Consider the following 144,179-nt stretch of genomic DNA (forward strand, 5'->3'; position numbering starts at 1 on the left):
GGCTGGGCAAGGAGAAGATTATAGTCAGCTGTCTATCAGGTGCCAGGATCCATCAGATCACACATGCACTCAGGTCTCTCAACATCAAGTACCATTATGACTCCGTCATAGTTCATGTTAGTGTGAATGACTTGAGACGTACCTCACTGGACTATATGAAGAGAGGCATGATAGAGTTCTATGAATATGTGTCCCAGCCAGGTATGTCCCTAGCCTTGAGTAGTATTCTACCCTCACCCCTAAGATGATGCCACAATATAAACAAGAAATTATTGACTTCAACAATTGGCTTAGTTTCTGGTGTCATTCTAAGGGGATCCAGTTCTTGTCAGCCTGGGATGACGTGGTTGATAGACCATGCTGCTTTACCAGAGATGGTCCTCTCCTGTCGCCTCTAGGCTTTTGGTTACTGGCTAAGGCATTTGCCTCCCCCATAGTGCTTTTTTTAGGCAAAGTCTCAAGAACAACATTTCTGACATGAAAATATCACTCACAAATAAACTAAAGGTCACGCTGCTAAATGCTAGGGTTTTAAATCAGAAACACAAACTAAAGGTTACACTGCTAAATGCTAGGGGTTTAAATCAGAAACACAAATAAACTAAAGGTCACGCTGCTAAATGCTAGGGGTTTAAATCAACAACACAAATAAACTAAAGGTTACGCTGCTAAATGCTAGGGGTTTAAATCAGAAACACAAATAAACTAAAGGTCACACTGCTAAATGCTAGGGGTTTAAATCAGAAACTGCACTCTCTGGAAGCACTCCTCTCCATGGGGAATGTTGACATCTATGCAGTCACAGAAACTTGGTTCAGGGCCACAGAGAGTACCCGAGCCTTGCAAGGCTACAATGCCTTCCACACTTTCAGACTGCAAAATGATCATCTGAGAACTAAAGGAGGAGGAGTATCTATTTTCATCAAAGATAAATACACCTCTAAACTGGATAGACAGGAAACACTATGGAATGACTCCAAGTTCAACTAATGGTGGGCAAGCATCCCCCCCATCAAGTCATCAGTAGCTCTAGGCCCCTTTAATGAACCATGATACCCATGCTGATTACAACCAAATACTCTAGTCATGAGCGATTTTAACTATCTCTCCATTGACTGGAAAGCTTATATGAGTACCAACATGCTCGCACAAAGGTAGACTTTGTTAACACTAATGGCCTGGAACAAATAGTATGCAGCCCCACAAGGGGCTCAAATATTCTCAACCTGGTCCTCACTGACATGGATGACCACTGCACTACCACAAGTCTAGGACCCTCACTGGTTAAATCTGATCACAAATCAGTCACATTTGAAGTAGCTATAACACCTGATCCCCTCTTAGGTAAAATCAGGCTAAAAAAAATCACAAAAGCTAATTATACCCTCCTAAGGGATAGCATAAATAATTTCCAAGCTCCTGTTCTCACAAATGGCATTGACAACTATACTAAAGTATGCACAAATTCCCTGTACAATCACTTATACAAATGTATTGACATTGCTATATCTGATATGATCAAAACAAGATCCTCAAGAAAAAACAAGCCTTTCTGGTGGACATCTAGCATTAATAAGTTATAAAACAAGAGGAAGAATTTGCTGTCTAAGAATAAAAAGAGAGATCCCAGCATTAGAACACCCTCCTCTGCTTGAACAATTAAGACAACTTGTAAAATCGTCTAATGGCAACTTCAAAACAATTTAGCAACCATAGCTAAGGATATCCATAAGGCGTTCTTCACCTATATCCATAACCTAAAAGGTAGGACCCAGATGTGTGCTGAACTAGCTGTGGATGGCATCACACACACTGATCCTGTGCAAATAGCTAACCTATTAGCTGACAGGTTTGTCAAAAATTTCAGCCCATGTCCCCTCCACACATTACACAAAGCATTTCCTCTACATCTTCCCCACCTTGCATCTCCAAAGAACAATTCATTAATGCTCTCTCCAAGGCCAAAAACACTGTATCTATGGGACTGGATGGCATCCCAGGTTACATTTTAAATGGTCTAAAACATGAATTAGTAACCCCATTAGGTACTCTCTTCAATCACAGCCTGAGTACTGGTTTTGTCCCTGCTAAATGGAAAACAGCAACCATCATCCCCTTCATAAAGGGGGTACAGAAACAGACCCTGGACACTACAGACCCACAAGCTTAATCCGCCTTATCTGTAAAGCCATGAAACGAATCATCACAGACCTTATAAATAAGGATATAGGTGATCTCCAAACCCTTGATCTGACACAGTTTGGTTTTGTCAAAGGCAGGTCATGCTATTAAATGTGGTGGACTTATTCAGAAATGTCACTAGAGCCATAGACAAAGGCATATCTGTGCATACAGCCTACCTTGACATAGCCTAGGACTTCAACACAATCCCACATTTGGGTATCATTGATAAACTCTCCCAGTTGAATATCAACCCTTATGTCATTAGGTGGGTCCTAAATGGCTCAGTGACACATCACACTCAGTCAAAGTTGGGGACTTTACCTCATCAAGCAGACCTGTCACCAGTGAGGTTCCTCAGGGGGTCAGTGCTGGCGCCCTATTGTTTGGAATATACTTCTCATAAGTTCAGGCCAAAATAGAGGGGCTGTGGCTGACCAAGTTTGCTGATGACTACAACTTAGGTGCAATCATTGAATGCCCTAACAATGTCAATATACTTCAAGAGGGACTTACACAAACCAATGATTGGTGCCAAAGCCATGGACTCAAAACTGAATGCTAAAAAATGCATTATAATCCCCTTCAATAAAAATGATATCCCTGTAGGCTATCATATAAATAATAATACCCTAAGTAGCAACTCAGTAGTGAGAGACTTGGGAATACAAGCTGACTATAGACTAAACTTTGACCACCATGTGTCTACTATGGTAAAGAAAGCATTCTACATCACACACCTCATTAGCAAAAACATTGCTTCAAGAGCAAAAGAGGTCATAACAACCCTGTACTAGACCCTCGTCAGGCCAGTAATTAAGTAGAATGCTCGCTGTGTTATGTACTTTACCAGGCACCTGCAGCAACTTGTGAGACCTCAAAGATTTCTAACTAAGGAAATTGAGGTACTCCAGCACATTGTACATTGACAGACTGAAGTCACTGTACTCAGTAGTGTACAGACTACTTAGACAAGACTTGTGCTTGACCCACAGAGCGATCTCAGATCCAAACCTAATGGAAATGCTGCACATCAGCAAGTCAGATGGGACAAGGGTCATTCACTACAGGGACCTTAACCTGGCCTATGACATAAGTAGGACCTGCTGGATAGACAGATATGTCAATAGGCTACCAGTTCATATCAAACAGAGCCCCTCTATAACACCCATTTAAGCATAGCCTGGATTTGAAACCGTAAATTTCTGCTGGGGATTTCACCTACAACCCTCCTAGATATGGACAGTCATTGCTGAGATCTCAAATTTTGACAAAATCCTTTCAATTGGGTTTCTTTAGTATTATATTGGGTACACATGGCTAGGCTTATAAAGACCTTTGGGTCAATAGCCCAGTAACCATGTACGAACCACTGTGTATAGTAGGAGCATTTGCTTTGGTTATTAACTGTTAACTTAGAAGTAATGTTATCAAGGTTGGAAATGTATTTAAGCAGCACACAATTTATAGATTCTGTTCATTGACATCCAACCTCCCTTTTATTTGCTGGCAACTGTATATTATTGCCATTTAATATCCTCACACATTTTAAGGACAATGATACAGAATGCCTTACTGACTGCATTTCTCAGATTACTGGTCAGGTAAGACAAGAATGAAAAACGAACAGAGAGGTAAGATAGAGCTGCATTTTTGTAAGCAATAGTCATAAATGGTTGTGTGATCACTCAGTGCACTACATCCAAAATTAATAAATGTACAAATAACTGTTTTATGGTTTGTTAGTACTGAGGAGGATGTTGCAGTTGGTTGTATGCAAAATTATTTCAGTTCTCTGCTGCAAAGTTGTTTGTGTAGCGAAGAGGGATAAGGCACCTTTACTGTATTCTGAAGTTTCATTGGAGTGAGAGTTCAAATACAGAACTATGTAAAAATATTTCATGTGTACTGACAAACATTTTGTAGTGTTTATTTCATACATTGTTTTTCTTCATTTCAACTACTTTTCCATTTTTTTTAATTATTTTTGCCAGTGTTAGTACAGTGTGTGGTTTACCGCAAACAAGGGAAATGGCGACAATTTTGTGGCTTGGCTGTGCTTATCTTATTTGCGTGATGCTTAGCAGTGTGCAAACCTAGACTAGTGGCACACAAAGGAAGCAGGCAGAACACTTGCAGACAAGGCGTCTATAAAAGTGTAAAGGTCAAAAAGTATACATTGTTGCAATTTTTTCTTTCCATTGCATACCACTGCTAACTGACATTGTCCAGCAGTTAGCAAGGTTCTCCAATGCCTGCAGACAGAATGCAGACAGTCAGTAATTGAAAATGGATACATTCAATTAATTCTGTTGGGCACTGTGCAAACATGCTAAGTGGCATTGCACAGTGGTTAACACAGAAAACTTAAGAATGAGTAGGAAACTATGGAACTGTTACATAACTACTCCTGTATCAGCAGGTGTAAGTGTAGGATTGGAATACAGATAGTCCTGGGTTCTAGTAAAGGGTGTGCAGCCTATTTTTACTGTTGTGACAGTGCATTTTATAGCAATGAACTGAAAAATATACAAGTATTATTACAACATTCTTGTGGCAACAGGTGTAAGTGTTGGACTGCCATACACATGGTCCTGAGTTCTAATACATGATATTCCATACACCTTTTACTGTTGTTCCACTTCCCATTACATTCACTGTCACTTATAACAATTTAGATAGTGGAGCTGATATGAATTCTATGTATGCGGCATAAGACACCTTTAATATGTTTTCAGATGTATGACTGAGGGTATACTGTCTACTGTATTTCTGTAAGTATAATTCTGTTATCTGGACTTGCATGGCCTTCACAATTACCTAAGACACATACACAACTGGCTCTATATCTAATAACTTTGTCAGGTCACACACACATACATGTGTAACACTGCAAACTGTCACTGTATTTATGTATGATCCCTGACTATGTCTGAGCAGCACTTCTTCTGTGGGAAAGTTGGAAAATCCCTGCTGTGGAAGAAATTGTTTTGTCCCGTATGCCTAGGTTTAAATTCCACACTTTAAAAATCAATTTTACCAGTGTATGAAGCCAAAAACAAACATGTCAGGTCATGACATTTATGCTCCCAGTGCATGTCTGCAAAATTAACTCACCTAACAGTTGCCTTCCAATATTCAATATATATTTCCAAGCTACAACAGCAAACATCTCTCAAACTAAAGTCAAATGTCAGATTATCCTTCTGATTTAAAATATTTATTTCCTCCCTGATCTGCACTGCTGCTGTCCTCTCAACATCATGCAAACACAGTTGGCATTGTTGCTTGGGTTTGTACACTACCTGTAAAAGTGATAACCAGAATTGGTGGGAAATCATTAGTTGCCATTGCTGTAGTTTGGGTATTAGACATGTCTGGAGTTACAGGGCAAGGTGCCCAGTTTACGGCATAGAGGTGGGATGTTCAGGAGTCCATGGTATTTATTAGACTCCTGGTAAAGCACCACAGCCAAAGTCTACTTCAGAGGGACTTTTCTGGCTCCCAGTACAAGTCTGAGGCTTGGAGTAGTTTGGCTCAGGCTGTATCCAGTGTGACTGTCATCCCACAAACTGGAGAACAGTGTAGGCATCATTTTAATGACCTACAGAGGTGCAAGAGGGATCAGCTCAACCAGTGGTTGACCGAGTTTCAAACTGCTGACATCCCACAGCAGTGTAAGTATGATAATAAGGGCATATTTGTAATACATAGAAAGCTAAATATAGGCAAGACTGGCATGCATAATTTTCTTCTGTTCTTTTCTGTTTTTTTTCCACAGTTAATGCAGATATAGAGTTTAATTGACGGGCTCATGATGAACAAATGGAGAGACGGTGGGAAGTAAGTAGTATGTATGCAGCACAAGAGAAGTATTATTACAGCTTTAAAAGTTAAAGTTTGGTTTCCTGCATGCATATAACTGTAGAAGCAAGTATGCATGCATTACTCTATAGCACAAACCAATTTTAGGAGTCAAGTATAAGACTGGAGTCAGAGCTTGTGGGTTTAAATACCACAAGTAACAACTATGCAATACTGCATTTCTTTAATAATATTACATAAAATTAAACTCTATACTAGTGGCATAAATGTTGTGTTGTTAATTGTAATCTGTATAATTGGACCAAGCATATGTGCAGTATATACAAATTTCAAGGATTATTTCCAGCAATCCCTAGTTATAGTGTGTAATTGGTAGGGCATATACTTAAATGTAATAATTCAGATAAAATAGATGTATAATTGTGTCAATACATTGTATGTCACATATAGTGGTACTAATTGTATCTCTTTTTTTCCTCTCACCCCAACCCTTATCTCTTTTTTTTATTTTCTATTATGTGTCATTAAAATGTCTCTGTGTCATAAATGCTTCACAACACAACGAGGTAGGTCAGCTCCAGTGGATCAGCCTGACTCTGCTCCACCAGCTCCAGCACCAATGCCCAGCATATCTGGGACCCAACCTGGCAGCACGATCTTTGCTGCCCCTCCACTACCTGCACCCTCAGGTAGCACTGCCCTGGCAGCTGGTGCTCTGGTACCCTCCAGGAGTACCGGCAGAGGTGGGGTTTCATCACCCCGAGATGCCAGGGTTGGTGCATAGTGATGTACACCACACCACTGGTGTATGCCTACACCTGATGGATAGTCTGCTCTCCCTCATGGTACACAGGAGGAAAAGATGTCAAGCACTCCAGCTACTAGTGGAATAAGGTGACAGTGATGACAGTACAGTGGGTGAGGACTAGATAGATTCTCACTGTCTCCATGTTTGATGGGCATGAGCCTGGGTTGTCCCCCTCCCTCACCCCAATCATGGTGTCCCCAACCTTTTGTGTCCCTCACCATCCCTGTGTCTTGCCTTGTTTGTCTTTTTTTTTTTTTTGCATTTGCTTCCTCAGCTACCCAACTTACCTGATCCAGAAATACCAACTTCCCTTACCCAGCATTCATCTCTTACTGAATTAAAAAATAATGGGCACCTGTCCTCCAAAAAAAAATATCATCCCATACATAGCTCTCCATTTTACACGTCTTCATGACACACTTGATTCAGTCCAGTTGGTTATTTAATATGATTAAGTTGTTGTCACCCCTCTTTCTGGAGGTGGCAGTCCAAATTCAGCTAATATTCTGCACATATTTTCATTTTTCACTGTTGAAGAAATGGGTAGCTATGGTTATTTCCTACCTCTCTCTTGCACATTACTGTATTTTTCTCCTTTTTTTCTCCCCCCTGCTTCCTCCCCATTTCAACACTTTCCTATCTACCTCATTTTAGCACCTATAATATGGTAAAAAATGGGATCACACACAACACACATAAATTGCAGAAAAAAGCAATGAATCCGTTCACTTTTTGGCCTCTGTTTGCACGGACTTTGGCATTGCCTACCATTGTCAATCAATAGTGAGTGTCCCTCCAGTGTTGCAGTTACCTCCGCACAATGCCATGTAACCTTGTTGCATTACTTCAACACACATAATAGCTCATGCTGAATGTACTATAAAGAATAATGTCATTACATTATCACTGTTTATTTAAAAGTATTACATACACCTGGATTCAAACCTAGTATCATCTTGGCTCAAAAGGAAATGTATCAATGCACTTACACCTGCTGCCACATAGTTAGCTAAGCAGCAGGTGTGTTTCATACACTCAATACTAACTCTCAGAATTTTAGCAATGAGGCTCATGTTTGCGCACTGCTTAACTACATGCAAACAGGGAAAGTAATGGAAATGTGTATCTTGCATGTGTAAACACTTTGCCAAACATTGTGCAAACCCCCTGCTTGCTACTGCACTATGCAAAGTCACTATTAGTATGTATTAGTGCTGTTTACTGTCCATTAACTCTTCATGCCATGAAACTACATGTGGAAACATAAGAAACTGAAGGCCCTCTCTAACAATATGTCACATATTTACAATGCAGCCATGTTTTGCCTCCCCCATGCACTGCAACGCTGGTCTCTCAGTACTTGTTCACAAGTATATCAACTACACTACATACATTAATAACAAATATTGTGTGATATGCAATGCACATCAATCTGGTAACACGTAGAACTAGAACTATCTTCGCAATTGAACATGCCTAAACATCCATCAGGTTACCCTGGGAACTATCGACCCATAAGCCTAACCAGCCTTATCTGCAAGACTATGGAAATAATCATCATGGATCTTATCCACAAGGACATAGGCGACCTTCAAAATTCTTGATCCGACCCAGTTTGGTTTTGTTAAGGGTAGATCTTGCTTATTAAACCTAGTGAACATCTGTGAGAATGTCACCAAAGCTCTGGATGAGGGAGAACAGTACATGCCACATATCTTGATTTAGGCAAGGCCTTTGACACAATCCCCCATTCAGGTATCATAGAAAAACTCTCCCATTTGGGGATTAACCCATACATTATTAGATGGGTTCCCAACTGTCTCACAGAACGCACACTGTCAATGTTGGGGAGTACACCTCTACCAGTAGACCATTTACCAGTGGACCACCACAAGCCTCTGTGCTAGGCCCACTACTGTTTGGAAAGATTTCTCTGAAGTCCAGGCAAAGGTTGATGGCCTGTGGCTTACCAAGTTTGCAGATGACTGTAAACTGGGTAGAATCATATAGAGTCCCCCAATGATATCAACATATTACAGAAAGGGGTGACACAGACAAATGATTGGTGACAGACTAAAACTTAGCACAAAAATGCCTCATTGTCTCCTTTGGCAAAGAAGTTGCTCCTGCTAATTATAATATAGATAGTACCCCTCTAAGCTCAAACTCAGTGGTGTGAGACTTGGGAACACAGGTTGATAGCAATCTAGACTTTGATCATGTGTCAATAGTATTAAGAAAAGCATTCTACATTGCTCACCTCAAAAATAAGGCATCGCATCCAAGACCATTGAGGGCATAGCTCCACTGTACTCAACCCTTATCAGACCACTAATTGAGTACAATGCTCCCTTCTGTATATACCTCACCAGACACCTGCAGTAACTGGAGAGACCAAAGAGGTTTCTGACCAAGAGAATCCAGGGTCTCCAAAACATGACATACATGGAAAGACTGAAAGCCCTGTCTATGTGCTCAGTATCATACAGGCTGCTGAGAGGTGACCCGTGCCTCATCTACAGAGTAGTCTTGGATGCTGCCCTAATGGAAATGCTGCACATGCGCAAATCAGATGTGTCAAGAATAGCTCACTGCAGAGATCTCACTTAGCCTGTGACATAAACAGAAAATGCTGGAGACACAGATATATCTCCCAGTGATTACTCTCCTCTGGAATAAGCTCCATGACCCTATTTAAGCAAAACCTTAATAAACCTGTAACCAAGACGCTAAACTTTGAAACCAAACACAAACACACACTCTGAAACAACTAGACTATAAGAATGCCACACTTAGTTGATAAATGGAATAAACCTTTAATTGAAATGGTCAGAGTTAAGCGCTTTCATCAAAGACTTCATTTGTCAACTAAGTGTGGTATTTTTACAATCTAGTTGTTCCAGTGTGCGTTTGTGTTAAGCACAACCTTGACAACTGGATGAGTGATGGTAAATTCACCTCAGGAGTGGCACCTATGTTCCTCATGGACAGAGGCAGTTAGTGCTGATCACAAAAATCGCTCTGCTAACAATGATCATCTAACTATGGTCAATAAGAGTATGCAGGTTTTTACATGACTAGGCTTGTAAAGGCCCTAGGGCCATTAGTCTAGTAACCTCCTGTGAACCTATGAACCTATGCAGGCCTCCCAATATCTTCTCTCCAAACTCCACTGCTGATGTCATACACTGCAAGTTATCCTGCAGCCTTGTAAATGTCAGATTTGTGCTGTGGTGCTTGTGTAAAGTACAGAGTTCCGTAGTCTATGTACTTAGGTAGGTGGGGGGGTTCTGTTTTCACTGCAGTTGTGTGTGTGTGTGTGTGTGTGTGTGTGTGTGTGTGTGTGTGTGTGTGTGTGTGTGTGTGTGTGTGTGTGTGTGTGACATTAGACAGAGTATTTTACACCACCATGTGGGATACTGCAATTATCAGATTTTCCTCAAAAGACACTGCTGATGCCATTACCTATATCCGATTTGTGGATGTGCACTATTCCCACCAGGGCACTATTCCCACCAGGGCAGGTTCAAGGACTGGACTGGAGGCCAGGAAGAAGTCACCTCATCCTATATGATACAGATTACAGTGACTGCTTTCAGTCAATTCACATATGTCATGACATGGTTTGTAGGCTCTGTATTTTCTTGTTGAGAAACCACTGTGGTCACTCCAGCTGCTGCATGTGTCTGGTGAGGTACACTCAAAAGGGAACATTATACTGTATAAGTGCTCTGATGAGTTTTGAGTACAGTGCTGTTATATAATCCTCAGATCTGAATACGATGGCATGGCATATGATGTGTACAACATTGCCTTTCCATACCACTGCGGACACTTGGCGTTCGAAGTTCAGATTGCTATCTATGTGTGTTCCCAGGTCTTGCATCACTGGGTTTCAGCATAGGGGGAGTGTTGTCAGTGCTGTAATTAGCAGGGAATTACACTTTGCAGAAGGCCAAAATAAAGACACATTTTGCATTTATTTATAGAATGTGTGGCTTTGGCACCAATCATTTGTCTGTGTTAGCCTGTCCTGTAGTATGTTAAAATCATTGGTGGACTCAGTAATTGCACCCAATATGCAAAAATCAGCAAACTTGTTAAGCCAAATGCTGTTTACTTTAGCCTCGACTGTCAAGAAATAGAGCCCAAACAGTAAAGGGCCAAGCACAGATGGGGTACGGCGATGGTGACAGCTCTTCTGGTACAGGTTGATTCACCAACTTTCACAGTATATGTTCTGTCGGTGAGCCAATTGGTTACTCATCTACTGTAGGGGTTAATCCCCAGCTGGGGGAGTTTCTCAATGATACTTGTGTGGGGGATTGTGTCCAAACCATATGCCAGATCAGGATAGGCAGTATGTACTGTCTTGCCTTCATCCTGTGACAACATCACAGATTGCCTATAGCATGACTCAGCACATAAGCCTTCCTGACATGGTTGAATATACACTTCAACTCACCCTCCCACACAAACAATATTACCATATAAGGGTGTACATCAACATGCCTTCATCTGAGTTGGGGGTGGGGGAGTACCTGATGCATGCGTGCATAGACGCATCCTGACTCTTCTCATCTGTGAGGTAGACCAACATATCATCATGGACCTTTTCTAAATGGACCTAGCAATATCCTGGCTGTGTGCAACAGATCTGTGTGAGTTGTTAATGCTGCAACATGTCTGTTACATGTCCTCAAAGAGGTCATCAAGGGCATGCATGATGACAACACTATCATTCTGTTGAATTTGGAACGGCCAAGGCATTTGACACAAATCTACACTGAGTTATTCAGTCAACACTGTCAGATGTGGCCATAAACACCTATATCACCAAGTGGGAAATAGCATCTAAATATGTTGAAATGTGTGAAGTGACCAATATCTCAGGTCCATTGATCAGGTCCATACATCAGGGCTGTCTGCTAGGCCCTTTTCTGTCCATTATTTAAGTCACAGACATCATGACTGACATACGCATCCTGTGTCTAAACAGCTGTCTGAAGGACTACAGATTATGGGCAATCATTGACGCCAACTGTGATATTAGTATAATACAGACAGTATCAACACACACCAAAGATTGCTGCCACAGCCATGACAACACCTCTGATGAAACAAAGAACAAGGGGGGATTTGTTACATCATGAAAACAAATGCATGACCCAAGGATAATGTAGACATCAGACCATATAAACAGGTTAAGTGGCATGTGACCTGTGTCCTTGGATAAACTGTATGTGTAACATCCACCAGCATGTGGCCACAGTGCTGGCTACTCCCTTGTATGTCACACAACTACCGAGTATATGAAGGACATCCATATCAAAGGCCTTAATACCTCCATAGTTCACAGCCTTCATTACACCAGTAACGGAGTATACTGCACCCTTCTTCATGTACCTCCCTACACCTCTTCCAGTTATGTGTAACTGTAGTGTACCACCTTTGCCACAGTGAGCTGTCACACATCTTATTGGCCATACCTAGGTATTCTGTATGTGGCATAAACATTGCTGTCTGATGGTAGAGAACACCCATCAAGGTGTTACACCAGATGCATGTGTGATACCTGTTCAGGTGATGCACACAGTACATACATAGCTGTTTTTTCAACATAAATGTATTTTACTTTGTTTTACATTTGTTTACCGGGAAAGTCTGACTGGGCATAAAACCCTTTTTCAGCGGAGGCCCGGGGAAAAAAATCTCCATTGTTAGTAAACTATTTTGTTAGTAGAAAGAAAATTGTATAATATAGTAAAGAAAAAAAATAGTAGAAGACATTCATAACAGTAAAAAGACTAGAACAGAATAAATTGGTCAAGTGGGAAACAAGAACAATAATCTTGTATAACAATGCTCCTAGAAGACAATTCTTACAGTAGTAGCAGGTAGTGACATTGTATACAATAAGAGTGCAATTACGATACTTAGTCTTATATACAGGTAGCATAGCAAACTGAAGACTTAAAATCTGGTAGATATTAAGAGTGAGAAATAGTCATATGACTTAAATTCAATGCTCATTACATATGCAATTAAAATTTTAAAATCAGCCAGTTCCATGGTTTGGGCTACCCATGTCCACTACATGTACAAGTCCAGAAATTGGTGAGGTGGGCTTTAATGTGAAGCTTGACGTTTTTTAAGCTAGTTATAGTTCTACTTTCAAGTGGTAAGGCATTCCACAGTTTATCAATGTAGTAGGAGTATAGAGAGTCACCTGAGCTATTTTTACTCCTGGTTACTTCAGTTAGAGCTTTATTAGTGGATCTTAGTGGATGGTATTTATATGGGGATTGAGGAGGCTTTGTAGAGCTGGTGTTTTATCGGGTTTATAGTACATTTGATGGGCAGTAGAGAGTTGCGTGAGAATGAGTTGGTGGGGTAGTTCTAACCAAGATAGTTGTCTTAGGGCCTTACATTGATGGGTTCTAGGAGGACAGCTAGTGGCAAATTTAGCTATCTTATTATAGCAGGCATCTAGCTTGCTTATGTCTGATTTGGAGAGGTTGGTAAGGATGGGTGAGGCATACAGTAAAGTTGACAGAATACGAGTTCTGACTGGTTATTCTGGTCTGTGGTTATGTAGGTTTTGCATCTGTATAAGGTAACTATTTTCTTGTGTACTCTTTTTACGGTCTGGGCAATGTGTAAGTCGAACTTCAGATTTTGATCAATAACAACACCGAGAAGTTGGGTGGATGGTACTGGTTCAATCAAAGTCTTATTACTGAATGTGATGTTGAAGTAAGTGGATTGGGTTTTGAATTTAGTGGAGTGTAAGAGCATGAGTTTAGTTTTATTTGTGTTCAAGATTAATTGGGCATCTGTCAACCACGATTCAATAGCATTGAAGGATGTTTGGGTTAAGTTCTGTAGTTCAGGTAGAGTTGGGGCAGAACATATGACAGTGGAGTCATCTGCATACTGTATAAGGGTGGCTAGAATTGTAGTGTTATGGAACAAGACCAGCTTATAAAAATGTATATTCATTTCAGTTTATTAATGATGCTATAATATGATTGTTAAAAAGCAAATATAATTTGTATGCAGGCCTGGGGAAAATACAGTTTCATAAGCTACAGTATTGCTGTCTTCTAAACTGCATACCTTTAATATGTAATAAGAGAGAATAGTACATGTTGCATGAAGTGAGGCATGTAGTTATTACAAAAAGGAATTTGTTAGCCTGACTCCTCCAGGGTAAGAGTGCATTGTTGCTAGATCAGGTTTGAAACATCTAAGGTCAGAAACAAGACCCTTTGGAAGCAGGTGAATCATGTATAGGAAGGTGTTCACGTGAAGTCTAAGGTGAAAATCATGAAGGATGAGGACATTTGAAAAGTTTTCTGTAGGACACAGTCATTATAATGTCATGAAATTGCATGAGCAGTTTCACTCACCTGGTCGTATCCCCAGGCTCACAGGAAACCCCCCTCCCGTACCTAACACTCCGAGGCCACCAAGACCCAAAATCGCGCTCATCGGGACCTAAAACTTCAGCGACTACTTCAAACAGAACCTACCATCAAACAGAAAACAAAACCTCCAACCCAATCAACATTTAAAACCACAGGGAAGCCCCCCTCCCGTACCTAACACTCCGAGGCCACCAAGACCCAAAATCGCGCTCATCGGGACCTAAAACTTCAGCGACTACTTCAAACAGAACCTACCATCAAACAGAAAACAAAACCTCCAACCCAATCAACATTTAAAACCACAGGGTAAATGCAAATTGCTTCTATCTTATAAATTCAGAAGTTAAGCGTTCTAGTCTCAAAGCGCCTCCAAATCTGTCTCCTTACCTGTAGCTTTGAAAAGAACTGTAGTTGAACTCCTCTGTACTGAGTTCCATTAACTACTGTTCCCTCTAAGACCCTGTGATTCTTCTGGCGGTGTATGCTGACGTCAGGAAGTTTACAAATAGTCCTACTGGCTCACCGCTAACTTTAAACCGAACTGCATTTGGTTTTGTCTGCTCACTCACCTGGTCGTATCCCCAGGCTTACAGGTATCTCTCATCTGGCTCTAAGAACCTTAATTGTGGACTACGGGTGTGTTTTGGAGGGGTTGTGAACAGCATTGTAGTGTGATTTCTGTTCTGCTGTTAGAATTTTATACTGAACTGCAGTGGGTCTGCTTGTCAGCTATAGCTGTGAATTATCTAATGCAAAGGTTGCACGTGTTACTGACGCACATCTGGCGTCCTTTTTAACAAAATACATTCTGTCTTGCACTGTAGTGTTTTCCTCTGTATTTGTGCTACTAGATTTCACGGTGGTGTGTCTGCTTGCCATCTGTAGCTGTGAATGATCTGACCTAAAAGTAGCACGTGTTGCTGACGCACACCTGGCGTCCTTCTTAACAAAACATATAGCGACTAGGACTGAAGTCGCATGGAGCTATTCTAAACAATTCTGAATGTGTATTTCACGTATACTTGGTGTTATAGTGCCCAGCTCTATTAAGCAACTCTATTTTGTGCATGTGATTTTAGTACAAAGTTGGCGACTCTCAAACTAAACTAATGCCATTCACTGTGCTGTACCTTGCTCAGAACTAACTATTACTTGTTGCTTAGTGCTGTACTCTGTGAAACTTACCTAGTGACTCAAGTCTAAACCTTACAAAAGTGATACTTGAAAAGGTCTCACAAAATGCTATTGATGTGACGCTGTCTGTTAATTGCACTGTATATTATTGTTTCTATCACTGCCTCCAGACTGTATGAAGCTTAGCACTAAAAGTTGTCTTATTTTGCCTTTACCAATTTCCACCTTAATATTCCTATCTCTCTCCCTTGTGTTCCAGGAAGCCCCCCTCCCGTACCTAACACTCCGAGGCCACCAAGACCCAAAATCGCACTCATCGTTATGTTTAAAAATACCCTGAATATCCTTAAGAATCCAATTCAACCACCTATAATCTCTAACCTAGAAATTATTGCCCTACAGATCTGCTTAAACTCTCAAAAACGCATCAACCTCATTGTAACTTATATCCCACCAGGGAACAACACAGAAAACCTGGAGCAAACCCTGAGCTGGCTATCCACCAGCTACCCACAAGAAACCATAGTACTTGGAGACGTTAACATAGACTGGTCTCTCTGTTCTACCCATACAACTCCACAACCTATCAATCTACATGGTTTTTCCCAAACCATCCTATCCCCAACTAGAATAGGCAACTCTCTTCAAAAAGAAAGCATCATTGACTGGATCCTTACTAATAGGGACTCAAACAACTACACCACAGGTACCCTTCCCAGTGACCTCAGTGATCACCTAATAACCTATATCATCAAACATAAATGCCCAACTTCTAACCCCCTATATAGACTAATCAGAAATAAAAGAAATTCGTCCCACAACTATTTCTTGCCGACCTGAAATCCTGCAACTGGTCCATACTAAAACCCTACCACTGATGAGAGTGTGTCACACTTCAATGACACATTCCTTAAGATACTTGACTCACATGCCCCACATAGACAAATTAGATCCAAAGTTCATATAGCACCTTGGCTAACTAAAGAAACCAAAACCAAAATCAAACTGTGACCAAGCCTGGGATAAATGGAGAGCCACAAAAACCTCCCAAGATCGCACTAAATTTCAACAACTAAGAAACACCACTAAAACAGCTGTTACCCAAGATAAAAAACAATACTTCTGCCACCTCCAGCAAAAACACCAGAACAACCCAAAGAAATTCTGGGCAGGTTTTAACAACCTTCTGCACCCAGGTAAAACCTCCACCCCAACCCCCGAGAAACTGATAGAGAGAGGACAGGAAGAAGTAGCCAACACCTTCAACTCCTTCACTGAGACTATCCAAAATCTAGCCAGTCAACTAACTTCCACTCCCCCATCTGCTGTTCAACAGCACGTCGACACCCCTACCCCCTTCAATTTAAAGCCAGTCTCTTCCTCTTATATACGTACCCTCCTAAAAAAACTCAAACCAACCACCCTAGCGGCTGACCACCTTCCTGCAGAATTCTTACAAATTGCATCTGACGTAATAGACTACCCAATAACAATCCTTATCAATAGAACTATAACTGAGACGAACATCCCCTCTATCTGGAAGATTTCTTATATCATTCCACTTCACAAAGGAGGTACCTCCATGGAAACCTCAAATTATAGGCCAATAGCTATACTATCCCCAATAGCGAAAATCATGGAGAGATGCATCCACAAGCAACTTCTTCACTACCTAACCTTTAATCATCTCTTGTCCAACTCCCAGCATGGCTTTCGCCCCCAACATAGTACAACTACCGCCCTCATTTCCTTTGTTGACTCCATCAATAACAATCGCAACAACAAACTTATATCCTCTGCCCTCTTTTTGGACCTATCAAAAGCTTTCGATATGGTCAATCATCAGCTCCTTCTTAACACCCTTGAAACCCTGCATCTGGACACACCAGCACTAAACTGGTTTAAGGCCTACCTCACGGGTAGGCAACAAGCTGTCCTGTGGCAAAACTGTATATCAGGACTACTCCCAAATACCATAGGTGTTCCTCAGGGCTCCATACTGGGTCCACTTCTGTTTTCCATCTTCATAAATGACCTTCAATCAGTCATCCCTAAATCCACCTGCATACAATATGCCGACGACTCCACCCTAATCTGCTCAGATGTCTCCATCTTGAATCTCCAAACCATCACTCAACATTGTTTTTCTCTAGTTGAAAAATGGTTCACCGACTTGAAACTCCTACTTAACCCAACTAAAACGAAATTATTACTATTCTTCCCCAACGCTTTCTCATCCCATGGCAAAGAACTCCCAAACACTAACAATATAACCTTCCATGTTAAATCCAACAATGGGACCCTCATAACCCCTGTCACCAGTACCAAACTACTTGGAGTTACCATTGATCATAAGCTCAAATTCGACATACACATTACTCAAACCATAAAGTCTGTTAACAAAAAACTAGGATCTATGTACAGAATTAAAAACTTCTTAACTCCTTCTACCAAATTAACCATTGCCCGTACCCATCTCCTCTCTTCCCTCCTCTACGCTTCCCTGGTCCTCTCTTTCCTCAATAAACGTGAACTTAACATGCTCTCTCTTGCCTACAACCACATTGCTAGATTTATAACAGGTTCCCCTTATCGAACCCACCATTGTCTTAACTTGAGGAACCTTGGCTGGCTAGAACTGCCTAATCTCCTCAAACTTAACCAACTCACCGAAGCTTACAAAATAATCAACCATCCTGATAAAACTTCCTCACTATGCAGCATTCTGACTCCGTACTCTAATCTCAATAGTCTTCGATCATCTAACAGTACCCTGATCCTAACCATTAAAGCTAAGAACTCAGGTGGGGATGCCCTCTACACTAACTCCATTGGCAAGCCGTGGAACTCCTTGCCAAACTACCTAAGACTTGCAACCTCACACACTCAATTCAAAAACAACCTTAAAGAATATCTCACAACACAATGGTTATGCCCTTGTCATGCACCTGACTAACTACATATCTCATACCCTACTAGTCCCACTTCCTCCTAGCTCATTTCTCTTATCCAGATCTCTAAAATCACTCATTCCTAATATCAATGAGGATTATACCTGATCCAGTCTATTTTACATTCCTATGTGAAATTAATCCTATGTATAACCAACAGCATGATCTTTCTCCTATATAACTTCTATGTCATTTTTTCATCTTGTAAATGTTATTTGTACTCTCTTTTTTTGTAACACTATTTTGTATCTATTTGAACATGTACTGACTATTTTGTTTGTTTGGAGCTTTTCTCCTCGGGCCTCTACTGAAAACGGATATGTATCCAGCTAGACTAGCCCGGTTAACAAATGTAAAATAAAATAAAATAATAAAATAAATAAAATAAATAAATAAGAAAATGTATAAAATTACAGTTTTTGTATGTAAAGTGAGAATGCTTCATCAAGAATTATGAAGACTAAGTCCCAGTGCTGTAAGAATAACATTTTTGTTTGCACATCCTGAAGTGTTGTTCCTGACTAGAGGCATATAAGGTAAATTCTTAATGTTATTTATTCATGACTTTAACAATTTGGTGCCATGACTCGGATCTGAACTTTGGTATTGCTGCAGGGCAGTTCTGGAATAAGGCCCATCACAGATTTTCTGTGAATTCCACACTGCTTTGTATGGAATAGTCAGAGACTCAGATGTGCAGCTATTCAGGGTGTGCAAACATACTAGCCTTGGCAGGGCAATTGTTTTGTAAGGGAAAGGGGTTGGTTTGTGATTTTTTTTCCTTTCTCTCTTTTAGACAATTTTAGCAAAATGTAGTATAAGTGCAGGACTGTGTTTGTAGTATAAGTGCATTTGTTTGACTGAGTGGTTGTAAGATATACAAGTAATAGTGGGAGGACCCCACAGTAAATGAGTATAGTAAATGTATGTGCACATACAGTAAAAGACAAATTAACACAAGGAGGCACCTTGTGTCGAGGGCGGTACCCTCAGGATTGAAAGGTAAAAAATATGAGAGATGTTTTATTTTGTCAATGTATGAATATATGACAGAAAGAAAAAAAAGTTAAAAGCTAAAAGTAAAATTAAAACAAGTTTATGAGTCCACCGCATGATTGGGATGTAGACTGTAAAGTTAAAAAAAGTTCATAAGCCCACTGCATGATTGGGACGTAGACTATACGACAAGTTAATGAGCCCATAACATGATTGGGATGTAGCTATATACTGTTAAAACAAATTCATGAGCCTACTGCATGATAGGATGTGGAGGTATGTGTTAAAATAAATTCATGAGCCCAAAAGCACGCTGGGACTTAACAGTGTGATTGTGTGAAAGTGCCCTCAGAGGGTCCAAAAGAGTGGTCATTTCTAGATACAGTACCTATCCGCCCCATTATCCAGATCGCAATGCTGGAGCTGTAACTTTTGAGCTAACGCAGGGACGAAAGCAAGGGGGTGCTGTGGGAAAAGGCTGATCGAAACATCTCCTCAGTTGCTGCATACTGACAGACTTCCTACTTTTCCCTCCCTGTATGGTGTGTGGATTACTACAGTTATTTTCTGTCTTCGGATTTGCCAGGATCCAGGAGTTGTAAGGTAAGTCTAACATTTTTATTACTGATTTATAAAATAAGAAGAACGGGAGCAAAGATAAGCAAGCAAGATCAAATCCCTGAAAAGGGAACACCTGCATATTTTATGTATTTTAACTATGGGAAGGAAAGTTGTAAATATCTGCATGACTGGTTTCAACTTACTAAGAATTGTGCTGGTGGGGTATTTCCATTAAATGGAACTTATGATAAGACTAAATTGCTGACATTGAAAGGTATTTTAAAAGAAAAGAAAAAGTAAGTGGGGAACAAATGACAGCATTTTATTCTTGGTACAGTGAAGCACTTAAAAGAGAAAAGGACTCAGCATTAAGAGGGTTGCAGGATGTTAATAAAAATGTTGCAACAAGTAAAAGAGGTTAAAAAGCAGTGCAGACTAGTAAAAAGGGATCCCTTTATCCTGTCTTAGCAGGTTTGGAACAAACTGAGGATGGCCAAAAAGCAAAAACTTCTGAAGAGGATGATAATCCTCCAGTAGCTACTGCCCCCCCACCCCCATATGCACCAATATGGGTACCTCCTGTACAAGACTCTGTTGTTTCTCAGACTCTTACCTTTCAGTCTACTGTCCATTGGACACCCAGTTCACATGATACTGGTACATCTCAGACTGGTTCTCCTGTTCAATCTTCATCTTTTAAACAGGCATCTGCAGTCAAGGGGGGGTTCTTCCTATCCTTCTCAGATAACTTCTCCTTCCCAAACAGGGGCATTAGTATTTAACACTCCTGTATCTTGCCATACATGCTCACATGACAGAGTACAACAAGAAGAGATTACAACCTCTGGAGGGGATCTATTGGCACATCTCAGGGAAATTTCGGGGGCTAACAATAGGGAACTTGCTCATCATCCTTGGACCCCTGCTGATTTGCATACTATGTCTAAAACTTTTCCATTAAAATTCAAAGAATTAATAACTATAGTAGAATGTTACAAGCCTACTTTGACAGATTTAAATCAACTGCTGAGAGTAGTTACTTCAGATGAAATAAGAAAGCAGTTACTGGAAAAGGCTGAAATAAATTTCACTCTCATAGGAAATGCATTAATAGATAAACAGCATTGTTAAACAAGATTACAGATGTATGTCAAGTTAGGACTGACTGGTCTAAAATACAGGCATGTAAACAAAATAAAGGGGAAGCCCCTGCAGACTATTTGAGTCACATTAAAACAGTATTTGCTAGACATTCAGGAATACCAGACCCAGAAGAGCAAGCTAAGCCAGCTATTGCAGCAGCCTTTGTGCAGGGTCTGCAAGCCCCTGTACAAAATCAAATAAAGCAGGTGCTCATAGACTGGCAAGGGAAGGACTCAGAGTCTTTATTAAGTGCTGCAAATCACTGTACAGAGTATCAGGAAAAACAAAGGAAAGATACTGAGGATAAGCTGTTAACTTTACAAATCAGGCAGCTGGAAAACCCAAGGGGTCGAGGTAGAAGCAGGGGAAGGGGTAGAGGAATTGCTAGAGGATTTAGCAAAAGTGCTGGTTGAGGGGAACAAGGTGCAGCTGGCTGGCAACAAAGAGCTGGCAGTGCCCCTCCAGCTTCATCTAATACATCCTGCTTTAATTATGGAGAAAAGGGACATTGGAGAGGGGAGTTCCCACACAGGCAAATGCAAAGAGTCCAAGACACTTGGACTGAGTGGCAACCAAATTATAATAATGCAGTTTTTCCTCCACCACCTCCTCAGATTGGAAGGAGTCAAGAAGCTCCATATTGACTAGGTCAAGAAAATACAGAAGTGAATCTTAACCCTCTACTGCCACTAGATCAAAATGGGGCCTACGTTAAGATGAAAATAAATTCAAAGAAAACCCCATTTCTGGTGGACAATGGAGCTACTAGGTCAGTGCTAACAATTACTTCAGATAGTCAAATACCAGTATCAGAAAATAAAGTGAAGGCAGTTGGAGTAATAAATACTATGGTTATGTATCCTGTTTCAGAACCCATCCCCATTTCTTTAGGTCTGATTGAAGAAAAGCATTATTTTCTTCTGAGTACTACTGTACCAGTAAACCTACTAGGAAGAGATTTGTTATGTAAGCTGGGTTGTACTATTTACTATACCATAGAAGGGGTGTACCTGGATGTTCTAACAGAATCGGAGGGGGAAGTATTGGCAGTTTTAGCAGAAGCTAAGGAACAGCCTGCTGGAAGCATACAGACAGATGGAGAGTTACTACATCAGGTACCTGGCAACTTGTGGGCTAAGCATGCAAATAAAATAGGTATACTGAAATCAGCAGAACCAGTAAAAATAAAATTAAATACATCAAAACCTCTCCCCAGAGTTCCACAATACCCACTAAAGCCAGAAGCAGAGCAGGGAATCAAACCTGTAATTCTGTCTCTAATACATCAAGGAATAATAATACTAGCTAAAAGCCCTTGTAATACTCCCATTTTTCCAGTGAAAAAGCCAGGAAAGGATACTTATAGATTTGTACAAGACTTAAGGGCTGTAAATAATGCAGTACTACCTACTTTTCCTTTTCCAAATCCAGCAACAATACTGAGTTGCATACCACCTACAACTAGTTACTTTTCTGTGATAGATTTATGTTCAGCATTCTTTTATATACCTATTCACCCTATGTTCAGCAGTATACCTGGACACAGTTGCCAGAAGGATATACTGAATCTCCTTCATTATTTTCTCACATTCTAAAAAAGGTTTTAAAGAATGTGACATTTCTTGGTGGGTCTGTGTTAGTACAATATGTAGATGATTTTCTAATAACATCAGACTCCTTCCAGCAATGTCAGCAGGATACCTTGCATCTTCTAACTATCCTTGCAGAAAAGGCACACAACGTGTTTAGAGAAAAACTACAGTTGTGGTCATCTCAGGTACATTATCTTGGTCATTTAATATCCCAGGGTAGCAGGCAAGTGTTACCATCTTGTATTGATGCAATATCTAAGGCCCCACGTCTGACTACTCGGAGACAGGTTAGGTCTTTCCTAGGTATGACAGGATACTGTAAACAGTGGATCCATAACTATGCAGAAATTGCCAAACCTCTGACAAATCTTTTAAAGCAGGATACACCAGAGCCTCTCCTTTGGAACAGTGAAGAGGAAACTTCATTTCAGAACTTGAATCAAGCTTTAGCTACTGCCCCAACTTTAGGGTTACCAGACTATAATAAGGCTTTTATTTTATTCTGTCATGAAATAAATGGATTTGCTCAAGGAGTGCTTGCATAAAAATATGGGGACAGCTATTGTCCATTGGCTTATTATAGCACAGCATTTGATTCTGTTGCAAATGGTTTCCCACCCTGTTTAAGGGCAGTTGCTGCTGCTGCCATTCTAGTTAATCTGGCACAATCATTGGTGCTTGGGCATGCTGTCTCAGTAGCTGTCCCTCATTCTGTATCATCTCTTTTGCTTAAAATGAAAACTCAACCACTCTCGACTGCATTTCTAACTAGATATGAACTTGCACTTCTTTCTGATCCATCTATTTCTCTGATCCGCTGTCCTGTTCTAAATCCTGCATCTCTGTTGCCTACTGCTGAGGATGGTGAAGAGCATAATTGTGTGTGGTCATAACTATTTGCTTTCTCCTAGGGAAGACTTAAAGGATACTCCTATACCCAATGCTGACATGCATCTGTTTGTGGATGGTTCCTGTGGAAGAGATCAAACAGGAAAGTTGATCTCGGGAATAGCAGTCTGCACCGAGGAAACAATATTGTTGCAACAAAGATGTTCACTCTGCTCAGATAGCAGAGCTAGTGGCTTTGCAAAAAGGCTGTGAGTTAGCCAAAGACAAGGTGGCTAATATGCTTTCAGGGTGTTACATGACTTTGGGCAACTTTGGAGAGAGAGAGAGGGTTTTTAACCTCTTCAGAAAATCAAATAAAAAATTCAGGATACATAAAATCATTGTTAGATGCACTTTTGTTACCTAAAAAGCGGTCTGTAATCAAATGTTGTGCACATTAAAAGGGGTTAAACGTTGTTACAAAAGGGAAGAACTTAGCAGACCAAGCTGCTAAACAAGCAGTAACATGGTTACAAAAGGTAACAATGTGGCAGACCAAGCTGCTAAACAAGCAGTAACATGGTTACAAATGGTAACAATGTGGCACACCAAGCTGCTAAACAAGCAGTAACATGGTTACAAATGGTAACAATGTGGCACACCAAGCTGCTAAACAAGCAGTAACATGGTAACAATGTGGCAGACCAAGCTGCTAAACAAGCAGTAACATGGTTACAAATGGTAACAATGTGGCACACCAAGCTGCTAAACAAGCAGTAACATGGTTACAAATGGTAACAATGTGGCACACCAAGCTGCTAAACAAACAGTAACATGATTACAAAAGGTAACAATATGGCAGACCAAGCTGATAAACAAGCAGTAACATGGTTACAAATGGTAACAATGTGGCACACCAAGCTGCTAAACAAGCAGTAACATGGTTACAAAAGATAACAATGTGGCAGACCAAGCTGCTAAACAAGCAGTAACATGGTTACAAAAGGTGACAATGTGGCAGACTAAGCTGATAAACGAGCAGTAACATGGTTACAAAAGGTAACAATGTGGCAGACCAAGCTGCCAAACAAGCAGTAACATGGTTACAAAAGGTAACAATGTGGCAGACCAAGCTGCTAAACAAGCAGTAACATGTTTACAAAAGGTAATGTGGCAGACCAAGATGCTAAACTAGCAGTAACATGGTTACCAAAGGTAACAATGTGGCAGACCAAGCTGCTAAACAAGCAGTAACATGGTTACCAAAGGTAACAATGTGGCAGACCAAGCTGCTAAACAAGCAGTAACATGGTTACAATAGGTAACAATGTGGCAGACCACGCTTCTAAACAAGTAGTGACATGGTTACAAAAGGTAACAATGTGGCAGACCAAGATGCTAAACAAGCAGTAACATGGTTACAATAGGTAACAATGTGGCAGACCACACTGCTAAACAAGTAGTAACATGGTTATAAAAGGTAACAATGTGGCAGACCAAGCTGCTAAACAAGCAGTAACATGGTTACAAAAGGTAGCAATGTGGCAGACCACACTGCTAAACAAGTAGTAACATGGTTATAAAAGGTAACAATGTGGCAGACCACACTGCTAAACAAGTAGTAACATGGTTATAAAAGGTAACAATGTGGCAGACCAAGCTGCTAAACAAGCAGCAACATGGTTACAAAAGGTAACAGTGTGGCAGAACAAACTGCTAAACAAGCAGTATCATGGTTACAAAAGGTAACAGTGTGGCAGACCAAGCTGCTAAACAGGCAGTAACATGGTTACAAAAGGTAACAGTGTGGCAGACCAAGCTACTAAACAAGCAGTAAAATGGTTACCAAAGGTAACAATGTGGCAGACCAAGCTGCTAAACAAGCAGTAACATGGTTACCAAAGATAACAATGTGGCAGACCAAGCTGCTAAACAAGCAGAACATGGTTACAAAAGGTAACAATGTGGCACACCAAGCTGCTAAACAAGCAGTAACATGGTTACAATAGGTAACAATGTGGCAGACCATGCTGCTAAACAAGTAGTAACATGGTTACAAAAGGTAACAATGTGGCAGACCCAGCTGCCAAACAAGCAGTAACATGGTTACAAAAGGTAACAATGTGGCAGACCAAGCTGCTAAACAAGCAGTAACATGGTTACCAAAGGTAACAATGTGGCAGACCAAGCTGCTAAACAAGCAGTAACATGGTTACAAAAGGTAACAATGTGGCAGAACAAGCAGTAACATGGTTACAAAAGGTAACAGTGTGGCAGACCAAGCTGCTAAACAGGCAGTAACATGGTTACAAAAGGTAACAATGTGGCAGACCAAGCTGCTAAACAAGCAGTAACATGGTTACCAAAGGTAACAATGTGGCAGACCAAGCTGCTAAACAAGCAGTAACATGGTTACCAAAGGTAACAATGTGGCAGACCAAGCTGCTAAACAAGCAGTAACATGGTTACTAAAGGTAACAATGTTGCAGACCAAGCTGCTAAACAAGCAGTAACATGGTTACCAAAAGTAACAATGTGGCAGACCAAGCTGCTAAATAAGTAGTAACATGGTTATAAAAGGTAACAATGTGGCAGACCAAGCTGCTAAACAAGCAGTAACATGGTTACAAAAGGTAACAATGTGGCAGACCAAACTGCTAAACAAGCAGTAACATGGTTACAAAAGGTAACAATGTGGCAGAACAAGCTGCTAAACAAGCAGAAACATGGTTACAAAAGGTAACAATGTGGCAGACCAAGCTGTTAAACAAGCAGTAGCATAGGTTCATAGGTAAGTACTAGGCTATCTGCCCATAGGCATTTATAAGCCTAGCAACAGAGTGATGGCTTTCGCCTCCCCATTAGATTAGTAACCTGGGCCTCTGTCAACAGGGCTCTTGAAGTGATCCCAGGGTAGAACGTACTATTACCCATCCACTCATCAAGATTTCTCTTGAAGAGGGTCAGAGAGGAGCTCTGTCGAATATGGATTGGGATTCTATTCCAGAGTGAGGGGAGTTGCTGGGACAGGAATCTATCCCTCCAGCATGTCCTGTTTATTGTTGTACATAGGTTCAAGTCACTAGAACGAGTGGTTCTGAGGGATCTCATTTTTTTTGAGGTGAAGCATGTCCATTAGTTCAGGGTTTGACATGGCCCTATAGATCAGGCATAGGTCACCTCTGAGCAGACGGTAAGTGACTGAGAAGAGCTGGAGCTTTTTTAGTCGTGCTTCATAGGATAATTGTTTAAGGCCCATAATCCTCTTAGTGAGGTACTTCTGTGGTTTTTCTAGTTGTTGCAGGTGTCTAGTGAGGTACATCCCAAATGGGGCATTGTACTCTATTATGGGCCTAATGAGTGAGGAGTAAAGGGGCACAATCACCTCCTTGGATCTAGATGAGAAACCCTTTGTGATCAGGTGTGCCACATAGAAGGATTTCCTGACCATTTTGACTATGTGGTTATCAAAGGAGAGCATGCTACCTACTTGGGTACCCAGGTCCCTAATTACTTCTTCTGTACTTAGTGGATTCCCATCTGTGTGGTAGTTTGTAGGTACTTTGTTTTTCCCAAATGGGATTACTATGCATTTTTTGGCATTTAGCTTGAGGCCGTGACTTTGACACCAGGTGTTTGTCTCTGTGAGACCCTTTTGCAGGATGTCTGTGTCAGCTGAAGAGTCAATTATTGCACCCAATTTACAGTCATCTGCGAACTTGGTTAGCCACAGTCCCGCCTCCTTTGCCTGTACTTCTGAGAAATATATACTGAACAGGAGGGGTCCCAGGACTGAGCCCTGTGGGACTCCGCTTGTGACTGGTTTAGAGTCAGACATGGCGCCTGCCACTCTTACCATGTGGGTTATGTCTGAGAGCCAATTGGCAACCCATCTCATGACATGGGGGTTGATATTTAAGCTGGTGAGTTTGTCTATGATTCCTGAGTGTGGGATGGTGTCGAACGCCTTAGTAAGGTCCAGATATGCTGTGTGGACCACCTTCCCTTCATCTATGGCCTTGGTGACTGTTTCGAAGAAGTCGACCAAGTTCAGGAGGCAAGATCTGCCTTTAACAAAGCCTAATTGGGTGGGGTCCAGTGTCTGGAGGTTCCCAATGTCCCTGTTAATGAGCTCCATGATAATGCGTTCCATGGCTTTGCAGTCCAAGCTAGTCAAGTTTATAGGGCGATAGTTCCCAGGGTCAGTTGTGGCACCACCTTTGTGGAGTGGTACGACTGTTGCTGTATGCCATTCTTTGGGTACATAGCCTGTAGAGAGGCTGAGTTTGAATAGTGATTTGAGATGGGGGGGGTTAGTTCATTTTGAAGCTCGTGTAAGACACAACCTGGGATAGCATCTGGTCCCATTGATGCTGTGTTTTTGACCTTTGCAAGGGCTGTCTTTACTTATGTGTCTGAGATATCTGGAGTGCCACATTCTTCTGGGATGGGTGCTAGCCCCTTTGGTGGAGGGGGGGGGTGCAGTTTGCACTGAACTTGTCAGCCAGGATGTTGGCAGTGTCGGTTGGTTCAGTGTATTTATGGCCATTATGCACTAGCTCGGAGCATATCTGAGAGTTTGCCCCTAGACTCTTGACATAGTTAAAGAAGGCCTTGTGGTTATCCTTAGAGTCATTGGCTATTTTTCTTTCGAAGTTGGCCTTGGATGATTTAATGAGGGAGCGCAGTTTTTTACTGATGTTAATCAGAGATGCCTTCTTATTTTGGAATTTTGTTTTGTCTTGCAGGAGTTTCCTCCTTCTGTTGTAAAGTTTATTTATGGCCGGGGTCCACCAGACTGGCTTCCTCTTTTTTGAGGAGTTGGTCTTGGTTTTACTTGGGATGGCTCGATCCATGCATTCTTGAAGGTGTTCATAGAATGCACTTGTAAAGGATTCTGCCGATGGGTCATCATTTTCCATTTGATTGGGAGCTTTGAAACTTCCCACCTCAGTCTTGAGGTGTATGAAGTTGGCTTTAGAGAAGTTTTTTACCTTGATTTCCTTGACTGGGGGGGGGGGGTTGGGATGTGGATGTCCAGTGTGATTAGTTTGTGATCTGATCTTACCAATGACGAGTTTACTTCAGGTGTGGAACATAGGTTCCCCATGTTGGTGATGACTAGGTCCAGTATGTTGTCACCTCTTGTGGGAGTGGTGACCAGCTGTTCAAGGGCGTTTGAGTTTATAAACTCAAGGAAGTATTGGGCTGGGGCGTTTGAGCTTGAGTAGTTTTCCCAGTCAATGTTTGGATAGTTAAAGTCACCCAGTAGCATGGTGTTGGGTAGAATCTTCATACTTTCTAATGTTCTCAGGAATGCTGCGTGAAGGTCCTGAGACAAGGTGGGAGATCTGTAGCAAGCTATAAATTGAACAGTCAATTTACCCGCTGTCAATTGCACTTGGATGGTCTCAGATTCCGCATGCTGTGCTACTAACCTGAAGGTGTGGGTGTTTCTGATGAATATGGACACACCGCCTCCTTTTGTGTTCAGGTCCTAGTTTTGGGACCTAAAGGTATGGTAGGAGTTACAGCCTGGTAGTGCTGGAGTGCTCTCTGGAGCCCTGAAATGGGTTTCTGTCACTGCACATACGTCGATTTCCTCCATACTAAGGAGAGCCTTGACTGCATGCATTTTGAGGTTTAGACTTCTGGCGTTGAGCAGCATTACCCTCGGTTTTTGTTTATTATTGTTGTTTATGGAGGCGAGTTTGTCTTGGGGCAGCAAGAGTCTTGTCCAGTATTCGAAAGCCCAGGGGCGACAGGTGCAAGCCATCTCTGGTGAAGCAACGTGGCTTGTCAAGCTTGTCATCCTAGGCTGACAAGTACTGAATCCCCTTTGAATGACACCAGTAGTTTAACCAATTGTTGAAACTTATCATTTTTTCTTCGTATGCTGGCATAATTTTGGGTGAGGGCAGGATGCTACTCAGAGTCAGAGTCATACCAGCCTAGGCTACATGGTCAGAGAGCTCCTCCATGTCTCTTTTCATGTAGTCCAGGGAAGTATGTCTCAGGTCATTTACACCAACATGTACAATGACAGTCATATTTGTACTTGTTGTGGAGTGACCTGAGTGCATGTGTTATGTGGAGGATTCTGGCACCCGACAGGCAGCTTACAGTAACCTTCTCCTTGTTCAGTCTAGTGAGTGGGATGTCTGTGTGCCTGATGATAGAATCACCGATTACTAGTGTGTTAGGTGTGTTATTTAGTCTTAGGGGCTGTTTTTGCTTGGCACACTGACGTTTTGACGTATGTGTTACCTGGTTTCTGTTGTGGGGTGGGGGTTGCTTGGGTGTATGCTTAGGAAGTCTCTGTTGTTTAGGCAGGTTATTATTTAGAGCCTCCGAGTATGTTTTTGCGTTTTTCTGAGAGTTGTTTTCTGCTGCAGCTATGGCTGGTCTATGCGAGTCTGGTAATGTGGTGCTAGTGTTGCCCTTCTCCTTGTGACTGGTTGATCCAGTCGTGGGTTGAGAGAGCTTAGCTTCCAGTTTGGCTGTGTAGCTGCATCTCTCACATATGTTTGTGTTGGTTGGGAGGAGGAGGGGGTTGTCTGTGTTCATGAGGCAATTGTAACATTGCCTCAGGATGCCCAGATTCACCAGCTGGACCAGAGAGCACACCTGAAGCTGTCCCTTGAACATGCCTGAATAGATGGTTGGGACTGTATTGCTGATTGGATGAGTAAAGAGCCTTATACTTCCTGAGTATAGGGCTGAAGTGCAAGCTGTAAGCTAGTGCTAGTTTTAGTAAGTGCCGGTCTTAAATTGCCTTATTTCTAGTGCTGGGTTGAAGTGTTTCAAGTTTCAAGGGAAAAACTGAAGTGCAGACTTCGTGGAGCCTGAAATAGTTTAACCACAGCTAAACAGCACTGCGCGGTGCGCAAAACCGCGCTAAGCGTTTTTTATACCAGGGAGATCAAAAAGGATAGAAATTAGCCCAAAATGGCCAATGAGCTACAAGTTGCTGGGCTGGGACCACTCCTACAGGGACAGATAGGCTGCTCAGAGTTCCCTCTCTCACAGTGAACAAGGAAGCCACCTAATTATCCGAGTATGATATGGGCAACGCAGGAACCTTTACCACAGTCCTGGATTCAGCAAAGCCTGAAAACTGGACTAGACTAGTTCAGAAAGGCGGGGAAACAAGGAATTTTTTTTTTCAGAAACAGAAATGCAGAGCTTAAATTACTTTAAATGCACAGAGGAGGCTAGCGCACTTGAGTGTATAGCCTGTGACTGTGTTACCGGTAACTTAAATGCAAAAATGACAAACAGTAACTTTTTTTCAAGTGCAACAAAGAAATAAGTACAGTAAGCAATGCAGATATCACTAGGGATCTACAGAAGTGCTGAAAAGCCACGTTTTAAGCGGAATTAGCATTTCAGGGAAACAACAAGCAAAAACAATACTTAATCAAGTCCAAAGTCTCTCTTTTGTCTCTTGGCCACTTGTAGGACCTTGCAGGGCACCACGAGGAGCCTGCTGAGCTGTATAAAAGCGCAAAACCGCGCTAAGTGGTTTTTATACCAGGAAGATCAAAAAGGATAGAAATTAGTCAAAAATGGCCAATGAGCTACAAGTTGCTGGGCTGGGACCAGTCCTACAGGGACAGATAGGCTGCTCAGAGTTCCCTCTCTCATAGTGAACAAGGAAGCTACCTAATTATCCAAGTATGATATGGGCAACACAGGAACCTTTACCTCAGTCCTGGATTCAGCAAAGCCTGAAAACTGGACTAGACTAGACTAGTGCAGAAAGGCAGGAAAACAAGGAATTGTTTTGTGTTTATTTATTTATTTTTTTTAGAAACAGAAATGCAGAGCTTAAATTACTTTAAATACACAGAGGAGTCTAGCGCACTTGTGTGTGTAGCCTGCGACTGTGTTACAGGTAACTTAAATACAAAAATGACAAACAGTAACTTTTTTCAAGTGAAACAAGGAAATAAGTACAGTAAGCAATGCAGATATCACTAGGGACCACAGAAGTGCTGAAGAGCCACGTTTTAGGTGGAATTAGCATTTCAGGGAAATAACAAGCAAACAAACAAGCATACAAACAAAGCTAGATTCAGCAGGCCTGGATCTAGTCTATGCTACAGCAAACAAGGTGTACCAATTACAGTAAGAAACAGATAAAATATGCAGGAACTATAAACCTTTAACCAGAAATTCCCAGCTCAGAAGGGTAGATTCCAGCCTGTCCTCCCACAAGAGTGCAGACCACGAACCCTCTTAATGTAAAATAACTGGCCTGAAGCCCAAGTGCTTAAACCAGAACTAATACACTTTTAGAATAACAGACACTGAGCCCTCAATCAGCAGTTCCTGACTTAGAAGGATGTAAGCTACCCGTCCTGCCACCACAGTGCAGGTCACAAACCTTCCTAATGTAAAACAACTGGTCTGAAGCCCAAGTGCTTAATCCAAAAAATGGATGTAAACATGGTTACAAAAGGTAACAATGTGGCAGACCAAGCTGCTAAACAAGCAGTAACATGGTTACAAAAGGTAACAATGTGGCAGACCAAGCTGTTAAGCAGTAACATGGTTACAAAAGGTAACAATGTGGCACACCAAGCTGCTAAACAAGCAGTAACATGGTTACAAAAGGTAACAATGTGGCAGACCAAGCTGCTAAACAAGCAGTAACATGGTTACAAATGGTAACAATGTGGCAGAACAAGCTGTTAAACAAGCAGTAACATGATTACAAAAGGTAACAATGTGGCACACCAAGCTGCTACACAAGCAGTAACATGGTTACAAAAGGTAACAATGTGGCAGACCAAGCTGTTAAACAAGCAGTAACATGGTTACAAAAGGTAACAATGTGGTAGACCAAGCTGCGAAACAAGCAGTAACATGGTTACCAAAGGTAACAATGTGGCAGACCAAGCTGCCAAACAATCAGTAGCATGGTTACAAAAGGTAACAATGTGGCAGACCAAGCTGATAAACAAGCAGTAACATGGTTACAAAAGGTAACAATGTGGCACACCAAGCTGCTACACAAGCAGTAACATGGTTACAAAAGGTAACAATGTGGCAGACCAAGCAGCTAAACAAGCAGTAACATGGTTACAAAAGGTAACAATGTGGCACACCAAGCTGCTAAACAAGCAGTAACATGGTTACAAAAGGTAACAATGTGGCAGACCAAGCTGTTAAACAAGCAGTAACATGGTTACAAATGGTAACAATGTGGCAGACCAAGCAGCTAAACAAGCAGTAACATGGTTACAAAAGGTAACAATGTGGCACACCAAGCTGCTACACAAGCAGTAACATGGTTACAAAAGGTAACAATGTGGCAGACCAAGCAGCTAAACAAGCAGTAACATGGTTACAAAACGTAACAATGTGGCACACCAAGCTGCTAAACAAGCAGTAACATGGTTACAAAAGGTAACAATGTGGCAGACCAAGCTGTTAAACAAGCAGTAGTAAATTGTTGTAAACATCTTTGTATGTTAACAGTAACAAACTACAACAGTAATGATGTTTGATTTTGAAAAGTTGTCAGCTTTTCAAGCTGAAGCATCACAGGGAGAAGCTCTGAGATGGCTCAAGGATGGATGTATAAAATCCTCTAATGGCATATGGTGACATCCGAACGGCCAACTGGTGGCACCTGCCTATTTGCTACCTTACCTAGTAAGGACATATCATCTACCTGCCCATAATGGTAAGACAGCTTTATTTAATCAAATGACCTGAAGTTGGTACGCCCCTCATGTCTCCTCTTTGATACTTCAGTATGTACAAAATTGTAGTATTTGTTTGAAATATAACATAAGCAAACATGCCAACAGCAAATCTGCATATTTACTGCCACCCTGGGGACCTTTTGTTATCGTACAGCCGGATTTCATCCAGATGCCTAAGACTAATAATTTACAATTTATTTTGGTGGTGTGTGTGTTCTCAGCATATGTGGAACCTTACCCATGTTTCAAAGCTGATGCAGTCACAGTTATTAAAAAAAATGTTATCTAATTATATACCGAAATTCAGTATACCCAGCATTGTTAACAGTGACCAGGGAACTCATTTTAATAATAATCTGTTTAAAGAGTTATGTAAAGCTTTTAATACTAAGTTGAGTCTTCACTGTCCCAACCATCCCCAGTCATCTGGATTAGCGGAAAGGGTAAACAGGACCCTTAAAAATAAAATTTTGAAGATTTGTGCTGAAACCCATTTAAAGTGGCCCGAAGCCCTTCCCTTAGCATTAATGAGTATGAGGGCCTCACTGAATGCCACCAGGAAATTGAGTCCAAATGAGATATTAATTGGGAGACCCATGGCACTTCCAGCTACCCCTCCAGTGGGAAATGCCGATTTAACTTTGTCAGATGATGCTATGATTTCTTATTGTAGGAAACTCATTAATATCTTGCAGCAATATCATTGAACAGTAAGAGCAGCATTACCGAAGTCTCCAGACCAACCCTGCCACCAACTACAACTGGGTGATTGGGTATATGTGAAAGCTTTTCAGAGGAAAAACTGCCTGAGCCTGAGATGGAAGGGGCCTTTCCAGGTCCTCCTCACCACTCTAACTGCAGTTCGCTGTGCAGGACTATCAACATGGATCCATTCGTGTCATTGCAAGAAGATCTGTTCTGTAGGGATCCCAGATGAATCATCGCAGCCAACAGAGGGAGATCGAGGTGTGACAGATAAATCATCTGCCCAGTGAGATAGTCAACTTCAGTAGCAGTCCATGATGAATCCAGTGACAACAGGTACTTTTGCTTTGTTTCTGCTGCTGTTCCCTTCTATAAACTGGTCAAGAGAAAACAGTTTCTTGCTGGTCCTTCAGCAATATGCCAAAAATCTAAACAAAACAAACTGCTGGATATGTTTGCATATACCTCATTATTCCAAGGCAGGGATTCCCATGATTCCCATCCCTGTATCAATTTTGAAAAGACCTTAATGACATCAGCCTAACCTGGCGTAATGTAACAATTTTTTTTAAAGGTTGTGTCTCTTCAACTTGCGACAACACATCACGAAGACACATGTTATGCCAGAAATGGGACTGTACCAGTAGGAACCAGCAAATGTAATGACACCAGGCATAAAAGTTTGTTAGTCTCTTTGCACTTAAAAAGCTATGACTGGGAGAGTGGCATGGACATAAGTGGCCATTATTATATCTGTGGTATTCGTGCCTACCCCTGGTTGCCTATAGACTGGTCTAAATGTTGCTTTATAGGCTATATTACTCCTGCTATTCAACATTTCGAACACCCACAAGCAGGTAAAATGAGAAATAAGCGAGCAATCCACTGTAATGAGCAAGTATTTTCAATTTGTAATCCTGGGTATGGAGTGCAAAGGACAGTGCTTGAAATCACCATGCTTGCCCAAATTCTACAGGAGGTGGCCAACAAAACTTCACATCCCATCAGGATGGCAAATTGAGAAATGACTGAAATGCAAACTGTGGTGTTACAGAATCGAATGGCACTTGATATAATGTTTGCTGCAAAAGGGGGGTCATGTGCCCTCATAGGAAGTCATTGCTGTTCATATATTAGTGACCATCATGATGAAGAAACACTGGCAAACTTCATGGAACAAAGGGCCAAAGAGTTGGATAGCACATACAAAAATTGGACACTTTTTGGATGGCTGGGCAGTATTTTTGGTAACCTGGGAGCTAACATAATCCATTTTAGCATTTTCTATTCTAAAGGCTGTGATTACAAAATGTTTAACCTCACCTGCACATGAAATGCCACTGCATGGCACAAATCAATGATAATTCTGTTTTGACAGAAATTAATGATGAATATTATGATGCAAAGGTGTATTTTATCAAGTTAAGAAAAATAAAAATATAATTATATGTATGGTATAACACTCATAGTGTCAGAGGGAGGAAACTGTTATGGAACAACACCAGCTTATTAAAATGTATATTAATTTCAGTTTATTAATGATGCTATAATATGATTGTTAAAAAGCAAATATAATTTGTATGCAGGGCTTGGAAAAATACAGCTTCATAAGCTACAGTATTGCTGTCTTTTAAACTGCATTAGTTTAATATGTAATAAGAGAGAATAGTATGTGTTGTATGAAGTGAGGCATGTAGTTATTACAAAAAGGAATTTGTTAGCCTGACTCCTCCAGGCTAAGAGTGCATTGTTGCTAGAGCAGGTTTGAAACATCCAAGGTCAGAAACAAGACCCTTTGGAAGCAGGTGAATCATCTATAGGAAGGTGTTCACGTGAAGTCTAAGGTGAAAATCATGAGGGATGAGGACATTTGAAAAGTTTTCTATAGGACACAGTCATAATGTCATGAAATTGCATGAGCAGTTTGATAAGAAAATGCATAAAATTACAGTTTTTGTATGTAAAGTGAGAATGTTTCATCAAGAATTATGAAGACTAACTCCCAGCGCTGTAAGAATAAAATTTCTGTTTGCACATCCTGAAGTGTTGTTCCTGACTAGAGACATATAAGTTAAATTCTTAATGTTATTTATTTATGACTTTAACAGTAACATTATGGAGATTATTTGTAAACAAGTTAAAAAGGAGGGGGCCGAGAATAGACTCTTGAGGCACACCCATAGTCACTGTTGTAATGGAGAAAGAGCTTTGTTCCACCGTACCGCTTGTTGTTGATCTGTGAGGTAGTTATGTAAATGACATAGGTAACATTTGTGACATATATAGTCAGCTAGCCTGTATTGACCATAATGTCACAAAGGTATTGCAGCGACCCTCCTAACACCTGTAGCAGATGTTACAGAGCCAGGACAGTGTGCGTGATTACCTTCATAGAGTGTGGACATATCATAATAGTTGTACAAGTGTGTTTGTGCAGAATTATCTCTGATCACTCAGAGTCACATATGTTATGTTATAGACATGGAATTACTGTTGGTGTTATTCTGATATTGTCTTGTCCATGACTGTGCGTGCTTCTTTTACTGCTGTCCATAAGCCTTTTCCTGTGTCCTACTTGTTGGAGACCTTTGCTGAGATTACACTCAAATTCAGGCAAATCAGTTTGCACAGCTTCAAAATATGCTGCCTACCCCAGTTGCATATAATTTCCCTGATAGATGTCCTCCTCATTATTCATGTTAGGATGCTCATCTCATAAAGACATCTTCCCCATTGTTATGTCACCTTGTGTGACAGTCACATAATGCACATTTTACTGTGCAGTCCATACTGTACCATACTGATAGGTGATTGGAGTTGCTGTTACAAATGTCTTCCATTGACATGCCCTCATCTGCTGTACATTAGGTTGTTTTACCTGTCAGCTTTCCCTGTGTTCATTTCTACAATTCGTCTGTATGTCCCTATTCAATACAAACACTTCCCCAAGTGTTTATTTTACATGGAAGTACATTTACCCTTACAGATCATTTACACACCTTCTGTACAGAAAGCCTGAAATGGGATTTCACTATAGTTTTCACTGTATACACTATCCTGTACTGTGCTTGAAACATATACATAACTATATGTTAAGTCCTGGTAATCATTGTGCATTCTGCACAATCTGGCAAACCTAGTGAACTCCGAGATAACCCGGTTTGCTGTTTGTGTTGCTTTACAGGGTTCCCATAAAACTGTGCTCGTTTACATTTAAAAATATGTAATTAATGCTGCTGCTCACTGCGCATCACTGCTCACACATGTAAACTCCATGTAGGTTTCGCGCAAAGCCTACACAGAGTTTACTGAATCCCAGGGTACATCTGTTCCCTAACCTAACCCTTATCCTAAAGTACAGAAGCTCACACACAAACACACTACACTCATCCTTCACTCATCTCCGACCTTAACCCTAACTCACACACACACATATGCTCCCATCCTCCCACCCCCTCTTACCTGTATCAACATTCCATACCATTGAGATATCCACCATTCGGCCATCTGTACTGTTGATATTAAATCACAACCCTGTGTTTGTTGAACAAAAGCAGGGGACCCACACACACACATATATATATATATATATATCTACCTATCTCTCTCTCTCTCTCTATATATATATATATATATATATATATATATATATATATATATATATAGACATACATATATGTGTGTGTATACACACACACACACATATATATATATATATATCTATATACACACACACACACACACACACATATATATATATATATATATATCTACCTATCTCTCTCTCTCTATAAATATATATATATATAGACATACATATATGTGTGTGTATACACACACACACACACACACACAGACACACACACACATTAATAACAGATTATACAGAAACGGAGATACCGAACAAGAGCAGGAGTTAGGTTACATGTTAATTACACAGATGACTTGATTATTATGCTAAATATTTGATATTTATGAAGTTTGTAGTGGATTTCATAGAAGCTGAAAAGTAAAGGGTCAATAATGAATAGAGACAGCCAGAGCTGGGAACATGTTCAGTAAACCAGAAATACAATAAGCGTGCTGCTGCTGTTTTCTGGAGATAAGAACCTTGTAGAAGGAGGATGGAACACAGAACAGAAAAAAATGCAAGAAGTAATACATGTATGGAAGCCTGTTTCATTACATATAAAAAGGTTTATTTAATAATGATTGGTATTGTTAGGAATATATTACTGTCCGGAAGGAATTTCTGCCATTCCTGAAATTTGGAGAAGGGTAGACATTTTGGGATTCATTTAAATGTCCATTAGAATAACGTTTTGTATAAGAGGAAGAAAAGAGATGCAAAAACCTGATACTTTGTTTTGTATTCCTGAATTTGCATTTAATGTTGGCTATGATGACATATCATACTAGAACACTAATCATTAAAATTAAGCTTAAACTAAAGTGTTAAGAAGCTTTAAGTGTAAAAAATCAAAAGTGTGATAAAGAATTATCAAAAAAATTGCTGGAAGAGGAAATAGATGAAATACAAGGACAAATCTGAATAGTATGCATTTATTATGAAGCAATTTTATAAAGTGCAAAGATGAGATTTTTGTAAGAATTAATTTCAAGATTCAATTAAGACGAGGAGAGAAATGCTTAAAAGAAAAGTAATTTGATGTGATTTAATATGGAAACTTGTCATTGCAAACTACCTGTTCAAATAAAAACGAAGTTTAACTGTTTAATGAGAGGTTGTCTTTAGTAAAACTTTGTCACACAAAACAGACACGTCAGCAAATTTTCAAGAAATGTAATAAAATTAAATATTTCTGGAAATGGTGCCCAGTAAATTTAGATGTGTAGAATTACATGCTGTTAATGTGAAAATTATTTCTTATGAATCTTGTGGAAAATTGGAGGTGAGAAAAGAAAAAGTGGATAAAGAATTAATGTCTCGTTTGTGACAAAAATGGCAAGGAAGACGTGACAAAGGATTGTAGAAGAGAATGGACAGAGAGCGCTAACTGAAAGGATACAAGTGCGATTAGCACAAAGAAATGATTGCAGGTGAGATAAACCAGTTTATGTTTCTGTTTGATTTAAATATTGGAAGTGAATACATGAATATGTGTTAATGATGTGAAGCTTTGTATTTTAAGTTATTTTATGATAAAGGACAAAATAATTTGAAATAAGTTGATGTTATTTGATCTTATCTAACAGAAATGAAAATAATTTCATATGAAATGACATGGAAGAATTTTAATAAAGCCATCCCTTTACTTTTTTAAGTGTCACGGGTTCTTTTACATGCACTGGAGCTACCCCATACTGAGCGAGGTGAGGTCTTAGTTTAATGTCTCATCTACAGGATGGCATCTCAGGAATGCAGTACTCTCTAGTATAACACTACAGTGTCTACAGTAATGAAACAAGAATTTAAGCAAATTGTATGAGGATAGAACCCACAGCCTTCTGATGTTCCTGGTATCAGAGGCAAATATACAAGTTTCTGAACCGTTGACATTGTTAAATGACAAAGTCATTCATGTACATTGGGAGCAGGGCATTTGCCCCATTTGTTGCACTTTTAATCTGGTTATGTTTTAGAACCCCCATGGAGACTTCCACACATTTCAGACTTTGGCCTTGTATGACTCAAGGCTTGAATATTCCTTCATTAAAATGTGTGGGTGTGTGTATGTGTGAGCCCACTTAACTTGTTTTACTCCTTGGGCTTCCATAAGGCAAATTAAACATTTTCTTAGATATATTGTGCACATATGGCCTCAGAGGAGGTGCACATTAGCATGGGATATGCATTTCCTTTCTGAAGATTTAACATTGTAGTCATCTGTGTCCAAGTCTGCTGACACTTCGCTTTTGTCCTAGAAGAGTTTATCTTTTGGTTTGTATTAAATCTGCAATCTGCCAAGATAATCTCAGAATTACAGGTCTTGAGGTACACTCACATGCACCCTTATTTAATTTTTCACAAAGGTATAATTTAAATAAAGATAAAACTTTGATTCATACCAATCGTGGTATATCAGAAAACTTCAAATCACTCCATTCAACTCCCATGTCTATATCCTTGTACAGGAGGCCAAGGGAAATAAATGTTTGCATACTTTAGCTGTGCACACAAGCAGCTTAGGTAATACCTGGGTGAGACTTGTCAATGGAAAATAAAGTAAGCCAGTCATCTGTCAAACATGCACACTAACCAGATGACTATGGTCTTGTTTCCTTTAATATAATAATTATGACACATCTTTGAGGGGATGCAAAAGGATTATTGTAAAACTACCCACAAAAGGCTTTAATACCTTTACCTGGTTCTTACCAACCTAGCCCCCACCTGTGCCCCACCCTACATCTCATCATCCCTGGTTAAATCTGACCAAGAATTTGTCATCTTCTATGTCAGGCCTAGTGGTACCACCCCACCACCAAAGGAGAAATCAAATTTAGGGACATCTCCAAGGCAAACCTATTTCAGCTTGTAGAAGCCTCTGCAAACCTACCAACAATCCTTTGCACATGGACCCATCTGAAAGGGCTGCTATATTTGCCTCTGATTGTAATCAGCATCTAAACACTGCACAGAAGTGTCTATGCCCATCTGCCCAAAATATAATGGTAAATTTAGGTATAAACCTTTATAGTAGAACTCCAGTATTAATAAAATATATAACGAAAGAAAATAATGAATATTTGTATGAAATCTCCATCGCCTCTGTCAGAAGACCACAGTAAAACACGCCACCAAGGAATATAAGAGCACTGTTAGAAAATGTAAAGCAAAGTATAAAATTAATGCCACTATAGATACTAAAAGAAGCCACAAATATTTTTTTTCAGTTATTTCAGGAATTTAAGGAATCATTTCCAACAATGCTTCTCCAGAATACTGTCACACATTCCAATTCTAAGAATATAGCCAATATATTAGCAGACATATTTAGTGCTAGCTGCCCCAGCTTCCCACACTGTGGCCCCCACTACTCCTACAAATTTAATTCCCCCCCTGAAATTACCTTGGAACAAGTCTTAGAATCCCTGTCAAAGGCTAAAACTAATACTTTGATGAGCCCAGATAACATTCCAGGCAGCATTCTTATTGGTGCCAAATACGCAGCATATTAGCCTCTTTTTAAAATACCCGCGGTGGTGGTGCTGCGGTAGCGTTGTCACCTCACAGCAAGGCGTTGTCGCGTTCGATTCTCAGCTAGAGCATCTTCTGTGTGGAGACATGCATGAATGGGCGTGCCTTCATTGAAGGTTGTGCGTCAGGGCTGGTAACTCGGCACGTAAAAGTCCACTACCAAACATTAGCGGACTGGAGTTCCGCTGTGGCGACCCCTAACCAGGATAAGCTGAAAGAAACAACATTAGCCTCTTGTTAAACTGTCCAACCTCAGCCTATCCAAATGGTTTGTTCTTAATATCTGGAGAACAGCTACTGTGATTCCCCCACAAAGGGAAACATCTATACATCCCATCAGCCCTATATGCAAAGCCATGGAATGGATCACAGCAAAGCTCCTTAATGCAGACATAGGCAACTTAACTTATATCGATCCCAAGCAGTCTGGTTTTGTGAAGGACAGCTCCGGTCTCCTGAACTTAGTATGCTGAAGGACAGCTCCGGTCTCCTGAACTTAGTATGCATCTGTGAAAAGGTTACAGAGACTGTGGACAGTGGCCACTTCCTGTGTGCAGCTTATCTTGACATGGCCACCATTGGCCATGCTGGAATTGTTGAAAAATCAAACAAACTTAATGCAAATCTTTATGTTGTCTGCTGAATTGCAATTTGGCTGTTGAACACATCCCAAGTTGTGAAATTTGCTGGTGTCCTCTCTGAATGTAAAATTATAACTAATGGGGAACTACATAATGGAGCTCTGTACTGAGCCATCTCCCATTTGGCATTTATTTTGAGACACTCAAGCCAGTATTCCAGAAATGTGGTTGACCAAGTTTGCTGATGACTACAAGCTAGACAGTGTTATTTGCTCCAAAAAGGGCTGGAAAATACACATGCCTGGTGTACTGAAAATGGTCTCCTACTAAATGCAAAAAAATTGCAGCACAGTAGTGTGTTAAAAAAGCTTCTCCCACCTCATATGTTATAAATGATACTCTACCTCAGGCAGATACAATCATAAGAGACCCCGGGGTATTTACGTGGGCATCTTTCTCTCATTCAATTACCGTGTTTCCTCCATTGTGTGGAAGTCCTTCTATCTGGCCCAGTTAATTTTTCAAGGGAATATCTTCAAGATCCAGAGAAATCTTTCCAGTGGTACATTTCCTTATCAGACCCATCATGGAATACAGTGTCCCTTTCGGTATTTACAAATCCAAGTATATTTTTCAGCTGGAAAGACCCCAATGAGCTTTAATCAAGAAAATTGAATGTCTTAAATCTTTCAATTATTCTGATAGATTAGCACAACTGTCTTCATATTGAGTAGGTTATTAGCTACTCTGAGATTACCCCTGTGTCATTCATCTTATGTACATTAAGAAGACGTTGAGGCTTGGGTGTTTGTTTAAGTAGTTTATTGCATACAAACACGTCAGGATGGATGGGAGGAACATTAAACTTAAATGAACTATCTAACTGACTGACTACACACACATGCATGCCCTCACTCTGGCTGCTCACTCAAAATGGCGCATTCGCTTGCACATGCTCAGTACTTATATGCACGTGCCCACTGACTGGAATGGTTCTTAAAGTATATCACACACACTGATCTACATCCTCCTTCTTTACTGAGCTGTCTCATATAAACAATAACATTTCAATAGGCATGCAATTATGCAGGCACTAATAAAGAAAACAACAGACATGTCCAGGTTGCAGTGTATCTGGAATTAGGTTTTGAGATGTGACCTGATCTCGTAACATAATAGTTAGAATTGGGTTTAGCAACAGGGACAGTCACTGGAGAATATTCTGCTTGGGGACTCTCAGGAATTTTCTCAGGAACAGGGATTGCTGACAGAATGTCCCCTGGAACAGGAACACTGGACAAGTCACACTGAGAACTAGAGTCTTTGTCACAGGCAAGATGCTGTAACACTGGGTTTGGACACTGGTAACAAATGGTTCTGATTTTGTCTGAATTCCATTCCTCATGAGTCTACAATATATGATCTTGGCTCTTGACACAAACTTTTCACAAATCTGATGCAATCAAAACCTTTTGACGTCTGTATCCTCACTATCTCCCCTTTTTGTAAAGAACGGAGTAGTTTGCTGGTTTTATCACAGTAAGACGTCTAGGACAAATGCTTCTTCAACAATTGGGCTTTTACTGCTTTGTTGTTCTTAGCACATGGAATCAATAAATTACTGCTGATTGGTAGTGTGGTTCTGGTTTGTCTCGACCTAAGTCTCTGAGCAGGTGAACCAAGATAATTATCACGAGGAATGTTTCTGAGATTTAACAAGTTTAGAAAAACATCGGTATTGTCACATCTGGATTTCTCTAACAACTGTTTTGCACTTTGAATTGCAGATTCAGCCAAGCCATTTGACTGAGGGTATTTAGGACTACCTGTAATATGAACAAAGTCCCACTCTCCTGGAAATTTCTTGAACTGCTACCTTGTAAACTGTGCACCATTGTCAGAAATAACTCTGTGCAGACTACCATGGACAGAAAAATGTCTCTTCAATTTAGTAATGACAGAACTGGCAGTTAGTTATGTTGGGAAGTAGGTCATTCTCAAACCAATTTGAATAAGAGTTTACTAACACCAAATAATGTTGACCATTCCACTCAAAGATATTTGTGGCTACTGTCAACCATGGTAGTTCAGGAATCTGGCTTAAATGAAGTGGTTCTTTTTGTTTATGCAGCTTTGTACTATTACATACTGAACAAGATGAAAATACTTTTTCAATATCTCTTGACATATTGGCCAAAATACTAGTCCTCTCACTATTCTTTTGGTAGAATCAGTTCCTGGGTATCCATGATGCAAAATCTTAATGTACGTTTGTTGCAAGGATTTTGGAACAATTACTTCAGGACCTTTCATTATGATACCATTGTCTGACAAACTCTCATCTCTGTATGGAAAATATGGTTGCACTTCTACTGGTAAACAAGATTGCTTTGAAGGCCATCCTCAACTGACAAAGAGGTTTAGCGTCTGGAGAACTGGATCTGAAGCTGTGTGAGCTCTGATCCCATCAAGACGTGTGGAAGAAAAATTTCTCACTTCCATGACCTCAAAATCAAGTTGCTCATTGTTACGCTGCTCTGTGTTTTTCTGAGCAATCTGGATAAGGTATCAGCAAGATAAAAAAGTTTGCCTTCTGTGTAAACAAGATTGAAATTGTACTTTTGCAGTTTGAGCATAGTGTGTTGCAATCTGACAGGAGCTGTGTGCATTGGCTTTCTCAAAATAGTGACTGAAGGATGGTGATCAGTTAGATCTGGATAGGTCGACCATAAATATAATCATGGAACTTCGAACATGCAAACACAATTGCCAAAAGCTCTTTCTCAGTCTGGGCATATTGCATCTCAGTTTGGGTAAGAGTTCTCAAAGCACAGGCTACTGGTCTACCCTCTTGAAGAATGACTACACAAAGACCAAACTTAAAAGCATCACAGAAAAGAGTAACTGTTTTGTGAACATCATAGTAGTTGAGAGTTAGTGGCCTAGCAATTTTCTGTTTCAGGACATCAAGTACTCTTTGGTGCTGTTCTGACCATGACTAAATTACATCTTTGAGTGTCAGCTCTCTTAGCGGTGCTGAAAGTTGGCTTAAATCTGAAATTAACTTGCCTAAATTGTTGACCATGCCAAGAAAACATTACAGGGCTTGAACATTGTCTGGAGCTGGCATCTTGAGAATTGCTGTTTGCTAGGAAGATCTGGTGGTAAGTCTGAACTGGTAAACAAGTGACCAACATAAGTGATTTATAGTAGCCTGAATTTGCACTTCTGAGGATTCAGCTTAAAATTAATTTCACATGCTCTTTCCAGAACTTTCCTGAGGTTTCTGTCATGTATGACTTCACCATTGCCTCCTACTAGAATATCATCTACTGTAATAGGACATGGATAGCCAAAAAAATGTGTTTCATTGCAAGCTGAAAGACTTCACTGGCAAAATTTATTCTAAATAGCATTCTCAGAAATCTGTATCTTCCAAATGGCATACCAAATGTGGTTAACAATGAAGAATTTTGGTCAAGCAAAATTTGCCAGAATGAACTCTTTTGCATTTAGGACAGAAAAAACAGTGACATTTGGCATGAGGGCAGCAACTGCTTCAATAGTGCGCATTGGATGATGCGACCTTTTTAATGCTTTGTTCAAATCTCTTGGATAAATACATATTCTGATATCATCTGAGTTTTTCTTATGAGCTAGAACTATGGAAGATACCCATTCAGTATGTTCTTCTACTGGACAAATTACTCCTTGCTGCACCATTCTGTCTAGCTCGGCTTTGCCTCTGTTCTGCATAGCTACTGGAACTTTCCATGCTGGTCTGACAACAGGGCTGACCTCTGGGTCTAACTTCATAGAGTACACAACTGGTAGTTTGCCTAGTTTTTCTGCAAAAATATCAGCATACTCAGAAAAAAAAGTTTGGGTGAAAATTGAGTTGTCATTCAGGCTTATATGGTGGACTTCTTATTAAATGAAAGCAGTCTCATTTTCAAGCTGTCTCTGAGGCCTAATAATGACTGCACGTGTCTCTTGACTACGTAAAACTGCAAGTAATAGCTGTTCTTAGCAGAGCAACATGAAAGCACTACTGAGGCTTCAGTTTGAATCTCTTTACCACCATAAGCAACAAGCTTCACACACTTTGCCAAATCAAGTTGTTCTGCAGCTCTCACTCTAGCAAACGTTTCTGCTAACATAACACTGCACTTTGAGCCAGTATCTACTTTGAGCTCTACGGGTCTCCCATTAATCCAAACAGTACAAAAGATTTCATTTTTTGCCCAAAAATCTACTGCATTGACTGTTTCACCAAGCGCAGACACACCATCAACAAAAAAGTAGGGTCATAGCTTTCTAATTGATCAACTTGCCTCTTGGAATGCCCTAATAGAATGTGTCTTATTTGATTTACAAAACCTTTTGAAATGATTCTACTTATTGCAAGAATGACACTCCTGACCAAAAGCTAAGCACTTTTCTTGTTTGGGTTCATGGTTACCACCACAATTATGACAGTTGACTATGAGGTTTACTGTGGATTTTGCAGAGTCATCCCTGTGCTTTGCTGCATATACCTTAGGCCTTACTGAAGTAGTTCTGCATTTTACTGAAGTTGGGGCTGTGGCAGTGGCACCCTTTGGCTGGTATCTCTTAAACTCTTGCTGCAGACTGTCTACATGAGTTGCGGAAGGTAATGGAAGGCTTACTTTCTCATTTGTAAGCATACTTGTGCACCTTTCTGTAAGCTCGTATATCTGACAAATCTCAACGGCCTTATTTATTGTCATATCACTGTCTTGAAGCAAAATCTTTCTCACTGTGTTGTTATTAATACCACACACAAACCTGTCCTTTATCAACTCATCTCTCAAATCACCATATCTGCATGTTTTAGCTTTATTTCTCAAGTCAGTTATATATGCTGCAAAATTTTCACCAGGCTTTTGATCTCTTGTGTAAAATAAGTGCCCTTCCATTGTAATATTCATTTGGGGGTTACACATTTATCTAAATTTATGTTTTAAGCACTCAGGATCTTCCCGCGTTTCAGCTGGTACTACAATATGGCAGTCTTCTCCATCCCCTGCAAACACAGCAGGTACATACACAAATGAATGCTCATTTTCAATGGCCTCAGAACCAGATAAATTAAGTAGAATGGATGCTTTTGTATGTGTGTTTTTGTCAGAAAAATCCACCTGTATGAAAATATTGTATTCCTGCTCAAACACTCTCCAATTTTCTGCAATATTGTTGTCAAACACAAGTGGTGCGGGTGCAGGTCTGTGAAATCCTTCCACCATACCTACAGATTATAGTAAAACACAATGCAATCTTGGCCCTTGTAATTATGTATGAACATGTACACACACCAGGTATGTGTAATAATAGTCAAATGCACAATAAGCTCTTTGAAAAACTATACTCTGCAAAATATTCTTTGAAATAACTGTACTTTGCAAAATAACTGCATTGTAATACTGCACACATTTGCAAACACTTTGCACATTTTGGATACTTTGAATAGCTATAGTTAATGCCAAAAGTAATACACAGCAAAAAATACTGTTGTTTTACCTTTTTTTGTACAGTTTATGCGATTTGTATGTTGTTTCAAAATTTTTGTAATTATTTTGAATATTTTTATCAATATGTCACAGTTTAGGACATTTTGTTTAATAAGAAATTTGTTTTGAGTGTTCTGAGTGCTTTATTTTATGTTTGTAGTGAAATAAATCATTTAAGCTAGTTTTAGTACATGGAATTTGTTTCTGACCTGTTTTGTGAGTTGTTTCAGCAGTTGGGATGATCCACTCCTATATATTCCTCCAACTTTAACTGGTTGCCTCATGGCTGTAACTCTGGACCCCATTCTGACACCATGTTGCTTGTCTTGTGTACATTAAGACGACATTTAGGCTTGGGTGTTTGTTAGTTTATAGGATACAAACACATCAGGATGGATGGGAGGAACATTGAACTCAAACGAACCATCTGACTGACGGACTACATACTCGCTTGCGCTCACTCTGGCTGCTCACTCAAAATGGCGCTCTTGTTTGCACATGCTCAGTACTTATATGCACGTGCCCACTGACTGGAATGCTTCTTAAAGGTACCTCACACACTCTGATCTACACCGTAGTTAACTTTTTGAGCTATGAAAGACAGAGTCCTATTTTACCTCCTATTTCTTCACAAAAGTACTGGCTCTACAAATATCTGTACTAACGACCTAAACCTACACCAACACATAAACAAGGCTCCCTGGAGGGATCGATTCCTAATTCAATGTATTCCCAGCCCATGGAATACGTTACCACAACAGATTAAACAAATTACTAATTTCACTACCTTTAAGGCAAGTCTTGATGACTGGATCTGTAGACACAAATTTATACCAGGGTTATCATGTATGTCCCTACTTGACTTGGAAGCTGAGCACTTTTACATGTTTGGAAAGGGTGGTGCGAACTTTTAAATTTGTCTATAGAAATGTGTATTTGGCTAGGCACTTTATGGTCCACATGATTGCCTGCTGTGTTTCTAACAGATTTTAAATATTGCTGTTACATTCTTAGAAAGTTGCTAGTATAACAAGCAACTTTCTAAGTATGTAACATGCATTTTCTGAAGGATCTGAAACTCAGATGCCTGTCATTATTTGCTGTTTGCAATTCACAACAACTTTACAGAAAAACACACATTTTATGAGGAACAGACAACAAATTTAAGGCAAAATCAGGGACAGTTGAGAACTATGTTGTCTGTGTGTACACACACACACACACACACACACACACACACACACACACACACACACACACACACACACACACACACACGCACACGCACACACAATGATCAGTTTCAGAATTTATATGAGTGTGTGTAACTCAGGCAACTACTTAAAATCAATTGAACGAGTAAACAGATAAATAATGGCCCAAATGTGTATCTCAGTGTTCTGCTATCAGAATCATGCAGTGTTCTAGCCATTGTAATGCCCCTCTGTTCTTTTAAGATTTTAAGTCAAGAATCAGAGACCAAAAATCAGGGACACATTTCTCTTATACACTAAAAAACTCACTCAAATTTATTTATTTTATTTTGACTTTCTTTACCGGGGTAGAGCACTGATCCCATTGGACCCTTTTCAGATTCTCAGCCCAGGGAAAACACAATAGATACAAGACATTATATACAGAGAATGTATTATATACAAAGTGAATATCATAGTTAGCATAAGGGTATAAAGCTAATAAATTAATTACATTATATACAGCGTGACCAAAAAAAGCACAGTACATACATGCGTTAAATCGTTAAATATAGAGTGGCGTTAGAGCTGGTATGCTGAAAAAAATCACAATCAAAAAGAGTCAGAGCAAGGTATGTAGACAGAAGGGAACAAAGAGGTTAATTTATATGACCAGACAGACAGCAGCTGCATTTTCATAGAGTCTTGAAATGTGCTTGTATTTGTGAATGGAAAATGGGGTAAGAGGAATGATCTTTAAGAAAAGAAGGGTGCGATTCCCATAGTTTGGGACCAAGGACTGAGGAAACATGGTCTGTGCAGTGAAGCCTAGTTTGGGCAGTTTGGAGGAGGTTGTATGTTGAACCATCTCTGAATAGTCTGGAAGCTAGTGGAAGGGGAAAGTGTTATTGCTAAGTTTAAATAGTTGAGAGTCAAGTAGAAAGTCAGTACATTGTTTTACATGTAGCCAGTTACCTTTATCAATGGTTTTGCAGTGTGTTCATTTCTTGGGAAGAGAGTGATAAATCTGCAAATGGCATTTGAAATGGACTAAATGGTGGATACATTTCTTTTGGAAGCTGCAGCAATCAGTGGCATACAATATTCCAGCCGAGCCAGTAACAAACCTTTACCTATGGCATTTGTACAGGGTTTGGGTAGAAAAGGGGAGATCCTATTGGCCCAGAACAGGAGAGAGTTGATTTTTTTGTGTGTGTAGTCCAGGTGTAGTTGGACATTTAGGAAGGGCTTCATCCAAGCCCCTAGATATTTGAAAGTGGTGCCACTTTCAATAGTGTTGCTAAGATTATCAAGGATTTTTAGAAGCCTGGAGATAGAAGTGAACTTTTTTTCTAGTTTCAAAAATCATTGTTTTAGTTTTAGAGGAGTTTAGTACTAATTGTTTATCATTGATCCATTGAATTAGGGCATGAAAATCAGCCTGAAATTCAAGTTAAAAGAGACATAATAATTGGAGCAGAATAAGACCATGTCATCAGCATAAAGCAAGAGAGGAAGATGGGGTAAGTGAAAGGGAAGTTTGTTAATGTTGATAGAAAAGAGGAGATGTGACAGAATAGACCCTTGGGAGCATCTTTCTGCAGAGGGAGTGATGTAGAAGTTGATGAATTGAAATTAACTGAGAACTGGTGGTTAGAGTGGTAGTTGTTGAACAGAGGCAGTGTGTCATCATTAATGCCTATTTCAGTGAGATAGTCTAGGGGAACTGAGTGGTCAACAATATCAAAGGCTGTAGTGGGGTCATAAAAAACTGCTCCGGTAGTTAACCCTTTGTCCATTCCAAGAACAATGTTGTTGTGGAGTGCCTAGATAGCTGTGGATGTCCTACAACCAGACCAAATTCTATGCTGCTATTGAGAGAGAAGGTGGTATCGGTTGATATACTGAGTGAGTTGCAAATAAAGTAATTTTTCCAGAATATTTTCTAAGGTAGGGAGAATGGAAATGGGCTGAAAGTCCGATGGACTGGAGGGATTGGGGTTCTTAGGAAGAGGTTTTACAATGGCATTCTTCCAGATAGTAGGCATAAGTAATAAGCTTATCTTCAGCAATCAACTTCTGAAGGGTATGAAATCTTAAACTCACATGCCTATCATTATTTGGTGATTGCACCCCACAACAATTTGCCAGAAATCCTCACATTTTCCATGGAACAGACCAAAATGCTTCTTAACTTCTTTGCTTAAGAATTCTGGCCAGAATCAAAAATGATGAGGCATCAAATCAATCAGGGATACTTTTTAATATTATTTATATTATTTATATGCAATTGTTAATCAGGAAAATCCACCGCACAAAGTGACTGTTTTAGGACTGGAGGGATTGGGGTTCTTAGGAAGAGATTTTACAATGACATTGTTCCAGATATTCGTAGTGCCTGTGTGATGTGGTGAACCAGCACGGTCTCATTTAGTGACTGGCTTAAAGTCATTCAGTAGACAAATGGATGTGATGTGGTGAACCAGCACTGTCTCATTAAGTGACTGGCTTAAAGTCATTTAGTAGACAAATGGATGTGATGTGGTGAACCAGCACTGTCTCATTAAGTGACTGGCTTAAAGTCATTTAGTAGACAAATGGATGTGATGTGGTGAACCAGCACTGTCTCATTTAGTGACTTGCTTAAAGTCATTCAGTAGACAAATGGATGTGATGTGGTGAACCAGCACTGTCTCATTTAGTGACTTGCTTAAAGTCATTCAGTAGACAAATGGATGTGATGTGGTGAACCAGCACTGTCTCATTTAGTGACTGGCTTAAAGTCATTCAGTAGACAAATGGATGTGATGTGGTGAACCAGCACTGTCTCATTAAGTGACTGGCTTAAAGTCATTTAGTAGACAAATGGATGTGATGTGGTGAACCAGCACTGTCTCATTTAGTGACTGGCTTAAAGTCATTCAGTAGACAAATGGATGTGATGTGGTGAACCAGCACTGTCTCATTAAGTGACTGGCTTAAAGTCATTTAGTAGACAAATGGATGTGATGTGGTGAACCAGCACTGTCTCATTTAGTGACTTGCTTAAAGTCATTCAGTAGACAAATGGATGTGATGTGGTGAACCAGCACTGTCTCATTAAGTGACTGGCTTAAAGTCATTTAGTAGACAAATGGATGTGATGTGGTGAACCAGCACTGTCTCATTTAGTGACTTGCTTAAAGTCATTCAGTAGACAAATGGATGTGATGTGGTGAACCAGCACTGTCTCATTTAGTGACTTGCTTAAAGTCATTCAGTAGACAAATGGATGTGATGTGGTGAACAAGCACTGTCTCATTAAGTGACTTGCTTAAAGTCATTCAGTAGACAAATGGATGTGATGTGGTGAACCAGCACTGTCTCATTTAGTGACTGGCTTAGTCAGTCAGTAGACAAACGGATGTGATGTGGTGAACCAGCACTGTCTCATTAAGTGACTTGCTTAAAGTCATTCAGTAGACAAATGGATGTGATGTGGTGAACCAGCACTGTCTCATTAAGTGACTTGCTTAAAGTCATTCAGTAGACAAATGGATGTGATGTGGTGAACCAGCACTGTCTCATTAAGTGACTTGCTTAGTCATTCAGTAGACAAATGGAGAGGACAGGAATCAAAGCATGTACGTTTGACTACAGGCAGTTTCATAACAGCTCAGAACCTTAATAACCTGCACTTAGTGCAAGGCAACTCTAATCCACTTAAAAAAGTTAACAGCAGGTGTAGCGAGATATATTATCTGAACATTAAGAACTATGAAACTCTATTTATTGGCTGACTGTAATCCTGAGTGTTTTAGCAGAAAATGAAGATTATAAATAATATAAAATGAAGGGCAAAAACATAACACAAAATCAGAGATGTTCTGCAAAACTGGGGACTATTGAGAGACAGAGCTTTGTCCTCTGCCTGAGCAGATGCACGTATTCATGGCCATCTACACACATACACGCACACACACATGCGAGTGCAAGCACACACGCGCACACACACGCTCGCATACACACTCGTGCACACGCGCTCGCACACACATGCGTGGGCACACACACACACACACACACAAAATAAATTATACATATTCCCCAAATGCATTGCACACTTACTTACCACATTGAAATTACAGGGTCTTAAACACTATATGGTAGTTTATTTTCTAAGACCTTGATAGTGTTGAATTGCTTGTTTTCCTGCTCCTTTTTTGTTTGACTGTGCAAACTCCAGGAGTTCTCCTTCTTTCATTGACTCCTGGTGTCTGGCTGGTGTGTGATTCTCAAACAATCTGGAAATATATCGCTGATTGATAAGTATATTTCTTGGCATTTTAACCTTTCAAAGTTCTGCATTGTCTTAATTTTGCCTGACTGAATTGTTTTATATATTTTCTGGCATTGTTTTCTGTTTCTCATCTGTCCTGAAACTGTTTCCCCCCCTCCCCCCACCCTATTCTTGTGGTGTTGTTATAGTTAGTGGCTTTGCAGTTGCCCGCCCCTAGTGTAAATTTGATCTGGGATACCCCTCCCAGTCTGGTGCTCACTCTACTTAATACAGAGAGAACATTTGAGAAGGCCAACCCACTTAGGTTCTTAACCTTGATTAGTCTGAATTTCTTCTGCTCCTTCTTCCTCTCTCCTTGCACTTTACTTAAAAAAATAAATTGCACTTTATTTTGCTTTTGCATCTTCTTAAAAATACTCAATTGTATTTATTCTGCTCCATTTATTACTGCTTGTTAGTAGCCTGATTAAATTGTAACTGTTATTCTAAGCCTTTGGTTGAAGCACTTGGACTTCAGACCAGTTGTTTTACATTAAGAAGGTTTGTAGTCTGCACTGTTGTAGCAAGACAGTTAGCTTACATCCTTTTAAGTTGGGAGTTGCTGATTGAAAGCTCAGTGTCTGTTATTCTAAAAGTGTATTAGTTCTGGGTTAAGCACTTGGGCTTCGGACCAGTTATTTTTCATTAAGAAGGTGTGGTCTGCACTCTTGTGGGAGGAGAGGGTAGATTCTGCCCTTCTGAGCTGGGAGTTTCTGGTTAAAGGCTTATTGTGCCTGCTTATTTGAACTGTTTCTTTCTGAAATTGGTACACCTTGTTTGCTGTAGCATAGACTAAATTCAGACCTGCTGAATCTAGCTTTGGTTGTATGACTTGAGCACTAATCCAGACCATCTTTTTTTGGAGAAGGTTCCCCTGCACCCTAGTGGCAGGAGTGTGCAGCTAAAACTTGTCTGATTGAAGACTGCTGGAACGGGGCTCATTTTTTAGCTTTTTATTGGTTAATTGGTTCATTTGTTTAAATCAGTTTTCTCATTTGCTACTGTTATATTAAAAAAAAATACACGTTATGCATCGCCGCTTAGCTAGGGTTAAACTATTAACCAGAAACTCCACCAAACTCCACTACTCCACTTCGTCACCAGTAAAAAACAAAAGGAAATCCGCTAGCTTATACCATAAAGGGTATCCTCGTATATTACTCGTGCCACAAAGCCAGATGTATGCTTCTCCAAAAAAGCAAGTGAATCGTTCAGTTAATAAAAACGAACATTTAATGAAACACCAAGACCAATATACAACACAAACAAAGGATTGAGCGCGCTTTCATCTATTCCTTCTAGACTTCATCAGAATCCATAGATAGCAATGTGAAATGGTCTTAAATACATAGTCACCTGATTGATTAATTAATTACAAATCAATTAAGTGAATTGTCTTGTTGTTAAATATATTATAGCTCAATATTGTTTATAAAAACAAGTAGTAGAAATACATAAACTGCACACAGTACATACAATAAAAGCCTCATCTAAAAAAATTTTTTCATTCACCAAATTACTAAGGGAATTATATGCAAAGTCAACCATATAAAATATATACATTGTAATATACCCTAGAATATGGCTCCTCATGCGCCCCTACCTATGCCAATATTATTATGCTTTTTTGGGAGCTAGAATATGTCTTTAAGTCCAAATTTTGGAAATATATTACCACATATTTTAGGTTTTTGGACGACATCCTTGTAGTGTGGAAAGGGTCAGTTGAACAGGTTGAGGAATTTATTGACTACTTACATACGACAACAACCTTTTTGGAATTCACCTATCAACATAATAATGACCATATAAATTATTTGGATGTAACCATTATTAAAAATAAATCATGTAGGAAATATGAATCCCGTGTTTTCAGAAAGGAATGTTTTTCTAATTCCTACGTACACTTTGAGAGTGACCACCCATTATACCTTAGGCGAAACATAGTTAAGGGCCAAATGATCAGGGCCTCCCGAATGACTAGTGAGGATGTGGCATGTATAGAAGAAATGGATTTAATACAAAGTTTTTTTAGGGATAGGGGGTACCCACTTAGGCTCATTAAGAATGTCAAAAGGGAGGTCATGAGAAAACGGAATACTCATTTTTGGCCATTATTGACACATGATTATGTTATATCGGGACTTAATACAGATAATTCTTTAGGAACTATAAATAATTCATTAAAAGAGAACAATACACCTCGCCTGATGGTTACATATTATAAAGGGCTACATTGGCTACAAAGGGGCATTAATGAAGTATGGAGAATGTTCTCTAAAACTTGTGTGGAAGTTCCTATTTTTCAACAGCGGTTGACTTTTGGGTATAGGAAGAACAATAATTTCAAGAAACTTTTTGAAAGGAAAAAGGCCCTTTATGGAAGTGGAACACAGAAAAAAGTGGGAACTTACAAGTGTGGAAGGTGTGGGCAATGCACCTTTATATTGGGGGAAAAAATGCTTCGGTTAGACAGACTGAACTTAAAATTGAAAAGTATAGGCAACCACACTTGTCACACTCAAGGTGTGGTCTATCTTGCACTTTGCTTGACTTGTGGGAAATACTACGTCGGAAAGACCGAACGTAAGTTAAAGCAAAGGGTATATGAACACACAAGGGATATAAATAAAAGAAATGATAATAATGCTGTCTTTAGACACACTGGAGTATGCATTAATGCCAACATCAAATTCTGGGTTCTAGAAGAGGTTAAGAGAAGTGAAAGAGGGGGTGATTGGGAGTCCCTTCTAGAATACAGAGAGATGATTTGGCAACTCAGGCTTGATGCCTGTGGTTCTAATGGGATGAACGATCATATTTCCATAAAACCAGCCCTGAAATTATTATTTAATAACCCTAAATTGATTTAATACCATATTTCAGTTTTTACACACATAGATATATATACAGATGTCAAATATTATTTATAAAAGAGCAACATTTATAGCTTTTTTACATTGAATATTTTATATATATATATATATATATATATATATATATATATATTTTTTTGTACATATTATATAATACACATGTATTTTGTTTACCATTTTGTTATTATTCTAGGGTATATTACAATGTATATATTTTATATGGCTGACTTTGCATATAATTCCCTTAGTAATTTGGTGAATGAAAAAATTTTTTTAGATGAGGCTTTTATTGTATGTACTGTGTGCAGTTTATGTATTTCTACTACTTGTTTTTATAAACAACATTGAGCTATAATATATTTAACAACAAGACAATTCACTTAATTGATTTGTAATTAATTAATCAATCAGGTGACTATGTATTTAAGACCATTTCACATTGCTATCTATGGATTCTGATGAAGTCTAGAAGGAATAGATGAAAGCGCGCTCAATCCTTTGTTTGTGTTGTATATTGGTCTTGGTGTTTCATTAAATGTTCGTTTTTATTAACTGAACGATTCACTTGCTTTTTTGGAGAAGCATACATCTGGCTTTGTGGCACGAGTAATATACGAGGATACCCTTTAGGGTTAAACTATTCCCGGCGCCATAAAATCTGCTCTTTAAATTTTCCCGTAAAACTAGCCAGTTTTTTAGTTTTAGCACTCATCTGTTTCTTTGAGATCAGCACTTGTTCAGAACTCGTAAGCACTAAATAAGCTACAAATTACTACAGCACTCAACTTTCCTCACTTGTCTAGAGGAAAACAGTTTTTAGTACTTAATAAATAAGCACCTATCCAGGCATGTCTAAGGGTCAGCTCCTGGTGTTTTCTCCTGTCTACCTGATGAATCTGGGCATCTTGGGGCAATGCAGCAATTGTCTCATGTACACAGACAACCCTCTCCTCCTACCACCCAACACTACAACCTGTGAGAGATGCACTTATATAGCCAAACTGGAAGCAAAGCTCTCTTCACCCAAGACTGGACAGTTAAGAGGAGAAGGTAAACACTTGCACCACACCACACTCATCACATAGTCCCTCAAAACCTACACCATCAAAACAGACACATAGAAACACAAAACACACACCTACATTCATGGAGGCTGTCAATAAAAATCTGCTCAAGCAACAGAGACCTCATAAACGCAAGCAACCTCTACCCCCCAACACAACCCAAATGACACATAGCCCACAAACTCAGTGTGCCACTCATCCACAGCAAATAAGGCAAAACAACGTACCCACCACTCTAGTCATAGGTGACTCTATAGTCAGGCACACTGATGTTCCACTCACCAGGCTAAACAAGGAGAAAGTTACTGTCAGCTGCCTATTGGGTGCCAGGATCCACCACATAATGCACACACTCAGGTCACTCTAAAACAAGTACAAATATGACTCTGTCATTGTCCGTGTTGGTGTGAATGACCTAAGACGTACCTCCCTGGACTACATGAAAAGAGACATGGAGGAGCTCTCTGATCTTGTAGCCCAGGCAGGTATGACCCTAGCCCTGAGTAGCATCCTGCCATCACCCAGAATGATACCACAGTACAAGGACAAAATGATTGACTTCAACAATTGGCTAAGCTTCTGGTGTCATTCTAAGGGGATCCAGTATTTGTCTGCCTGGGATGACATGATCAACAGACCACGATGCTTTGCCAGACATGGCCTGCACCTGTTGCCCTTGGGATTCCGGATACTAGCTAAGGCTCTTGCCACCCCTATAATGCCTTTTTTAGGCAAGGTTCAAATTACAACTTCACCACTGTAACAGGTACAAGCAAGCAAAATCTGAGGGTAATGCTACTAAATGCTAGAAGTCTAAACCTCAAAATGCATTCACTCGAGGGACTCCTTAAAATGGAGAGCATCGACATCTGTGCAGTGGCAGAGACCTGGTTTAAGGCTCCAGAGAGCACCCCTGCATTACCAGGCTATAATCAATTTGAATATTGTTGATGCATATACAAGTGTGAGATTGTATACTGGGCAGTTAAACTTGGCTCTGTTTTTCAAAGATCAAAATGGTCATAATAATAATACAACACTGGTTGTGCTTACTAGAAAGAGTTTGTTTATTCCCCCGATACACAGAGATGTTTTGCTGTTTGAGAAATTGTGTATTAAAGGCATTAGAAATGTAATTAATGTGAGGCGTGACACCTGCCATTTTTACAACCTTACTAGTGATGAAAGGAAGGCTTTGTTTGAATTGGCTAATAATACTGAACTTAGAATTATGAAGCCTGATAAGGGGGGGGGGGGTCGTAATTATGTCACAATTTGATTATACATCTAGAATGCAAGACATTCTTGATGACCTCACTACCTATCAGAGGGTATCCATTAATGAACTTAATATAGTCTATCAAAAGATAGATTTATTTTTGTTGAATGCCCTATACCAAGGATCCATACAAGAGGATGAGTTTATTTTTTTTGAATGTGGAGCATCCAGTCATACCTGCTGTATTTGGAATTCCTAAAATCCATAAAAATTTGAATGATCCACCATTTCGAGCTATTGTGTCATCTAGGGGCTCAAAGACAGAGCCAATGGCTGCTTATGTGCACAGGGATATACAGCAGGTTCCACATTTATTGAAAGACACTTGGCATTATCTCAAAAGGCTAAGTACCCTGAGTAGGGATGACAATGATTGGACATTCCTTACCAATGATGTGATTAACCTTTTTATGGTTATACAACATGAGGAGGGTATTAAGTATTTTTGAAAGAGTTTGGTTGAAAGTGGACGGTTCTGTGGTGGTAAAGTAAATATGATGGTAGCACTTATGGAGATGGTGCTGAATAACAACTATTTGAGTTTTCAAGGAGAAATTTATCACCAAATTTCAGGAGTAGCAATGCCCCAGATTTGATAATTTAGTTTTGCTCCACTGGGAAAAAAAAGTTTGTTTTTCAGTCACCATTTAGATACAAGATAGCCTTGTATAATAATGTTTTGGACGGTGTATTGGTTCTTTGGAAAGGCAATAGGGAAGAGGCTTTGCAATTTGTAGAATATTTAAACAATACAACATCCTTCCTAACTTTTACTAGTACGTGGAATAGTGAAACCATTGACTTCTTAGATATTAAGTTGACCAAAACGTCAGAGGGGTTGCAGCTTAATGTCTTCAGGAAGAAGACTTACAGGAACTCATTACTTCATTATAAGTGTCATCCTCCCCATCAACATAGGGGAATTGTCAAAGGGCAGATGGTTACGTTGTCGCGACTTATTAGTGACAACAATGTTTATAAGCAAGAGTTGTACACATTGATAGAATTGTTTCAAGATAGGGGATACCCTTTGAAAATGTTAACAACAATACGAAACAAAGTCATCGGTAAAAGGGAGACCTCCTTTACACCCATTTTATGGGGAAATAACATTGGATTAGATGAAAGAACTATTAATATGTTTGATTCTAGAGCTTTAATTCTGAAATATAATAACCAAACATCCAATCTAATGGAAGTCATTCAAACAGCTTGTGATGTAACATTTGACAAGGAATTGAAGAGAGACTTAGGAAATCATCCTAGGGTGGTGTTTTCAAGGGGGAGAAATATAAAAGAGTTTTTAGAATCCCATAGACCCACATATACATGTTCCAAGATGTATAAATGTGGGACATGTAAGTTTTGTAGATATATAAATGATGGGCCTTATGTTACTGTCCCAGGGTACAATAGAAGTATAGCCTGTCCAGGTAGGTGCAGTTGCAACACCCAAAAGGTGGTATATTTAGCAATGTGCACCACCTGTACTGGGTTTTACATTGGGAAAACCACACGGAGATTGAAGGACAGGATATCTGAACACCTTAGGGCTATTAGGGTAAACGTTTTGCACAATGCCCTATATATGCACAGTGTCACTTGTTTAAACTACAAGAAGTTTATATTTTTTGTAATTGATAGGGTTGCTCCCAGTGAGGGGGGGGGATGACAAGCTAAGGGTTGAACTTTTGTAATATAAATGGCAGGTCTTCTTAAATGCAATTTCTCCACCCAGTCTAAATGACCATATATCTATAAGGCCGGTTTTGAAACAGAGAGCTAACAAACTGTGATTGTATAAATAGTTATTAATTTGTTATATACACCACAACATTTTATATGAATGTTTTTTATATTTGAATACACTTTGTAAAGTTTTTATTTTGGCAGGAATATGCATGGATGCCATTGTTAGTATCTGATGACAGTATTAGTTTAAATGCGTTATTTAAGGATGTACCTTTAAGATGATGATATATGTTTTTTTATTGGAGGTTGAGTAATTGAAGTGTATATAAATAATGTATGAGTATGGTTTCCACTAACTGATGACACCATTAGTAGATGGTGAAAGCGCTAAGTTTGTGGAGCTACAATAAAACCCACTGTAAGTGTGCTTTGGCTCATGTTTTTCAACTTGTGTGTTTTTTATAATTCATACCACACCTTTCGGACACCTAATCTGGACTGAAACACTAAAAGCAAAGGAGTGTCCATATTCATTAAGGATATCCATACCTCCAGGCTAGTTGCTCAGCATAATGCATCCAAGATTATCCAAGTGCAACTAACTCTGCGCAAGACCGCAATCCAAATTGTAACTTGCTACAGATCCCCCACCATGCTCCAGGATTCCCACTCCTCATTTCTTGATACACTGGAAAATATTAGGGTACAACCCAGCACCCTCATAAAGGGTGATTTCAACTACCCCACCATTAACTGGGAAAACTACTCATGTACCAACTCTTTTGCTCAACGTTTTCTGGAATTCATAAATTCCAACGCCTTGGATCAACTTATCCACACCCCCACCAGGGGCAGCAATGTCCTAAACCTGGTCATTACCAACATGGGAGACCAGAGTTCCACACCAGAGGTCAATTCCTCGTTGGTCAGATCTGACCACAAGCTAATCACCCTAGACATCCACACCCCGCCCCACCCCCCACCCCCCATTAGGGAAACCACCGTAAAAAAAATTCTCCAAAGTCAGTTTCACACTTATTAAGACAGAAGTGGCAAACTTCATGACACGCATGCAGATGAACAATAGAAGTAGGACTGCTGAATCCTACACAAATGCACTTTATAAGCACTTACATGAGTGCATGGATCGCGCTATCCCTAACAGATCCAAGATGCTATCCTTCAAAAAAGGAAGCCAATCTGGTGGTCCCCTGCCATAAACAAACTCTACAACAGAAGAAAGAAACTGTTGCAAAAAAGAGTAAAATCCCATGATTGGAGGAACTCCCGGGTCAGCCTCAGTAAGAAGCTGAGATCCCACATAAAATCCTACAAAGCTAGTTACGAAAACAAAATTGCCACTGATTCTAAAGACAACCACAAAGCATTCTATAGCTATGTCAAGAATCTCAATGGCAACACTCAGATCTGATCTGAGTTACAGCACAATGGAACTAAATATGCAGAACCAACTGATATTGCCAACATCCTGGCAGATAGGTTCAGTGCTAACTTTACCCCTCTCTCACCCCCTAAAGGACCCATTTCTATACCAGGAGAATGCAAAGTTCCTGTAATCATGGTTGCACAGGTAAACACCACACTCTCCAAAGCTAAGAACACAGCATCCATGGGACCTGACAGCATACCAGGCTGCGTTCTACATGAACTAGAGAATGAACTGGCACCCCACCTAAGCACCATGCTCATTCATAGTCTCACCTCAGGCTTTGTGCCCACTGAATGGTGCACAGTGATGGTTATCCCACTCCACAAAGGGGGAGCCACCATGGACCCCCGGAACTACAGCCCCATTAGCCTAACGAGCCTGGTCTGCAAGGCCATGAAATGTATCACCATGGAACTTATAAACAAAGACACTGGTAATCTCCAAACTCTATACCCCACCCAGTTTAGGTTTGTAAAAAGCAGATCATGTCTCCTAAACCAGATAGACTTTTTTGAAGCAGTCACCAAAGCCGTAGACGAGGGTAAGGTGGTTCACACAGCCTATCTAGATCTCGCCAAGGCTTTTGACACCATCCCCCACTCTGGAATTATAGATTAACTCACTAAACTAGGTATAAATCCATATGTCATATGTTACAAGATGGGTTGCCAACTGGCTCACTGACAGAACCCACACTGTGAAAGTAGCAGACTGCAAATCCAACTTCAGACCAATGACAAGTGGAGTACCACAGGGTTCAGTCCTGGGTCTTCTCCTGTTTGGTATCTACTTTTCTGAAGTACAGGCTAACACAGAAGGTCTTTGGCTAATGATGTTCGCAGATGACTGCAAACTAGGAGCCATAATCGAAACTCCTAATGATGTGGACATCCTACAAAAGGGCCTCACTGAGACAGATGCCTGATGTCAAAACCATGGCCTCAAGCTCAATGCCAAAAAGTGCATTGTCATCCCCTTTGGTAAAAACTCTGTACCCATGAGCTACCACATAGGTGGTAGTGTACTTAACCCCAAAAATGTGATGAGACTTTGGGACATAGGTGGACAGTAGTCTCTCCTTTGATAATCACATCGCCACAGTAGTCAGGAAATCCTTCTACATGACACACCTCATCACAAAAGTGTTCTCATCCAGGAAAAAAGAGGTAATTGTTCCCCTCTACTCGACACTCATTAGACCCATTATAGAGTATAATACCCCTTTTGGTATGTACCTCAAAAGACAGCTACAACAACTGGAAAGGCCACAGAAATACCTCACAAAGAGGATTACCGGCCTCAAACAGATGCCCTACGCAGACTGTCTCAAAAAACTCCAGCTTTACTCCGTCGCATATCACCTACTCAGAGGCAATCTCTGCCTAACATACAAAGTTATGTCATACCCAGAGCTGTTGGACATGCTCCACTTACATAAATCCCAATCCCTCTGAGCTACACACTCTAGGGACCTAAACCGTGTCACCAGCAGAAACAGAACATACTGGAGGGATAGATTGCTGTCCCAGAGACTTCCCATACTCTGGAACAAACTACCTATCTATATCAAACAAAGCTCCTCATTAGCACTCTTCAAGAAAAATCTTGATGATTGGATGGGAAATAGGAACTTCACCTGGGGATCACCTCTGGGGCTCTGCTCGACAGGGGCACAGAAAAATTATTTTTTCGGGTGGTGAAAGCCAGGGTACCTTTTTGGCTAGGCTTATATAGGCCCTAGGGCCAATAGCCTAGTACCTACCTATTTAAACCAATGAAAGAGAAACTGGAGTTGTCACACGTCGAATCAGAGCAGCATTGATGTCCTTCAAGGATGCATCTGCAGTCCTAACATATGGGTTGTCCTGCCTCAGGCAGCCCTTCGGTCGGCCGGATTCCAAAGTCTGGGTCTGGCCTCGGCTGATGTCGCACTTCACCTGACGTCATAGCTGCTGTTTATTGGGTATAAAGGCATCAGCCGACGCCATTTTCCTCAGTCTTTCTTGCCGCGTGGTGCCCGAAGCAGAAGCTGTTCGCAAGTGCCGGTCGGTCAGATCCAGAGATTTCTACTACCGAAGACTTCTAAAAAGCTAAGTACCCCGTTGGGGACTCTTTCTTGCCTCAGCCGATGTCAGACAAAGTAAATAATTGTTTAACTTGTGGGAAACAAATACCTCATAAGGATTTCCACTCTTACTGCCTTCCTTGTTTAGGCCCAGACCACGACGTATCAGCTTGTCTAGCCTGTGCTTCCTTCAACCGACGGACACTTAGACGTCGGTCGGAGTTTGCAGAGGAGTTTTTTGGTCCCGCTTTTGCATACAAAATGCCATCGGAGACTCCGACTACTCATTTAGCTAAAAAGCGCAAGGAAAAGGACCGACACTCGCGGCCTGCGGTTTCGGCTGAAACCACGGTTAGGCCGACCGCGAGTGTCTCGGTTTCAGCTGAAACTGAGCCTCCGGTTCCTCCTTCAGCCGAAAACATGCCTCCGATATCCGAGGCCTCACAGAGCATGGCTGAATCTGCTACTGAATTTACTGCTACAGAAGCAGGCACCCAGGATTTGTCAGACACTATTCCTTTAGACATATCTACCCCTGCACGTGGGGCTGCTAGACCCCCTGCTTCTATGTCTATCAAGGCATTTGCCAGGGCTAAAGCAGCTAAATCTACTAAGGCCTTACCTGCTAAAACTCCTTAACATAGGCCTACCTCTAGTTCCCAGATACTCAGCCTGGCTAAGGATCTCATTTCTTTGATCAGGGGATCCCAACCTCACCCAGACAGGGCCTCTCAGCCCCCTCCAGACAAGAGGCCTAGGACTGAACCCACGGAACCTGTCTCTACAGATTATTCCTCGGATGACTCAGACATTACAGACCCTCACGAAGGCCCATATTCTCCTTATGAGGATTCTGATGCAGAAGACTCCATTCCTTCTGCTTCTCCTCCTGAAGAATTTTCCTTTGGGGAAACCTTGCATGCTATGAGGGAACACTTCCAATGGCAGGGCCAGGATTTTTCAGATTCAAGGAAAAGGCTAAGGACCTTTTTACACTTACCACAGCATAGGCCTTTAGCCATTCCGCCAGTACTAACAGTTGTTGATGATGCATATAATGATGCCTGTACTGCCTCTGATTCTCTTCCTCCGGCCCCTGCCAAGCCAGACAGATATTACAGGGTCCCGGACACACATTACCATTTGTATAAGGCTCCTGTTGCAGACCCTGAAACCATTTCACAGGGCCCTAAAGGTGTGGCAGCTGCCTCTGCCAAAAACCCTCTTCCCTCTGAAAGGGAATCTAGAGCATTAGAGAGATGGGGTAAAAAGGTTTATACTTCTGCTACTCTTTCGGCCAGGGCCTTGAACTGTCAATTTCACATGATTCAGTACCAGGAATTTTTGTTAGACCAGCTAAATAAAAAACTGTCTTCTCCTGAACCTTTAGACCGCAAGTCCCTTCAGGATTTGGTACATAACTCTCAGCAGGTCAGTAACCATTTCTTAAAATGTGGCTATGATGCACTGGAGGCTTCCTTTAGATCAGCTATGACTGGAACAGTGATTCGAAGGCATGCCTGATTAAAAGAACAATCCTTACCAGACCATGTTAAGTCAAAACTCCTAGATGCTCCCATGGAGAAACAAAGTTTGTTTGGCTCCCCTGCACAGGAGGTTCTAAAGAAGGTGGAAGAAAAAGCAGAATCTGTCCAAACAGTCAAGGATTTCTTACAGGTCCAACCTCCGAGGTTTAGCAGAAATTGGCCTTCGAAGAATTGGTCCTTTCCAGACAACTCCAGAGCGCAGAGAGGCAGAAATAGATGCCCCAGAGGCAGAGGTCAATCTAGGGGTGCCTACAGGGGACGTCAGTGGCAACCTACCAACCAGAGAAGTACTGCCACAGATTCAACTACAACCACTTCCACAGGGCAGACACAATGACTTGGCTCTAGTTCCGCCTACCAGGGAACAACTGGAAGCACCCTTGGGCGGAAAGCTAGCCTTATTTTCCGACAACTGGCATTACATTACAGGAGACAAATGGACTTTACAAACAATAGACAAGGGCTACAGGTTTCACTTCCACACTCTACCAAAAAGAGAGGAATGCCAAACCTACCACCAAGCCAAAAAACAGATGCTCTAAGACAAATCAACAACTTACTAAAGATGAGAGCTATAGAAGAGGTACCACCTATGGAACAAGGCCAAGGATTTTACTCCAGGCTTTTCCTTGTACCAAGAAAAGAAAATCAATGGAGACCTATTCTAGACTTGTCCGCACTGAACACATACCTCATTGTTCCAAAATTCAAAATGCTGACCCTCCAGCAGCTTCTTCCCATGCTGGGCAAGGAGTCTTGGCTGGTGACTCTAGATCTCAAGGAGGCATACCTGCACGTCCCTATACGACCAGATTGCAGAAGACACCTCAGATTTCTTGCAGGATCAGAGCATTATCAATTCTCAGCATTGCCTTTTGGCTTAAATACTGCACCCAGAGTATTCACGAAATGCCTGGCATCAGTAATTGCTCATTGCAGGCTTCAGGGAATTCAAATTTACCCATACCTGGACGACTGCCTAATACAAGCGGACAACAAGGCAAAATTAACAAAAGATTTGGAAAATGTCATACAACTGTTGCAAGCCTTGGGATACACAGTCAACATGCAAAAGTCAAGACTTGCACCATCCCAGAGGATAACATTCCTGGGTGCAGAACTGGATACATCAACTCAGATGGCTTTTCTCACAGAAGAAAAACAAAAGCAACTACCAGCCTACTTCATGACATTAACAACACAAACTCGGCTTACTGCAAGGAAAATCCTGCAAGCCCTGGGCTACATGGCATCCTGCATAATATTGGTTCCACATGCCAGGCTGCATATGAGAAAGCTACAATGGTACCTAAGGAATGTATGGTCTCAACACAAGCACAGTCTAGAAGCCCAGATTCCAATAATTCCATGCCTGAAGCAAGAATTCCTCTGGTGGGCTCAGGCCTGTCAGTTGAACAGAGGCTTGCCTTTCCACAAACCTCATCCAAGCCAGACCATCACCATGGATGCCTCAGACCTAGGATGGGGGGCGCACATGGTGGACAAGTGTATTCAAGGCCTATGGACCCAAGACCAGCTGAATCTACACATAAACCTAAAGGAGATGCTGGCAGTGAAACATGCGATCCAGGCATTCAGACCACTCCTTCAACAGGGTCATCTGCTGATAAGGACCAACAATACCACAGTCATGTGGTACATCAACAAACAGGGAGGTACACATTCATATCCTCTATGCCGGATGGCAATGGACCTGTGGAATGTGGCACTGAATCTCAACATTCAACTTCAGGCCAGATTTGTACCAGGAAAAGAAAATTCTCTAGCAGACACCTTAAGCAGAACTACCACGGATGCTCACGAATGGATGCTGCATCCAGATATCTTCAAAGCCATAACAAAGAAATGGGGACTACCAGAGATAGACCTGTTCGCCTCCCCACACAACCACCAATTGAAGAAATTCTGCACAAGAGCATACCACCCACTTGCTTGGAGGGTGGACTCCCTTTCCTTCAGCTGGAGAAACCTGACAGCATATGCATTTCCACCTCTTCCCTTGATGTACAAAGTTCTACTGAAGATCAGAGAGGATCAGCCAAGGGTAATCCTGATAGCTCCAGACTGGCCGAGGCAACATTGGTACCCGCTACTGAGAAGCATGTCTCGGACACACGCATGGCCTCTACCTCTATGTCCCTTACTTCTAACACAGGACAACTACAAGATCCTACATCCAAACTTGAAAACACTGCAGCTAGCTGCTTGGAATATTGCATAAAACAAAATAACCCAGGCTTATCCCAGAGGGTTAAGGACATTATCCGGGAGGCACGCAGACCCTCCACAAGGAAGACTTATTCAGCCAAGTGGAAAAGATACCTCATTTGGAGTGCAGCAAAGGGAGAAAATGTCTCACTGGCAAACATAGCACACATCCTGGAATATTTAGCAGAACTGTTCCACAATGGCCTGTCTTACTCCTCCATTAAGATTCATGCATCAGCAATTTCAGCAGAATACAACATGGATCCTCCTGTCTTCTCTCATCCTCTACTCAGGCAGTTCTTGAGTGGAATCAAAAATGTAAAACCTCCAAGAAAACCACCTTTACCTACATGGGATCTCAACTTTGTGCTGGAAAAGTTAACACTTCCCCCTTTTGAACCAGCAGCAACAGCAGAATTACAGTTCTTGTCTTGGAAAACTGCTTTTCTGCTAGCAATCACTTCAGCAAGAAGGGTATCTGCGTTACAGGCATTAATGGCAGTACAACCCTTCCTTATCTTCCATCAGGACAGAGTCTCTCTGAGAACTAACCCTACCTTTATGCCAAAAGTGATCTCCAGAGTATCATTGAACCAAGCGATTCATTTACCTACATTCTTCCCCAACCCACAGAACAGGGGAGAAAGACTGCTGCATACCTTGGATGTGCACAGACAATTACGCTACTATCTGGACAGAACTAAGACCAGCAGAAAAACTGACCAGCTTCTGGTAGCATATGCAACAGGAATGCAAGGAAAAGCAATTTCAAAACAGACAATCTCAAAATGGATAGGAAATTGCATTCGATTTTGCTACTCTTTTCATGGAAAGACAACTCCAGAAAATATCAGACCTCATTCCACAAGAGCTACAGCCACCACTACAGCTTTCCTACGAGGAGTGGCTGCCAAAGACATTTTAGAAGCTGCTACTTGGAGCTCCGTGCATACATTTGCCAAGCATTATAATCTTCCCTTATATTCTAGATCCCGAGCAGGTTTTGCAACTGCTGTTTTGCAAGGGATCTTAACAACACCATCTTTATCTTAGTGCCTCCTCCCCCAGTTTGGCTATGGTATTCTACCCATATGTTAGGACTGCAGATGCATCCTTGAAGGACATAGTACAGTTTTGTACCTACCATAAATGTAGATGTCCGATAGGTATGCATCTGCAGTCAGGATTACCCACCCTCCTTCCCTCTGTGGTATTCCTAGGGTATTTACCCCTCTTTAGCTAGCTGGGGGAATCTATTATGGTGTATTTGTTTGTATATATGTATATATATATATATATATATATATATATATATATATATTTATATTGTTTGCTCTCTACTGTTTGGAATTATTTGCATTTATCCAAATTTAGCCTTCCTAGAGGGCACCTGGCATCTGGGGCAAGAAACACTGAGGAAAATGGCGTCGGCTGATGCCTTTATACCCAATAAACAGCAGCTATGACGTCGGGTGAAGTGCGACATCAGCCGAGGCCAGACCCAGACTTTGGAATCCGGCCGACCGAAGGGCTGCCTGAGGCAGGACAACCCATATGTTAGGACTGCAGATGCATACCTATCGGACATCTACATTTATGGTAGGTACAAAACTGTACTTTCTGAAAACACTGATCTATACATCATCTCAGAGACCTGGTTCAAGACCACTAAATGACCCCATCAGTAAAGGATTTCAATACCTTCCACACATTCAGTCCCACTGCACTAGAACCCCATCAGTACAGGATTTCAATGCCTTCCACACATTCAGTCCCACTGCACTAGAACCCAGATCAGTATAGGATTTTAATGCCTTCTACACATTCAGTCCCACTGCACGAGAACCCGATCAGTATGGGATCTCAATGCCTTCCACACATTCAGTCCCACTGCACTAGATGAAGGCAGTAAAGGTGATGGTGTTTCTATATTCCTAAAAAAATATTTACATCCAGGCTCATTAGAAAAGATAACCTGGAACTCCTCCACATGCAACTTAATATGAAAAAAGCCTTTGTCATATCATAATGGACTGTAGGAGCCCCTCTTTGTCCCCATCAGCCCATTCAAATCAGTCTCATTTCTGGTAGAATATAGGATATTGCTCAAGGCTCAGGTCATACTTGTCTCAGACAACTATTCCATGAGCTCCATTGTGTCTCTTTTTATATAGTCCATGGAGGTATGTCTCAAGTCATTTACATCTGTGTGCACTATGACTGTGTCATTTGTGTACTTTTAGTATGAAAATCTGACTGCTTGTGTGATGTGGTGAATCCTGGTGCTTGATGTGGTGTTAATATCTGAGTGCTTGTGTGTGGTGGTGAATCCTGGTGCTTGATGTGGTGCTAATATCTGAGTGCTTGTGTGAGATGAATCCTGGTGCTTGATGTGGTGCTAATATCTGAGTGCTTGTGAGATGTGATGAATCCTGGTGCCTGATGTGGTGCTAATATCTGAGTGCTTGTGTGATGTGGTGAATCTTGGTGCTTGATGTGGTGCTAATATCTGAGTGTTTGTGTGAGGTGGTGAGTCCTGGTGCTTGATGTGGTGCCAATATCTGAGTGCTTGTGTGATGTGGTGAATCCTGGTGCTTGATGTGGTGCTAATAGCCGAGTGCTTGTGTGAGGTGGTGAATCCAGTTTCTTGATGTGGTGCTAATATCTGAGTGCTTGTGTGAGGTGGTGAGTCCTGGTGTTTGATGTGGTGCCAATATCTGAGTGCTTGTGTGATAATCCTGGTGCTTGATGTGGTGCTAATAGCCGAGTGCTTGTGTGAGGTGGTGAATCCAGTTTCTTGATGTGGTGCTAATATCTGAGTGCTTGTGTGAGGTGGTGAGTCCTGGTGTTTGATGTGGTGCTAATATCTGAGTACTTGTGTGAGGTGGTGAATCCTGGTGCTTGATGTGGTGTTGAATCCTGGTGCTTGATGTGGTGCTAATATCTGAGTGCTTGTGAGATGTGATGAATCCTGGTGCCTGATGTGGTGCTAATATCTGAGTGCTTGTGTGATGTGGTGAATCTTGGTGCTTGATGTGGTGCTAATATCTGAGTGTTTGTGTGAGGTGGTGAGTCCTGGTGCTTGATGTGGTGCCAATATCTGAGTGCTTGTGTGATGTGGTGAATCCTGGTGCTTGATGTGGTGCTAATAGCCGAGTGCTTGTGTGAGGTGGTGAATCCAGTTTCTTGATGTGGTGCTAATATCTGAGTGCTTGTGTGAGGTGGTGAATCCTGGTGCTTGATGTGGGGCTAATATCTGAGTGGTTGTGTGAAGTGGTAAATCCTGGTGCTTGATGTGGTGCTAATATCTGAGTGCTTGTGTGAGGTGGTGAATCCTGGTGCTTGATGTGGTGCTAATATCTGAGTGCTTGTGTGAGGTGGTGAATCCTGGTGCTTGATGTGGTACTAATATCTGAGTGCTTGTGTGAGGTGGTGAATCCTGGTGCTTGATGTGATGTTAATATCTGAGTGCTTGTGTGATGTGGTGAATCCTGGTGCTTGATGTGGTGCTAATATCTCAGTACTTGTGTGAGGTGGTGAATCCTGGTGCCTGGTGTGGTGCTAATATCTGAGTGCTTGTGTGAGGTGGTGAATTCTGGTGCTTGGTGTGGTGCTAATATGCAAGTGCTTGTGTGAGGTGGTGAATCCTGGTGCTTGATGTGGTGTTAATATCTGAGTGCTTGTGTGAGGTGGTGAATCCTGGTGCTTGATGTGATGTTAATATCGGAGTGCTTGTGTGATGTGGTGAATCCTGGTGCTTGATGTGGTGCTAATATCTCAGTGCTTGTGTGAGGTGGTGAATCCTGGTGCCTGATGTGGTGCTAATATCTGAGTGCTTCTGTAAGGTGGTGAATTCTGGTGCTTGATGTGGTGCTAATATGCAAGTGCTTGTGTGTGGTGGTGAATCCTGGTGCTTGATCCTGACCATGACCTTCTCCTTCACAGCTTGGTGAGGGTGACATCAGTGTGCCTCACTATGGAGTCACCTATGATTAGGATATTGAATTGCGTGGAGGTTTGCCTAATGGGCTTTTGAACTGAGTCAGTATGACCGTTAGATGTGCGTTTCGTGATATTTGCTGTCTGTGCTGTTTGAGTCAGTGTAGAATAATCAAGGATATAATTATTCTGTTGGACTTGGTTATCATTAGGCCGATCACTGAATATAATGCCCCAAATTAATAATTAATTACTTAATTTGCCATTAAGTGTAATATCCCTTCCAGGATGCACCTGACCAAACACCTGTCACAACTGCAACGACAGCAAGACTTTCTCACTAAAAAAAAAATCAAAGTCCTAAATCATAAAAAATATACAGACAATCTCAAAGTTGTGTCCTTCTACTCAGTATTTTGCAGGCTGCTAAGAGGAGACCTTTGCTTTACAAATAGAGCCTTAACAGACCCTATTCTTTCTAACTTATTAAAGATTCACAAGTCCAGTGGTAGCAGGAACACCCATTCAAGAGGCCTCAATGTCTTTTGCAACAGAAATAGGACATGTTAGAGGGACTGGTATGTATCACAGAGAATACCACTTGTATAGAACCATCTTCTATACCACATAAAGCAATATACTTATAATATAATATATATAAATATAATATATATAATATATAATATAAATATAATACTTCTCTTACTCTCTTGAAATGGATGAGAAGCCACACATTCACCCTCAATTTAGCATCCATGTCCCTCATGGATCGAGCCAACAAACTAATGTCCCAACATATCCTTGTTTTGCCCACATCTGGGTTACTTATACACAAAGGCAATAAAACTATCATGGGAATGTAAGGCTAGGTTTCTTAGGTCCACACAGATCAATAGCCCAGTTAAGTACCTATGGACCTAGAAATTGGATGGGTGGCTGGATACAAAGTTACTATGTGGTTTGCTGCATCTGTGGGGATAGTGCAATTCCCTGAGATCTAGCAGTTTTGCCAAAAGAAGGGCTGTAATTGCAAATAATAATTAAGATGAATGAATAATATGATCCTACTCATAGCTGTATTTTATTTAAGGCATTATATAATTCAGTAATTCATGATAAATTATGTAGCAGTGCTAATATTTATTTATTTACTTTTAAAGGTTCTATAGTTATTGCACAGGTTAAATTATTGTTTCATTTTGCAAACATTTCTAAGAAATAAGTGCTATTTCAAGAGTCGTTTGTTTATTTAGAGTAAGATTATTTAACTTACAACAAATCACAATTTAATTTTGCTCAAATTTTTCAGAAATTAACTGTATTTTAACCACCAATCATTTATTCATTTTCTGATACCTGCTTTATTTTGTTAAATTGTGGTGGAACAGGGACACATCCCAGCAGGCACAGGCAGCAGCTGATGGACATAAAGTATGGAGCAATTCTAGATGGGAAGCCAGTCCAATGCAGTCTGCACAGAACACACATGGATTGGAGGGTCATCACTTTAACTTATTTGAACACTTGTGGATGTGGGAGGCAACCACAATCCCTAGTGAAAGCCCATACAGATATAGAGAAGATATGCAGACTTCACATAAAAGGTCAAACATGATTGTGTAAAGAATCTTTGGGCATAGATGCCATACCCTTACTTATAAGCTGTGCAACATAACTTAATATAACACTGTGGCCATGTGGTGATCGAAGGTAAGGCTACTGTCTATGTGCGTACCCAGACCCCTGACCACTTTGCTGACTCCTAGGGGTGTATTATCAACATGGTAACAAGCCAGGGTGGTTGACTTCCCAAAGGGTACAAATATGCATTTCTTAACATTGAGTTTAATACCATGGCTTTGGAACCATTTGTTAGATGGAGACAGAGTCTTCCTGAAAAATACTAGTGTCTGCAGGGGAGTTGATGATAATCCTCAGTTTGCATCTGCAAACTTAGTCAGCCATAAAATTTCAGTATTTTCTTCCATTTCAGAGAAATAGATGCCAAATGGAGTGGGCCCAGTACCTAGCCTTGAGGGACTCCACTAGTCAATGGCCACTTGGTGGAGGTGGCTTCACCTACTTTGACCTCTTGAGTCCTATCATTGAGCCAGATGGATATCCACTGGGTGATAAAAGGGTTTACACCTAATTTAGTAAGCTTATGTATAATTCCTGAGTTGGGTACTGTATTAAAAGCCTTGGCCAGTTTGAGGTAAGCTGTGTGCACAGTCTTGACCTCATCCATTGCTTTGGTGACCCTCTCAAAGACATCCACCAGATTTAATAGGCATGACTTTCCTTTAACAAAGCTGAACTGTGATGGGTCCAGCATTTGCTGGTTAACTCTGTCCTCGTTTATCATGTCCATAATGATTCTTTCCATGGCCTTACATATGAGGCTTGTAGGACTTATGGGCCTGTAATTACCTGGATCGGTGGTTTGACCTTCTTTGTACAGGGTAATGACTTTAGCCATCTTCCATTCGTTGTGCACAAAACCTGATTGTAGGCTTCATTTGGAAAGTGATTCAGGTGGACCAGAGAGGTCATGTTTCATGCTATTTAGTAAGCACCCTGGGATGCCATTGGGGCCCATCAATGCAGTATTTTTGTCCTTGGAAAGTGCATTGAAGATATGTTCCCTAGTAATGGTTGGGAGGATTGTGTTATATGATATTTCTTTTGGACTTTTGGGGGGTGGGAGGATAACTTTGAGCTGAACCTGTCAGCCAAAAAGTTGGCAATGGCCTCTGTTTCATTGTGGGTGATGCCATTTACAATGAGTTATGTGCATTGTTGCATATTTCCCTTAACGTTACGGACATATCTGTAGAAAGCTTTGTGGCTATCGTTTGCCAGAGAAGCTATTTTTTCTTCTGCTTTAGCCTTTGAATATTAACTAACCCTTTTGGCTACCTGTTTAGATTGGTCAGGGTTTTTTTTAAGTATGTTGGGCTTTGGTCCTCATATGCTTGTCCAAGATTTTTTTTATTTTGTTGTATACTCGATTGATATTATGATTCCACCAAAGGTGCTTGGAATTTAGCCAAGGTGTCACCTAGTAGGGAGAGGTTAACTTTCGACTAGTTACTAAAGGTTTTTGGTTTTGCTGGGTCCCCGTACTTAATTTGTATTTCAAGCAATACTGCCTTAGGATCAGATCTTACAAGCAAAAACATTACATTTGGTGAGGAACATCGCTTCCTCGTGTTTGTGAATACAAGGTCAAGGATGTTTGTACTCTTGATAGGATAACGGAGCAACTGCTCCTGGATGTTGGTATTAATGATGGTTAGGAATCACTAGGTTTGTGCATTAGAAGTGGTATAGGATTCCCAATCTATAGAGGGGTAGTTGAGATCCCCCATGAACATCATATTGGGTTGAACAGTGAGGGACTCTAGCACATTGAGATAGTGTGGGTTTCCTGGGACATGGAGGGGGACGTATAGGTTGCAAGGATATGGTACAAGACACTGTTTATGTTAAGTTGCACATGTGTGATTTCCAGTGGGTCATGCATGTTAACTCTTCTGGATGTGACATTGTTTCTAACATAGACTGAGTCTCCACCACATTTATTTTCCTCCTGTGCTATAGCTGTTCAAAAGGTGTGAACGGGATTATAACTTTTCACTGCCAGGGTACTCTCCATGACTTTAAACTATATCTTCATTACTGCACAGATATGTGCACTCTCCAGGGACAGGAAGGCTTGCTGGGAGTGAAGTTTCTTGTTAAGACTTCTAGCATTGAGCAATATCACCGTCAAATATTCCTTCACAGGTTAAATTAAGTTGGGAGGTTTAACAGTTTGGCATTGCCTAAAAAAGAAACTATGGGGGTAGAAAATGTCTTTGCCAATATCTGAAAATCTAGAGGGGATAAGTGCAGACTATCCCTGGCAAAGCAGCGACGTCTGCTGACCATGTCCTCCCAGGCCGTCAAATATTGTACCCCCTTGGACTGACACCAGAAGCTGTCAATTGTTAAAATCAATCATTTTCTGTTGGTAACATGGCACCATCCTCGGAGAAGGTAGTATCCTATTCAGTGCTAGGCTCATACCTGCCTGAAGCACATAATGTGTGAGCTCAATCATGACTCTCTTTATAAAGTCAAGAGAAGTGCATCTCAGGTCATTAACACTCACATGGACTATGATAGAGTTATGTTGGAATCTGTAGTTCAATGAACTGAGAGCCTGTGTAACTTGATGGATGCTAGCTCTGGAAAGGCAGCTAACTGTGACTCTCTCCTTACTCAGTCTGGTGAGAGGGACATCAGTGTGCCTCACTATAGAATCACCAATGACCAGGAAATCTAGCTATGCACTGGTTTGCCTTAAGGGCTTAGCAGTAGAGGCACTTGCTACAGTGTTGCTATGTGTAGCTGTGGGTGGTGTTTTAACACAGTGTAGCAGTAGAGGCACTGGATACAATGTTACTTTGTATAGCTGTGGGTGATGTTTTAATACAGTGTAGCAGTAGAGGCACTGGATACAATGTTACTGTGTATAGCTGTGGGTGGTGTTTTAACACAGTGTAGCAGTAGAGGCACTGGATACAGTGTTACTATGTGTAGCTGTGAGTGGTGTTTTAACACAGTGTTTACGTGATGGCTGAGGACCTTTTTTTGTTTGTGCTGTGTAGGTTGTCTTAGCGTTTTAGGAAGGTTACCTACTGGTTACCTACCTCTAAGTACCTCAGTATAAGTACTTTTATTTATTTTATTTGCAGTTTGATTACCGGGGAAGTCCACTAGGCCGAATTGACCCATTTTCAGTGGAGGCCTGGGGAGAAAAGCTCCAAGATGCATTATACAATTTAGATACAAATGATAAGATCTTATGTAGAATAGTTACTCATAAATGCATTCAATATCATGCATAGTTAAATTCATTAAGCTTGAAGGTAGGGATCACACAGTTTCATTTGAGGAAAACAGATATGGGTTATGTGTGGAAACAGTTTACATACAAACCTTTTAAGAAAATGTAAATACGCTTTACATACACACATCAACAGTAGAATGCTATTTACAATATTTACAAGGTTGGGCTGTGTGTGGGTGGCTATAGGAGTTGAGAGCTTAGAGAGTAGCTACAGAAATTGTTGAGACCTTAGATAGGCTCATAGGATGATAACTATGAGAGTTGTAGAGCTTGGGAACCAGAGCGAGAACCCCCTTGGATTAGGTTGGGTGAAGGCAGGTACATTTCCATTTAGTGGACAGGTGTTTGAATAGTTGGGTTTTGAAGTTTTCTGAGTTTGGTATGGTTCTTAGTGTGGAGGGAAGGAAATTACATTGTTTGCCTAGTGAGAAAGATAGGAGAAGTTGGCCAGCAGGACGTTTAGGTTTATGGATAGTAATTAAGTTCTGATTTCCAGATCTGAGACCTCTGTTGGGTGTATAAGAGGAAAGGATGTTAGTTAGAGCGGGGCATTTTGTTGGGTGAAATATGAGTCTATGTGCAGTAGTGAGTTGGAGATAGTCTATGTAGTTTGGGAGTTCAAGCCAATTCAGGGATTGTAGAGTTAGGCAGTGATGGGTGGTATTTTTAGATTTAAAGTCAAATTTAGAGATTTTGTTGTAGCAGTTTTCTAGTTTAGAGGTGATAGAGGAGGACAGATTGGTTAGGAGAGGGGCTCCGTATAATAAGGAAGGAAGAAGATAAGTTGAGGCCAGAGTTTGCCTCATGGAGTTGGAGAGAAAGCGATTATTCATATAGAGCATACCTAACTTTTGGTGGGTTTTCTTAATATTTTGTTGAATATGAATATCAAACTTGAGGTGTTCATCTACAGTAATGCCAAGTAGTTTGGCAGAGGGGACAACTTCTATAGGTGAGTTGGTTTGACTATAGACTTTGAAGTTGTTTTTATCATAGGAGAGGGTCTTTGTAGGAAGGAATAGAATCTTTGATTTATTTGCATTCAGAGAGAGGTGGTTTTGGTGCACCCAGTTTTCAGTTGTTGAGAAGGCAGTTTGGGTTTTAGTCAGCAATTCAGAGAGGTTTGAGGCAGAGCAGACTAAGGTTGAATAGTCTGCGTATTGAATGATTTTAGCAGTAGTGTGAAAGTTATTGATGAAGATGTTAAAAAGCATTGGCCCAAGGATGGATCCCTGTGGTACACCAGTTGAGGTAGGTAGGAAGGAAGAGATGGAGTTCTCCCATTTGACTGCCCAAGGATGGATCCCTGTGGTATGCCAGTTGGGGTAGGTAGGAAGGAAGAGATGGAGTTCTTCCATTTGACTGCCTGTGATCTGTCTGATGGATAGCTGGAGAACCAGGATAAGGTATTATGTGATAGATTAAGGTTTGAGAGATGACAGAGAAGGTGGTTGTGGGAAACAGTATCAAAGGCTTTAGACAGATCAAATAAAACAGTAGAAACTAAGTGGCCTGAATCTTGGGCTTGATTGACAGTTTCTAGGAAAGAGAGATGAGCGGTTATTGTGCTATGGCCTGGACGGACGCCATGCTGGGTAGGAGTGAGAAGATTGTTTGGGTCAGGAAAGGCATAAGTTGGAGGTGGATGCATGTCACACTGATGGGGGAAGGGATGTGAATTTAACATATGTACCAATAACACTTTGTTTTACAGCACAATAAACCACTCCCATGCCTGATAAAAAGTATATATATATATTTAGAAAACTTGCGAGGAAATTATTACTCTATTTTTGTTTTACTTGGATCGCATGTCTGTGTACTTAATAAAGGATTTTTGACTGGAAACAGACTGCCTGCCTTGCTTGGATTACTTTTGAATACTTAGTAATGCTGTACAATTATATATTTTCTATTATTACTTTTTGTTTTGTTCTGACTTAAGACGAGTTTACGTTCGCTACATCTACTACTATTGTCTGATCTGATTAATATACAGTGATTAACTAGAAATATATGGACTGAAAATCTTCCACAGAGAAGTTTCTTACACTGTTTTGTTTCTAGGATTTTGGAGATTGGTGAGAGCAAAGCAATGGGGTGAAAGTTTGAAATGTTGGTATTTTTGCCTCCTTTATGAAGAGGAAGAATATAAGCTGAGCGCTAGAGTTTGGGGACGTATGATTCTTTTATGGATCATTTGATAATGATTCTGATTGGGAGTGCAATGCCATCAGCAGCACATTTTAGGAAGGAAGAGGGAATATTGTTGGGAGCGTTAGAGCAAGGTTTAAGTTTGGGCAAAAGTTTTTTTATAAAGTTAGTGGAGATGGGTTTGAGTTCAAACAGATGAGGTGAGTTAGAAGGGGGAGAGTGTAGAGCAGTTGGGTTATTATTGGGAAATGTCTTGGTGAGGGTAGTAATAGTGTCTATGAAAAATGAGTTAAATTCAGAGCCTAGTTCAAGATCAGATTTACTTGGGTCAGGACAGGGGTTATTCTTGGAGCCTGGATTGAGGAGTGAGTTTATAGAGTTCCAGAATTTTGGGAGGCTTTTATTGTTATTGGGCTGAAGTTTGATATAGTAGGATTTTTTGTCTTTGGTGATTAGTCATTTTGCATGGTTGCAGAGCTGTTTATATTGGAGCAAGGTATTGTCCAGTTTATTGTTTTGGTAAAGCTTCCATAGTTTGTCTCTGTGGTGCATAATCTGTTTTGTCTCTTTGGATAGCCAAGGAGCAGTTTTAGTTTTTACCATTTTGTTTCTTGGGGCTAGTGAGTTTAAAGTATCAAGGAAGACAGAGTTGAATTATTCTATACCCTTGTCAAGAGGAAGGATGTTTAGAATTTGCCAGTTCATTTGTTTGAAAGTATTTGAAAAAGTAGTTGGGTTGAAGCTACTGAGGTTACGAGTTTGAATGTACTGATGCTGGTGTGGGGAGGAACTAGTTGAGCGATGCATGAAGGTTGGGAGGTGGTCACTAAAGGTAACAGGAATTGTGCCAGAATTGGTTATTTTATTTGGATCTGAGACTATGATCCAATCTATAGTGGATCCAGGAGGGTTTATTTTGTTAGGTTGAGTGATGGAGAGGATTATTTGAGTGAAGCCATAAAGGTTAATGGATAGGGAGGGAGAGGGGCAGGGGCAATTGATTCCAGTCAATATTCACATCACCAAGGATATAAGAATATTTTCGAGTGTAGAGATATTGTTACCAGGTGAGATATATAGGGCAATGATGCAGATATTTTTATGTTTATTTAGTTTTAGAATTCCAGCAGTTAGTTCAGTGTTCTGGAATTGAGGAATTGGAATTTGGAGGGGAATTAAGGTAAGAAGGTCGGAGTAGACTAGGGCAGTGCCTCTACCTTTTTTATATAGTTGGTCATTTCTGAGACAATGAAATTCTGGGGGCAGAATCTCAGAGTCGAGATAAAGGGCTTGAGCCAGGTTTCAGAGATGGCTAAGAAATCTGGTTGGTTATGCCTTAACCAAGCTTGAAATTGGTGTACTTTGTTGTTTAGACTTTGTGCATTAATTGTAAAAATCTTTAGGGTGTTGAAATAGGAGGAAGAGGGTAAGGGATGAGTGTTGTTAATAAAGGATGTAGGACCAGGGTTAGGATGGATATCACCAGCTTGAACTAGGTTGTTGAAGGAGATATCCTTTAGCCATATTGGTCTGCCAGGCATGAATTTTTGTAGATTGGAGCAGGTGACAGTATCTTGTCTTTATAGGGGAAGAGTTTAGGGTGAAATAGGTGCAGAGGGTTGGGCTGAATGAGAGAAGAGGAGATAGAGTGGAAATGGGAGTAAGAGTGAGGGGGGAGGTGGGTTTGTATGGTTGTTGTCTTTGTAAGTGGTATTGGACAAGCATAGGTGGAATATGAGGTAGCATAATATAAGGGAAGTAGGAACAGAAAGAGGAGGCTGGGGGACTGGAGGATGTGATAATTTGAGGAGAGCATGTTGGAGCAAAGAGAGTGGTATGAGTGGTTAGGTAAATAGAGAAGGCTATGAAGAAGAAAGGATTTAAAAAGTGATGGAGGTATTCTAGAGATTTAAGGAAAGAGGAGGGGACTATAATTATTGGGTGGAGTACAGATTACAGAGTTTAAGAAGGATGGCTATAGGTGGGAGGAGTAATGAGGGGAGCTGGTATTGGGTAATTAGGCTGAGAGGGCGGGGTAAGAGAGGAATAAAGCTAGGAGTACTGGGGGTGTGTGGGAATTGGGGGCAGGGTAGGGGAGCAGAGTGAGCCCGTAGGGCGAAAGGAGCGGGAAAGAACACCAGAGGTGAGTATGGCAGAAAAAGTATCAGCAAAGAGCAGTTTAAAGGCTGTAGTTGGAAGGTATGAGCTAAATATTTCCAGCCAGAAAAAGAAGGCTGCCTTTACAGAGGGTGGTTTAGCAGGGGGGAGAAGATATTTACAGTCTAAGGATATTACCTCATAACCAACTGTTTGTGAAAAAATAAAAACTTGTTGGGATTATAAAGAATATATAGGATTTATAATGGTAGATGCTGCCACCTAATGGTAGAAGGAGATAGCAAACAGCAGGGATAGTTGGACCAGTCTTAGGTTTAAATATATTCTAGGATAGTGATAACAGGAGGGGGAGAGGGCAAACAGTCAGCAGTAGGCTGCTAGAATGCACACACGGGAGGGCAGAGTAACTCTATAGATAATACATCAAGTCTACATTTAATTAGTGTTAAACAACATACATTTACAAAATCTTGTTGGGGGGTCTTCTCAGTAGTATTTTTCTAAGTACCAGTCAAGCTGGCCAATTCAGGGTGTCCTCAGGTGATGGTCGGAGGTATTCCTTTTGCATTTAAAGGAGGGAGGGAGCACCTGGGAGGGATTAATTTACACAATCTTGTTGTGTGGGTCTTATGTGTGTAGGGTCTTTAACCTGTGCAGTAGGTGTGGTGCAAGTGTCACTGACAACCTCTATAGGACTAGTTTTGGTTGTATGAGAGAGTTTTGCTTCCAGCATTAAAGTGTATTTACACCTCTTGCATACTTTATCTGTTTGTTAAGAATAAGTGAGCTGTCAGTGTGTACACGAGGCAATTGCTAAAATGCCTCAGAATGTCCATCTCAGCCAGACTGACCACAGAGAGAGTCCGGAAGTGCATATCCATGGCTACTGATCTACTATGGAGGAGTGAGGGAAATTTAAATATCAAACAGGTCACTAAGACAAGGAGCTTGATAAGTAATCGTTAGCTATGTGCAAACTAGATGTGATAGAAGTTAAAAAGTCTGCCTAGACAGTAAGGGTATTTTAAGGGAAACTTGCACTGTGATAGATTGGCATCTACACAGATAATAAGGGGAAATAAGCAGAGAAATATTGACATTATACAAAATATTACTAGCTTCTGCTGCACTGAGACCAGCATTTCTAATCAAGACTGTAAAAAAGGTAAAACAATTTCAGAAATTCAACACAGAAACTTTCAATTAATACAGCTTTGACAAAACAAGTGCCAAAACAGTGCTATGGTAATGTAAGTCTTAGCTTGTTTCTAGGTTGTGAGCCAAGCATTGTGCAACTGCAGTGCTTAAATTGAAGAGGAGATTTTGTAAATAGAAAGAAAAAAAAAACAAATAACACTCTGTGGCCAATCAGAATCAGCACAATCTTCTTTCCTTTACACAATCTCAGGCCATAAAATGACTAAGGTCCCCTCTACTCTCACTGAAGTGGAACCAAGAAAGTTCTAACGGCTGTAAAAAAGGACAAAAAGTGCAGATGTTTAACACAAAAACACTCACTTAATGCAGCTGTGACAAAAAACAATGTGTAAAACAAGTGCCAGAACAGTGGCGCTGCTAATGTCTTAGCTTTTGTAGAGTGTAGCAGAAACCAGCAGCACTCTTTTCCTAAAGAAGCTTGGTCATCAAACACCTTAGAGCTTGTAGCTTATGAACCAGGCATTGTACAACTGTGATGTTTAAACAACAGTGGATATGTGATAAAAAACACAAACAAGGCCCTGTGGCCAATCAAAAACAGTGCACTCTTCTTTCCTTTACACAATACTGGGCCAGAAAATAACTCAGGTCCCCTCTACTCTTACTAAAGTGGAGCCAAGGCAGTTGAACTAAAGACAGTAAAAAAAGTTCAAAATGTGCAGATATTCAATACAGAAACACTCAATGCAACAAAACAAGTCCCAAAACAGTGATATGGTAATGTAAATCTTAGCGTTTGTAGAGTTTAGCCCAAACCAGCAGCACTCTTCTTCTCAAGTAGCATGGTTGCCATACAGCAACAAATGCCTCAGGCACAGAGATTCATATTTTAAACAAGCTAGCCCTGCAACCAATCAAATAAAGCCACAATAAGACCTACATCAGCAATTCCCATCCCAGAAAGGCATAGGTTATCCTGTCCTACCACAAGAGTGTAGACCACAAGCCTTCCTAATGTAAAATAACTGGTTTTAAGCCCAAGAGTTTAAACCAAAAGAAAGACACTTAGAATAGCAGGCACAATAAGCCTTCATCAGCAATTTCCAGCTCAGAAGGCTGGTTGCTACCCTCTGCCTCCACAACTGTGTAGACTACAAACCTTCTTAATGTAAAATAACTAGTTTGCCCAAGTGCTAAAACAAGAGTGAAGACACTTTTAAAATAACAGACACAATAAGCCTTCAACCAGCATTTCCCAACTCAGAAGGATGTAAGCTACCTCTCCTTCCATAAGAGTGTAGACCACAAACCTTTTATGTAAGATAACTAGTCTGGAGCCCAAGTGCTTAAATCAGAACTAAAAGGCTTAGAATAACAGGCTACTAACAATCAATAATAAATGCAGCAGATTAAATGCAATTGAACACTTTAAGAACGTGCAGCAAAAAGTTAAATAAAATAGGAATAAACACAAATACAGTAAAAACAACTGAACAAAGTAAGCCACACAGCACTATACCTAAAGACACCACTAAATACCTGTATCTAACTAAAGAGTGCTATTTCTCAGCTCCTTCCACAAATTAGCTGGATTTTTGTCACTGTCTGCAAAACAATTCTTTAACAACTGACCTAGCCAAGACCTCTTAAAACTCCAAAAAGAACAAAAAAAAAAAAAAAAAAAAGAAAAATCAGAAAGCAATATAAGAGTAAAGATAAAAAATGGAAGTCTATAGTTCCTCTGGTCAGTGGATGCTGACCCCCAATACCTTGTGCAGAGAGATAACAGTTGCAGTCCTCCCTTCATTCAGCAAAAAGCCTCTTTTGAGGCTCCTTTTGAATAAAGATTCTAGTGGACCTGATTGGTCATGTTTCATGCTATTAAGGGGACCACCTAGTATGTTATCAGTTCCCATGGAAGCAGTGTCTTTGACCTTGGAGAGCACTTCTATGACCTATTCCCTATTCCCTAGTGATAGTTGGGGAAATTATGTTTGGGGCTATTTCTTGAGGGGTATCTGGTGGTGAAATCAGGACAAAATTGGAACTGAACTTATTGGCCGGTAGATTAGCTATATTTTCTGGGTGAGTATAGGTGGCTCCATTTACAACTTGTTCAGAACATTGTTGTGTATTGTTTTTGAGGTTGTGGACATAGTTGAATAATTACTTATGATTGTCCTTAGCATGGGAGGCTATTTTTACCACAAATTTGGCTTTGGAAGACTTAATCAGTCCTCTGAGTTGCTTATAAAGTTTGATTAGGAGTTTATTGCCTTGCTGGGCATTGCGCTTTTATATTTTTGGTAACAAAAAGTCACAGCACAACCATCCATGTAAAACAAGGTTTATTACTTCAAGCTTTCACGTTGAAACTCTTTTTCAAGAATGAATCAGTACATTAAAACCACAAAATAAATATAGAACACCAGCCAATCACATAACATATCTCATAAACACATTATATAATTATACAATTTACATAATTAATATAGTTGACTACGCCTAGTTCACTAAAAAAAACTTCATTAAAAGCAATGAAATGAATTTTAAGGTATTTATGTTTTTACACAATTTTACATATTTGTATATGTATTTATATTAGTGTATAAATATATATTTGTCATATTCATATATAATTTTAAGATGAAATCTAGAGCACGCTTATTTAAATACATATATATATATATATATATATATATATATATATATATATAGATAGATAATTTTTAATTATTTATTATATATTAGTATGTTTTAGAAATGGGACGAGTTCTAAATACTTGAATTTAAAATATGTCTTTTACAAAGTCCATCTAAAAGGGATGTTTCTTTAAAACTTGCACTATGTAATTAAATTAATGATGATGACATCAGATAACAGGGGGATATAAGGAGGGAAATGGGATAAGCAATGTGATTCTGATGAAATCCCTATGGAAGGGAAGAAAGCGCTCAATCTAATTGTTTGTATATATTTTTTTTTTAAAAAAAAGTTTTGTTAATAAACTGGTCGTGAGTGAACATATCTACAGCAGTGTCTAGTTTGGTATTATTTATTAAAAACAATAGTCAACTTAACAAATTTCATTACTGCCCAAAAAGCTCCACAGGACAACTGTAATACTCTAACATATGCTTGTCTTAATTTCAAAATGGGTTTAATACTATTAGTTTTTATTAAGCCCTGGATAGACATCAGATCTAAAAAAATGTATCCATTTGTATTCTGCTCTCTGTGTGGCATTCACAATGCCCCCTTCTTGTTTTTGCAAACTCTCTGCAGTATCGTAAATTTAAATGTATGTTCATTTCCAGAATGTAAAATATGCTTACTAAGTGCATTTGTCACAACCCCTCTTTTTATATCAGATAAGTGGGATGCAATTCTCTCCGTGAATTTACAGTTAGTTTTTCCAATGTAAAAACATTTTTTCAGTTAGCCAAGTAAACTAAATTTTCACTATTGCACATCCCAAATGCCTTAAAAATAAAATTAACTTGTGTTATAGGATGTATAAATCCTGTTTCCATATTAATGAACTGACAAAAGGTGCAGTTATAACAGCGGACTGTCCCCTTGTTAAATCTATGTAACTCTTCATTTTAACCAAAATCTTTATAGCAGAGAAGTTGTTTGAGGTTCTTCTCTTTCTTATATACAAAATAAGGCTTTTCTCCTACTATTTTCTTAACATTAACATCAGAACTAAGAACAGTCCAATTTCTTTTAATCATTTATTTATTTAAATTTGTTGACCGGGAGTGTCCGACTGGACGTAGGTCCATTTTCAGCGGAGGCCTGGGGAGAAAAGCTCCACAGTAAATTAAAGACAGTAGTTACATTGGGTTACATAGCGATTAACAATTTACATAGCAATTACTTACAACATATTTACAGATGAAGAACATAGTACATCAGTAGACAACTAGAATCTTTATCTATGAAGTATATAACAGGCATTAACAAATGTAACAACGAGAAGTTCCTGCTGTATAATAAGTACTAGGCTTATGAGCATCTGAGCTTGCTATCATCAAGGTAGTTAGTGGAGTGGAAAGAAAGGTAGTAGTTGGATGGGGTGGATGATATTAGAGTGGGAGTTGCAAGGGCATAGCCAGCATGTTTTTAGGTGCGCTTTTAGTAAAGTTTTGAAGTGGGTGCATGATGGTACAGACGTAATTGTGGGTGGGAGGGAGTTCCATAATTTGGCTATGGTGCAAGAGAATAGTGCTTCACCAGCAGAGTTATTGGCTTTAGTGATCTGCAAGTGATTTTTGTTGCTGGATCTTAGTGGTCTGGTGGTGCGATAGGGTTGGAGTAGATTCTGGAGGGATGGGACATTTAGTGGATGGTTTACTAGTTTGTGGGCGAGTGAGAGTTGATACCATTGAAGGAGGTGAGGGGGTTCAAGCCAGCCCATTTCAGCAAGTGAGAGACAGTGGTGACTACGGTAGGATACCCCTGTGGTGAATTTGGCAATTTTGATGTAGCAGGTCTCTAGCTTGTTTAGATCGCATTGCCTTAGGTTGGTATATATTGGAGAGGCATAAAGTAGAGTGGACTTAAGGTGGGAATTTGCTATTAAAATCTTTGCTGCTTTGGTGAGAAGATGCTTATTTCTGTATAACACTCCTAATTTTGTGTGGACTTTTTTTTATGGTCATGGATATGTGAATGTCAAATTTTAGTTTATTGTCTATTTCCACTCCTAGCAATTTGGTGTGTTCAGTTGAGTATATAGTGGTGTTGTCTTTTGCTGTGATGTTAAAGTGAGAGTTGTTTTGAGTATGTTTGGTGGGTTGGAAGATGAGTAGTTTAGTTTTGTTTGGGTTGAGTATTAATTGGGCATCGGATAACCAAGTTTCAACAGAGGAAAAGGCTTCCTGTGTGACTTTTTGCAGTTTGGGTAGGGACTGGGCTGAGCAGATGATGGTCGAGTCATCTGCGTATTGTATGAGTGTGCCATGTGTGGTGGCAGAGGCTAGATTATTTGTGAAAACAGAGAAGAGTAGGGGTCCAAGGATGGATCCTTGGGGAACCCCTATGGAGACAGGTAGTTGGGGAGATATGTCATTCTGCCATACAACAGATTGTTGGCAGTCAGACAGGTAACTCTGAAACCAGTTGGTGACTGATTGCGAGAAGGATAGGTTATTGAGGACAGAGATAAGTTGTTTGTGTGGTACCATGTCAAATGCTTTAGATAGGTCTAGGAAAGTAGCAGAGGAGAGATAGCCATTGTTTTTATGCTGAAGGATAGTGTTAGTAAAGGAGAGTAAGGCAGTGGTGGTGCTATGGTTTGGTCAGAAACCATGCTGAGTATTGGAAAGGAGGTTGTTAGTAAGGAGGTAGTCTGAGACCTGAGAGTGTATGCATCTCTCTAGTATTTTGGAGAGTGGAGAGAGAATAGCTATGGGGTGGTAATTGGTTAGTTTTGTGGAGGGTCCGCCTTTGTGGAGGGGAATTATATGTGATACTTTCCACAGTGTGGGAACATAACTTTCTGACAGAGATTGGTTAATCAAGATGGATACGGGGTAGGCCAGAGCATCAGCTGCGATTTGTAGGTATTCACTTGGGAGGTTGTCTGCTGCTAATTTTGTGGGTTTAAGTTTAGTTAAGAGTTTTTTTATGTTGGAGGTAGGTACAGGCGAAAAAGAGAAGGCAGTGGGGAGATTAGTAGTTGAAGGTGTGGGTTGGAGGGGAGGGGGGATGTGTTGTTTAGCTAGTGATAGTATGGTTTGTGTGAAGTGTGTGTTGAATGAGGTAGCAATATTTTCTGAGGAATGAGGGATGTTAGGAGGGGTACTGACTTTACCTGGGTGGAGGATGGAGTTTATGGAGGACCAGAATTATTTGGGGCTGTGTTCAGAGGAGTCTAGGGCAGACTGGTAGTATTGGAATTTGTCCCGTTTTATTAGCTTTTTGACTCTATTGCGTAGTTCTAAGAATTTCTGTCTAGCTGCGGGGGTTTTGGTTTTGCGCCAGTGCTCCCAGGCTTTATCCCTGTTTTTCATTTCTGACTTAGTGGTTTTCTGTAGCCACAGGGAGGGTTGTGCTTTGATTCTGGCAAGTCTTATGGGGGCATGGTAATTAAGGATGCTCAGGAAGGTAGTATTAAAAAATTCAACTGCGTCATCAAGACTGAGGTACTTTAGAGGATGCCAGTTACATTCTTTGAGGGATGAGATGAATGTGAGTGGGTTAAAGTTTATTTTTTTACGTATTCTGATGGTAGACGACAGGTTTAGCTTGGTATAGGTATTTTTTCAGTAGGAATGTTGGGGAGTGATCACTGAGGCTGATAAGCAGCCTGCTATATATGACTGGGGGCTCTTACTGACTAGTATCCAATCCAGGGTAGTGTGCTTGCTGGAGTTTTTATTTATCCTGGTTGGCGAAGCCATGAAGGTTTACATGATGGGTTGGACGGTTGCCAGAACAGGATTGCCAGTCAATATTGAAATCACCTATTTGTGGAGCTGATGATTTTAAGATCTGGATGTTTAGACGCTGTTTAAATATTATAGCTACACCGCCTCCTTTCTTGTTTAGCCGGTCTACTCTTAGTATGCCATAACCTGTAAGGGAGTATTTGCTCACTGGTAATGTGAGGTTTTAGCCAGGTTTCTGTCAGGATGACTATATCTGGGGAGTACAATTATGGACTGAATCTGCCTAAAATGTCTGTTATACTTCATCATATATCCTAATTTATTAAACCCAGCTCCTCTCACTGGGCTGTTCTTCTGTGCATTATTGCCTTCTCTAAGTAAATATGGTTTAGCCACACTAGGCCTTTCAGATTTAACATATTCTACATTCTTAGTTAATAAATCTCTACTATAACCTTTTGCCAAAAAGTCCTGTGTCATAGTCCTAATTTCAGCTGAAAACCCTTCTTCAGTGGTGTTTAGCCTACTGGCTCTCAAGAATTGACTTTTAACTACACCCTTATAAACATGAGTGGGGTGCATACTGGAATTATGTACATATCTAGTTGCTTGTACCTCTGTCCTATATATAGATGTATGAATTTTACCATCAATATTCATCAGTTTAACATCCAAGAAAGTGATTTCCTCTACTGAAGAAGATATTTCAAACTTAAGGAAGCTGGTGCTATTTTGTAGATGTTCACCAAATAGCTCCAATGCCTCCTTGCTACCTCTTCACAATAATACTATGTCATCTACAAAATGTTTATAGTGCATTAAAGCACTATTATAATATTCATTTTTGTTAGAATCAAGCTAGCCAACACTATGTTAGCATAGCTATTTGCTACAGGTGTGCCCATAGCTACTCTTGAAGTCTGATGAGACATCATCCCCAAACATGGAGACATTATTTTGCAGAACAATCTCCAGTAGAGAACATAGCAGTGAATTTTTTTTTTTGCTGTAAAAGTACTGTGTTTAACTAGAAATTCTCTAACATATTTAGTACCTATATTGTTAGGAATAACCGTAAATAAGGACTTAATGTCCACAGTTACAAACAACACATTTCTCCTATTCATATCCAAAACATTCTCAATGACTAAAAAATCACCAGTGTCCTTTATATAGGACATACTGTGTTTCAATAGATGTTTAAGTTGCTGGTCTAAATATTTTGAGATTGATGTAGTAGCCCATTGTTTTCCTGAGACTATGGGTCTCATTGGAGGGTGAAGCAAGTTTTATGGAGCTTGGGCAACCCATAAATAACCAGGCAGACAGGATGTTTTATGTAGAAATAATTATACTGTTCTGGAGTAATTGCTAACTGCATTAAATAGTCATACAATTCAGTTTTAATCCTATAAATTATTCTATTCAACTCTATAAGATTTATAACCTTAAATGTTGCACTGTCATTTAAATATTCATGCATCAATTCTTGATATTGTTGTACATTAAATATAACTGTTTTCCCACCTTTATCAGCTGGTTTCAATATAATGTCAGTCCTTTTAAATAAGTCCATTAATACTTTTCTTTCATTAGCATTCAGGTTATGAAAACTAGATGATTTTCCATTAAAAAACAAATCATAAACATCATTCTCACATAACTGTAAAAAGGCTGTGACAGTCGCTGTGCTATTAGGTAAAAAAGTGCTATTTCTTTTTAAGACATTTTCAGTACTGGCATTATTATTCCCAAATAAAATTTTCAGATCTAAGTTCCTAACAAACATTCTTAGCTCTGTAATGCTGTCATTCAATACACCATTACCAAATGGAATAAAAGTTAAATCCTTGTCTAGTAAACTCAGTTCCAGTTCAGAAAATTCAAAGCCAGACAAGTTAACAACAGTATGTCTTGCTAAGTCTTTCTGCTTCTTGTTACAGGGCCTACCTTCGGTCTTGCCCCAAAGTCTTCCCTTTGTGGTGTTCCTCTTTGCTTGCTTCGGTCTCTCTCCTTCTGCTGCACCTGTATTGGGAGCTGTAACTTTATTTTTAGATTTGCTTCGCCTAAAAACTACTTGTTGTCTCAGTGGTAGAAATGCTACTATTATGAACCTCACCAGTATGCTTCTTGTCAATCAGCAGTTCTTGGTCTGTAGGTTCCCTTGAAAAAGAGTCTAAAGCTGTAACAGCTTCACCTATATGCACAGCAGTTCCTTCCTGTGTACTAATTGGTGCTGTATTACCCATAGTAGAAGAGCCCTCTCTTCTAGATTGTTGTAGCTGAGCATTAGGTTGATTTGCACTTGTATTTGATGAAATATGAGCCCTCAAAGTTCCCTCTCCGGGCCAAGACATGGTTATTTTGAAAGTCAGAGATGTTTCTAATCAGCTTCTGCTTCTTAGTAGAGACTAATTTGCTCTCAAACTCTGCAAGCTTGTCTAACACGTCTCTCAAACTCAGTACAAGTAACAATTTCATTCTCAAGAGCATTACACAGGTCATGTTCTATTTCTGTAAAAAATTAATTCAAAATCCTCATATATTCTATACTGGTATGTAAATTAAGTCCTTGACATTTCTTCAGTAAAGTGGGATATTTATTCCCATAAGTCGGCATCTTAGTTATTCTCAGCCATCTTGGCAAAATGTCTATCTGTAAATAAGCTGATAATGAAAGCCTCTGCCACTGCAGTCTCTTATATTTCTGAACCAACAATTCAAGTTTGTGCATTCTATGTAAACATTCTTCTCTTTTAGAGTCATTAGCAGGTATAGTCACTTTCAAATTCTCAGAAGTAGCAGATTGAAAAAGCAAGAAAAGAGGGTTCTCACCAACAGTTAACATTTTCTTTACAGATAATCCACTCATCTTGGCATTCAAAATAATTCCTTCTCACAGGCTGGTTGTTTAAAGCAGAACAAGGATGTGTTATTCTCACCAACAAAGCAAGCAAAGTCCAGGAAGCAGGTGTAGAACAGCTAAACGTACTGGTGAACCAACACAGAATTAAATCCAGTAACAAAAAGGCACAGCACAACCATCCATGTAAAACAAGGTTTATTACTTCAAGCTTTCGAGTTGAAACTCTTTTTCAAGAATGAATCAGTACATTAAAACCACAGAATAAATATAGAACACCAGCCAATCACATAACATATCTTATAAACACATTATATAATTATACAATTTACATCATTAATATAGTTGACTACTCCTAGTTCACTAAACAACTTTATTAAAAACAATGGTTTTAACACTGATAATTTCCTAACATACTTCAGTCACCTCTCTAATTAAGTCATTTGGTACTGCACTAATCTCAGAGCTGGTGCTATCATTTTGGGGGCTACCTGCAAATGTCAAGTTGGGGGCTCATGGGCACTTCTAGTCTAAATATCACCCTGTCACTACGTCCCCTCCTAAGCAACCTTTTATTTCATGCTACAAACTTTTAGGAGTAGTAAGCACAGACTGACCTGTAGCTATAATACTCTTACATTACAGCAAGCCTGTATATTACACTATGTTGGCCCATCTCACAAAGGAACAGCCACAGATATTGGCATTTAGTTGCAACAATGATACATTACAACAGCTCTATGTACAGGTCTTGGCTTAGATGAAATGGTCCCCTAGACCTAATGTTTCAGCCAGCCCCCAACACACACACACATACACACACACACCACTGTTTTCCCCCAATTGTGGGCTCCCTATACCGCACACATTACTTTTTTTTTCCTCCTTTTCTCATATTTTGCCTTACTCTTCAGCTTTTTCAAGACACTATAACTTCCTATGTGCATTTTAAATGTTTTTTTTTTTCCTTTTTACACAACTTTATCATCCAGCGATAGCCTGAACAGAAATTGTGATTAAGGAAAGGCATTGTGCTGCTGTTCAGCTTTCGTTTTCCTTGCATCCTTTCAACATACCTCCCTGACCAAGTAAATACAGTAATAACCATTTAGGAAATAAATAAATAAGCCATGGCCCAAGAAGGCATAGGATTTATGTTTTGGGATGTATTTTAATGCATTTTCCCAACATTATAATCCAATCGTAACCTAAAAAAAAAAGAGACATGAGTAAGAAAAAAATTCAGTCTTATTTTTTTCTTTGAAAGAAGACATAAGACTTAATGTTCAAAGATGACAAAATAATAACACAATAAACTAACAAGCTAGTTGTTGTCTGGATGCACAGGTCCTATCTGGGAACTGCCTGCCTCACTAACCCCCTGAAACACTGCCTGTGCAACCCTCTGGTGCAACACTGGGATGAAAGCAGAGGTTCAAATTGCCACAGGTATGTATTTCAAGTGATTGCTGACATACATATACATGGCATGCTTCCTCACTCCTCAACCCAAACTGTCAAAGGCAACTACCTGCATATGTGCCTGATTGTAGGGAAAGTGACAAAAATAATGATTGCAGCAATGAATTTTACTTTGTTTGTTACTAGACAGTACACTGCCCTTACGCAAGCTATAGTAACCTTCTTTGTGCACCTCTGAGGTTTGTGAGAAAAGTTAGAGAGTGATCACATTGTCCTTAGCCCAAACACAAGCTATAATAACCTCATACACACACATCTAAGGTCTGACCATAATAAAAATTAAAGAAGTAATAACCACACAACCCCCCCAACACACACAACCTACAGCAGTTTTCTGTATACACACACCCAAGCAGGACTGGTTTTAGAATGGGTGCAGTTGAGAGCAGAGGCCATTATCAGCTTTATCCTAACAGGGTCATAGCACAGCCTTGTTCAGGTTAAGGAGCATAATCAGAAAATAAATATATTTTGTCCTCCTCATTTCTACCACCTGCAACAGCTTTCATGGTGCTCCCACACAGTCAGGGATGACTAAGGTATCCCTCCTGTATTCAGTTATAGAATATGGGGAGTGGGGCCCCTCAGACTATTAGAAGATCTAAAAGTCTGAATGTGCTGTGATATATTTTATGCATTAGTTTTGAAATATAATAATTTCTCTACATGTTTTACTGATACCCAGAAGAATAATGTATGTGTCCAGCCATTATTGTGTGTGTTCAGAGATAAAAATCACTGACATGTTTTACATGGACGCACACACACACCATACCTCGCAACCTCTTAGAACAAGAAATCTGGACAAAGCCATACATAAAAGGGGGACAAAGGCCCAAAAATAGGAACACTTTTTTAAATATCGCTCTTACAAACTTAGAAAGTTGATAGAATAACAGGTTTTGCATTAGCATGGATTTTCTGAAGGTTATGAAGCCTGAAACCCAAATGTCTGCCACTAGTTTGCCAGAAAACCACAATTTTATGAAAAATGGACCAAACATATGAGGCAAAAATCTGGCCATTTTGCAAAAATCTGTACAGTTGAGAGGTATCAGACACACACACACACACACACACACACACACACACACACACCATGGCAGTACTAATTTTGTACTTAATACAGCATATAGCAATACATTGCGCATCACTGGTACTGCCACACCTGAGTAGTCATCAGACAGCAGGAGGGGGAAGTCACTTTTATTTACCTTATTGAGGAGTAATGCACACCTGTCACTGTCTCTGATTTCACAGACTGACCCTGATTTTTCTCACAATTTTGCTCTGTTCTTTGTAAAAAGTTTGATTTGCTTGTAAATCATTCAGGATTACAGACAGTCAATAAATCCAGACATCAGAGTTTTATACTTTTTGTCTGAAAAATGCATGTTAATGCAAAAGGTGTTATACTATTAACTTTTTACTTGCATTAGATGAATATTTCAAACTTGTTGTGACACCCCACCACTGGACCAGTTATCAAGGAGCCTCAATCCTCACCACTAGCACCAGTGGGGGATGAGGATGACAAGTTCACACATAGTACAGTGCAGTTTCTCTTAAGAGCACAGACACCACAGTCAGTCTGGGGCTGGTTTCCACCTCTTTCGCCAGATCTTGAATAAGACTTCCCACCGGCACAGCTACAGAGTTGAGATCTCAGCTGAGTGGCCAAGCCAAGACCTCCAGCACCCTTTCTGTCCAACCAGTGTTTTGTATCCCTGCCCAAGTAGCTGACACACACACACTCTTTCAGATTTGATTTATACACACACACACACACACACACACACACACACACACACACACACACACACACACCTACCTACCTGGGAAAGGCTGGCACAGGTTTACTAGCTATGCCCCCTTCTGCCCAGACTATAAGGTAGTTATTACTGCCACCAGCCAACTCTTTATTAGCTACTTTAAGGTCCTTACCAAAGGGTGTCCAATCTTACTGTGTAATGTTAGTATTAATCCGAATGGTAGTTTGACCAAGAGCAAGGCTATTAGGAGTGGCCCACAGTGTCACCAAATAAATATGCAAGTACTCTCAGAGCTTAAATATGCCCTACAAATATCAGTCACAATGAAAGGTTTAAATATATTTAATAATAATAAATAATAAAAGAACAAGAAAATACTCTGCATATAACCATAGTTACATCAGCGTTCAAAATCACAGGAAATATTTAAAACAACATTGCAGGACAGTCTCAAATAAATAATGAAAACATCAAAGCTATACTTCACTATATTCCTGACTGTTGTTGTTGTGTCTTTCGGCTTATCCCGGTTAGGGGTTGCCACAGCGGAACTCCGGTCCGCTAATGTTTGGTAGTGGATTTTTACGTGCTGAGTTACCAGCCCTGACGCACAACCTTCAACGAAGGCACGCCCATTCACATATGCCTCCACACAGAAGACGCTCTAGCTGAGAATCGAACGGGGCAATGTCTTGCTGTGAGGCGACAACGCTACCGCAGCACCACTACCGCATATTCCTGACTGTATCTAAGAGAAATTGCTGCATCCTAGTTACTTACTTACAGAGGAAGCAGGAAGATGTGGTGAGTGGATGTTCTTGTCAGGTCAAAGACAAAATACAAAATGCACAGTCTCTCTCTCTCTCAGAGAGTTCTTAAATTAATATCCTAAATATTACTGCTGGGATGTTTGCAGAATTACATCATTTCTTGTCATCTGACTTCAGTTCCCAGGCTCACAACCATTGATGCAGCTGTAGCATTTAGCATCTACCTGTGAAAATTCATAGTCCTCAGATCTTTTGGCAAATGGTGGAAGTCGTAAAATAATTTACATTTCTCCACATTTAAAGACAATACAAAAAAACTTCTCTAGTCTCCTCTTAACTGAAACTGAAAGATAACACCCTTTGTTATGGCCCAGCCATAAAGAAACTTAATTTCAATTATTCTTCTGAAGTTTTGCAAGATAATCTCCTGTGTTCCAGTTCCCATGTTAAAATACATACATCTAAACAGTTACAATAGTGTATATACATTTCTGCTCAGTACTTTACACAATATCTCTTATTCACAAACAGCATATAATTATTTACAAAATTCCAGCTAGCTGGGCTGGCAGTATCTCATTTTGTGGCACTTGTTACTGATTTTGAGCCTTCATTTTGCTATTATTGGTATTGAGCTGAATTTTTCTCCAAACAATTTGAAAGTTGTATCTGTTGTTCTGCCAGTGTTTAGAAAAGCTCCCAAAAGAGAAAACCACCCCTGAAGATTGGAAGCATTAGCTTTTCTTAAAATCCAAGTTTTGCACTGAGATCAGTCTTTCTGGCCTGCTGATCTCTCTAGTACTTACCTTGTCTATTTTATCCTAACTTAGTCATATCACAGACCTGTTCAGGTTAAATACATTTTTTTTCCTCATTTTTCCACAACCAGGAGCAGCTTTTGTCAGGTCCCCACACAGTCAGGGATGATTAAGGGGTCACCTTGCGGCCACGGGTATTGCAAGTACATAAAGCTGGCTATATTGTTAGTTTTAGTGGAGTGAATGTCCACAACTAGGTTTAAACTAACCCAGGGGACAATGTTAGTGGTAAAATATTTAATGGAATTATGAAGCCTGTTGCTTGATAAAACACTTGTTACTATAACTAGAGATATCTTTAAATTTTAAAGGATATATGACTTATTACCCAGCTGGTTTATTAAGTACACAAAATTGCTGTACTAGCTGTTGTTAGTTTGACAGACTTGCTACAATATATCAAGATAAGATAACTTACTGTGGTTGGGACCCCCAGATACAGGGGGCCCCCTAACAACAGCAGGGTTTGCTGGTGCCTAAAACTGGCAATGCTAGTCATTTGCTAATCTAATTTGACTACCTCCCTAATTAAGTCATTTGTACTCACACATACAACTACTTGTGAGCATTCTTCTCCACTACTGTGGAGCATTTTCAGTTACATGGTGGCTATATTCATCTTCAGCCTATGTACATATTTTTCCTTTGTGATCACAAGGGCACCATCTGCTTTTCTGTCAAAGGCCTGAAAGAAGTATGCCCCAGTTCCCACACTAAAGATGCATTACACAGTGCTCGCACCCTTCATCCCTTGGTTGATTTGCTTAGGCCTGGGACTAGCTATCCTAAACTTGGGGAACAGCCAACCATGAGTCATCTGATTGCAGACTGGGAGGACTCACCATCAAAGTTTCTTCTCCTGGAGTACTCTCACAGACCTGCCATGGTTGGTTGATTGGTTGGTTGGCCCCAGTTGAGGTTAGCTCATGTGGTGAACTTGCACTGGGGTTCATGCCCAGCTATGAGACAGAAAATGTTTGTACCATTCTTGGAGAGATTGTGACTCACAAGTGCAGTTTCTCACTATTACTGTTGTGAGAGTCTTGTTTTTGAGATGGACATGTAACCCTTTTATTCCACATGACTTCTTCTTTGAGATTTTTCTTATGGTTCATGGAGGTCTAGTGTGCTTTGATCTCCATTCTCCACCAGTGTACTCTGTGTACATTTTCAGGTTAGGAGCCATTCAGTACTTTAAGCAAACTTCTTTAAAGTCTGTTGACACCCTCACTGTGTTGCTGTGCCTCTAAGAAAGCTGACACTTGATATGATCCTTTGGCCAGTTAACTACTTTACTGTTAAAGCATCTTAAAGCAGGTTTCTTTCTGGTCTCTGTGTCCATCTAGCAGTCCCAAAATCTACAGTCTATGTCTCCCCTGATTTTGACAGGGTGTCTACAACTTTAGAAAGGCATAGAAAGAGCCACTCCTCTATCACGTTGGACTTTGGGTCCTTACCTATTGAAAATCCCTGCATAAAATCAGTCCGAGGTACAGTTCTTCCTAATGGAAACCTATGCCTATCCTCAGTCCGAGGTACAGTTCTTCTTACTGGAAATCCAAAATTAGGCACCAGAGACCAGCAGTTCCAACACACAAGTAATTTAATGTTCAAACGCAACAAAAAGAACACACATCCACAAATAACATAAACGCTGATAAAAAACACGTCCCCTTACGTTTTTGTCTCATAGAACTTCATCAGATGGGCAAATACATCATAGCTGCCTAGTTAAATAACTTTTCCTGTTTTAAATCAATTATTCAATTAGTTGCCAAGATACAGAAAGAGTGGATTCTAAACTGCATGTGAGTCTTGAAATGTTGAATAAAATACATTTAAATATTCATATTAAAGCTGTTCATATAAAAATATATTCATATTAAAATGTACAATGTATTAATTAATAAATTCAAATAAATAATGCTTGTTAAATATATTGTTTAAAAGTATTTAAAACACAATGGGATAAAATAATTTAAAGTAATATAGAATAGTAGTCTTAGCACCATCTGGTGGACAAATAATAAAACACATGAAAATGTATATAAAATCAAGAATTCGCTTAAATAAACCAGGATAAAATAACACAAATATACATACAAATGTAAAAATATTACAATTTTGCAGACCTGAGCTTGAGTGCAGGTTTTATAGACACCATATCATTAAGTCCTGAATTGTTGCAAGCATCCAGGACTAATTGCCAATGTAGTTCTCTGTATTTGAGTCTGGTCACCCATGGCCCATCCCTGGGGTCTATAGGGACCACCTCTATCACTAAAAATTGATGCTCTGCTTTTGGACATGCCTGACGATGTTTGTACAGGGCGTTATCATTTTTCTTCCTTAAATCATAAAGGTGTTCATACATTCTTTGTTTTAACCTCCTTTCTGTGTTACCCACATAGAAGGAGTCACATGCCCCACACAAAACAATATATACCACACCTGTGGTATCACAATTTGCATTCCCTCTAGTAGTTATATACTTGTTTCTACATTTTAAATACATGTCCCCAGTCCATATGTGCTTACATTGGATACAACTTCCACATTTGTGTACCTTTTTTGTTAATAATGAGAGTTCTGAAATTGTTATAATGGGAACCTCCTTCCAAAATATTTTTGATATTTCATCCTTTTTTGTACACACATTTAAGTGGCTTGTCAAATATACAATTTAAATCTGATAAGGCTGCAATTTTTTTCCACTCCTTGTCTATAACTTGTTTTACCAAATTTGTTTCACCATCATATGTGATAGTCAAAGCAGATTGGTAAGACACCCCCTCTATCTTCGTACCTAGCATTACATAATCAGAAGGGTGATTTTTACCCAAAATAAGGGCAAACCTAGACTCTCTACCATCCATGATTTCTGTTAATGCATCATTCAAAAGTGTGGGAGGGTACCCCCTGGCTTTGAACATTTCTACTATAAAATCACATTCTCTCTTAAAATCCTGGTCATCAGATGTCATTCTGCTAGCCCGGACCAGTTGACCTTTTATTACCCCTCGTTTTTGGTTTGGGAGGGTGGGCACTCGCATAGTGAAGATAAGAGTTCAAGAATGTCTGCTTTCTATGTATTTTAGATTTGAAACCATTGTCCACCCTTTGAATGTTAACATCAAGGTAATTTAACTCACTATTGTTAAGCTAATATGTAAATTTTAGGAACTTAGTAGTCTTAGAAATGTATTCAAGAAATTTGAAAAAATGATTATCAGTGCCAGTCCAAAAAATAAAGATGTCATCTAAAAAGCGCCCATACAGGTTCCAATATTGCTTAAATTCAGAAGTGAGCACATATTTGTTTTCCCAATATAGGAGAATAATATTGGCGTAGGTATTATTTTAAATTATTTTATCCCATTGCATTTTAAATACTTTTAAACAATATATTTAACAAGCATTATTTATCTGAATTTATTAATTAATACATTGTACATTTTAATATGAATATATTTTTATATGAACAGTTCTAATATGAATATTTAAATGTATTTTATTCAACATTTCAAGACTGTCACATGCAGTTTAGAATCCACTATTTCTGTATCTTGGTAACTAATCGAATAATTGATTTCATTGGTCTATTCAAACAGGAAAAGTTAACTAACTAGATAACTATGATGTATTTGCCCATCTGATGAAGTTCTATGAGAAGAAAACATAAGGGGAAGTGTTTATCAGTGTTTATGTTATTTGTGGATGTGTGTTCCTTTTACTGTGTTTGAAAATTAAATTACTTGTGTGTTGGAACTGCTGGTCTCCGGTGCCTAATTTTGGATTACTAGTTACGTTTTGGGCACTTTTACCACATCTTTGCTGTTTAATCTTCTTACTGGAAACCCATGCATATCCTCAGTCTGATGTACAGTTCTTCCTACTGGAAACGTATGCATATCATGAGTCCAAGGTAAAGTTCCTCATACTGGAAACCTATGCATATCATCAGTCCAAGGTACAGTTCTTCATACTGGAAGCATTACTAAGAAAACATGAGGTTTTCATGGGTTATGGGCTCATAGAGGACTGTTTTTATACCCTCTCTACAACTGCTTAGATGGACTCTCATGTAGCCCTCTGTAACCTGGTTGTGTAGAAGCTGTGGGTAGGAATGCAGGCTGGGGCCTACACCAACACAGAATGAAGTGGCTGAGGTTATTCTCATTTGCGGACTGACTCAGCTGCAGTATTCTGGACTCCCATTTCCAGCAAGGCAGTGAACTTTGGCTAGGCCTCACTTGCTGTGGTGAATAGCTCCATTAAGAGGAAGCATTTTCCCTCCTCAGTGAAACAGCTGGTTCTCTCTTTCTAGTTCCCTGTTCTGTTTTTCTAAGGCCTCTTTATGATACTCAGAGGAAGGCTGAGCAGTATTTGGTATTCACCTGCTTTGTGCCAGTTGAAAACCCGTATGGATTGTCTCTAATGGCCTCCTTATTGCAGCCTAAACTCCAGTCTGAGCAAGTACTGACCACTCTTCCTGTTCACACAAGCTGGGAGAACCATCATTTTGGGCCATTAGAATTGAAGGTTGCTGAGGCTAAATGCTAACAGGAGCAGAATCTCTGTCTGCTCCCCTATAAGGATGAAAATGTTTTGGTTTCCCTGCCTAGAGATTATTGGGCTTTCCTGTAGGCATTGCCCTCCTTCATTGTAGTCCCTGTTAGGACCAAATTGCATTTCTTTGTAGCCACATTCTTAATGGTTCTATAACATACTCGAGAATGTGGGTATTGTGGGTAATGTGGACTATGAGAAAGTTGTGCCTGCAGAGTCACCATACATTTCAGACCTTTTCTTGACACCAGTCCTAGGTCCTGGATTGCTGGGCATTCATTTCTATGGCCTACCCTCTCACTGTCAACAGATGTTTCTTGAAGAGAGGAGGTGGCTCACATAGGCTTAGTTTAATTTCTGGGTCACTGGCCTCTTGGGGAGGAGAGGGGTCTACTCTTGATCAACTGGAGTTAAGGGGAGGGCCCCTGACCCTTATGCCCACTGTGTATAATGTCTTCTGGGCCCTCCACTCTTTTAGTTTGCCATCCATTCTATAGTACAACCCCTTGTCAAGCATGGGGACATATGAATGCACCCCCTTGCAGGGAGTAGGTACTCATCAACTTTGGTATGGTCTCCAGTTAGCAGTTCATACTCCTGTGAGCCTGTGTGTCAATTGTTTTTGGAAGTGAGTAATCCAGAGGTTAGCTCTTCTACCTCCAAGGGAATTGTGGTACTTCCCTTCTCTGGCTCCTTGCAGCAAGTAGTAGTGGGCTGTTGGCACAGTGCCTGCTGTTGTCTTTAGGCTAACGGATTCTACTTTTGATCACAGAGTTCCATGAGGAAGATGAAGGTGGCTCAGTAGGGTTTGGATTTAAGCTCTTGGTCTTATAGTGGTACAGGAAACTCTTTGTTCTTAGCCAGGGATTTCCTGCATGATTTATACAAAAAGGCCCCATTCTCAGGACTTGCATTTAGCTTATTTCTCCTAACATCATATGCTTTCCAGCATCTGTGGAGGAAATTGAAAATCCCAAGACATTTTCCACTCTGGGTCCCCCTTTTGGTATGGAGCAGTACCTTTTGCTACCCTAGTTGGTCAGTTCAGGGTGTTATTTGGGTTTCAGATGCCAGCATATCGGGACCTAATTCTTTTCAAGGGGATTCATGGACACTGTTCTTCCCCAGCTTTTCTGCAGAAGGTGAGATCCCTGATTGAGACGTTCCTTTGGTAATGTTGCTTTTCCTTCCCTTCTGAAGAACTCCTCACCTTTCCAGGATTTGGATTTTTATGTTTGACAGATTTGTCTGTCTGTCAGTGGGCATGTCTGTTTAGTGGAGACTGAGTTTCTCTTTGAGCTAAACTCTCTTCCTAGAAGATCTGCTTCTGTGAGAAGGATCCAGGAGTATCAGGTCTGCAAATGTGTGGACCCCTTTTTGATCCCTTTTATGGCATCAAGTTCTTGCATCTGTTTCAGTTTTCCTTCGAATGTGGTTTTGATTTTCTCCTTGCACCATTTCATACATCACTGTGTTTCTTCACAGGAGCAATAATTAGGAGAGAAAGAACGGCCCTGCTTTCCCTTTGATTAAGAATGTACTGTTTAAGGAATAATGCTGGTGGCACCCAGGTGACCCAGATAACTATGGATAACCTTACTTATGTTGTTAACCTGCTGTCTGCTACTTCCTCATCTGAGATGAGATTGAGTAAAAAGGCCTAAAGTCTGTCAGCTTTTCTGCATGGAGAGTTTGCTGTTAATTACCAATATTACATTGATGTCAACAGAAATCTATCTAATTGTGAAGGAAGTGCTGATGGGTAGTAGAAAGTTCTGCCTAGCTGAGTGGAGAAGATTTTCCTTCAGAGGAGCAAACTATTGACCCAAAATGTTGTCAATGGCATAAGGTGCCTGAATGTTTGTTGTTTCAACTTGTGTGACACCTTCTGCAATTTATACGGAGTTACATGTACTGGTTGCATATCCAAATATGACTGTACATTCCTTTTTATTAGACCCGTTGCTCCTACTACTGTTGACACCACCTGGGTATCTCCCCTCCACATTACTCTCATTTCTGCTAGCAAATCATGATATTTTATGACTTTATGTCTCTTTGCACATGAAACACTGTAATCGCTAGGTGTAGCAGTTTCAATGATCAGTGCTACTGTTGTCTTTTTTTCACGGACTACTACATCTGGTTTTCTCGAGTATATTTTTTGAATTGCTGGTGATGGGTGATCCCACATGATGTGCACTTTATTATTCTCTTTAATGCTTTGTGGTTCATGTTTCCAAAGCTTCCCAGCTACTTTTATATTGTAGTGTTTACACAATCCCCAATTCAGCGATCCTGCCACATTATTGTGCCTTTCAGTGTTGAGGCCTCTGTCATGAGTGTATCACACCCGGCAACAATGTCTGTGGCTGTTTCTCATTCTTTATTATAGAATTTATATTTGTCTGTTTCTGCCATACATTCAATGGAGTTTGTAAAACAATATGAACATAGTCCACTAACGTGGGCTGTCATACTTTTGTTTCAACTCACCTCTCTGTAACCACTCCTGTGTCAGATCCTGATCAACATGAGGTTGTTCCAGGAGGTCATTATACTTTCATCTGGTCCTTCACCTTATATTCTTTCTTTTGTTTTTTTGGCACATTCAGTTGCTGCCTGATTTTTATCTACTTCTGGATTGATTTCCATTCTTGCTTGACACCGATATGCTTCTGCTAAACTAAGCAGGGAAGTCATCTTAGATTTATTCTCTTCATGTTTCAAAAACTTTTATTATGTTTGGGTCTTGACATGTGCTCTGCTTGACATGTATGGGCAGTCTGTTGGTACTAGGCTGTCAGCCCTAAGGCCTATGCAAGCCTAGCCATAACAATTCCCTGGAAAATTTTCCCACAATATTTACTTCTCTGGGCCCCTGTCTAGCAGGGCGACTGACATGATCCCCGGGGTGAATTTCCTATCTCCCATCCAGTCATCAAGGTTCCGTTTGAAGAGGGCCAATGAGGTCTTGTGAGGCCAGCAGATATGTATGCAGTCCCATGATTGCAGATCTGTACATGTAATCAATTTTGAAGAGGCCCATAACTCCTTCAGAATGGGGAATATATAATATTGGTATGCACTGATTTCCATATATCATTTGATAAGTGTGAAGAATTTTTTTTGTTTTTGTGTCCAACTGATCCAACACCTTTTGTGGTTAGTCAGTCACACCAAAACTCTAAGTTAAAACAGGAAGAGCAGATTGGTTTATAGTTTGGACTGTATTCCTTGATGTCAAGGCTGTTTTATCTATATTAGTTTTAATCTTTTGAAGTGTTCCTTACCAAAGTTTATTTGCATTTGTTCCTGCTTTATTGCCAAGCCTTCATCAGTTTCTAAATATTCATACACTCCTTCCTGCAAATGTTCATTTATTGATATTTCTTGGTACTGCAACTTTCCCACTTTAAAATTTGTTTTTGCACATTTATCAAGACCAAATGTTATTCCTATGTAATATGAGAAAGATTTAACCACCTGCTTTTGTGCTTTCAAATCCTCATCTGATGAGCTAAATGGTTTTAAGTTATCCACAAAAAGTAGATGAGAAATCTTTAAGCAAGTTTGTTTTCTGGGAGCTAAATTGTACCAAAAGGCCTAATCTCTTAAGTAAACAGCTTAATGGGTTAAGGGCATGAAAAACAATGGCAACAAAGAATGACCCTGGAATATCCCTATTTGAATTTTTATCTCTGGGATAATAATTTGCCCTTTGTTATGGCTTAATTGCCAAGTGGTTTGCCACTGTTTCATGGACCTGTAATGTTAATTGATTAATGTAGGATGTATCTTTTACATCTGCAAGCACTAATTTATCCATGAATGTGGGATGCTGCCAAATGCTTTTTTCTACTCTAGATATGCCATACTTAGACTCTTCCCCTTTTCACAATTCTCCATTATGGATTTATTTAGTAACAAATGATCCTTTGCTCCATATGAATTTATTTTGTTACCGTTTTGTTCTATTGCCATGATTGAGTTTTTTTCTAACCAACTATAACCTCTGTCTGCATCAGTTCCAGTACATATTTTCTACATCGTCAGAAGGCAAGTTATTCGTCTATAGTTTTTAGGATAGCTTACAGATTTACTCTTAAAGATGAATATCGTTTTTCCTGTTATTAACTAGGTTGGTGTGGCATGTAAAGATGTTAACACTTTTAACCAGAAGTTAGGTAATGGATCTGGTCCTGGGGGGTTTCCATTTAGGAGCTTTTCTGAATTTTGTTTCAATTTCTCTGGCTGTTACTTCATCCCATTTCACATCCTGTATATTTGAACTCCTTATGTTTCATTTAATGTTCCTATCCATTCAGTATCTTTGTTATGTTCCACAGGGTCTTCATAGATACTTCTCCAAAATGTGTCTATTTCTTCTTTTTTATTGGTGTTTCTATTCCTTTTACTTTGTTTCCCAGTTCTCTGTAAAACACTTTGGGTCTTCAATGAATTGCTTATGTTGACCTTTTCCTTTATATTTATGTGCATATCTTCTAAGTTTTTCTGCCTGTGCTCATATGTTTAGTTTATTTGCAGTAGTGTAGGATAGATCCTGGTCTGTTCTGATACTGTGCATTGCTTTTATCACCTCTATCTTTCTAAGTATTTTTTTTATCTGTTTCCTCTTCTATATTCTTCTAAGAGTGACACCTCTTGTCTTAATTGCTTTACAGTTTACTCTATTTAATGCTTCCGTGATAGCGCTGATTTCTCCCCTTCATTTTTTGGTACTTTTCCCTTAAACCATTTCCACTTGATGCCTTTGCCTGTATTTCTCTTCAAATATCTTTGGAGCTACTTTTTTTTTTCAAAACAATTTTATTGATTTTAATACATTCAAAATTGTAAACAATCGCATAAAATCATAGTAAAAACTGTAACATGAAACTTTAACATATATAAATTACATTATATAAATTACATGTTTGATATAAACCAAACTAACAGAAATGAACCAACTAAAGTATTTATATAGACATCCATTAATATATTTACAGTGTGTTATTGATATCTGATTATAATGCATATTGTCATTATGAAAGAAACAAACTAATGTAATTTGTTATAGAGATTTGTTCTTCTTCAACAAGTTTTGCAGATTAACCCACAATTGAAGATTGTATTTTTTTTGGTTGTCCTTGAGCATATAGTTTTTAATTGCAGTTGGCATACAACATTTAACAGATTCTTGAAATCAGAAAAGGAAGGAGGAGATTCTGAAATCCAATTTTTTGTTATGGTCTTCCTGGCTACTGCAAGTATTGCCCATAATAGTGGATACTTTATTTTTCTGACACATTGTGGAATTGGAGTATTAAATATCACCAGAGATGTATTTAATGTGAAATTGTCTGAATAAAGTACCTGTAGTAAATTATTTCCCCCCCAGAAAGTATTTAAAGTATGACATTCGTAAAACATATGTGCCCAGTTTATGTCTATATTTGATTTACATTTATTACAAATATTTTGTTTTTTGTTTATTTTATCCATTAATTGAGGAGTGTAGAATGATCTGTTTATATATCTCCAGGTATATAATTTCCAATTCAAAGATAAAGTAGTTTTCCCTGCTGATTGTAATGTGTTTGCTTTGTCTAAATTGGTAGGAAGATTATTATTGATAGAGTAAAAATAGTTCCAGAAGTTCTGTGGACATCTGAACATTTCTTCCCTTATAGTTCTATAAATAAAAGAAAATTTGCCAGAACATGTATGTTTATAAAGTAAGATTGATTGAAAATGGTATAGCAGAATACTGGATTCATGTTTAGTGATTGATGAGATCAATTCTAATTTAGTAGCTACAGTAAGTAAAAGTGTTTGCATATCCAGCCACATTGTATTGTCTATTTTGATATTCCTGTATTATGTATTCAACTGATTTGGTTTTATATCCTGATGTTAGTTGGAATCAAAACTTAAGATCATTATGTTTAAATATGGTAATTTTATTTATGTCTGAGGTTATAAAGGATTCTTGTGTGAAAGCTATGGGGAATAACAAAAAGAAGCATTCTTTGTATCTGGGGTGTTTATATATAACATTTTTAAAATTTGGTATAATATTATGAATGTAGCTAGTAGTATGATTGAGAGTTATGTGTATAGTGAAATAATCTTTTAGGATCCATAAAAATGGGTTATTTATTATTTCTAATTTGTGTGTAGATAGTCTGGAAATTAGCTGTAAAGCTGATGAAACCCATAACAGTTTCCACTTAGCTGAGTATGTAGTATCTAAAAGTTGAGTAATTGTTTTGATTATTGAGGAAATAGAGTAAAGGTTTAGATCTGGGAATGCTATCCCACCATTGTTCCAGCTGTTTTGATGTTGATTAATTTATATTCTTGTTTTTTTCCTGGACCAAAAGAATTTTAATATTAAAGAATTTAACTTATTAGTAATTTTTTTTGAGGGGAGTTTTTGAATGGATTGTATAATATATAATATTTTGGGTAGAATAATCATTTTAATAATAATTAATCTTTCTTCTGTAGAGAAAGTTATTGTATTCCATTTTAAAAATAGGTTTTTAATATTTCAAAACACTTATTATAATTTAATTGTATTATTGTTTTGATGTTTTTAGCTATAATTATTCCTAAATAAGTAATTTGATCTGTACTAGTTAACTGCTTAGAGTTATAGTTAGATTTGTTATTTGTATTTGAGTGTATGGGTAAAATTTAGGTTTTGTTGTCATTAAAAGACAGCCCAGTCATCATTTGAAAAATCTTAATTGAATCAAACAGGGCTGATATTGAAGAACCATTTCCTTTTGTAGAGATGAGAACATCATCTGCGAATAATTGAATTTTAGCTGTTATATTGATTTTAAGCTCTAAACCCTCTATTTTATTACTATTCCTAATATCGTTAGCCCACAGTTCCATTATCATTGTAAACAACAATGGAGATGGTGGGCAGCCTTGCTTGGTACCTTTTATGATTATTATTCCTAATATCCTTAGCCCACAGTTCCATTATCATTGTAAACAACAATGGAGATAGTGGGCAGCCTTGCTTGGTACCTTTTATGATTATTATTCCTAATATCATTAGCCCACGGTTCCATTATCATTGTAAACAACAATGGTGATAGTGGGCAGCCTTGCTTGGTACCTTTTATGATTATTATTCCTAATAGCATTAGCCCACGGTTCCATTATCATTGTAAACAACAATGGTGATAGTGGGCAGCCTTGCTTGGTACCTTTTATGATTATTATTCCTAATATCATTAGCCCATGGTTCCATTATCATTGTAAACAACAATGGTGATAGTGGGCAGCCTTGCTTGGTACCTTTTATGATTATTATTCCTAATATCATTAGCCCATGGTTCCATTAACACTGTAAACAACAATGGAGATAGTGGGCAGCCTTACTGGTACCTTTTATGATTATTATTCCTAATATCATTAGCCCATGGTTCCATTATCATTGTAAATAACAATGGAGATAGTGGGCAGCCTTGCTTGGTACCTTTTATGATTATTATTCCTAATATCATTAGCCCATGGTTCCATTATCATTGTAAACAACAATAGAGATAGTGGGCGGCCTTGCTTGGTACTTTTTATGATTATTATTCCTAATATCATTAGCCCACGGTTCCATTATCATTGTAAACAACAATGGAGATAGTGGGCAGCCTTGCTTGGTACCTTTTATGATTATTATTCCTAATATCGTTAGCCCACGGTTCCATTATCATTGTAAACAACAATGGAGATAGTGGGCAGCCTTGCTTGGTACCTTTTAAGATTATTATTCCTAATATCGTTAGCCCACGGTTCCATTATCATTGTAAACAACAATGGAGATACTGGGCAGCCTTGCTTGGTACCTTTTATGATTATTATTCCTAATATCATTAGCCCACGGTTCCATTATCATTGTGAACAACAATGGAGATGGTGGGCAGCCTTGCTTGGTACCTTTTATGATTATTATTCCTAATATCGTTAGCCCACGGTTCCATTATCATTGTAAACAACAATGGTGATAGTGGGCAGCCTTGCTTGGTACCTTTTATGATTATTATTCCTAATAGCATTAGCCCACGGTTCCATTATCATTGTAAACAACAATGGTGATAGTGGGCAGCCTTGCTTGGTACCTTTTATGATTATTATTCCTAATATCATTAGCCCATGGTTCCATTATCATTGTAAACAACAATGGTGATAGTGGTCAGCCTTGCTTGGTACCTTTTATGATTATTATTCCTAATATCGTTAGCCCATGGTTCCATTAACACTGTAAACAACAATGGAGATAGTGGGCAGCCTTACTGCTACCTTTTATGATTATTATTCCTAATATCATTAGCCCATGGTTCCATTATCATTGTAAACAACAATGGAGATAGTGGGCAGCCTTGCTTGGTACCTTTTATGATTATTATTCATAATATCATTAGTCCATGGTTCCATTATCATTGTAAACAACAATGGAGATAGTGGGCGGCCTTGCTTGGTACTTTTTATGATTATTATTCCTAATATCATTAGCCCACGGTTCCATTATCATTGTAAACAACAAAGGAGATAGTGGGCAGCCTTGCTTGGTACCTTTTATGATTATTATTCCTAATATCGTTAGCCCACGGTCCCATTATCATTGTAAACAACAATGGAGATAGTGGGCAGCCTTGCTTGGTACCTTTTATGATTATTATTCCTAATATTGTTAGCCCACAGTTCCATTATCATTGTAAACAACAATGGAGATACTGGGCAGCCTTGCTTGGTACCTTTTATGATTATTATTCCTAATATCATTAGCCCACAGTTCCATTATCATTGTGAACAACAATGGAGATGGTGGGCAGCCTTGCTTGGTACCTTTTATGATTATTATTCCTAATATCATTAGCCCACGGTTCCATTATCATTGTAAACAACAATGGAGATAGTGGGCAGCCTTGCTTGGTACCTTTTATGATTATTATCCCTAATATCATTAACCCACAGTTCCATTATCATTGTAAACAACAATGGAGATAGTGGGCAGCCTTGCTTGGTACCTTTTATGATTATTATTCCTAATATCATTAGCCCACGGTTCCATTATCATTGTAAACAACAATGGAGATAGTGGGCAGCCTTGCTTGGTACCTTTTATAATTATTATTCCTAATATCATTAGCCCACGGTTCCATTATCATTGTAAACAATGGAGATAGTGGGCAGCCTTGCTTGGTACCTTTTATGATTATTATTCCTAATATCGTTAGCCCACGGTTCCATTATCATTGTAAACAACAATGGAGATAGTGGGCAGCCTAGCTTGGTACCTTTTATGATTATTATTCCTAATATCATTAGCCCACGGTTCCATTATCATTGTAAACAACAATGGAGATAGTGGGCAGCCTTGCTTGGTACCTTTTATGATTATTATTCCTAATATCGTTAGCCCACGGTTCCATTATCATTGTAAACAACAATGGAGATAGTGGGCAGCCTTGCTTGGTACCTTTTGTGATTATTATTCCTAATATCGTTAGCCCATAGTTCCATTTTCATTGTAAACAACAATGGAGATAGTGGGCAGCCTTGCTTGCTACCTTTTATGACTATTATTCCTAATATTGTTAGCCCACGGTTCCATTATCATTGTAAACAACAACGGAGATAGTGGGCAGCCTTGCTTGGTACCTCTTATGATTATTATTCCTAATATCGTTAGCCCACAGTTCCATTATCATTGTAAACAACAATGGAGATACTGGGCAGCCTTGCTTGGTACATTTTGTGATTATTATTCCTAATATCGTTAGCCCACAGTTCCATTATCATTGTAAACAACAATGGAGATAGTGGGCAGGCTTGCTTGGTACCTTTTATGATTATTATTCCTAATATCATTAGCCCACAGTTCCATTATCATTGTAAATAACAATGGAGATAGTGGGCAGCCTTGCTTGGTCCCTTTTATGATTATTATTCCTAATATCATTAGCCCACGGTTCCATTATCATTGTAAACAACAATGGAGATAGTGGGCGGCCTTGCTTGGTACCTTTTATGATTATTATTCCTAATATCATTAGCCCATGGTTCCATTATCATTGTAAACAATGGAGATAGTGGGCAGCCTTGCTCTGTACCTTTTGTGATTATTATTCCTAATATCGTTAGCCCACGGTTCCATTATCATTGTAAACAACAATGGAGATAGTGGGCAGCCTTGCTTGGTAGCTTTTATGATTATTATTCCTAATATCGTTAGCCTACAGTTCCATTATCATTGTAAACAACAATGGAGATAGTGGGCAGCCTTGCTTGGTACCTTTTATGATTATTATTCCTAATATCATTAGCCCACGGTTCCATTATCATTGTGAACAACAATGGAGATGGTGGGCAGCCTTGCTTGGTACCTTTTATGATTATTATTCCTAATATCGTTAGCCCACAGTTCCATTATCATTGTAAACAATGGAGATAGTGGGCAGCCTTGCTTGGTACCTTTTATGGTTATTATTCCTAATATCACTAGCCCACGGTTCCATTATCATTGTAAACAATGGAGATAGTGGGCAGCCTTGCTTGGTACCTTTTATGATTATTATTCCTAATATCGTTAGCCCACAGTTCCATTATCATTGTAAACAACAATGGAGATAGTGGGCAGCCTTGCTTGGTACTTTTTATGATTATTATTCCTAATATCATTAGCCCACAGTTCCATTATCATTGTAAACAACAATGGAGATAGTGGGCAGCCTTGCTTGGTCCCTTTTATGATTATTATTCCTAATATCATTAGCCCACGGTTCCATTATCATTGTAAACAATGGAGATAGTGGGCAGCCTTGCTTGGTACCTTTTATGATTATTATTCCTAATATCGTTAGCCCACGGTTCCATTATCATTGTAAACAACAATGGAGATAGTGGGCAGCCTTGCTTGGTACCTTTTATGATTATTATTCCTAATATCATTAGCCCACAGTTCCGTTATCATTGTAAACAACAATGGAGATAGTGGGCAGCCTTGCTTGGTCCCTTTTATGATTATTATTCCTAATATCATTAGCCCATGGTTCCATTATCATTGTAAACAACAATGGGGATAGTGGGCAGCCTTGCTTGGTACCTTTTATGATTATTATTCCTAATATCATTAGCCCACAGTTCCATTATCATTGTAAACAACAATGGAGATAGTGGGCAGCCTTGCTCGGTACCTTTTGTGATTATTATTCCTAATATCGTTAGCCCACAGTTCCATTATCATTGTAAACAACAATGGAGATAGTGGGCAGCCTTGCTTGGTCCCTTTTATGATTATTATTCCTAATATCGTTAGCCCACAGTTCCATTATCATTGTAAACAACAATGGGGATAGTGGGCAGTCTTGCTTGGTACGTTTTATGATTATTATTCCTAATATCGTTAGCCCACAGTTCCATTATCATTGTAAACAACAATGGAGATAGTGGGCAGCCTTGCTGGGTACCTTTTATGATTATTATTCCTAATATCGTTAGCCCACGGTTCCATTATCATTGTAAACAACAATGGAGATATTGGGCAGCCTTGCTGGGTACCTTTTATGATTATTATTCCTAATATCGTTAGCCAACGGTTCCATTATCATTGTAAACAAAAATAGAGATAGTGGGCAGCCTTGCTTGGTACCTTTTATGATTATTATTCCTAATATCGTTAGCCCACGGTTCCATTATCATTGTAAACAATGGAGATAGTGGGCAGCCTTGCTTGGTACCTTTTATGATTATTATTCCTAATATCATTAGCCCACGGTTCCATTATCATTGTAAACAACAATGGAGATATTGGGCAGCCTTGCTGGGTACCTTTTATGATTATTATTCCTAATATCATTAGCCCACGGTTCCATTATCATTGTAAACAATGGAGATACTGGGCAGCCTTGCTTGGTACCTTTTATGATTATTATTCCTAATATCGTTAGCCCACGGTTCCATTATCATTGTAAACAACAATGGAGATATTGGGCAGCCTTGCTGGGTACCTTTTATGATTATTATTCCTAATATCATTAGCCCACGGTTCCATTATCATTGTAAACAATGGCGATAGTGGGCAGCCTTGCTTGGTACCTTTTATGATTATTATTCCTAATATCGTTAGCCCACGGTTCCATTATCATTGTAAACAACAACAGAGATAGTGGGCAGCCTTGCTTGGTACCTTTTATGATAGGAATTTTATTTGAAGCAAATGTACCATCATACAAGTGTTTTAGTAGATTAACAAAATTGTATGAAAAATTTAAACACTCCAATAATGTGAACAAGTAATCCCAATTAATTGAGTCAAAAGTGGCGTTTTCTTCAAACAAGGATATATACAGTCAGAAACAGATATGAACTATGAACCTATGTATATGATATAGAAGATGGAGAGATATTTGTCTAAATCATTCAAATGAATCTCTCAAAATTCCTCTCAATGTAACACATACTGTCTTATATAGAAATGTAATATTCTACTAAAAACATTAAACAAGTGATAATATAGCACTAAGCAGTCCAAAATTGCCCTGTCCCAGTGTTCTCACCATAGTAATCCAGTAAATAAAACAGATTCACATTTCATCCTTTGAGAGAAGTGGACAAACTTGTCTTACAAATCCTGGAAAAATGTACTAATAAGTATTATACCATGACCCCCCCCAAAACGTGCACGCTGATTGGCCAGCGTGCCCGTTGTAAATCGAGTTATACTAATGGAAAAAGGTCTGGTTGCCCGGACTTTTTTCCATTAGTATAACTCGTTTTTTTAAAACACTGTCTCGCTATGTTAAATGGGTTTAACATAGCGAGACAGCTTTAAAATAAGCAACGGAGATCTCCGTTGCTTATTTTAAAGCTGTCTCGCTATGTTAAACCCATTTAACATATCCAGACAGTGTTTAAAACGGAGAGCAAGATCTCCGTTGCTTTTTTAAGCTATGTTAAATGAGTTTAACATAGCGAGACAGTTTTAAAATAAGCAACGGACATCTCCGTTGCTTATTTTAAAACTGTCTCGCTATGTTAAAATCATTTAACATAGCGAAACACTAAAAAAAAAGCAACGGAGCTCTTGCTTTCTCCGTGCTTTTGCTCAGCTCTGATGTACTGCGAGGCGCAGTACATCAGAACTGCCGCGGATGCCAGACATCTGCAGAAGGGCGGTAAACAGGCATTATACTATGCCATTATTTAAGAAAAGTAATAGTTTCTTTTCTTAAATAATGTCATGGTATAATAGCAATAACCACGCCTGGGTGTGGGTAATGCTAAATTTACCCACGGTTGGCTTTGTTTGGTCCCTCGGGACCAAACCACGCCAACCGTGGGTAAATTTAGCATTACCCACACCCAGGCGTGGGTTATTGCTATATAATACTGTCCACACATATTCAAGTTTTAAGTAACACAACAGTGAGTCTCATAAATCACTTTATGTTCATCTGTCCATGTATACCATAACACAAGCATCAAGAGGTCAGCTCTCATTAATGAATAGTAATTTTTATGTACAATAAGTCTAGTATATCTAAAATAAACCTTTAAAATAGGATGCGGATGACCAGTATACTTTGCAGAAGGAATACTACCCTTAGAGATAAAAAGGACACTTACGTAACTGCATTTTCCAAAAACACATGTAATAACAGATGAATGGATTGATGAGTGGATATAGGCAAAAGCCTCTAGGTATTGGTGCAGATAAAAAAAAAATCTTAAAAAATAGAAAATATTTAGATTAGTGAATGTTATATATAAAATGAAGCGTGCAATGAGGAACCTTACTACCAGTATCTATTATCTTTGCTTTGATGATGTACAGTTGGCTTCTTGCTGGACATTAGTATTTTATTTTATCTAGTAACAGTAAAATAGCCCAAGTCTCACTGACCCTAATGGATGTTTTGGAATGTTGTCTAGTCTTCTCTGCATTGATTTACAATTTACAATTCCTCTAAAGTCTGTGTAAAAGCATAAAGGTATTATAAACAGGTATGGTTATTGTCTCAGAAATGTATGATTCACCAGAAAACAATAGGTATTCATAAGCTAAACATGGATTACCAAATCCACCGTTCTACTTTAATAAAGTTTTTTGTACGTGTCAATATCAAACTTCAGTTGGCTGATCACACCTGACTGTAGCTTTACATGAAAATCCTGATGAAGTACAGCCTAGCACTCAGCATTGCCCTCGGGCCTCTGTGTTAAATATTGTTTTACTCTCTGCTTTTCTGTGTTAAATATTGTTTTACTCTCTGCTTTTCTGTGTTAAATATTGTTTTACTCTCTGCTTTTCTGTGTCAAATATTGTTTTACTCTCTGCTTTTCTGTGTCAAATATTGTTTTACTCTCTGCTTTTCTGTGTTAAATATTGTTTTATCTCTGCTTTTCTGTGTCAAACATTGTTTTACTCTCTGCTTTTCTGTGTCAAATATTGTTTTACTCTCTGCTTTTCTGTGTTAAATATTGTTTTACTCTCTGCTTTTCTGTGTGAAATATTGTTTTACTCTCTGCTTTTCTGTGTCAAATATTGTTTTACTCTCTGCTTTTCTGTGTCAAATATTGTTTTACTCTCTGCTTTTCTGTGTTAAATATTGTTTTACTCTCTGCTTTTCTGTGTTAAATATTGTTTTACTCTCTGCTTTTCTGTGTTAAATATTGTTTTACTCTCTGCTTCAGAATTTATATCTGCTCTTTTCAGGCATCTGCACACACTGTACACAAATCCCTCCAATCAAAATATTTACACAGGCAAAGAAATCACACAGCTGCTTTGGATGAATTGACAAGCAATATCACAATGACTTAAAAATGGAACAATGTAGTATAAGCAGTTTTAAGAGTCTAACAGAAAGAAAATGAAAACCACCTTCGGCAGTTATTGTTCTTCTTTATCTTGCTTCTCCTATCCATCACGGGCTGTGCCCCAGGAGAGCTCACTCCCAATGTCATGCTTACTTCTCCTATACATCACGGGCTGTGCCCTGGGAGAGCTCACTCCCAGTGTCATGCTTGCTTCTCCTGTCCATCATGGGCTGTGCCCCGGGAGAGCTCACTCCCCAGTGTCATGCTTGCTTCTCCTATCCATCATGGGCTGTGCCCCGGGAGAGCTCACTCCCAGTGTCATGCTTGCTTCTCCTATCCATCACGGGCTGTGCCCCAGGAGAGCTCACTCCCAATGTCATGCTTGCTTCTCCTATACATCACGGGCTGTGCCCTGGGAGAGCTCACTCCCAGTGTCATGCTTGCTTCTCCTGTCCATCATGGGCTGTGCCCCGGGAGAGCTCACTCCCAGTGTCATGCTTGCTTCTCCTATCCATCATGGGCTGTGCCCCGGGAGAGCTCACTCCCAGTGTCATGCTTGCTTCTCCTATCCATCATGGGCTGTGCCCCGGGAGAGCTCACTCCCAGTGTCATGCTTGCTTCTCCTATCCATCATGGGCTGTGCCCCGGAGAGCTCACTCCCAGTGTCATGCTTGCTTCTCCTATCCATCATGGGCTGTGCCCCGGGAGAGCTCACTCCCAGTGTCATGCTTGCTTCTCCCATACATCATGGGCTGTGCCCCGGGAGAGCTCACTCCCCAGTGTCATGCTTGCTTCTCCTATACACCATGGGCTGTGCCCCGAGAGAGCTCACCCCCCCAGTGTCATGCTTGCTTCTCCCATACATCATTGTCTGGGCCCCGGGAGAGCTCACTCCCCAGTGTCATGCTTGCTTCTCCCATACATCATGGGCTGTGCCCCGAGAGAGCTCACTCCCCAGTGTAATGCTTGCTTCTCCTATCCATCATGGGCTGTGCCCCGGGAGAGCTCACTCCCCAGTGTCATGCTTGCTTCTCCCATACATCATGGGCTGTGCCCCAGGAGAGCTCACTCCCCAGTGTCATGCTTGCTTCTCCTACACACCATGGGCTGTGCCCCGGGAGAGCTCACTCCCCAGTGTCATGCTTGCTTCTCCTACACATCATGGGCTGTGCCCTGGGAGAGCTCACTCCCAGTGTCATGCTTGCTTCTCCTAAACATCATGGGCTGTGCCCCGGGAGAGCTCACTCCCAGTGTCATGCTTGCTTCTCCTATCCATCATGGGCTGTGCCCCGGGAGAGCTCACTCCCAGTGTCATGCTTGCTTCTCCTATCCATCATGGGCTGTGCCCCGGGAGAGCTCACTCCCAGTGTCATGCTTGCTTCTCCTATCCATCACGGGCTGTGCCCTGGGAGAGCTCACTCCCAGTGTCATGCTTGCTTCTCCTATCCATCACGGGCTGTGCCCCGGGAGAGCTCACTCCCAGTGTCATGCTTGCTTCTCCTATCCATCACGGGCTGTGCCCTGGGAGAGCTCACTTCCAGTGTCATGCTTGCTTCTCCTATCCATCACGGGCTGTGCCCCGGGAGAGCTCACTCCCAGTGTCATGCTTGCTTCTCCTATCCATCACGGGCTGTGCCCCGGGAGAGCTCACTCCCAGTGTCATGCTTGCTTCTCCTATCCATCACGGGCTGTGCCCCGGGAGAGCTCACTTCCAGTGTCATGCTTGCTTCTCCTATCCATCACGGGCTGTGCCCCGGGAGAGCTCACTCCCAGTGTCATGCTTGCTTCTCCTATCCATCACGGGCTGTGCCCGGGAGAGCTCACTCCCAGTGTCATGCTTGCTTCTCCTATCCATCACGGGCTGTGCCCCGGGAGAGCTCACTCCCAGTGTCATACTTGCTTCTCCTATCCATCACGGGCTGTGCCCCGGGAGAGCTCACTCCCAGTGTCATGCTTGCTTCTCCTATCCATCACGGGCTGTGCCCCGGGAGAGCTCACTCCCAGTGTCATGCTTGCTTCTCCTATCCATCACGGGCTGTGCCCCGGGAGAGCTCACTCCCAGTGTCATGCTTGCTTCTCCTATCCATCATGGGCTGTGCCCCGGGAGAGCTCACTCCCAGTGTCATGCTTGCTTCTCCTATCCATCATGAGCTGTGCCCCGGGAGAGCTCACTCCCAGTGTCATGCTTGCTTCTCCTATCCATCATGGGCTGTGCCCCGGGAGAGCTCACTCTCTCCTATCCATCATGGGCTGTGCCCCGGGAGAGCTCACTCCCCAGTGGCATGCTTGCTTCTCCTATCCATCATGGGCTGTGCCCCGGGAGAGCTCACTCCCAGTGTCATGCTTGCTTCTCCCATACATCATGGGCTGTGCCCTGGGAGAGCTCACTCCCCAGTGTCATGCTTGCTTCTCCTATACACCATGGGCTGTGCCCCGGGAGAGCTCACCCCCCAGTGTCATGCTTGCTTCTTCCACACATCATGGGCTGTGCCCCGGGAGAGCTCACTCCCAGTGTCATGCTTGTTTCTCATATACATCATGGGCTGTACCCCGGGAGAGCTCACTCCCCAGTGTCATGCTTGCTTCTCCTACACACCATGGGCTGTGCCCCGGGAGAGCTCCCTCCCCAGTGTCATGCTTGCTTCTCCTATCCATCATGGGCTGTGCCCCGGGAGAGCTCACTCCCAGTGTCATGCTTGCTTCTCCTATCCATCATGGGCTGTGCCCCGGGAGAGCTCACTCCCAGTGTCATGCTTGCTTCTCATATCCATCATGGGCTGTGCCCTGGGAGAGCTCACTCCCAGTGTCATGCTTGCTTCTCCTATCCATCATGGGCTGTGCCCCGGGAGAGCTCACTCCCCAGTGTCATGCTTGCTTCTCCTATACACCATGGGCTGTGCCCCGGGAGAGCTCACTCCCCAGTGTCATGCTTGCTTCTCCTATACACCATGGGCTGTGCCCCAGGAGAGCTCACTCCCCAGTGTCATGCTTGCTTCTCCTATCCATCATGGGCTGTACCCCGGGAGAGCTCACTCCCCAGTGTCATGCTTGCTTCTCCTATACACCATGGGCTGTGCTCCGTCAGAGCTCACTCCCAGTGTCATGCTTGCTTCTCCTATCCATCATGGGCTGTGCCCCAGGAGAGCTCACTCCCAGTGTCATGCTTGCTTCTCCTATCCATCATGGGCTGTGCCCCGGGAGAGCTCACTCCCAGTGTCATGCTTGCTTCTCCTATCCATCATGGGCTGTGCCCTGGGAGAGCTCACTCCCCAGTGTCATGCTTGCTTCTCCTATCCATCATGGGCTGTGCCCCGGGAGAGCTCACTCCCAGTGTCATGCTTGCTCCTCCTATACATCACGGGCTGTGCCCCGGGAGAGCTCACTCCCAGTGTCATGCTTGCTTCTCCTATCCATCACGGGCTGTGCCCCGGGAGAGCTCACTCCCAGTGTCATGCTTGCTTCTCCTATCCATCATGGGCTGTGCCCCGGGAGAGCTCACTCCTCAGTGTCATGCTTGCTTCTCCTACACATCATGGGCTGTGCCCCGGGAGAGCTCACTCCCCAGTGTCATGCTTGCTTCTCCTATCCATCATGGGCTGTGCCCCGGGAGAGCTCACTCCCAGTGTCATGCTTGCTTCTCCTATACATCATGGGCTGTGCCCCGGGAGAGCTCACTCCCCAGCGTCATGCTTGCTTCTCCTATACATCATGGGCTGTGCCCTGGGAGAGCTCACTCCCCAGCGTCATGCTTGCTTCTCCTATACATCATGGGCTGTGCCCTGGGAGAGCTCACTCCCCAGTGTCATGCTTGCTTCTCCTATACATCATGGGCTGTGCCCTGGGAGAGCTCACTCCCCAGTGTCATGCTTGCTTCTCCTATCCATCATGGGCTGTGCCCCGGGAGAGCTCACTCCCCAGTGTCATGCTTGCTTCTCCTATCCATCATGGGCTGTGCCCCGGAGAGCTCACTCCCCAGTGTCATGCTTGCTTCTCCTATCCATCATGGGCTGTGCCCCGGGAGAGCTCACTCCCCAGTGTCATGCTTGCTTCTCCTATCCATCATGGGCTGTGCCCCGGGAGAGCTCACTCCCCAGTGTCAGGCTTGCTTCTCCCATACATCATGGGCTGTGCCCCGGGAGAGCTCACTCCCCAGTGTCAGGCTTGCTACTCCTATACATCATGGGCTGTGCCCCAGGAGAGCTCACTCCCCAGTGTCAGACTTGCTTCTCCTATCCATCATGGGCTGTGCCCCGGGAGAGCTCACTCCCAGTGTCATGCTTGCTTCTCCTACACATCATGGGCTGTGCCCCGGGAGAGCTCACTCCCCAGTGTCATGCTTGCTTCTCCCATACATCACGGGCTGTGCCCCGGGAGAGCTCACTCCCAGTGTCATGCTTGCTTCTCCTATCCATCATGGGCTGTGCCCCGGGAGAGCTCACTCCCAGTGTCATGCTTGCTTCTCCTATACATCATGGACTGTGCCCCGGAGAGCTCACTCCCAGTGTCATGCTTGCTTCTCCTATCCATCATGGGCTGTGCCCTGGGAGAGCTCACTCCCAGTGTCATGCTTGCTTCTCCTATCCATCATGGGCTGTGCCCCGGGAGAGCTCACTCCCAGTGTCATGCTTGCTTCTCCTATCCATCATGGGCTGTGCCCCGGGAGAGCTCACTCCCAGTGTCATGCTTGCTTCTCCTACACACCATGGGCTGTGCCCCGGGAGAGCTCACTCCCCAGTGTCATGCTTGCTTCTCCTATCCATCATGGGCTGTGCCCCGGGAGAGCTCACTCCCAGTGTCATGCTTGCTTCTCCTGTACATCATGGGCTGTGCCCCAGGAGAGCTCACTCCCAGTATTATGCTTGCTTCTCCTATCCATCATGGGCTGTGCCCCGGGAGAGCTCACTCCCCAGTGTCATGTTTGCTTCTCCTATACATCATGGGCTGTGCCCCGGGAGAGCTCACTCCCAGTGTCATGCTTGCTTCTGCTATCCATCATGGGCTGTGCCCCGGGAGAGCTCACTCCCAGTGTCATGCTTGCTTCTCCTATCCATCATGGGCTGTGCCCCGGGAGAGCTCACTCCCAGTGTCATGCTTGCTTTTCCTACACATCATGGGCTGTGCCCAGGAGAGCTCACTCCCAGTGTCATGCTTGCTTCTCCTATACATCATGGGCTGTGCCCCGGGAGAGCTCACTCCCAGTGTCATGCTTGCTTCTCCTATACATCATGGGCTGTGCCCCAGGAGAGCTCACTCCCAGTGTCATGCTTGCTTCTCCTATCCATCATGGGCTGTGCCCCGGGAGAGCTCACTCCCAGTGTCATGCTTGCTTCTCCTATCCATCATGGGCTGTGCCCCGGAGAGCTCACTCCCCAGTGTCATGCTTGCTTCTCCTATCCATCATGGGCTGTGCCCCGGGAGAGCTCACTCCCCAGTGTCATGCTTGCTTCTCCTATCCATCATGGGCTGTGCCCCGGGAGAGCTCACTCCCCAGTGTCATGCTTGCTTCTCCCATACATCATGGGCTGTGCCCCAGGAGAGCTCACTCCCCAGTGTCATGCTTGCTTCTCCTATCCATCATGGGCTGTGCCCCGGGAGAGCTCACTCCCAGTGTCATGCTTGCTTCTCCTATCCATCATGGGCTGTGCCCCAGGAGAGCTCACTCCCAGTGTCATGCTTGCTTCTCCTATCCATCATGGGCTGTGCCCCGGGAGAGCTCACTCCCAGTGTCATGCTTGCTTCTCCTATCCATCTTGGGCTGTGCCCTAGGAGAGCTCACTCCTCAGTGTCATGCTTGCTTCTCCTATCCATCATGGGCTGTGCCCCGGGAGAGCTCACTCCCAGTGTCATGTTTGCTTCTCCTACACATCATGGGCTGTGCCTGGGAGAGCTCACTCCCAGTGTCATGCTTGCTCCTCCTATACATCATGGGCTGTGCCCGGGAGAGCTCACTCCCAGTGTCATGCTTGCTTCTCCTATCCATCACGGGCTGTGCCCGGGAGAGCTCACTCCCAGTGTCATGCTTGCTTCTCCTATCCATCATGGGCTGTGCCCCGGAGAGCTCACTCCCAGTGTCATGCTTGCTTCTCCTATCCATCATGGGCTGTGCCCGGGCGAGCTCACTCCCAGTGTCATGCTTGCTTCTCCTATCCATCATGGGCTGTGCCCGGGAGAGCTCACTCCCAGTGTCATGCTTGCTTCTCCTACATCATGGGCTGTGCCCCGGAGAGCTCACTCCCAGTGTCATGCTTGCTTCTCCTATCCATCATGGGCTGTGCCCGGGAGAGCTCACTCCCAGTGTCATGCTTGCTTCTCCTATACATCATGGGCTGTGCCCCGGGAGAGCTCACTCCCAGTGTCATGCTTGCTTCTCCTATACATCATGGGCTGTGCCCTGGGAGAGCTCACTCCCAGTGTCATGCTTGCTTCTCCTATCCATCATGGGCTGTGCCCCGGGAGAGCTCACTCCCAGTGTCATGCTTGCTTCTCCTATCCATCATGGGCTGTGCCCCGGGAGAGCTCACTCCCCAGTGTCATGCTTGCTTCTCCTATCCATCATGGGCTGTGCCCGGGAGAGCTCACTCCCCAGTGTCATGCTTGCTTCTCCTATCCATCATGGGCTGTGCCCGGGAGAGCTCACTCCCCAGTGTCATGCTTGCTTCTCCTATCCATCATGGGCTGTGCCCCGGGAGAGCTCACTCCCCAGTGTCATGCTTGCTTCTCCTATCCATCATGGGCTGTGCCCCGGGAGAGCTCACTCCCAGTGTCATGCTTGCTTCTCCTATCCATCATGGGCTGTGCCCCGGAGAGCTCACTCCCCAATGTCATGGTTGCTTCTCCTATCCATCATGGGCTGTGCCCCGGAAGAGCTCACTCCCAGTGTCATGCTTGCTTCTCCTATCCATCATGGGCTGTGCCCCGGGAGAGCTCACTCCCCAGTGTCATGCTTGCTTCTCCTATACATCATGGGCTGTGCCCCGGGAGAGCTCACTCCCAGTGTCATGCTTGCTTCTCCTATCCATCATGGGCTGTGCCCCGGGAGAGCTCACTCCCCAGTGTCATGCTTGCTTCTCCTATCCATAATGGGCTGTGCCCCAGGAGAGCTCACCCACCAGTGTCATGCTTGCTTCTCCCATACATCATGGGCTGTGCCCCGGGAGAGCTCACTCCCAGTGTCATGCTTGCTTCTCCTATCCATCATGGGCTGTGCCCCGGGAGAGCTCACTCCCAGTGTCATGCTTGCTTCTCCTATACATCATGGGCTGTGCCCCGGGAGAGCTCACTCCCAGTGTCATGCTTGCTTCTCCTATACATCATGGGCTGTGCCCGGGAGAGCTTACTCCCAGTGTCATGCTTGCTTCTCCTATCCATCATGGGCTGTGCCCGGAGAGCTCACTCCCAGTGTCATGCTTGCTTCTCCTATCCATCATGGGCTGTGCCCGGGAGAGCTCACTCCCAGTGTCATGCTTGCTTCTCCCATACATCATGGCTGCCCCCGAGAGCTCACTCCCAGTGTCATGCTTGCTTCTCCTATACATCATGGGCTGTGCCCGGGAGAGTTCACTCCCAGTGTCATGCTTGCTTCTCCTATCCGTCATGGGCTGTGCCCCGGGAGAGCTCACTCCCAGTGTCATGCTTGCTTCTCCTATCCATCATGGGCTGTGCCCCGGGAGAGCTCACTCCCAGTGTCATGCTTGCTTCTCCTATCCATCATGGGCTGTGCCCGGAGAGCTCACTCCCAGTGTCATGCTTGCTTCTCCTATCCATCATGGGCTGTGCCCGGAGAGCTCACTCCCAGTGTCATGCTTGCTTCTCCTATCCATCATGGGCTGTGCCCGGGAGAGCTCACTCCCAGTGTCATGCTTGCTTCTCCTATCCATCATGGGCTGTGCCCGGAGAGCTCACTCCCAGTGTCATGCTTGCTTCTCCTATCCATCATGGGCTGTGCCCGGGAGAGCTCACTCCCAGTGTCATGCTTGCTTCTCCTATCCATCATGGGCTGTGCCCGGAGAGCTCACTCCCAGTGTCATGCTTGCTTCTCCTATCCATCATGGGCTGTGCCCGGAGAGCTCACTCCCAGTGTCATGCTTGCTTCTCCTATCCATCATGGGCTGTGCCCGGGAGAGCTCACTCCCAGGGTCATGCTTGCTTCTGCTATCCATCATGGGCTGTGCCCTGGGAGAGCTCACTCCCAGTGTCATGCTTGCTTCTCCTATCCATCATGGGCTGTGCCCCGGGAGCTCACTCCCAGTGTCATGCTTGCTTCTCCTATACATCATGGGCTGTGCCCGGGAGAGCTTACTCCCAGTGTCATGCTTGCTTTTCCTACACATCATGGGCTGTGCCCAGGAGAGCTCACTCCCAGTGTCATGCTTGCTTCTCCTATACATCATGGGCTGTGCCCCGGAGAGCTCACTCCCAGTGTCATGCTTGCTTCTCCTATCCATCATGGTCTCTGCCCCGGAGAGCTCACTCCCAGTGTCATGCATGCTTTTCCTAACCAACATCGGATCTGCCCCGGGAGAGCTCACTCCCAGTGTCATGCTTGCTTCTCCTACCCATCATGGGCTGTGCCCCGGAGAGCTCACTCCCAGTGTAATGCATGCTTCTCCTATCCATCATGGGCTGTGCCCGGAGAGCTCACTCCCAGTGTCATGCTTGCTTCTCCTATCCATCATGGGCTGTGCCCGGGAGAGCTCACTCCCAGTGTCATGCTTGCTTCTCCTATCCATCATGGGCTGTGCCCGGAGAGCTCACTCCCAGTGTCATGCTTGCTTCTCCTATCCATCATGGGCTGTGCCCCGAGAGCTCACTCCCAGTGTCATGCTTGCTTCTCCTATCCATCATGGGCTGTGCCCGGAGAGCTCACTCCCAGTGTCATGCTTGCTTCTCCTATCCATCATGGGCTGTGCCCGGAGAGCTCACTCCCAGTGTCATGCTTGCTTCTCCTATCCATCATGGGCTGTGCCCGGGAGAGCTCACTCCCAGTGTCATGCTTGCTTCTCCTATCCATCATGGGCTGTGCCCGGAGAGCTCACTCCCAGTGTCATGCTTGCTTCTCCTATCCATCATGGGCTGTGCCCCGGGAGAGCTCACTCCCAGTGTCATGCTTGCTTCTCCTATCCATCATGGGCTGTGCCCGGAGAGCTCACTCCCAGTGTCATGCTTGCTTCTCCTATACATCATGGGCTGTGCCCGGGAGAGCTCACTCCCAGTGTCATGCTTGCTTCTCCTATCCATCATGGGCTGTGCCCCAGGGGAGCTCACTCCCAGTGTCATGCTTGCTTCTCCTATCCATCATGGGCTGTGCCCGGAGAGCTCACTCCCAGTGTCATGCTTGCTTCTCCTATCCATCATGGGCTGTGCCCGGGAGAGCTCACTCCCAGTGTCATGCTTGCTTCTCCTATCCATCATGGGCTGTGCCCCGGGAGAGCTCACTCCCAGTGTCATGCTTGCTTCTCCTACCCATCATGGGCTGTGCCCCGGAGAGCTCACTCCCAGTGTCATGCTTGCTTCTCCTATCCATCATGGGCTGTGCCCCGGGAGAGCTCACTCCCAGTGTCATGCTTGCTTCTCCTATCCATCATGGGCTGTGCCCCGGGAGAGCTCACTCCCAGTGTCATGCTTGCTTCTCCTATCCATCATGGGCTGTGCCCCGGGAGAGCTCACTCCCAGTGTCATGCTTGCTTCTCCTACACACCATGGGCTGTGCCCCGGGAGAGCTCACTCCCCAGTGTCATGCTTGCTTCTCCTATCCATCATGGGCTGTGCCCCGGGAGAGCTCACTCCCAGTGTCATGCTTGCTTCTCCTATCCATCATGGGCTGTGCCCGGGGAGAGCTCACTCCCAGTGTCATGCTTGCTTCTCCTATCCATCATGGGCTGTGCCCGGAGAGCTCACTCCCAGTGTCATGCTTGCTTCTCCTACCCATCATGGGCTGTGCCCCGGGAGAGCTCACTCCCAGTGTCATGCTTGCTTCTCCTATCCATCATGGGCTGTGCCCCGGGAGAGCTCACTCCCAGTGTCATGCTTGCTTCTCCTATCCATCATGGGCTGTGCCCCGGGAGAGCTCACTCCCCAATGTCATGGTTGCTTCTCCTATCCATCATGGGCTGTGCCCGGAGAGCTCACTCCCAGTGTCATGCTTGCTTCTCTTATCCATCATGGGCTGTGCCCTGGGAGAGCTCACTCCCAGTGTCATGCTTGCTCCTCCTATACATCATGGGCTGTGCCCCAGGAGAGCTCACTCCCCAGTGTCATGTTTGCTTCTCCTATACATCATGGGCTGTGCCCCGGGAGAGCTCACTCCCAGTGTCATGCTTGCTTCTGCTATCCATCATGGGCTGTGCCCCGGGCGAGCTCACTCCCAGTGTCATGCTTGCTTCTCCTATCCATCATGGGCTGTTCCCCGGGAGAGCTCACTCCCAGTGTCATGCTTGCTTCTCCTATACATCATGGGCTGTGCCCCGGGAGAGCTCACTCCCAGTGTAATGCATGCTTCTCCTATCCATCATGGGCTGTGCCCCGGGAGAGCTCACTCCCAGTGTCATGCTTGCTTCTCCTACCCATCATGGGCTGTGCCCCGGAGAGCTCACTCCCAGTGTAATGCATGCTTCTCCTATCCATCATGGGCTGTGCCCGGGAGAGCTCACTCCCAGTGTCATGCTTGCTTCTCCTATCCATCATGGGCTGTGCCCCGGGAGAGCTCACTCCCAGTGTCATGCTTGCTTCTCCTATACATCATGGGCTGTGCCCGGGAGAGCTTACTCCCAGTGTCATGCTTGCTTTTCCTACACATCATGGGCTGTGCCCAGGAGAGCTCACTCCCAGTGTCATGCTTGCTTCTCCTATACATCATGGGCTGTGCCCGGGAGAGCTCACTCCCAGTGTCATGCTTGCTTCTCCTATCCATCATGGGCTGTGCCCCGGGAGAGCTCACTCCCCAGTGTCATGCTTGCTTCTCCTATCCATCATGGGCTGTGCCCCGGGAGAGCTCACTCCCCAGTGTCATGCTTGCTTCTCCTATCCATCATGGGCTGTGCCCCGGGAGAGCTCACTCCCAGTGTCATGCTTGCTTCTCCTATCCATCATGGGCTGTGCCCCAGGAGAGCTCACTCCCAGTGTCATGCTTGCTTCTCCCATACATCATGGGCTGTGCCCTGGGAGCTTACCCAGTGTCATGCTTGCTTCTCCTATACATCATGGACTGTGCCCCGGAGAGCTCACTCCCAGTGTCATGCTTGCTTCTCCTATCCATCATGGGCTGTGCCCCGGGAGAGCTCACTCCCAGTGTCATGCTTGCTTCTCCTATCCATCATGGGCTGTGCCCGGAGAGCTCACTCCCCAGTGTCATGCTTGCTTCTCCTATCCATCATGGGCTGTGCCCGGAGAGCTCACTCCCAGTGTCATGCTTGCTTCTCCTATCCATCATGGGCTGTGCCCCGGAGAGCTCACTCCCAGTGTCATGCTTGCTTCTCCTATCCATCATGGGCTGTGCCCGGAGAGCTCACTCCCAGTGTCATGCTTGCTTCTCCTATCCATCATGGGCTGTGCCCCGGAGAGCTCACTCCCAGTGTCATGCTTGCTTCTCCTACATCATGGGTTGCCCTGGAGAGCTCACTCCCAGTGTCATGCTTGCTTCTCCTATCCATCATGGGCTGTGCCCCGAGAGCTCACTCCCAGTGTCATGCTTGCTTCTCCTATCCATCATGGGCTGTGCCCGGGAGAGCTCACTCCCAGTGTCATGCTTGCTTCTCCTATACATCATGGGCTGTGCCCGGGAGAGCTCACTCCCAGTGTCATGCTTGCTTCTCCTATCCATCATGGGCTGTGCCCCGGGAGAGCTCACTCCCCAGTGTCATGCTTGCTTCTCCTATCCATCATGGGCTGTGCCCCGGGAGAGCTCACTCCCAGTGTCATGCTTGCTTCTCCTATCCATCATGGGCTGTGCCCCGGGAGAGCTCACTCCCAGTGTCATGCTTGCTTCTCCTACCCATCATGGGCTGTGCCCCGGAGAGCTCACTCCCAGTGTCATGCTTGCTTCTCCTATCCATCATGGGCTGTGCCCCGGGAGAGCTCACTCCCAGTGTCATGCTTGCTTCTCCTATCCATCATGGGCTGTGCCCGGAGAGCTCACTCCCAGTGTCATGCTTGCTTCTCCTATCCATCATGGGCTGTGCCCCGGGAGAGCTCACTCCCAGTGTCATGCTTGCTTCTCCTATACATCATGGACTGTGCCCCGGAGAGCTCACTCCCAGTGTCATGCTTGCTTCTCCTATCCATCATGGGCTGTGCCCCGGGAGAGCTCACTCCCAGTGTCATGCTTGCTTCTCCTATCCATCATGGGCTGTGCCCCGGGAGAGCTCACTCCCAGTGTCATGCTTGCTTCTCCTATCCATCATGGGCTGTGCCCCGGGAGAGCTCACTCCCAGTGTCATGCTTGCTTCTCCTATCCATCATGGGCTGTGCCCCGGGAGAGCTCACTCCCAGTGTCATGCTTGCTTCTCCTATCCATCATGGGCTGTGCCCGGGAGAGCTCACTCCCAGTGTCATGCTTGCTTCTCCTATCCATCATGGGCTGTGCCCGGAGAGCTCACTCCCAGTGTCATGCTTGCTTCTCCTATCCATCATGGGCTGTGCCCGGAGAGCTCACTCCCAGTGTCATGCTTGCTTCTCCTATCCATCATGGGCTGTGCCCGGAGAGCTCACTCCCAGTGTCATGCTTGCTTCTCCTATCCATCATGGGCTGTGCCCGGAGAGCTCACTCCCAGTGTCATGCTTGCTTCTCCTATCCATCATGGGCTGTGCCCGGAGAGCTCACTCCCAGTGTCATGCTTGCTTCTCCTATCCATCATGGGCTGTGCCCCGGGAGAGCTCACTCCCAGTGTCATGCTTGCTTCTCCTATCCATCATGGGCTGTGCCCCGGGAGAGCTCACTCCCAGTGTCATGCTTGCTTCTCCTATACATCATGGGCTGTGCCCGGGAGAGCTTACTCCCAGTGTCATGCTTGCTTTTCCTACACATCATGGGCTGTGCCCAGGAGAGCTCAATCCCAGTGTCATGCTTGCTTCTCCTATACATCATGGGCTGTGCCCCGGGAGCTCACTCCCAGTGTCATGCTTGCTTCTCCTATCCATCATGGGCTGTGCCCCGGGAGAGCTCACTCCCAGTGTCATGCTTGCTTCTCCTATCCATCATGGGCTGTGCCCCGGGAGAGCTCACTCCCAGTGTCATGCTTGCTTCTCCTGTACATCATGGGCTGTGCCCCGGGAGAGCTCACTCCCAGTATCATGCTTGCTTCTCCTATCCATCATGGGCTGTGCCCCGGGAGAGCTCACTCCCCAGTGTCATGCTTGCTTCTCCCATACATCATGGGCTGTGCCCCAGGAGAGCTCACTCCCCAGTGTCATGCTTGCTTCTCCTATCCATCATGGGCTGTGCCCCGGGAGAGCTCACTCCCAGTGTCATGCTTGCTTCTCCTATCCATCATGGGCTGTGCCCCGGGAGAGCTCACTCCCCAGTGTCATGCTTGCTTCTCCTATACATCATGGGCTGTGCCCCGGGAGAGCTCACTCCCAGTGTCATGCTTGCTTCTCCTATCCATCATGGGCTGTGCCCGGGAGAGCTCACTCCCAGTGTCATGCTTGCTTCTCCTATCCATCATGGGCTGTGCCCCGGGAGAGCTCACTCCCAGTGTCATGCTTGCTTCTCCTATCCATCATGGGCTGTGCCCTGGGAGAGCTCACTCCCAGTGTCATGCTTGCTTCTCCTATACATCATGGGCTGTGGCCAGGAGAGCTCACTCCCAGTGTCATGCTTGCTTCTCCTATACATCATGGGCTGTGCCCGGGAGAGCTTACTCCCAGTGTCATGCTTGCTTTTCCTACACATCATGGGCTGTGCCCAGGAGAGCTCATTCCCAGTGTCATGCTTGCTTCTGCTATCCATCATGGGCTGTGCCCCGGGCGAGCTCACTCCCAGTGTCATGCTTGCTTCTCCTATCCATCATGGGCTGTGCCCGGGAGAGCTCACTCCCAGTGTCATGCTTGCTTCTCCTATCCATCATGGGCTGTGCCCGGGAGAGCTCACTCCCAGTGTCATGCTTGCTTCTCCTATCCATCATGGGCTGTGCCCGGAGAGCTCACTCCCAGTGTCATGCTTGCTTCTCCTATCCATCATGGGCTGTGCCCGGAGAGCTCACTCCCAGTGTCATGCTTGCTTCTCCTATCCATCATGGGCTGTGCCCCGGGAGAGCTCACTCCCAGTGTCATGCTTGCTTCTCCTATACATCATGGGCTGTGCCCGGAGAGCTCACTCCCAGTGTCATGCTTGCTTCTCCTATCCATCATGGGCTGTGCCCGGAGAGCTCACTCCCAGTGTCATGCTTGCTTCTCCTATCCATCATGGGCTGTGCCCGGAGAGCTCACTCCCAGTGTCATGCTTGCTTCTCCTATCCATCATGGGCTGTGCCCAGGGAGAGCTCACTCCCAGTGTCATGCTTGCTTCTCCTATACATCATGGGCTGTGCCCCGGGAGAGCTCACTCCCAGTGTCATGCTTGCTTCTCCTATCCATCATGGGCTGTGCCCCGGGAGAGCTCACTCCCAGTGTCATGCTTGCTTCTCCTATACATCATGGGCTGTGCCCGGGAGAGCTCACTCCCAGTGTCATGCTTGCTTCTCCTATCCATCATGGGCTGTGCCCCGGGAGAGCTCACTCCCAGTGTCATGCTTGCTTCTCCTATCCATCATGGGCTGTGCCCCGGGAGAGCTCACTCCCAGTGTCATGCTTGCTTCTCCTATACATCATGGGCTGTGCCCAGGAGAGCTCACTCCCAGTGTCATGCTTGCTTCTCCTATCCATCATGGGCTGTGCCCGGGAGAGCTCACTCCCAGTGTCATGCTTGCTTCTCCTATCCGTCATGGGCTGTGCCCGGAGAGCTCACTCCCAGTGTCATGCTTGCTTCTCCTATACATCATGGGCTGTGCCCGGGAGAGCTTACTCCCAGTGTCATGCTTGCTTTTCCTACACATCATGGGCTGTGCCCCGAGAGCTCACTCCCAGTGTCATGCTTGCTTCTCCTATCCATCATGGGCTGTGCCCGGGAGAGCTCACTCCCAGTGTCATGCTTGCTTCTCTTATCCATCATGGGCTGTGCCCGGAGAGCTCACTCCCAGTGTCATGCTTGCTTCTCCTATCCATCATGGGCTGTGCCCTGGGAGAGCTCACTCCCAGTGTCATGCTTGCTTCTCCTATCCATCATGGGCTGTGCCCGGAGAGCTCACTCCCAGTGTCATGCTTGCTTCTCCTATCCATCATGGGCTGTGCCCGGAGAGCTCACTCCCAGTGTCATGCTTGCTTCTCCTATCCATCATGGGCTGTGCCCGGAGAGCTCACTCCCAGTGTCATGCTTGCTTCTCCTATCCATCATGGGCTGTGCCCGGGAGAGCTCACTCCCAGTGTCATGCTTGCTTCTCCTATCCATCATGGGCTGTGCCCCCGGGAGAGCTCACTCCCAGTGTCATGCTTGCTTCTCCTATACATCATGGGCTGTGCCCGGGAGAGCTCACTCCCAGTGTCATGCTTGCTTCTCCTATCCATCATGGGCTGTGCCCGGGAGCTCACTCCCAGTGTCATGCTTGCTTCTCCTATCCATCATGGGCTGTGCCCGGAGAGCTCACTCCCAGTGTCATGCTTGCTTCTCCTATCCATCATGGGCTGTGCCCCGGAGAGCTCACTCCCAGTGTCATGCTTGCTTCTCCTATCCATCATGGGCTGTGCCCGGGAGAGCTCACTCCCAGTGTCATGCTTGCTTCTCCTATCCATCATGGGCTGTGCCCCGGGAGAGCTCACTCCCAGTGTCATGCTTGCTTCTCCTATCCATCATGGGCTGTGCCCGGGAGAGCTCACTCCCAGTGTCATGCTTGCTTCTCCTATCCATCATGGGCTGTGCCCGGAGAGCTCACTCCCAGTGTCATGCTTGCTTCTCCTATCCATCATGGGCTGTGCCCGGGAGAGCTCACTCCCAGTGTCATGCTTGCTTCTCCTATCCATCATGGGCTGTGCCCCGGAGAGCTCACTCCCAGTGTCATGCTTGCTTCTCCTATCCATCATGGGCTGTGCCCGGAGAGCTCACTCCCAGTGTCATGCTTGCTTCTCCTATCCATCATGGGCTGTGCCCGGAGAGCTCACTCCCAGTGTCATGCTTGCTTCTCCTATCCATCATGGGCTGTGCCCCAGGAGAGCTCACTCCCAGTGTCATGCTTGCTTCTCCTATCCATCATGGGCTGTGCCCGAGAGCTCACTCCCAGTGTCATGCTTGCTTCTCCTATCCATCATGGGCTGTGCCCGGAGAGCTCACTCCCAGTGTCATGCTTGCTTCTCCTATACATCATGGGCTGTGCCCCGGAGAGCTCACTCCCAGTGTCATGCTTGCTTCTCCTATCCATCATGGGCTGTGCCCGGAGAGCTCACTCCCAGTGTCATGCTTGCTTCTCCTATCCATCATGGGCTGTGCCCGGGAGAGCTCACTCCCAGTGTCATGCTTGCTTCTCCTATCCATCATGGGCTGTGCCCGGGAGAGCTCACTCCCAGTGTCATGCTTGCTTCTCCTACCCATCATGGGCTGTGCCCCGGAGAGCTCACTCCCAGTGTAATGCATGCTTCTCCTATCCATCATGGGCTGTGCCCCGGAGAGCTCACTCCCAGTGTCATGCTTGCTTCTCCTATCCATCATGGGCTGTGCCCGGAGAGCTCACTCCCAGTGTCATGCTTGCTTCTCCTATCCATCATGGGCTGTGCCCCGGGAGAGCTCACTCCCAGTGTCATGCTTGCTTCTCCTATCCATCATGGGCTGTGCCCCGGGAGAGCTCACTCCCAGTGTCATGCTTGCTTCTCCTATCCATCATGGGCTGTGCCCCAGGAGAGCTCACTCCCAGTGTCATGCTTGCTTCTCCTATCCATCATGGGCTGTGCCCCGGGAGAGCTCACTCCCCAGTGTCATGCTTGCTTCTCCTATACATCATGGGCTGTGCCCCAGGAGAGCTCACTCCCAGTGTCATGCTTGCTTCTCCTATCCATCATGGGCTGTGCCCCGGGAGAGCTCACTCCCAGTGTCATGCTTGCTTCTCCTACACATCATGGGCTGTGCCCAGGAGAGCTCACTCCCAGTGTCATGCTTGCTTCTCCTATCCATCATGGGCTGTGCCCCGGGAGAGCTCACTCCCAGTGTCATGCTTGCTTCTCCTATACATCATGGGCTGTGCCCCGGGAGAGCTCACTCCCAGTGTCATGCTTGCTTCTCCTATCCATCATGGGCTGTTCCCAGGAGAGCTCACTCCCAGTGTCATGCTTGCTTCTCCTATCCATCATGGGCTGTGCCCCAGGAGAGCTCACTCCCAGTGTCATGCTTGCTTCTCCTATCCATCATGGGCTGTGCCCCGGGAGAGCTCACTCCCCAGTGTCATGCTTGCTTCTCCTATCCATCATGGGCTGTGCCCCGGGAGAGCTCACTCCCAGTGTCATGCTTGCTTCTCCTATCCATCATGGGCTGTGCCCTGGAGAGCTCACTCCCAGTGTAATGCATGCTTCTCCTATCCATCATGGGCTGTGCCCCGGGAGAGCTCACTCCCAGTGTCATGCTTGCTTCTCCTATCCATCATGGGCTGTGCCCCGGGAGAGCTCACTCCCAGTGTCATGCTTGCTTCTCCTATCCATCATGGGCTGTGCCCGGGAGAGCTCACTCCCAGTGTCATGCTTGCTTCTCCTATACATCATGGACTGTGCCCCGGAGAGCTCACTCCCAGTGTCATGCTTGCTTCTCCTATCCATCATGGGCTGTGCCCGGGAGAGCTCACTCCCAGTGTCATGCTTGCTTCTCCTATCCATCATGGGCTGTGCCCCGGGAGAGCTCACTCCCAGTGTCATGCTTGCTTCTCCTATCCATCATGGGCTGTGCCCCGGGAGAGCTCACTCCCAGTGTCATGCTTGCTTCTCCTATCCATCATGGGCTGTGCCCCGGAGCTCACTCCCAGTGTCATGTTTGCTTCTCCTACACATCATGGGCTGTGCCCCGGGAGAGCTCACTCCCCAGTGTCATGCTTGCTTCTCCCATACATCACGGGCTGTTCCCTGGGAGAGCTCACTCCCCAGTGTCATGGTTGCTTCTCCTATCCATCATGGGCTGTGCCCCGGGAGAGCTCACTCCCCAGTGTCATGCTTGCTTCTCCTATACATCATGGGCTGTACCCCGTCAGAGCTCACTCCCAGTGTCATGCTTGCTTCTCCTATCCATCATGGGCTGTGCCCCGGGAGAGCTCACTCCCAGTGTCATGCTTGCTTCTCCTACCCATCATGGGCTGTGCCCCGGAGAGCTCACTCCCAGTGTAATGCATGCTTCTCCTATCCATCATGGGCTGTGCCCCAGGAGAGCTCACTCCCAGTGTCATGCTTGCTTCTCCTATACATCATGGGCTGTGCCCCGGGAGAGCTCACTCCCCAGTGTCATGCTTGCTTCTCCTATCCATCATGGGCTGTGCCCCGGGAGAGCTCCCTCCCAGTGTCATGCTTGCTTCTCCCCCTATCCATCATGGGCTGTGCCCGGGAGAGCTCACTCCCAGTGTCATGCTTGCTTCTCCTATCCATCATGGGCTGTGCCCCGGGAGCTCACTCCCAGTGTCATGCTTGCTTCTCCTATCCATCATGGGCTGTGCCCGGAGAGCTCACTCCCAGTGTCATGCTTGCTTCTCCTATCCATCATGGGCTGTGCCCGGAGAGCTCACTCCCAGTGTCATGCTTGCTTCTCCTATCCATCATGGGCTGTGCCCCGGAGAGCTCACTCCCAGTGTCATGCTTGCTTCTCCTATCCATCATGGGCTGTGCCCGGAGCTCACTCCCAGTGTCATGCTTGCTTCTCCTATCCATCATGGGCTGTGCCCGGAGAGCTCACTCCCAGTGTCATGCTTGCTTCTCCTATACATCATGGGCTGTGCCCGGAGAGCTCACTCCCAGTGTCATGCTTGCTTCTCCTATCCATCATGGGCTGTGCCCGGAGAGCTCACTCCCAGTGTCATGCTTGCTTCTCCTATCCATCATGGGCTGTGCCCCGAGAGAGCTCACTCCCAGTGTCATGCTTGCTTCTGCTATCCATCATGGGCTGTGCCCCGGGAGAGCTCACTCCCAGTGTCATGCTTGCTTCTCCTATCCATCATGGGTTGTGCCCGGAGAGCTCACTCCCAGTGTCATGCTTGCTTCTCCTATCCATCATGGGCTGTGCCCCGGAGAGCTCACTCCCAGTGTCATGCTTGCTTCTCCTATCCATCATGGGCTGTGCCCCGGGAGAGCTCACTCCCCAGTGTCATGCTTGCTTCTCCTATACATCATGGGCTGTGCCCCGGGAGAGCTCACTCCCAGTGTCATGCTTGCTTCTCCTATACATCATGGGCTGTGCCCGGGAGAGCTTACTCCCAGTGTCATGCTTGCTTTTCCTATCCATCATGGGCTGTGCCCGGGAGAGCTCACTCCCAGTGTCATGCTTGCTTTTCCTATCCATCATGGGCTGTGCCCGGAGAGCTCACTCCCAGTGTCATGCTTGCTTCTCCTACCCATCATGGGCTGTGCCCCGGAGAGCTCACTCCCAGTGTAATGCATGCTTCTCCTATCCATCATGGGCTGTGCCCAGGAGAGCTCACTCCCAGTGTCATGCTTGCTTCTCCTATACATCATGGGCTGTGCCCCGGGAGAGCTCACTCCCCAGTGTCATGCTTGCTTCTCCTATCCATCATGGGCTGTGCCCGGAGAGCTCACTCCCAGTGTCATGCTTGCTTCTCCTATACATCATGGGCTGTGCCCCGGGACCGCTCACTCCCAGTGTCATGCTTGCTTCTCCTATCCATCATGGAGCTGTGCCCCGGGAGAGCTCACTCCCAGTGTCATGCTTTCTTCTCCTATCCATCATGGGCTGTGCCCGGAGAGCTCACTCCCAGTGTCATGCTTGCTTCTCCTATCCATCATGGGCTGTGCCCGGAGAGCTCACTCCCAGTGTCATGCTTGCTTCTCCCATACATCATGGGCTGTGCCCCGGAGAGCTCACTCCCAGTGTCATGCTTGCTTCTCCTATCCATCATGGGCTGTGCCCGGAGAGCTCACTCCCAGTGTCATGCTTGCTTCTCCTATCCATCATGGGCTGTGCCCGGAGAGCTCACTCCCAGTGTCATGCTTGCTTCTCCTATCCATCATGGGCTGTGCCCCGGAGAGCTCACTCCCAGTGTCATGCTTGCTTCTCCTATCCATCATGGGCTGTGCCCGGGAGAGCTCACTCCCAGTGTCATGCTTGCTTCTCCTATCCATCATGGGCTGTGCCCCGGAGAGCTCACTCCCAGTGTCATGCTTGCTTCTCCTATCCATCATGGGCTGTGCCCGGAGAGCTCACTCCCAGTGTCATGCTTGCTTCTCCTATCCATCATGGGCTGTGCCCGGAGAGCTCACTCCCCAGTGTCATGCTTGCTTCTCCTATCCATCATGGGCTGTGCCCGGGAGAGCTCACTCCCAGTGTCATGCTTGCTTCTCCTATCCATCATGGGCTGTGCCCGGGAGAGCTCACTCCCAGTGTCATGCTTGCTTCTCCTATCCATCATGGGCTGTGCCCCGGAGAGCTCACTCCCAGTGTCATGCTTGCTTCTCCTATCCATCATGGGCTGTGCCCGGGAGAGCTCACTCCCAGTGTCATGCTTGCTTCTCCTATCCATCATGGGCTGTGCCCGGAGAGCTCACTCCCAGTGTCATGCTTGCTTCTCCTATCCATCATGGGCTGTGCCCCGGAGAGCTCACTCCCAGTGTCATGCTTGCTTCTCCTATCCATCATGGGCTGTGCCCGGAGAGCTCACTCCCCAGTGTCATGCTTGCTTCTCCTATCCATCATGGGCTGTGCCCCGGGAGAGCTCACTCCCAGTGTCATGCTTGCTTCTCCTATACATCATGGGCTGTGCCCGGGAGAGCTTACTCCCAGTGTCATGCTTGCTTCTCCTATCCATCATGGGCTGTGCCCCGGGAGAGCTCACTCCCAGTGTCATGCTTGCTTCTCCTATCCATCATGGGCTGTGCCCCGGGAGAGCTCACTCCCCAGTGTCATGCTTGCTTCTCCTATCCATCATGGGCTGTGCCCTGGGAGAGCTCACTCCCAGTGTCATGCTTGCTTCTCCTACACATCATGGGCTGTGCCCAGGAGAGCTCACTCCCAGTGTCATGCTTGCTTCTCCTATCCATCATGGGCTGTGCCCCGGGAGAGCTCACTCCCCAGTGTCATGCTTGCTTCTCCTATCCATCATGGGCTGTGCCCCGGAGAGCTCACTCCCCAGTGTCATGCTTGCTTCTCCTATCCATCATGGGCTGTGCCCCGGGAGAGCTCACTCCCAGTGTCATGCTTGCTTTTCCTACACATCATGGGCTGTGCCCAGGAGAGCTCACTCCCAGTGTCATGCTTGCTTCTCCTATACATCATGGGCTGTGCCCCGGGAGAGCTCACTCCCAGTGTCATGCTTGCTTCTCTTATCCATCATGGGCTGTGCCCTGGGAGAGCTCACTCCCAGTGTCATGCTTGCTCCTCCTATACATCATGGGCTGTGCCCCAGGAGAGCTCACTCCCAGTGTCATGCTTGCTTCTCCTATCCATCATGGGCTGTGCCCCGGGAGAGCTCACTCCCAGTGTCATGCTTGCTTCTCCTATCCATCATGGGCTGTGCCCCGGGAGAGCTCACTCCCAGTGTCATGCTTGCTTCTCCTATACATCATGGGCTGTGCCCCGGGAGAGCTCACTCCCCAGTGTCATGCTTGCTTCTCCTATCCATCATGGGCTGTGCCCCGGGAGAGCTCACTCCCAGTGTCATGCTTGCTTCTCCTACCCATCATGGGCTGTGCCCCGGAGAGCTCACTCCCAGTGTAATGCATGCTTCTCCTATCCATCATGGGCTGTGCCCCAGGAGAGCTCACTCCCAGTGTCATGCTTGCTTCTCCTATCCATCATGGGCTGTGCCCCAGGAGAGCTCACTCCCAGTGTCATGCTTGCTTCTCCTATACATCATGGGCTGTGCCCCGGGAGAGCTCACTCCCAGTGTCATGCTTGCTTCTCCTATCCATCATGGGCTGTGCCCCGGGAGAGCTCACTCCCAGTGTCATGCTTGCTTCTCCTATCCATCATGGGCTGTGCCCTGGGAGAGCTCACTCCCCAGTGTCATGCTTGCTTCTCCTATCCATCATGGGCTGTGCCCCGGGAGAGCTCACTCCCCAGTGTCATGCTTGCTTCTCCTATCCATCATGGGCTGTGCCCCGGGAGAGCTCACTCCCAGTGTCATGCTTGCTTCTCCTATACATCATGGGCTGTGCCCGGAGAGCTCACTCCCAGTGTCATGCTTGCTTCTCCTATCCATCATGGGCTGTGCCCCGGGAGAGCTCACTCCCAGTGTCATGCTTGCTTCTCCTACCCATCATGGGCTGTGCCCCGGAGAGCTCACTCCCAGTGTCATGCTTGCTTCTCCTATCCATCATGGGCTGTGCCCGGGAGAGCTCACTCCCAGTGTCATGCTTGCTTCTCCTATCCATCATGGGCTGTGCCCGGAGAGCTCACTCCCAGTGTCATGCTTGCTTCTCCTATACATCATGGGCTGTGCCCCGGAGAGCTCACTCCCAGTGTCATGCTTGCTTCTCCTATCCATCATGGGCTGTGCCCCGGGAGAGCTCACTCCCAGTGTCATGCTTGCTTCTCCTATCCATCATGGGCTGTGCCCGGAGAGCTCACTCCCAGTGTCATGCTTGCTTCTCCTATCCATCATGGGCTGTGCCCCGGAGAGCTCACTCCCAGTGTCATGCTTGCTTCTCCTATCCATCATGGGCTGTGCCCGGCGAGCTCACTCCCAGTGTCATGCTTGCTTCTCCTATCCATCATGGGCTGTGCCCCGGGAGAGCTCACTCCCAGTGTCATGCTTGCTTCTCCTATCCATCATGGGCTGTGCCCCGGGAGAGCTCACTCCCAGTGTCATGCTTGCTTCTCCTACACATCATGGGCTGTGCCCAGGAGAGCTCACTCCCAGTGTCATGCTTGCTTCTCCTATACATCATGGGCTGTGCCCCGGGAGAGCTCACTCCCCAGTGTCATGCTTGCTTCTCCTATCCATCATGGGCTGTGCCCCGGGAGAGCTCACTCCCAGTGTCATGCTTGCTTCTCCTATCCATCATGGGCTGTGCCCCGGAGAGCTCACTCCCAGTGTAATGCTTGCTTCTCCTACCCATCATGGGCTGTGCCCCGGAGAGCTCACTCCCCAGTGTCATGCTTGCTTCTCCTATCCATCATGGGCTGTGCCCCAGGAGAGCTCACTCCCCAGTGTCATGCTTGCTTCTCCTATCCATCATGGGCTGTGCCCCGGGAGAGCTCACTCCCAGTGTCATGCTTGCTTCTCCTATACATCATGGGCTGTGCCCGGGAGAGCTCACTCCCAGTGTCATGCTTGCTTCTCCTATCCATCATGGGCTGTGCCCGGAGAGCTCACTCCCAGTGTCATGCTTGCTTCTCCTATCCATCATGGGCTGTGCCCTGGAGAGCTCACTCCCAGTGTCATGCTTGCTTCTCCTATCCATCATGGGCTGTGCCCCAGGAGAGCTCACTCCCAGTGTCATGCTTGCTTCTCCTATCCATCATGGGCTGTGCCCGGAGAGCTCACTCCCAGTGTCATGCTTGCTTCTCCTATCCATCATGGGCTGTGCCCGGGAGAGCTCACTCCCAGTGTCATGCTTGCTTCTCCTATCCATCATGGGCTGTGCCCCGGAGAGCTCACTCCCAGTGTCATGCTTGCTTCTCCTATCCATCATGGGCTGTGCCCGGAGAGCTCACTCCCAGTGTCATGCTTGCTTCTCCTATCCATCATGGGCTGTGCCCGGAGAGCTCACTCCCAGTGTCATGCTTGCTTCTCCTATCCATCATGGGCTGTGCCCGGGAGAGCTCACTCCCAGTGTCATGCTTGCTTCTCCTATCCATCATGGGCTGTGCCCCGGAGAGCTCACTCCCAGTGTCATGCTTGCTTCTCCTATCCATCATGGGCTGTGCCCGGGAGAGCTCACTCCCAGTGTCATGCTTGCTTCTCCTACCCATCATGGGCTGTGCCCCGGAGAGCTCACTCCCAGTGTCATGGTTGCTTCTCCTATCCATCATGGGCTGTGCCCCAGGAGAGCTCACTCCCCAGTGTCATGCTTGCTTCTCCTATCCATCATGGGCTGTGCCCCGGGAGAGCTCACTCCCAGTGTCATGCTTGCTTCTCCTATACATCATGGGCTGTGCCCCGAGAGCTCACTCCCAGTGTCATGCTTGCTTCTCCTACCCATCATGGGCTGTGCCCCGGAGAGCTCACTCCCAGTGTAATGCATGCTTCTCCTATCCATCATGGGCTGTGCCCCAGGAGAGCTCACTCCCAGTGTCATGCTTGCTTCTCCTATACATCATGGGCTGTGCCCGGGAGAACTCACTCCCAGTGTCATGCTTGCTTCTCCTATCCATCATGGGCTGTGCCCCGGAGAGCTCACTCCCAGTGTCATGCTTGCTTCTCCTATCCATCATGGACTGTGCCCCGGAGAGCTCACTCCCAGTGTCATGCTTGCTTCTCCTATCCATCATGGGCTGTGCCCGGGAGAGCTCACTCCCAGTGTCATGCTTGCTTCTCCTATCCATCATGGAGCTGTGCCCCGGGAGAGCTCACTCCCAGTGTCATGCTTTCTTCTCCTACACACCATGGGCTGTGCCCCGGGAGAGCTCACTCCCCAGTGTCATGCTTGCTTCTCCTATCCATCATGGGCTGTGCCCTGGGAGAGCTCACTCCCCAGTGTCATGCTTGCTTCGCCTATCCATCATGGGCTGTGCCCCGGGAGCTCACTCCCAGTGTCATGCTTGCTTCTCCTATCCATCATGGGCTGTGCCCGGAGAGCTCACTCCCAGTGTCATGCTTGCTTCTCCTATCCATCATGGGCTGTGCCCCAGGAGAGCTCACTCCCCAGTGTCATGCTTGCTTCTCCTATCCATCATGGGCTGTGCCCGGAGAGCTCACTCCCCAGTGTCATGCTTGCTTCTCCTATCCATCATGGGCTGTGCCCGGGAGAGCTCACTCCCAGTGTCATGCTTGCTTCTCCCACCCATCATGGGCTGTGCCCCGGAGAGCTCACTCCCAGTGTCATGCTTGCTTCTCCTATCCATCATGGGCTGTGCCCCAGGAGAGCTCACTCCCCAGTGTCATGCTTGCTTCTCCTATCCATCATGGGCTGTGCCCCGGGAGAGCTCACTCCCAGTGTCATGCTTGCTTCTGCTATCCATCATGGGCTGTGCCCCGGGAGAGCTCACTCCCAGTGTCATGCTTGCTTCTCCTATCCATCATGGGCTGTGCCCCGGGAGAGCTCACTCCCAGTGTCATGCTTGCTTCTCCTATACATCATGGGCTGTGCCCTGGGAGAGCTCACTCCCAGTGTCATGCTTGCTTCTCCTATACATCATGGGCTGTGCCCGGGAGAGCTTACTCCCAGTGTCATGCTTGCTCCTCCTATCCATCATGGGCTGTGCCCGGAGAGCTCACTCCCAGTGTCATGCTTGCTTCTCCTATCCATCATGGGCTGTGCCCGGGAGAGCTCACTCCCAGTGTCATGCTTGCTTCTCCTATCCATCATGGGCTGTGCCCTGGGAGAGCTCACTCCCCAGTGTCATGCTTGCGTCTCCTACACATCATGGGCTGTGCCCCGGGAGAGCTCACTCCCCAGTGTCATGCTTGCTTCTCCTACACATCATGGGCTGTGCCCGGGAGAGCTCACTCCCAGTGTCATGCTTGCTTCTCCTATGCATCATGGGCTGTGCCCGGAGAGCTCACTCCCAGTGTCATGCTTGCTTCTCCTATCCATCATGGGGCCCCCCCCCCCCCCCCCCCCCCCCCCCCCCCCCCCCCCCCCCCCCCCCTCCCCCCCCCCCCCCCCCCCCCCCCCCCCGCCCCCCCCCCCCCCCCCCCCCCCCCCCCCCCCCCCCCCCCCCCACCCCCTCCCCCCCCCCCCCCCCCCCCCCCCCCCCCCCCCCCCCCCCCCCCCCCCCCCACCCCACACCCCGCCCCCCCCCGCCCCCCCCCGGGGGGGGGGGGGGGGGGGGGGGGGGGGGGTGGGGGGGAGGGGGCGGGGGGGGGGGGGCGGCGCGGGGGGGGGGGGGGGGGGGGGGGGGGGCGGGGGGGGGGGGGGGGGGGGGGGGCGGGGGGGGGGGGGGGGGGGGGGGGGGGGGGGGGGCCCGGGAAAGCTTTCCTCCCATTCATGGGCTTGCCCCCTTTCCCCATCATGGGCCCCCCCCCCGGGGGCTCACTCCCAGTGTCATGCTTGCTTCGATTATTCAACTCTTGCTTTGTAATAAAGTATTTTGTTTAAGTAAAAACTCAGTGTTGTTTTCATTTGCCAGAATTCTAACATCCGTGTCATTTAAGGATTCCTCTATATTACATATTTAGATTTTCTGTAGCTTCAAATCGTCATGTAGTAGTTCTATTTGTTTAGTGGCTTTTTCTTTAAAGCTGTCTATGAGTCAGTTTTGTCAATTTTTGTAGTTAAGTCCTGAATGTTGGATATTAGAGTTTGTAAGTCTCTTTTCATACTGGAGTCCTGACTGCCTGACTTAGAGTGACTTATGATGGAGTTCTCTTCAGATGAATTGTGATTTTTCCAAGTAGATTTTTGACTGGAAAATTTGTCCACTTTCGGTTTTTTTTTTTTTTTTTTATTTTCTTGTAAAAGAAGTTTAGATCTAAGATACTGTATAGAAAAAAATCCAAGTTTTCTTGTTTAAAGGACAAAAATCCAGTAAAGAAAATTATCGTCAGTGGAGCTGCTGAATTCCGCTGCTACACAGTACTCATGCTAGCCACGCCCCCTCTGGAGCTACTTTTTTGAATTGATTAATTTGGCTTTTTCCTTTGCATAAATACTGCACCATTTTGGATCTTTTTTCTGTCCCATGTCTATATTTCTTTGTCATACCTTTCAAAAATCTCTAGGTTTTGTTCTTTATATTTTTGTGCTTCTTCCGTCGCTTCTTTTTCCAGGTGATCCAAAATTTGTTTGTTTATAGAATGTTTTTCATGGATCTGTTGTATTAATGAATACAAATTTGCATTTGAAGCTTTAGATAGTTTTTCATGTGCAAATGTTTTTCTTTCTTCTAAATTTCTTTTTGAATGTATTCTGTCTGGAAATTATGGGCTTCTTGCATAATAGTAACAATACATAATTTTCTTTCTTATCCTCAATAGTCCACTCTGTCATCTTTAGGGCTCCTTTTTTGACATGTCAGTTTTTACTTGGATTGAGTGCAGGTGTAGGAGGAGTGATTCCTGCACCATTATGAGAACCCATACACTGTCCCCTTTTAGACATGAATGAGACATTTGATTTCTGTGAAAACGTAATGATTTAGTCTAACCAGAGAGAATGTATATATATTTATAACCACACCACTGAACTGTCTAGATTTTTTTTCTCGCATTTCTGGTGTGTTCCTGTTAAAATGTCTGGTTTTCTGGTAAATCATTTGAGCATGGAAGTAACTAAATGACATATATTTGTGTTTCAAATCTCATATCCTTCAGAGAGTGCATGCTAATGCAACACCTGTTATTCTAGCAGCTGTCTAAGTTTATAAGAGAAATATTTAAAAGTTGTATCTGACCTTGGGACTTTGTGACCCCATTATGTTTTGCTTTGTCCAGATTTCTTGAGCTTAGAGGATGAGAGTTAAGGTTATAACATTTTATATTCACTTCTGTTGTTTTTACCATGCATTTCACCAAAGTTTCTTGTTGGAAGTGTGAAAATGTACCCAGGGCTATTTTTGTGGATAATTTGTGGCACCCAGCATTAGTGTAGCTGCAAGACAACACTGGCATTGGTTCACACAGGGAGCTGTATTACTCCTAAGAAATTCAGGGCAGATTACAGAGACTGTGGAATATAGGCTGAATTACTGTGAATCCCACCACAACAATGTCCTCCTGGAAGAAATGCTGTATTAGTGACTGCTGTCACACAGCTTTAGTTTCTTCATTTAATGGTGTGTGTCACACTCACTTACAGATGTTGAGTGGTATACATATATATATATATATATATATATATATATATATATATATATATATATATATATGTATATATCCAGTCAAAGCTAAGCTGAAGAGGATGCCTGACAAAGACAAAAGATCAGTTCTCAGCATGCAGAAACACAAGACTTGGAGAAAGAGATCTGACTTGTAATGTTTTCTGTGAAAGTCCTCATCAGGCATCCTCGCTCTGTTAACAAGCACAGATTCGGTTTAATCTCATTTGGACTGAAATGACAACAGCATTGGAATGCTAAGCCTAAGTAGGCAGCTTAAGTTGTAAGCCTGCAAAACCTTGTACTGAATAGTTAACTTTATTATTCCTGTATCACAGAAAAACAAAGGCGGGCAAACTAAAGAGGTGACCATGGTCAGTGACTTCTCCAGCCAGCTCTCTGTCTAAGTATGAAATCCATCTGATACTGTTTTAGTTACCCTTCTCTAAATGTATTTATTATATACATGCTGTTAACATCCTCTAGTCAAAAAGTGAAATTAAACATAAATACAGGGCATGCCTCTTGATGAATTTTCAAGCATTTACTTTCAATGAGTAAAATTTCTACGAAAAGAAAACACTGATTTAAATTTGCATTCAGTGCTGAAAGTGAACATTTGTACCAGGTTTGCTTTTGAATTATGTACTTGGTATGTTAAGAATTCACTGCTATTTTAAGGCTAATTGATCATAGTTTAAAAAGACGACAGGCTGCTTTAAGGTCTATTGATGTCTTTATTGCAAATTTGTTCTGCGGTTTGAGATTTTCAGAAGGTACTATAAGTGACTACGTGTTGTACGCATGAGATGCAGATAAATGTAGACATTTGTGCAGTGGTAGCTGGTGACTTCAAATCAAAGGGGGGCTGCAGAAGACAGCTGAATGGGTGGTGCCAACAAGAAGGGGTGTGGCCAACTAGAAAGGGGTGGGGCTATGCTAACAACTGCAAAAACTGGAACTTTAATTAAATACTCTGCCCTGGGTGCCGGACCATCATTATGAGAGACCAATCAAGACAAAATGAAGTGTGAAAAAAAAAATATTTCAATGCATTGGCTGCATGACAGCTTACTTAATATCTAGATGGAAACAAAAAGGTTGTGAGGCATGGAAAAATAAATTACTTTTTAAATATATTACTGGAATGCCAGTCAAAATAAAGTATAAAAAAACAAGCAGCACTCAACTCAAACCACTTTTCCTTGCACTGCAGTTCTAATTATAATTTATATTCAGCTTTATAAAAGTACCAAGTAACGTGCTGAAAGTAGCAATCTCTGTGATACACCCACTTGTAAAAATGTTTCGTATCCAAAAAAGACCTGCTGCCTAACAAAAACTATTTACTTGCTTCATGGGGAAAACATGATCAAAGTAAAAAATGAACAGCAAACAAGAAACAAG

Source organism: Protopterus annectens, chromosome 7.part0 (assembly GCF_019279795.1).
Source record: "Protopterus annectens isolate FY-2018-M chromosome 7.part0, PAN1.0, whole genome shotgun sequence".
NCBI lineage: Eukaryota > Metazoa > Chordata > Ceratodontiformes > Protopteridae > Protopterus > Protopterus annectens.